We start from the raw sequence: 141,797 nt of genomic DNA on the forward strand, positions 1-141,797 counted from the left end.
CGCCTCGGAACACTTCAACCCCAGGGCATCAATGTGGTCTTCAACAGCTTCCTCATTTCCCCTTCCCCCACCTCACCCTAGTTCCAAACTTCCAGCTCAGCACTGTCCCCATGACTTGTCCGGACTTGTCCGACCTGCCTAGCTCCTTTTCCACCTATCCACTCCACCCTCTCCTCCCTGACCTATCACCTTCATCCCCTCCCTCACTCACCCATTGTACTCAATGCTACTCTCTCCCCACCCCCACCCTCCTCTAGCTTATCTCTCCATGCTTCCAGCTCACTGCCTTTATTCCTGATGAAGGGTTTTGCCCGAAACGTCAATTTCGCTGCTCGTTGGATACTGCCTGAACTGCTGTGCTCTTCCAGCACCACTGACCCAGAATCTGGTTTCCAGCATCTGCAGTCATTGTTTTTACCAAAGAGACCGAAGGGACAACTTTATCACACAGAGGGTGGTGCGTGTATGGAATGAGCTGCCAGAGGAAGTGGTGGAGGTTGGTACAATTGCAACATTTAAAAATGGGTATATGAATAGGAAGGGTTTGGAGGGATATGGGCCGGATGGGACTAGATTGGGTTGGGATATCTAGTCAGCGTGGATGAGTTGGACCAAAGGGTCTGTTTCCGTGCTGGACATCTCTATGACTCTATATTAGTGCTTGAAATTATAAGATGACACTGGAAAGTAGTGTATTGTGAAATGTTGGGATATTTAAAGAATTTGTGCAACTTTGAGTTGTGCAAATGATTTCTTGGCAAGCTAAGGGCTGATCGCTGACTTTGCAACTCTTGGAATGAGTGAATGGTAACTGCAAGAGAATGTCAAATTCAACTCAAACAGCTTTCGATTCCCTGATGCTCAGAAATAGTCAGGTGAGGAAACGGGAAATTCTGGAAATTTGAAGAATTCAAAGGAAGGGAAGCCCCCAGTTTTCAATCATCTGACCACAGCTATTTATATTTAACCAAGGTCAATCCATTACAGGATGGTACAGATGTCCTCAGCCTACATTTGCTGAGGTTTCAAATATTGCTGGGCAACTCAGTTGTAAGAGGGTGTAACAGATTGAAAAGTGCTTTACACAGCACCAGACAGACAGAATGAATGCAGAAGTGGGGAGCAATCAGCAACATGGAAAACTATCATGAATAAAGCAGAAGGGGGAGATTCAGAAAGCTTACACTGTCGAGGAACCGGGTTTCATGAATCACACATATATAATATTTAATCAGAGCATGCAGTGAACATGATTATGTAGAACGACATGTTACTATAGCTAGTTTGCAGCAATCTGGACAGAAGACCAGGTCCGGTTCCATGATGGACCACCAGGTTACCTTCCAAAAGCAAATCCATGTTGCTGGAGAGAGAGCGGGAGAGAGAGAGAGAGAGAGCAAAGGACCTTTACAAAACTGATTTGTTGGACAAGGTGATTGACTCACGGGAATCTTACCCCAGTGAGAGTAAGTGTGTGTGGGACTGTACACCAGTGAGAGTCAGCGTGTTTGGGAGCTGTACCCCAGTGAGGGTCAGTGTGTGTGGGAGCTGTACCCCAGTGAGAGTCAGTGTGTGTGGGAGTGTACCCCAGTGAGAGTCAGTGTGTGTGGGACTGTACCCCAGTGAGAGTCAGTGTGTGTGGGAGCTGTACCCCAGTGAGGGTCAGTGTGTGTGGGACTGTACCCCAGTGAGAGTCAGTGTGTGTGGGAGCTGTACCCCAGTGAGGGTCAGTGTGTGTGGGACTGTACCCCAGTGAGAGTCAGTGTGTGTGGGACTGTACCCCAGTGAGAGTCAGTGTGTGTGGGAGTGTACCCCAGTGAGAGTCGGTGTGTGTGGTACTGTACCCCAGTGAGAGTCAGTGTGTGTGGGAGCTGTACCCCAGTGAGAGTCAGTGTGTGTGGGAGCTGTACCCCAGTGAGAGTCAGTGTGTGTGGGACTGTACCCCAGTGAGAGTCGGTGTGTGTGGTACTGTACCCCAGTGAGAGTCAGTGTGTGTGGGAGCTGTACCCCAGTGAGAGTCAGTGTGTGTGGGAGCTGTACCCCAGTGAGAGTCAGTGTGTGTGGGACTGTACCCCAGTGAGAGTCAGTGTGTGTGGGAGCTGTACCCCAGTGAGAGTCAGTGTGTGTGGGAGCTGTACCCCAGTGAGAGTCAGTGTGTGTGGGAGCTGTACCCCAGTGAGGGTCAGTGTGTGGGGGACTGTACCCCAGTGAGAGTCAGTGTGTGTGGGACTGTACCCCAGTGAGAGTCGGTGTGTGTGGGACTGTACCCCAGTGAGAGTCAGTGTGTGTGGGAGCTGTACCCCAGTGAGCATCTTTCAGAGCCTCCCATTGGCGACTTCCGGTCTGGAATGTATCGGTTTGTTGCCTGGTAACGGTCTTGTTGCAGTTTCTCGCCATGTCTCTGTGCGGAGTGAAGGAACCCACCGTGAAATACCTGAAAACCAGCCCAGAGCCTGAGCCCACCGCCCCGGGCCGGACCAGCCAGTATTACCGGGTGAAACCTGGCGTTCCCGAGAGATTCGAGCATCCGAGCTGTTTCCAGGGATACGGGTACGGGCACGGGATTGGGATTTCACACCGGGAACGGGCACGGAGTGTGAATTAGAGCGTGTCAGCATTTACAGGAGGGTCCCGGGGGGAGGGAGGGGGAGTGTGTCAGCATTTACAGGAGGGTCCCGGGGGGAGGGAGGGGGAGTGTGTCAGCATTTACAGGAGGGTCCCGGGGGGAGGGAGGGGGAGTGTGTCAGCATTTACAGGAGGGTCCCGGGGGGAGGGAGGGGGAGTGTGTCAGCATTTACAGGAGGGTCCCGGGGGCGGGGGCGGGGGAGTGTGTCAGCATTTACAAGGGTGTCCCTGGGGGCAGTGTGTCAGTACTTCCAGGGGGGTCCCTCGGGTGACTACGTCAGTATTTACAGGGGGAGGGGGATCCCCAGGGGGAGTGTGTCAGTATTTACAGGGGGAGGGGGATCCCCAGGGGCAGTGTGTCAGTATTTACAGGGGGAGGGGGATCCCCAGGGGGAGTGTGTCAGTATTTACAGGGGGAGGGGGATCCCCAGGGGCAGTGTGTCGGTATTTACAGGGGGAGGGGGATCCCCAGGGGGAGTGTGTCAGTATTTACAGGGGGACCCGGGGGGGTGGAGTGAGTCACTATATAGAGGGAATCCCTGGGGGTGAATGTATCTGTATTTACAGTGATCGCTGGGAAGAGATGAGTGTGTCAGTTTTTACACAAATCTATAGCTCGTGTGTGACAGTTTATGTGACAATTTATCTTTTATGGGACCAATGTCAAATGGAAAGTGTACGGTTCAGGATAAACATTTAAGGACACCTACATAAAGATGTATTTGCTTTAAAGTGAGTGTAATATTGAAGCATCAAAATTACACTGGGACTTCGAAGGTTTGATTTTAAGTTTGAACGTTTTAATTTTAATTACATAGATCCAACTTGCCCTTGAATTTCAGAGATTATTCAATTTTAAAGAATGTAATTAACAGGGTAAAGGGGAATCAGGAAAATGTAGTAATGTGGGTTTCCAATATCCATCGATTGGGATCAATAGGTCAAAGAAGGGTCCTGAAGTTTGGGTAATGTGTTCATGTGGACAGGAACCAGAGATTAGGGATGAATAGAGCATATACAAGTGACAGGATGTTCTCATTGCACTGCTGCAAGACCTGGCGCTCCAATTGTTTACAATCAATATCAATGACTTTGATGAAAAGGCAGAGTGATGTATCTGAGTTTGAGGATTATACAAAGCTAGGTGCGGAGACCACTGTATCTGCAAAGAGCTATCGGATGGAGTGTAGAGTCAGGAAGTGTGAGGTTATTGTTTGAGAATACAAATAGAAAAGCAGAATATGGTTGAAAGGGATGAAACTTCTTCATGTTGATGTTCAGAGCGAGTTAGCATGGAGGTAGAACATGGCATTGGGAAGGCCAATGACATGTCCCCTTTATTTGCAATACAAGAATGCAGAAAGCAGTTTACAGTATGACAGAGTTTTGGTGGGACCATCCCAACAATGTGCAATTTCCATATTGAAGAAAGGCTCATCCCGCAGTGGGAGGTGTTACAGTCAAGGTTCAGGAAATTAGCCACTGGGATAAGGGGCTCTCCTCCGATCAGTGAACTGGGCCTGTACTCACTGGTGTTCAGCTCAATGTGAGGTGATCTCATTGAAACATTGAAGATGATGAGGGGCTTGACAGGGTTGACACTAAGAGGGGGGGGTTTCCTCTTGGGTGGGACCATAGAACAAGGGGCACAGTCTCAGGATAAGGGGGGATCACCGAGGGCTGGAATATGGAGATATTTCTTCACTCAGAGAGTTGAGAATCTTTGGAACCCTCCAGAAGGTGTTTCCTGAGTGTATTTACAGTTGGGATAGACAGATAACTTGTCTCCCAGGAAATAAAGAGATATGGTGAAATGGAGTATCAGCACAAGGGGCCAAATGGTCTACTCTTAGATTCTTAGGAAAAGACAAAAGGGCACTGATTTCTCACCCAGTGAGTAGATGTGGTGTGGAAGGCACTGCCTGGAAATGTGGTTCAATGGTTCAACTGAGCCATTCAAGAGGGAATTTGGAAAGAAACAATGTGCCGAGAAATGGCACAAAATCAGACTGCTCTTTGGAGGGCCAGTACAGACATAATGGGCAAGTTTCCTTCTGCATTATAAAAATGCTGTGATTCTTTCTGATTTAGATCAGAAGTCACATGACACCAGGTTATAGTCCAATAGGTTTATTTGAAATCACAAGCTTTTGAAGTGCTACTCCTTCATCAGGTAAAGTGACGGGAAACACACAGGCACAGAATTTATTGGCAGAGACATCAAAAGATTGTACAGATGGTGTGAGTGGAGTGTGACAGGCATAAATGCCGGAAGAAACATCAAAGAAGCGCTTCGCAGGAGGCTCCTGAGCACTGATGATGTCTCCTAGCCAGGGGACGAAACGTTTGCAACAAAAACTTCCAGCTCGGCGAACAGAACCACTACAATAAGGTGGAGAGATCATAACAAATTATCAAGGTGATGGTGTCAAAACAGGACAGTAAGAAAGATTTTACAAATAGAGGACAGTGTGGTGGGGTTACATGTAGCACGTCATGAACCCAAGATCATGGTTGAGGCTACCTTCATGGATATGGAACTTGGCTAGTAGTTTCTGCTTGGCAATTCTGTGTTGTTGTGTATCTCGAAGGCTCCCTTGGGGGATGCTTATCCAAACATCAGAGGCTGCATGCCCTTTACCACTGGAGTGTTCTCCGTCTGAGGGGGAACATTTCTGTCTGGCCATTGTTGCACAGTGTCCATTCATCCATTGCTGTAGAGTCTGCCTAGTCTCACCAAATATACCAGGCCTTGGGGTATCCTTGCCTGCAGCATATGAGGCAAAGAATATTGGCCAAGTCACATGAGTATCTGTCATGTATGTGGTGGGTGGTGTTCCCGGGTGTAGTATCAGTGTTGGTGATCTCACATGTCTTGCAGAGGTCCCATGGCAGGGCTGTTTTATATTGTGGTTAATGTTGTTCTCCTGGAGGCTGGGTAGCTTGCAGCAAACAATGATCTGTTTAAGGTTTGGCGATTGTTTGAAGGTGAGAAGTGGAGGTGTAGGGATGATGTTGACAAGATATTGGTCATCATTGATGACGTGTTGAAGGCTGTGAAGAACATGGCATACTGAACGACAAGGGGCACTCTATCAGTCATATCCTGTGTCTGTCTTCTCAGGAGGTCAAAGTTAGAAAGCAAACTACACAAGATTATAGTCCAACAGGTTTATTTAGAGGCTCTAGCTTTCAAAGTACTGCTTCTTCATCAGGTAGATGTTATTTTTAACTTTGTCCACCTCAGTCTAACACTGGCTCCTCCAAATGCTGAGGAGGTAATTGCAGTTTTTCACAGTGGCATATCGGAACTGGCAATTGATGGGTTGAGCATCATATCCCATTCTTATGAGAGCATCCTTCAAAATCTTTCGGTGTCTATTGCATTCCTCCTAGTCTGAGTAGATCCTGTATATACATCAGGCTTGTCCAGAGAGCCTGAGCCTGTGACTCTGATACCTATCATGTTATTTCAGACATTTGATTTGTCTCCAGAACCATTTTATTTTATTTTTGTAATTATCTGCCTCAATTAATCATACTATAGGCCATCCCTTCACTTGTTATTCATGTGTTGACACTTTACTCTTGCCGGAGAAAGTGAGGACTGCAGATGCTGGAGATCAGAGCTGAAGAAGGGCTCATGCCCGAAACGTCAACTCTCCTGCTCCTTGGATGCTGCCTGACCTGCTGCACTTTTCCAGCAACACATTTTCAGCTCTTTACTCTTGCCATCTGACACTTTTGATCACCTGCAGAGACTTGTCATTTCAGCGGCTCGACACTCCACTCACACCATTTGTTCAACCTGTACATCTCTTTGCCTATAAATTCTGTGCCAGTGTGCTTCACTTCACCTGACAAAGGAGCAGCACTCTGAAAGCTCGTGATTTCAAAGACAGAACATTTTGTTTGAATGATCAAATGTCCGGATAACTGATCTGCTGGCCGCACCCACGGGGGGCGAGTGTGAGACCAGGTTGCAGCTCCCTGGTGGTTGGCTGGTGGTGTCACCTGTTCCCGTTGCTCCAGGAACGTGGTGGTCCCAGATCCAGCTTCTCTCACTCTCTTATTTCAGCTTTAATTTAATATGTAGCTATTATGCTATGACACAGGATCTTTGTTTCAAATAGAGTATCACACTTCAAGTGATACAAGATGGAGCAGAAGATTTTTAAGCTTTCAGGTCTCAGGTCTCGTCATTGTTACAATTTACCCAAACATCAGGACCTTGAGATCTTGTTTGGATAATCCGAAATTTGGATGATCGAGGTTCAAATAACCCAGGTTGCTCTGTAAACCTGTTGGACTATAACAGGTACACCCCAGTCCAACACCGACACCTCCACATCTGTCTGGTTTAGTTAGATTAGATTAGATTACTTACAGTGTGGAAACAGGCCCTTCGGCCCAACAAGTCCACACCGACCCGCCGAAGCGCAACCCACCCATACCCCTACATTTACCCCTTACCTAACACTACGGGCAATTTAGCATGGCCAATTCACCTGACCCGCACATCTTTGGATTAGATTAGATTACTTACAGTGTGGAAACAGGCCCTTCGGCCCAACAAGTCCACACCGACCCGCCGAAGCGCAACCCACCCATACATATACCCCTTACCTAACACTACGGGCAATTTAGCATGGCCAATTCACCTGACCCGCACATCTTTGTGACTGTGGGAGGAAACCGGAGCACCCGGAGGAAACCCACGCAGACACGGGGAGAACGTGCAAACTCCACACAGTCAGTCACCTGAGGCAGGAATTGAACCCAGGTCCCTGGCGCTGTGAGGCAGCAGTGCTAACCACTGTGCCACCGTGCCGCCCTAAAACTTTGGGAGGAAACCGGAGCACCCGGAGGAAACCCACGCAGACACGGGGAGAACGTGCAAACTCCACACAGTCAGTCGCCTGAGGTGGGAATTGAACCCGGGTCTCAGGCGCTGTGAGACAGCAGTGCTAACCACTGTGCCACCGTGCCGCCCACAGTTAGGGCATTAAAGGGAATTATATTACCTGATAAGATTTGAAAAGATAAGCTAATTCCTCTGGGTCGGAGGGGTGACTCGAGAACAAGGTTTGTGGGGTGGGCGGGTCTAGTGCAGAACCTGAACATTGGGGCCTGGGGCTGTTCAGGGTTAGCATCGAGTGGTAATTTCTCACAAAAGGGAGCAGATATTTGGAACTCTTCTCCTTCCCCCAAAACTCAAAACAAAAATCAAGTGGTTGAACTGTGTGAGCGTGAATCCTGAGTGTTTGCAGCAAACCACTATCAGGGAAAAAAATCAAACCAGAGATTCATACGTTGTTGTTCGACGACAGTTTTCAAGATCCTGGAGGTTAAAACATCTGTCAACCTTCAACAATAGAATGAAAGAGTAGGAAGAGAGGCTGAATGGCCTCCTCCAGGACACAGGGCCAATGTGACGATTGCAGGTACTGGAGGTTAGAGTCAAGATTAGAGTGGTGCTGGAAAGGCACAGCAGGTCAGGCAGCATCTGAGGAGCAGGAAAATCCTCCAGGACACAGTGTGAGAAACATGGGAGCTCCAATCACATGGTTAGGATTACACATGTGCTGGATGCATGCAGCTGGCAAACAGTGGGAAGGTGATTAGCTCAGTGATAGCCCAAGAGACAGTGGTTATAGAACTACATGTGTTTGATATCCGATCATCACCACAATTACCTTTCATTGACTGACAATTGACAGATCTCAGCCAACAAACCCGCTCTACAGAACGACAAACCAAACTTACGGCAGTCAGCAGCCAACTGTTCATGAAATGCCGGTAAGAAATGTCACTTCCTGAAATCAGCTAGTTTCATAGTCATTTCATAGAAATGTCAAACCCAATGGAGTGGAATAGACTATTTATAGTCTCTGTCCAGTTGAACACATTCAATGTATGTGGGAGCTGTACCCCAGTGAGAGACAGTGTGTGTGGGACTGTACCCCAGTGAGAGTCAGTGTGTGTGGGAGCTGTACCCCAGTGAGAGTCAGTGTGTGTGGGACTGTACCCCAGTGAGAGTCAGTGTGTGTGGGAGCTGTACCCCAGTGAGAGTCAGTGTGTGTGGGACTGTACCCCAGTGAGAGTCAGTGTGTGTGGGAGCTGTACCCCAGTGAGAGTCAGTGTGTGTTGAATCTATTCCTTCCTTGGAGTAAGTCATTTTAAAAGTTTTTAAAGTGAGTCTCCAGCACACATTTGTTTATTTTGTAAGGGTGGGGAGGATTGGGTTTGAGGGTGGATATGGAGGAGTGGATTGAGGGTGGGGATGGGTTGAGGGTGGGGAGGAGAGTGGGTTGAGGGTGGGGAGGAATGGGGATTGAGGTTGGGGAGGAGAGTGGGTTGAGGGTGGGGGATGGCTTGAGAGTGTGGGAGGAGTGGGGGTTGAGGGTGTGGGAGGAGAGTGGGTTGAGGGTGGGGACTGGGTTGAGGGTGGGACTGGGTTGAGGGTGTGGGAGGAGTGGGGTTTGAGGGTGTGGGAGGAGAGTGGGTTGAGGGTGGGGACTTGGTTGAGGGTGTGGGAGGAGTGGGGTTTGAGGGTGTGGGAGGAGAGTGGGTTGACGGTGGCGGTTATATTTGTAGCAGATTGCAGTGGGTGTAATTTGCCCCCAACCTCATTGTTGCTGACCACTTGTCTTTCCAGACCAGTTACTTTACAGTATCTCAGAAACTTTCTGAACATTTAAGTAAATGTGGGATGTACAAGGACCACGGATTTAACGTGGGCACGGAGAAATCGCTGGTCACTGGACCAGAAAACCTGATCACATTCCAGGATCGGCTGAACTTTCATCGCTCCTATTTCTCCGCTGGTCCTTCCTACACAGATTAGGCAAGGCCCCGTGTCCACGCAAACTCCAAACTCAAACATATTGCTGCAGTGTCCAAAACACTGCCAACCCTCTGTGGAACATGTCATTCATTGTATTAAAAAGATTTATTCAAATACAAACTCAAAACTATTTGTCTTTTACTTAAAAAAAAACCTTCGAGTAAAAAATGAGGTCTGCATTTGCTGGAGATCAGAGCTGAAAATGTGTTGCTGGTTAAAAAATACCACATTGTTTCAACCGTTACAACTGGTGTTCAATCAGAGATAGCGATTCAGACACAGTCAGTGCTGAGGGAGTGCCGCACTGTCAGAGGGTCAGTGCTGAGGAAGTGCCGCACTGTCATTGGATCAGTGCTGAGGGAGTACCACACTGTCATATGGTCAGTGCTGAGGGAGTGCCACACTGTCAGAGGGTCAGTGCTGAGGGAGTGCCACACTGTCATAGGGTCAGTGCTGAGGGAGCGCCGCACTGTCAGAGGGTCAGTGCTGAGGGAGTGGGCACTGTTGGAGGGTCAGCGCTGAGGGAGTGCCACACTGTCAGAGGGTCAGTGCTGAGGGAGTGCTGCACTGTCATAGGGTCAGTACCTTTTATTCCTGATGAAGGGCTTTTGCCCGAAACGTTGATTTCACTGCAATTTGGATGCTGCCTGAACTGCTGTGCTCTTCCAGCACCACTAATCCAGAAATAGGGTCAGTACTGACGGAGTGCCACGCTGTCAGAGGGTAAGTGCTGAGGGAGTGCTGCATTGTTGGAGGGTCATTGCTGAGACAGTGTTTCTCAGTTTAAAGAGACCATATATTTTAGATAAAACATTAATCCAAGAACTATTTTTTTTTGTTATATATGTTCCGATATGCGTTTTTCTATATGTGTTCCGATCCCAATTGTTTCCCTCATTGCGAATGTCCATTGACCTGTTACTAGTGTTTCTGGGGACTCACTGCTGGAGTGTTACAGTTACTGGCTATCATTCTCTTCCTGCAGTTTCTCAAAATAATGAGTGAGCATACTACAGAGTGTTCCATGTGTAGGATGACAATATCTGAATACTTTTGAAAGTGCTGGAATGTTGCTGAATGCAAGATATTAAACCAGTCTGTGGTGAGTGTTGGAAAGCAGGGCTGTGCTGGCCAGAGATGAACCTTGTGTAATTCCAGTCTCACAAGCTGAAGCCGTGATCACTCTCTATGGATTGAGCAATGTGCATCCATTGCTAAAGAGCTACAGGAACATTGGCAAGCTTAAGTATAATTACCAGAAATCAAACACAGTAAGATGAAGCATTTCCAGTTTCAGACTCCAGACTGTAGAATGCTGATGCTAAAGCTGGCTCCTGGCTTTTAAGAAATAAATGCTTCTGTTTTCTCTCTCCCTCTTGTACATTTGTGGACCGTGTTCTTGTCCTTTATTAGGTCAGGTTAGATTTTATCGAACCTGTTTGGTCTCTTGTTACTCCTACTCAGAGATCCTTTATAACATTTTCAATGCACATATCCAACCTCCACAAGTTTCCTGTTGGCATTTTGCAGAAAAAGACCAAAGTTTGCCAGAAGTTTTGGCAATTGGGCACCGTCACATCATTGTGCTTCTATACCCCACTTGCTTATGTCTTCAGTAACACAGCGATTGGCATAAAATGTATCTTCAAGCTTCCATGGTCAAAGCGAAACTTTCCTTCACGCAGCCTTTGCAGCTGTTTACTATTTCACAGTTGACATTTTTCTGATTTGGAGACGCTGGTGTTGTCAACCACCTGATGAAGGAGCAGCCCTCCAAAAGCTAGTGTGCTTCTAATTAAACCTGTTGGACTATAACCTGGTGTTATGTGATTTTTGACATTTTTCTGAACTGTTCTAAAGTTTACATTCCCTCAGACCTTATTCTGAATATCCTGAGAAGTCTCGCTGATACATGTTTTACATTTCTTGGCCAGGGTGTACAATTCAATTAAAATTTCAATTGCAAAATTTTAACGAGCCCAGTATTTTAACAAAGGGATTGAACACCTTGCCCCGGGGCCATTCATTAGACAGAGACCTTTTACCCTTTTGTGCCTGTTATTGTTTTATAATTTGTTTGCAGGGTGAAGGCACTGCTGGCTGGACCAGCATTTATTGCCCATCTGTGGTTGTTTAGAGACAGTTAAGAGTCAGCCATGTTGCTGTCACATGTAGGCCAGACCAGATGAACCAGATGGGTTTTTCCAACGATGACAATGGCTTTCACGGTCATCATCAGACCTTTAAATCTAGATTTCTGTTGCATTCCAATTCCACTGTCTGTCATGGGTCCCTCAGATATGTCCTGGGTCTCTGGATTCTCAGTCTAGTAATAATACCCCTAGGCCATCACCCATAGCAACAGCATTGGCAACGCATATATTTATGGAATATGAGAATGGGAAATAAACATTACTGATTGCAAAGGATTTATCAGTGATTACTTGGAGCTGAGCAGTTAAAAGACTAAAGGAGATTACAGTCTATTTACTGAGTAAAATAAGTGAATTTGGAAAGGAGGTAAATGTGGAGTTTTATTGCTTTAATTGTTGAGCAAACAGACCCGAAAAAACCCTAATGGGTCTATGCTGCCATAGCCTATCAACAGCCTCTTGCCTACCATCATGAGACTTGACAGCGTAAATGCTGAGAGGATAGTTCCCCATGAGAGAGTCGAGGTCCAGAGGGCATTGTCTCAGAATAAAGCAGCACCAATTTAAGACAGAGCGCTGTGGGGACAGAATCTGTGGATATTTAAAGCAAGGATAGATGGATTCTTGAATCAGTGAATCAAGTGTTACAGGGAAAAGGCAAGAAAATGAATGAAAGCAATGTCAGATCAGCCACAATTCTACTGAATGGCACAACAGTTTTGAGGGGATGAATGGCCTACTCCTGTTCCTAGAAACTGTAGACAGTTGCGAGATAAGTTCAGTTGAAGGTTGAATTATTGTCTCAGCTTGTCTGAGTCAGAGCTTAGAGCCAAACGCAGCATTGTCTATATTTCTCTCAGTGAAACAACTTAGGGGATTACAAACTGATAAAAATGTCAAATAGCAGGAGTCTGGTTTTTTAGCTGAACTTAAAATTGGGCCTGCATATTCCCATCATTCAGTGACCGAAAATAAAGTGAACTGTTTGACAAGAAACTAAAAGAACCGCGATAAAGTCACCTCATTCTTACTTTCTCATCAGGCTTCACTGTTGGCAGGGGTTTCCTTTGTCGTTTCTGTGTAAGAACGTGTGTATGTTTGAAATCGGGGCAGGCCTATCATTTCATTCACATAGCTTAGTCAAGAAGCAGCTTTCCACTTGTTTAAGGAAGTGGTCTGTTTGTAATAAATGCATTATTTTTGGGTTTATTGAAATGACCAGTAAAAGCATCTTGCTTTCAATAACAATAACAACCAGAAAGAAAACTGACCATTTTTGATGACTAAGACATTTTCAGTACAGCTTGCAGACATGGAGCTTCACTTCCCAAACCCTCCTCCTGCCAGTGGGAACAGCAGGAAAGGGATCGATCCTCTTCTCCCATTCGTTTGGACTACAGCCAATCTGTGTCTCAAAGTTTGGGAGAAGATTTGTAGCTCAGGTGCTCGTTGTTGTGGTTCTGTTCGCCGAGCTGGGAATGTGTGTTGCAAACGTTTCGTCCCCTGTCTAGGTGACATCCTCAGTGATTGGGAGCCTCCTGTGAAGCGCTTCTGTGATCTTTCCTCCGGCATTTATAGACGTTAATTTGTAGCACTAGATATCACCTAGACAGGGGACGAAATGTTTGCAACACACATTCCCAGCTCGGCAAACAGAACCACAACAATCTGTGTCTCAGCTCCAAAGCATTGTCTGACTTTCTCACATATCACAAATCACTTCATCGCTCAGATTCTGTCCTCACATCAACAAGTCAATCAATTCAAGTTTAGAAATTTCAGTAGCCCTCCAGCGTTCACAGCCTTTGTGAGGAAGAGAGTTTCAGATTTTCCTGAAACTAATTGACAAATGTTTCCTGACATCAATAGCCTGGCTTTAGTTTGAAGGTCTGGACTGGAGAACAACAGCAACATTTCTTTGAGTCTGTTCTAGCTAAACCAGCATCAAATTTTAAAACACTTGGAAAAAAATACAGATATATTCATTAAAAAAACATTTGCCCCACACTCTCAAATTCACTTTCTCAAAGTCCAAGGTTAGGGACTTGGATTTGAAAATGCCCTATACAAGTTTGTCTACATTTTGTTTTGAACAGCACGAAAGGACGGCTGTTCACTTGTGGCATCATGCAACAGTGAAAAATGACATTGTAGCTCCCTCTTGTGCACTGTTAAGATTAGATTACTTACAGTGTGGAAACAGGCCCTTCGGCCCAACAAGTCCACACCGACCCGCCGAAGCGCAACCCACCCATACCCCTACATATACCCCTTACCTAACACTACGGGCAATTTAGCATGGCCAATTCACCTGACCCGCACATCTTTGGACTGTGGGAGGAAACTGGAGCACCCGGAGGAAACCCACGCAGACACGGGGAGAACGTGCAAACTCCACACAGTCAGTCGCCTGAGGCGGGAATTGAACCCAGGTCCCTGGCGCTGTGAGGCAGCAGTGCTAACCACTGTGCCACCGTGCCGCCCAAAGGGCTGATGCCTAGGTCTCCCACTGCAGAACTGATATGAGTGCCATGCTGTCAGACAGTCACTGCTGAGAGAGAGCTGCATTGAAGGGTGGTACTGAAGATGCACTGTAGTGTTAGAGTCAGTGCTGTGGAAGTGCAGCACTGTCAGAGAGTCAGTGCTGAAACATTGCAACATTATCAGAGGGTCAGTACGGAGGGAGCTTTACACTATTGCAGGGTCAGTGGTACACTAGGAGAGGTGGAGTCTTTTGGACGAGATGAGGAAGAAGCCCTTCATCCATTCCTGTTCCTTGGATGCTGCTTGACCTGCTGTGCTTTTCCAGCAGCGCTCTGATTTCCAGCATCTGCAGTCCTCACTTTTGCCTAGAAATTTTTTCAGCCAGAGGGTGGTGAATCTGTGGAACCGAGTGCTACAGAGGGCTGTGGAGGCCAAATCAATAAGTGTCTTTTAGACAGAGATAGGCTGCCGATTGGTAAGGGGATCAAAAGTTACTGGGGAAGGCAGGAGAGCAGGACTAAGAAACTTATCAACCAAATTTGAATAGCAGAGCAGACTTGAAAGGGCAAGCGGCCTCACTCTGCTCCTAGCCCCACATCTTCTGACATCCCAGGCCTCCCTCTGATAGTTCTAAATGACCCTAACCTCCTTGTCAATGTTTATGCCTTAACTAATAGCTTAAATCATATGATTTGGCAATTATTATTATGTGCTGCTGGGCTTTATTACTGATGTTCCATTGCCCTTATTAGGTAATTGTGGAACTTTCCCTTCAATCAACGCAGGAAGCAACTGATTTGCCATTTTATTGAGCTATCAATCACACCCTGGGACTGGAGTTACATATAGACTGGGTCAGGCTGGCAGGTGGCTACCCATGAAAGGACTTCAGTGGGATGATAATTCAGTATCATTCTCACAAGCATATACAGAAGGCCACTTGGCCCATCTAGTCTTCTCCCCCATTTCAATAATATCATGGCTGATAAGTATACAGTTTCAAATCCATTCTCCTGTCAACCTCCAATGACCTTTGACCCTTTCATTAGCAAGGAATCCACCTTCCTCAGTCTTGAAAATACTCAAAGATGCCATCAGTCCCATGGGGAATGATCCTCACAGCAGGAAATTCTCACTTGTCTTTAATGGGAGACACCTTGATGTTAAACTGTGTCCCTGTCTCACTCAGGACACCATACTTTCAGTATCCATTTTCAAGTCCCCTCAGGATCTTATCGGTCTTAGTAAGTTCACTTCTTGTTCTTCTAATCTACAATACGGTGGTTTCAGACCCACTCTATCCAACCTTTCCTCATTACCTATCTCCTCCATCACACACATCAATACAGTCCCTCTAGAGGTGGTCTCAACAATGCCCTAAACACCACCAGTAAAATCTTCCTACATATTTCCCCCATTCCTCTCGCAATAAATGACAACACTCCATTTTGTCTTCCTAATCACTTGCTGTTCCTCCATATTAACTTTGTGATTTGTGTACCAGGGAACCAGATACTCAAAATTATGCAACCCATCTCCATTTAAATCGTCATTATCACTTATTCCTGCAAAAGTGGACACATTCACATTTTCCCACATTATACTCCATCTGTGATTTGTTTACATACTCACATTCGATTAGATTCGATTAGATTCCCTACAGTGTGGAAACAGGCCCTTCGGCCCAACAAGTCCACACCGACCCGCCGAAGCGCAACCCACCCATACCCCTTACCTAACACTACGGGCAATTTAGCATGGCCAATTCACCTGACCCGCACATCTTTGGACTGTGGGAGGAAACCGGAGCACCCGGAGGAAACCCACGCAGACACGGGGAGAATGTGCAAACTCCACACAGTCAGTCGCCTGAGGCGGGAATTGAACCCAGGTCCCTGGCGCTGTGAGGCAGCAGTGCTAACCACTGTGCCACCGTGCCGCCCTAACATCTATAGCTGTTTGCAGCCTCATATGACCTTCTCATAACTTCATTTCCTACTTACCTTTGTCTCTTTGGGAAATTAAGCAACTATACCTTCCACCCCTTTGTCCACGTTTACTGATGCCAGATTTATAGTCCCAGGCCTTTTCAAAACTGAACTAAAATTCTCAAGCTGCCCTTATTTGCTAGATTCCAAGGTTCCCACTGTCCAGAAACAGGACAGTCCTGTGGAATTGGCAGCGGACCGTTTAGAACATGATGTGATGCTTTCTTGTGTGATCTTTTAAAAAACACCAAGTCAGAAAGTCAGAGATTTTTTGCTCTCATTTGGAAAGGCAGGTAACTTTGGAAGAAAGAATCTGCTGAAGGCTTTTAAGAGATTAAGAGGTGGATTTTACAACTTAATAGCAATCGTTGCTGCTCATTGTCTAGCAACAGCCTCTGGACTGAAGTGTTGCTTTTTTCAGACTGTGGCAGCTTTGTTACATCTTCGACTGGGTTACATAAATTAAACCCACTCAAAATTCACAATCATCAACATTGCAATACCACTCCAACAACTGACAGAAAACAAAACAGACAAACGTGTCAGATTTAAGTTTACTAACAAATTCAAGCCTTACAGAATGCGACTTAGTATGTACAATTCCTGTTACCGTGTCAAACTAAAACTTCCTGTTGCTTTAAAAAAATGTTCTGCTAATCTGACAAGGTCAGGCCATGTCATTTAATACTGTTCTGGTTTACAATGAGGTTGGTTAGTGCTACACAGTTCATTGTAATGTCCATCTATTTCTAGAACTTACTACTTGCCTAGCATTCTCTCATTTAAATAGTTCACCTCCGAGAGAAACCCTCTTTCACCTTTACCCCTTGTCTATATTAGACAGACCCCTCCCATTCATACAACACATGCTCAGTCAACAAGGGAAATTGATGTCGAACTAGATTGCAAGCTAAAAAATACTTTTCAAAAACAAAGTTGAAAATGTGTGCTGGATGGCTGGATGGGGGTCTCCCAGTGCCAGGAGATGCAGAGAGTGAAACCGGTCGATGGGTTCATTTCACCACTTCCTGCCACCTCACCCATACAACCATATATGGAGACAACAGGCTTCATCAGATGTTGGTGGGTCAGTCTAGTTTGGGCACTGTACACCTGTAAGATGCCATTTCCTTTAAATTTTCCACAATTCCTGTCAAACACAACTAGTATAGATCGGGTCAAGCAGTGTGTGAAGTTATATTGTTGTGGTGTCTGATTATTCCAGTGTATCTGAGGTCCTGAGCTGACCCATCATGAAGGGAGGAGATACAGTTAGGACTGGACAGTGTGCTGTTCATTTCCTGACCAGCCTCTGTCTGCTGCTACTCCCCTCCCCACCCACACTGTCCTCAAACGGGATCAGTGCTCCCTGAGCTGTGTCCGTTCACCTGTGGTTGGGTGGTGGCATTGCTCAGAGCCACTCTGCCATTAGACTCTCCTGCAACTGTTGACGCAGACCCGGCCATCTCCGTCACCATCTCCTCTTCGGGTGTGACCACCCCCTCCTCCTCCTCTTCCTCTTCCTCCTCCTCCTCCCCTCTCCGGTATGCTTCACAAAGTGGGAGGTCAGCACCATCCCACAGGCTGTAGCTTGGCCAGGAAAAAACATGGTATTAAGAAAGAAGGGGAAAGGATGCAAGAACAAGTCAAGAGTACAACAAAACATCAAGGCTGTTAGTGACAAAGAAAGGTGTGCTGGCATTTTATGGTGCCTTTAATAAAATGCTTCACAGCCAATGAGTGCACAGCAAGATCCCACAATGAGCAATGTGATAATGACCAGATCAGCAGTCTGAGTGACAAGTTAATGGCTAACTATCATCCCAGGAACACTGGGGAGATTGCTTGAGTTCCACTTCTCTGTAAAACCTTTGGATTTTTTACACCACCTGACAGGTCAGATGTGGCCTCAGCTTAATTGCTCTAGTCCGTGTGGACCCTCTGACAGCATGGCCTCTCCCTTAGCACTCACCCTCCACTGTCTTGCCCTTTCTCCATAACCCATAATTCCCTAAATGATCAAAAATCTATCTTAGAGTTAAATATCCACAAGTAATCTGTCCCTATAGCTCTCTGTGGTAAGGAGTTCCACAGACACACAACCATCAGAGAAAAAAAATCCCTCCTCATCTCAATCTTAAATTGATGCCTTTTTATTCTGAGACTGTACCCTCTGGTCCAGACTCGCCCATGAAGGGAAACATCCTTTCAGCATTGACCCTGGATAACCCCTTAAGATACCTATTTGTTTCAATGAGAACAACACTCATTCTTCTAAACTCCAGTCAGTAGAGTCTCAATTTGTTCAACCATTGTTTTTAAGATACTCTCTCTCTCTATTAATGAGTTTTGAGAAGATTTGTAGCTCAGGTTGAGGTTCTGGATGTAGATTTGCTCATTGAACCTCCGAATGAAGCACTGGTGGTGTAGCCCGCTTTCTAGTGATATGTAGGAGCTTCTGTGGGTTGGTGATGTCATTTCCTGTGAACATTTCCTATGGTGATGTCATTTTTTGTTCTTTTTCTCGGGGTTGGTAAATGGGAGCCAAATCAATGTGTTTGCTGATAAGAGTTCCAGTTGGGACAACTCCTAGGACAAGCCAAACAGAGACATGCACGAGAATTCCTAGAAGCATGGCATTCCAACTGGAACTCTATCAACAAACACACTGACTTGGCTCCCATTTACCACCTCCGAGAAAAAGAACAAGAAATGACATCACCATAGGAAATGTTGTCACCTCAGGAAATTACATCACCAACCCAAGGAAACTCAAATATATAACTAGAAAGCAGGCTACACCACCAGTGCTTCATTTGGAAGCAGACTGAAGATGTTACCTAGTATGGTGATGAAACATCTGAAAACAAACCTTCCAGCTTAGCGAGAAAACCTACATCCAGATTCTCTCTCATCCAAGTGAATTGTCTCTGCCCCCTCCAATGAAATGACATCTTTTCTTAAATAAAGGACTAAAACTGCTGACAGTACTCCAGATGTGGTCTCCCCAGAGCCTTGTACAGTTGTAGTAAGACTTCCCTACTCTTATACTCCAACCCCCAACACTCCATGATGCTTCCTGATTACTGCTACTCGTGTGTTTGCTTGCTGTGTTTTGTGTACAATTCCCTGCCCCAAATCCCTGTGTTGCAGCTTTCTACAGTTTTTTCCCCATTTAAATAATAATGTGTTCTTTAGTCTCCCAAAATATACAACTTCACATCTGCCCGAATTAATCTCCATTTGCCAACATTTTGCCCAATTACTTGTCAATATATCTCTGCCAACAGTTTGTAATATTCTTGTAATTCACTTGCAGCCTTTTTTAAAAAAAAGCTTGTTTGCAAACTTGGCTACAGTAGATTCCCATCCTTCCCCAAGTCATTAACATATATTGTAAACAGCTGTAGCCCCAGCACTGATCCCTGTGGAATCCACTAATCACTGGTTGCCAACCTGAGGATCCCCTTATTCCCACTCGCTTCTTCCTGCCCATGAGCCAATTCCCTATTCATACCAATATACTACCCGGAACACCATGGACTCAAGAAAAGCCTTATCAAATGCCACCTGGAAATCCAAGTATTTATTATTGGGTTCCCTTTACCTACCCTGTATTGTTACCTCTCAAAACAACTAATAAGTAATGCCTTTATTCAAATACTCACACTTGGGTTTTCAACTCTCTCCATGGTCTCAAACTCATCCCAAATACCCCATTTGGACCCAGAACCCTCCAATAATTCTGAAGTCCTCAGTTCAATCAGCTGGGCTTTCTGATTTATAGACACTCAGTTCTAGAATTCTCTGCTTGAACTGCTCTGTACCTCCTGTCCCGACATGTTACTCCTAAAATTTCTCTTTTTGACTGGGCTTTTTATGAACAGACCTAATATTGCTGTGAAAGACCAGGAGATGTAGAACCATGTGGCTCAGTGTCAAACTTGATTTGTAACAATCCTGCAAAACACTTTTGGCTGTTTTATTACATAAAAGGCACAATATAAATGCAATTTGTTGTTGAATGTGGATTTGCTTTAGAAAATGAGCCATACAACAATACAGGCCAAATGAAAATTCCCAGGACAGGTACAGCATTGCTTCATATGATTCCTAAGTTCCCTATACACTGCAATGAAATACTCTCAGCACAAGGCCAGTACAGGGTTAGATACAGAGTAAAACTCCCTCTATTCTTTTCAACAGAAAGTAAAGCTCCCTCCACACTGTTCCTATCAAACACTCCCAGGATAAGGACAGTATGCGGTTAGATAAAGAGTAATGCTCCCTATTGACTATCCCCAAACACACTCAGGACAGGTACAGCACAGCATTAGATACAGCTCCCTCTACTCTTAACAGTAAGTTAACCTCTCTCTAAATTGTCCCCAACACTCCCATATCAGAGACAATAGCGTTAGATATAGAATAAAGTTCCCTCTACTCTTTTAACCTTTCCTCGACACTGTCCCCAAATACTCCCAAGGTAGGTACAGTGGTGATAACTAAGAAGGATCACACATCTGACTGATAACCACCAGAAATTGGTCAGTATTTGTAACTCTAACCCTGAAATCAACAAGTGTCAATACTCATGACCCTCTTCTTCTTCCTAGTAACGATCCCCCAACCCAGCACAGCCGGAGGACAGGAGCTGGTCTGCTCAGCTTGGTTACACTCCAGGCAGTGTTTTCGCTGACTGAAATCTTCCAAGGATCTGGTCTGTGATTAAAAGGATATTTTAATTTAATTGATAAATGGCTAGTGTTTGAAAGGCAGCAGAAGCAAATAGCAGGTGCAAAGCTGAGGAATGCCAATGAGTTGATGTGAAACAGAAAGACAGAGATTGGTGATTATATGTTTTGACTTTTATTTAGGAAGTATTTAAAATGCTGACTCGTTAAAGTGAGAGACTGGAATGTTTAATCGAATGAAGGATGCGGTTTTTAAATTTATATATAAATCTTAAAGCAAAAATAAACATAAGTACAGATATAAAAACAAATTTCATCTTGAAAATGTTGGGAACAGTGAACAAGGCACAATGACAATTATTAAATGAAACACTCACTATTGCAAGGCTCAATAAGTAAAAACAGATCGCAGTTTTAGTCCACACTCAATCATTGTAGCTCTGGGTGGGAGATTGAGTGACAACACCTTTTTAGATTAAAGCATGCATTTAACAGAAATGGATTCAATTACACATGAAGGAGGTGGTCACATTGATTTGAAATGGCTCATTTGGCTGAAAGGGGTTAGGGGCGTGGGATGGATACAGTTTGGGATTCTCTGACGATGATGCATCAGTGAAAGCCAGTGGCAGTTCTGCATTCTCACCTCTCCATGTCAATGTGCGTGTTTCTGTCATAACTATTTGACTGTGTGGTATCACAGCTAAACCCAACCTGATTGTTGCTAAATTGTGGACATGAGTGTGCACGTGGGAGGATTCACTAAAACTGGGGCAACACGATGGTTCAGTGGTTAGCACTGCTGCTTCACAGCACCAGTGACATGGGTTCGATTCCCACCTCGGGTGACTGTGCAAACTCCACACAGACATTCCCCCCAGGGTATTGCATAGGTTTCCTCTGGGTGCTCCGGTTTCCTCCCACAATCCAAAGATCTGCAGGTTACGTGATTTGGTCATGTTAAATTGCCCATAGTAAGGGGTAAATATAGGGTGGGGGAATGGGTCTGGGTGGGTTGCTCTTCAGAGCATCAGGACTTGTTGGACCAAATGGCCTGTTTCCACACTGTAGGGAATCTAATCTAATCTAAAAGCTGATCAGGAATGGGAGCTCTGGCTGGGCTCCTCTCCTCCTAGCCCATTTCCCTCACTAGCTCAGGCACACGGCGTAGTTTTTAGTTTCTGATGCAGCCACAGTGGAACCCGTGAACTCAACTCAGGTTGGAACCTGGCCTCTCCATAATCTAGTGGTTGCAAACTGATCCTGAACCCAGTGGCCCAGAACAGAGGCTTCAGCAGAGGCACACAGTTACTCTTTGATTCCCAATGAAGCAAAGTTACTCACTGAACATTTGGGACTGTGATAAGACCTTAAACTGTAGAGAATGATATTACAAGCTACACACGGACAATTGCAGAAATGTACAGTGAACATACTAAAGGGGAATATTATGAGATGTATATATAACACAACAGATTATTACAGGATGTGTGGAGAATATCCTGGCATGTACAGTTAATTTAGACTGATATATTTATGAAAGGTAACACTGAAACATGACATGATGTGTGTATAAACAAGGAACGAGTAGGCCATTCAGCCCTTTAAGCCTGCGCTGCCATTAAGCTCATGGTTGATCTGATTTTAACCTCGACTCTGCATTCCTCCTGATTATCGTTCATTCCCTTGATAATCCAGAATCTAATCTGACTTAAAGATTCTGCACTCGTTGCCCTTCAGGGAATTCCAAATATTCTCAATCTCAGAAAAGTTTCCTCCTGTTTTAAATGGGCAACTCCTTGTTTTTAAGCTATAACCCCATTTCTAGATTCTCCCACAATAGGAAACGCCCTTTCCACATCTACCCAGTCAAGTCCCCTCAGGATCTTATAAATTCCAAATAAGTCACTTTTGACTCTTCCAAACTCTAAAGGATAGAGGCCGAGCCTGTCTAATCTTTTCTTGGAAGGCAAGCTGCTCATTCCAGGCAAAAGCCTGGCAAAGATTAGAGAGGTGCTGGAAAGGCACAGCAGGTCAGGCAGCATCTGATGAGCAGGAAAATCAACGTTTCGGGCAGGAGCCCTTCATCAGGAAATACCTGGAAAGCCTAGTAAACCTTAACTCTGAATTGCTTCCAACACATTAACATCCGTTCTTAAGGGCAGTGACCAGTGTTACACACAATACTCCTGATATTGTCTAACCTTTGTCCTCACAACTGAAGCATAAGCTCCCTCCTCTTGTTTTCAGTTCCCCTCGCTGTAAAACACAGCATTTGATTAGCTTTCCAGATTACTTGCTGTGCTTACACACTAACCTGCTGTGATTCTGCACTTGGACACCCACACCCCTCTGCATCCTATGACTCTGCAACCTTTCTTAGATGATATGTTCCGTTTTATTATTTCTACCAAAATGTATAATCTCATACTTTCCCATATTGCACTCTATCTGCCAGATCTTTACCCACTCACTTAACCTACTTATATCCCTTTGTCCTCTTCACAACTCACTTTCCTATCTTTGCATCGTCAGTAAATTTAACTACCAAACCTTCTGTCTCTTTATCCAAATCGTTTATATAAACGAAAGAGAAGAGGCCAGTCAGTCAAGCTTCAACCTTCCTTTCCATTTTATTACCATCCACAACATGAGCTTCTATTTTCTGGAACAGTCTTTGATGTGGCACCTTATCAAATGCTTTCAGTAAACCTCAGCACAACATTGCTATTGGATTCACTTTACCCACTGTATAGGTGACTTGTTAAAAAGAGTTCCATTAATTAAACGTGATTTCCCTTTGACCAAATGATGTTGGCTCTGCCTAATTACCTTGACCTATTGCAGGCAATAGCAACTTCATAAGTTACAGTGCTAATATTATGGGATGTGATAAAGTCATTGAGGTCACCAGCATGGAAACAGGCCCTTCGGTCTAACCCACCCATGCTGCCCAGTTTTCACAATTAACCTAGTCCCATTTATGTTTGGTCCATGTCCCTCCATACCTAGCCGCTTCACGTACCTGTCTAAATGTTCCTTAAATGATGAAATCGTACTCGCTTCCAGCACTACCTCTGACAGCCCGTTCCACACACTTACCACCCTGTGTGAACCAGTGCTCATCTGGTCCGTTTTGTATCTCTCCCCTCTCACCTTAAACCCATGCCATCTAGTTTTAGACTCCCTTAACATAGGGAAAAGCTATTAGAAGAAAGAGCAATACAGTACCAGAACAGGCCCTTTGGTACTCATTTTGACTAAAACTGTCTTCAGTTACACGATCTCTATTCCTCTGTTTTCCTATTCACGCTTCCAGGTGATTCTTGAATGCTGCGATTGTGTCTGCTTCCACCCCCTCCTCTGGCAGCACGATTGTGTCTGCTTCCACCCCCTCCTCTGGCAGCACATTCCAGGCACTCCCCACCCTTTGTGAGAAAAACCTCCCTCACACTTCTCTTTTAAACTTCCTGCCCTGCACCTTGACCGTTACCCCCTAGTAATTCACCCCTCCATCCTGAAGTGTCGTGTGGTGACCAGAATTGTACACAATTTCTAAGCATGGCCTACTTGGAAATTGTGTACAATTCTAAAGTTAGGCCATAAGACCATAAGACATAGGAGCAGAAATTAGGCCATTCGGCCCATTGAGTCTGCTCCACCGTGAATCATGGCTGACAAATTTCTCAACCCCATTTGTCCGCTTTCTCCCTTGATACTCAAGAATCTATCTATCTATCTATCTATCTATCTATCTATCTCAGTCTTTACTATAATCAATGACTTGGTTTCCACAGCCTTCTGTGGCAGTGAATTCCATAGATTCACCACTCTCTGGCTGAAGAAGTTCCTCCTTATCTCCATTCTATATCCTGCTGTATCCTCTGACAATTCTCCTCACTACCTGACCATCAATCTGTGTGACATCTGTAAACTTACTAATTAGACCAGCTACATTTTCCTCCAAATCATTTCTGTTGACTACTAGCAGCAGAGGCCCCAGCACTGATCCTTGTGGAACACCACCAGTCACAACCCTCCAATGTGATAAGAATCCTTCCACCACTACCCTCTGTCTCCTATGTTTAAGCCATCTTACTTCACGATCCCTTTATTAATATGTGGTAGTCAGAAGGAGTTGGATCATTACAAATAATGAGAGATACTTGGCAGTGGGAAGGGAAGGAAGGGATTCTGAATTAGACAATTCTGGGCCATCCTCCATCTTCAAAAGAACTATAGTGCAGAGACTCAATGCATATTGGAGAAAATGTTGATGGTTGTTGAAGTGATTATCATATAAATAATAACACAGTCAGTCACAATACATCATTTAACTTATTATCTTCATGTGAAGGAACTGTGCATCATTAAGGCCAGTGTTATATTACTTCAAACAAATAGAAAAATGTTTCCTCGTCAAATCTGACACAGAAGATTAGACTTGAGAAGTTTAAAGTCTGATAAACAGGGTGCTTGTACATTCATAATGTGCATGAATATCACGTTGTAGAAAAGCTAATATAAAATTTGAGATAAATAGAATCTCTTTACTAAATTGGGTAATGATTCTTTACAATAAAATTCCAGTTTATGGAGTAAAATTTCTCAGATTCTTACTGCAGTAAAAGCTGAGCAGACACTATCGCCCAATTATAAACACCTTATTTGGTTCAACATTAAAGGAGCACCTTTATAGTCCCTGATACACATAAGATGGCAGTAAGGGCAGATTCCAACAGGAGATGCTGCAGCACAGGGGGATGCTTCACAAATTGCACTTAAGGATGTTTTAGTGAAATGTGTAGTGCCTGGGAATGTTTCATGTTTTGCTAATTGGTGAGTACTATTGTGCAGATTGCATTTAAAAAAACAGTTGCTTGGAGACATTTTGGGATGTTAGGGTTTGACTTGTGAGGAATGAATTAAATCAACGGCAATAGACACGTGGTGGGGAGACTCCATCAGTTCCCCAAAATGATTTACAATCAGGAATTGGGAATTTGTTCTGTAAAGAAGGGAAGAGGTACAAATGAATGGAACCACCATCTGCCCAGCCCCATCCTTCCCAACACCTGATGTAATATTTGGGGTCTGGTAGATCAGGATCAATCTCAACTGAAGATGAGCTGGAAAGAGTATTAAACAGCCTCAACTAGAGCCCAAAGTCAACCCATGTCACAATGAAAAGAGAAAGACTCGCATTTCTATTAAGTAAAAAGAAGCAGCTTAACAACAGAGGTACAGCCTCACCTATATACCATGGAACTGAGGAGTATTATAGTGTGGGATTAGAATTGTTACCGTTTGAGGAGGTTAGTGAGAGATTAGGAGTGTGTTACAGTGTAAGTGAATGAGGCTGGCTCACATTGTGGTTATGTCAGTGGTAAAAGGCACTCTGTTGTGCTTGCTCAGGGAACATTCTGGAGGCTGTGCCGAGGACAGTTGTGTGTTATTTGTACCTGGAGGAGTAATATTCTTCTTCCAGCTCATACAGATCGACTGCAATCTCGTCTCTCAGGGTAATCAATTTCTTGTCACATTCTTCCTGCAGATTTCGTAGTTGTTGCTTCCGCTGATTAATGGCTTCATTCACCGAGGGAAAGTCATTCAGGATCAAGAACTGTTTCAGGTCTGACACCAGCTTCATCAAAGACTCACCAGCACGCACCTAACACCAGGGCAGCAGATACACATGAGGCAAAATCATGGACTGTGCCATGAGAGAAGGTGTGATAAAGAATACTACACAAAATAAACAGCATTTAATGTACAGAGTAACATATTACCACAAACATGATGGGAACCTGGAGGGAATGGAGTGCCACAGGGATCAGAGCTGGGCCCACACTGCTTATGCAATGTTTTATAGCAATAACTTGGGTGAGGGTGATCATCAGTGTGGAGTTACCTCCAGGTGCTCCGGTTTCCTCCCACAGTCCAAAGCTGTGCAGGTTAGGGTGGATTGGCCATGCTGAATTGCTCTATAGTGTCCAGGCACGTTCAGGCTAGGTGGATTAGCCAGGGGAAATGCAGGGTTACAGGAATAGATAAGGTGGGGGCTGGGTGGGATGCTCTTTGGAGGGTCGGTGTGAACTCGATGGGCCAAATGGCTTCTTTCTACACTAGGGATTCTATGAATATGACAGCTATGTTTGCTGATGTTACCAAAGTAGGCAGGAAAGAAAATTGTAAAGAGGTCATAGAGTCTGCAAAGGGATATAAATACATTCAGAGAATGGGCAAAATTTTATAAGAATTTGGAAAATGCAAATATCTGCTTTATTTGACAGCATAGAAAGCAGTTACCATTTAAATGGAGAGAGATTGTGGAACTCTGGAACATTAATCAAACACAGTCGTTATGCAGGTACAGAAAGTGATTAGGAAGGCAAATGGAATATTGAGGTTTATTTCAGGACAAGTGAAATATAAATATTGGGATGTTTATTGCAGCTTACAGATACAAATCTGGAGTCCTGTGTATTGTTGTGGTCTCTATTTGAAAGGAAAACTGCATTAGAAGATCAGAGAAGATTCACTCCACTCATTACAGAACTAACACAGTTATCTTTTCATAACTTCTGGTTATTTACACACAGTCACCAAGCAACAATACTCACCAGACATTCACTTACCTGCTTCCCTTTGGTGTCACACCTCTGTTTTCTCTTCAAATATCATCTTGGAGTCCGAGATGCAGAGGCTCCTGTATCTCCTCAATCAATTCCAGCCACACCAAACTGTTGGTAATACCGAGACCCCCACCAGAGTCTGTGCCAATTGGGACCCATACCCCAGTCACAGTGTGTGCATATTGAATGCGCATGTATGCATGTATGAACGAGTGAATGAATCAACAAGCGAATGAATGGGTTATCTGTAATCCAATCAGAGTCTGTGCGTGTGGAATCCCGGCCCCGGCCAGAGTCTGTGCGTGTGGAGTCCCTGCCCCAGCCAGAGTCTGTGCGTGTGGAGTCCCTGCCCCAGCCAGAGTCTGTGCGTGTGGAATCCCTGCCCCGGCCAGAGTCTGTGCGTGTGGAATCCCTACCCCGGCCAGAGTCTGTGCGTGTGGAATCCCTATCCCGGCCAGAGTCTGTGCGTGTGGAATCCCTATCCCGGCCAGAGTCTGTGCGTGTGGAGTCCCTGCCCCAGCCAGAGTCTGTGCGTGTGGAATCCCTGCCCCAGCCAGAGTCTGTGCGTGTGGAATCCCTGCCCCAGCCAGAGTCTGTGCGTGTGGAATCCCTGCCCCAGCCAGAGTCTGTGCGTGTGGAATCCCTGCCCCAGCCAGAGTCTGTGCGTGTGGAATCCCTATCCCAGCCAGAGTCTGTGCTTGTGGAATCCCTATCCCAGCCAGAGTCTGTGCGTGTGGAATCCCTGCCCCAGCCAGAGTCTGTGCGTGTGGAGTCCCTGCCCCAGCCAGAGTCTGTGCGTGTGGAATCCCTATCCCGGCCAGAGTCTGTGCGTGTGGAATCCCTATCCCGGCCAGAGTCTGTGCGTGTGGAGTCCCTGCCCCGGCCAGAGTCTGTGCGTGTGGAGTCCCTGCCCCAGCCAGAGTCTGTGCGTGTGGAGTCCCTGCCCCAGCCAGAGTCTGTGCGTGTGGAGTCCCTGCCCCAGCCAGAGTCTGTGCGTGTGGAGTCCCTGCCCCAGCCAGAGTCTGTGCGTGTGGAGTCCCTGCCCCAGCCAGAGTCTGTGCGTGTGGAGTCCCTGCCCCAGCCAGAGTCTGTGCGTGTGGAGTCCCTGCCCCAGCCAGAGTCTGTGCGTGTGGAATCCCTGCCCCAGCCAGAGTCTGTGCGTGTGGAATCCCGGCCCCAGCCAGAGTCTGTGCGTGTGGAGTCCCTGCCCCAGCCAGAGTCTGTGCGTGTGGAGTCCCTGCCCCAGCCAGAGTCTGTGCGTGTGGAGTCCCTGCCCCAGCCAGAGTCTGTGCGTGTGGAGTCCCTGCCCCAGCCAGAGTCTGTGCGTGTGGAGTCCCTGCCCCAGCCAGAGTCTGTGCGTGTGGAGTCCCTGCCCCAGCCAGAGTCTGTGCGTGTGGAGTCCCTGCCCCAGCCAGAGTCTGTGCGTGTGGAGTCCCTGCCCCAGCCAGAGTCTGTGCGTGTGGAGTCCCTGCCCCAGCCAGAGTCTGTGCGTGTGGAGTCCCTGCCCCAGCCAGAGTCTGTGCGTGTGGAATCCCTGCCCTAGCCAGAGTCTGTGCGTGTGGAGTCCCTGCCCTAGCCAGAGTCTGTGCGTGTGGAGTCCCTGCCCCAGCCAGAGTCTGTGCGTGTGGAATCCCTGCCCCGGCCAGAGTCTGTGCGTGTGGAGTCCCTACCCCAGCCAGAGTCTGTGCGTGTGGAATCCCTACCCTAGCCAGAGTCTGTGCATGTGGAATGCAAACTCCAGGGATAGTCAGTATGTGAGTGAGACCTGTACCCCAGCCAGAGTTTACATGTATGAAACAGAACACACCAAGGTAGTTTGATTAAAAAAAGTCACACAGAGACTGAACAGCATGCATTTGATCCATGCAATACTTACAATGTTTGCTGCTCTCACATGCATCTCATAGTGATCTTGTTCACACTGTGTCGCCCGGGATACCTGCGTCTCATCTTCAACCTGTGATTGAAGGTTCAGCTTACGGTGAACACTTATCACAGTGTCTTAGGAACATTATATTAAGCCTCTGACCATTGCTTTAACACACAGTTCCAAGCTGGCTGCTGGACTCCCAGTTTGATCATTGTGTGGATCATGGTACTAAGGGGAGTAAGTACAGCAATAGCAGGAGGCCATTCATCTCTTAAAAATCTGATACCCTATTCAATCAGATGAGGAGTGATTCGCATCTCAAACAGAGCAAGGGACTAATAAACTGCACAGGAATCCAGGGTTTAACGTGTCAAGGCTTCAATTCCTGATTGTCACAAGAACAGGAGAAATTAAAATGATAAAACATTTGAATATTTGCTGTGGTCCCAATAATTTGAGACCTGTGTGTGTAAGACTTAAAACATTGTTCTATCCAAAGCTCAGGACTCACTCAGAGAAATACTTTTCTCTGGGAAAGGATGGAACGCACAGGTTGAAATGTTTAAGCTAATCAATGTGGAGGTTTGAGATATTAGAGCTAAATGGCTGCAGGGGATCTGGATTGGGAACTAAATATCCAAGGGATATACACCTTATCAAAAAGGCAGGCAGGTTGGCAGATGGGATAGGGTTGCCTTACCAGTAAGAAAGTAAATTAAATCAATAGCAAGAAATGACAATAGGGTCAGATGATGTACAATCTGTGTGGGTAGAATTAAGGAACCGCGAAGGTAAAGGGAGCCCATAATGGGAGTTTGTACAGGCCTCCAAACTGTAGTTAGGATGTGGGACAAAAGATACACCAGGAGATAGAAAAGGTGTACAAGAAAGGCAAGGTTAGAGTGATCATGGGGGATTTCAATATGCTGGTGGACTGGGAAAATCAGGTTGGACGGGATTGGAGGCAGGTTTGGTGGGTGGGGGGGGCAGGGTGCGAGTGGGTAGGTTTGAGGGGTGGGCAGGGTTGAGCAGACTGGGGGGTGGGGGAGGAGTCTTGCATGCAGTGCTGCTGCTGCCTAGTCTCCTGAACAGGGAGGAGACTTCACAGATCAGAGAAAATCAATTAACCAAATAATCAATTATCTGAACGAAATCGTGCCTGCCCATCTCGTTCGGATAGTTGAGGTTCCTCTGTAAAGCGGCGAAGGGCAATGGAAGCCGGGGGATTGGGAGGCAAACACAGACCAACCGAGGACAACTAAAACAGAAAAAAAGGAGGGAGAAGATTAAATATGAGGGCAAGCTAAGAAAAAAGATTGCAAGAGTTCCTTTAGGCATATAAAGGGTACAAGAGAGGCAAACGTTGCCAGTCAGCTGCTGAAAAATGTCACTGTAGGAGTAGTAACGGGGAACAAGAAATGGGGGAGGAACTGAACCAATACTTTGTGTCAGTCTTCATGGGGGAAAACAGGAGTAATATCCCAAACATTCAAGAGAGTTGGAGGGCAGAGGTGAGTACGGTTGCCTTCATCAAGGAGAAGGTGCTTGAGAAACGGAAATGTCTGAAAGTGGATAAATCACCTGGACCAGATGGACTACACTCCAGAGTTCTGAAGGAGATAGCTGAAGAGATAGTGAAGGCTTTAGTAGCGACCTTTCAAGAATCACTGGAGTTAGGGAGGGTTCCAGAAGACTGGAAAATTGCTAATGTAGTCCCCCTGTTTAAGAAGGGAGTGAGGCAAAAGACAGGAAATTATAGACCGATTATCCTGACCATGGTCATTGGTAAGAGTTTGGAGTTCATTGTGAAGAATGAGATTTCTGAATATTTGAAAGTACATGGTAAAATCAGCCAAGTCAGCATGGTTTCATCAAGGGGAGATCATGCCTGACAGGTCTGTAGGAATTCTTTGAGGAGGTAATGAGTAGGTTAGGCCAAGGAGAGCCCACGGATGTTATCTACTTGGACTTCTCGAAGGTCTTTGACAAGGTGCTGCACAGGAAGTGGCTGAGTAACTTAAGAGCCCATGGTGTTAGGGGCAAGGTGCTAGCATGGATAGAGGTCTGGCAGAATGCGGTGAGTGGGATAAAAGGGTCCTTTTCAGGAAGGCAGCCGCTGACAAGTGGTGTTCCTCAAGGGTCAGCATTGGGACCGCAACTTTTCACTTTATACATTATTGATCTAGATGAAGGAAATGAGGCATTCTGGCTCAGGTTGCAGATGATACAAAGATAGGTGGAAGGAGGCAGGAGGCTGCAGAAGGTTTTAGACAGGTTAGGAGAGCGGGTAAAGAAGTGGCAGGTGGAATACAACGTGGGCAAAGTGTAAGGTCATGCACTTTGGCAGGAAGAATAGGGGCACAGACTATTTTCTAATGGGGAGAAAATTCAGAAATCTGAAGTGCATAGGGTCTTGGGAGTCTTAGTTCAGGATTCTCTGAAGGTTAACTTGCAGGTTGGTTAGGAAGGTAAATGCAAGGTTGGCCTCTATTTTGAGACAACTGAAATATAAAAGCAGGGATGTACTTCTGAGGCTTTATAAAGTTCAGATCAGACCACATTTAGAGCATTGTGGCAATTTTGGGCTCCGTATCTCAGGAAGGATGTACTGGCCCTGGAGCGGGGCCACAGGAATAAAAGGCTTAGCCATGAGGAATATTTGAGGACTCTGGGTTTATATTTGATGGGTTTAGAAGGATCGGGGGGATCCAATTTAATCTTACAGAATACTGAAAGGCCTGGATAGAGTGGACATTGGGAATATGTTTCCATTAGCAGGAGCGACTAGGACCCAAGGGCACAAGCTTGGTGTAAAAGGGAAGACCTTTTAGAACAGAAATGAGGAAAAACTTCTTCAGCCAGAGAGTAGGGAATCTATTGAGTTCACTGCCACAGAAGGCTGTGGGGGTCAGGTCATTGAGTATATTTAAGACAGAGATAGATAGGTTCTTGATTGTTAAGGGGATCAAAGATTACAGGGAGATGGTGGAAGAATGTAGTTAAGAAACTTATCAGTCATGATTAAATGGTGGAGTGGACTCAATGGGTCAAATCCTCTAATTTCTCCTCCTATGTCCTATGGTCTATTATCCCGTGGAAAGACAAGGTTAGAAGTGAGCCTGTTTTAAGGGTTTGGAATGACAGAAGTTTACAATGGGGCTAAATGTTCAGAGGTTGGTCTGAAAGGTCAGGGAAACAGGAAGGGTAAGCAAATTTTTAAAATTATCACAAAATTAGTTTTATAGACTGGCTCAGACTATCAGACTGGCACTATGTCAAATGCTCAGAGCCAATGCAGACACAATAGGCTGAGTGACCTCTCCCTGCATCAGAACAATTCTGTGATGCTGTGTTCAACTCTCAGTCACAACTGTTGTTGAAGCAAATCTCTGCATTCACTTCAAAGGAAATTGCAGAAAAAGAAACATTAAAAAAAAACGTGTAGAGGGAGTGGTGGGAAAGTTGGGGATGAGCTAATGGGCTGAATGGCCTGCTTCTGTACTAGATATTCTATACTTAGAATGTCACTGAAATACAAAGACTGTTGATTTAGTACTTAACACTACTCGGCATGAGAAATTTGATCTTCTCAAGGTAAACTGTAGGAAATTAAGAACATTTGCTCAGACCAGTGCTGCAAGCCTGGCTGGCCTGTCTTGATGCTACTTACCCGAGCACTTTTAACAATTTCTGTGAAGTTATCCAGAATAGATTTGATGTCATCTTTCAGTCTCTTGTTGTAGGACTGGAGCAGAAGCTCTTTACTCTGAGGTAGTGTTCGTTGCTGTGACATCCTGCATTGATATATAAACATTCACAAAGCAATGTTATCACAATTTGCTCAAAATCTTCTGTCGTCATTTGAAACATGCCCTCAGTGCAGGCGCACAAATGTAGGCCGCCTGCTCGTACCGGAACTAAACTGCCAAGGTTCAAGGCCTGGATCTCAGGTGCTGACAAGGAGAACGTTAAGAACACATGACTAACAGAAAGCTGCTTAGCTCTTCAAGCTTACTCTTTCATGCATCAAACCCCATATCCTTCCTGGACATCCCATAACCTTCGACTTGCTTTGTAGATCAAAAATCACTAAGACAAAGCTTCAGGTGAAATCGCTGACCACTGATTGATGGGGAAATAATCAATGTTTCCTCTAAAGTGTGTGGCCAAGCAGACACTGCTAGGATCCATACATTGGTAGAGAAATTAGAGGGAATGTAGGAGAGAACTTGAATACTAAATGATCCTCGGAAGAAAGGTTCTCACCTCTATCTTAAATGAGGGGTCATTCATTTTGAATCGTACCCCTTTGTTGTAAATTCCCTGATGAAGGCAAACATACTCTCAGCATCCACTTCGTCAAGTCACTTTACCATGTTATTTCTGAAGGATTGAAGGGGTCACCAAACTTGAAACATTAACCCTGTTTTCTCTCCATGGATGCTGCCAAACCTGCTCAGTTTCTGTAATAACTGCTGTTTTTGTTTACATAACTTCACTATTGTAACGAACCCACTTGTAAATCTTCACCGACACAAAGACACAGTAAAGTTGCCATAATCCCAGAGGACCATACGGTTGCTCTCTCATTAGAAAGAGTGAAACACGGTGAGTTTAACATGAGGGTCACCACACCTCAGTGGGGGAATGAGTTTGAGAAGGACAGTCTTTCATTGTAATCCCAGCCAATGCAGGAATTGAACCTCTGCATCGCAAACCAGCCATTCAGCCAAGCGAGTTGCAGACAGAAAAAAGACTTGGTATCAGGGGTACAAGGAAATCTGGGAAGGTAGCTCAATGATCGCTGTTTACAGGCCAAATAAACTGATGCTTCTTGCCAGGATTCGCTGTTGACCCATAAATCCTGCTCTAAACATTTTCAACTTTCTAGCAGGAGGCACTGAGCAACTCAATCATAATTTGCAAAGCCTCTTAGCTGCTGGTTAAAGGCAACAGCCAATCACATAGCTGTTGGTAGGCAGGAGGCTTTGTCATTGACAAGTGGCCATCTCACCATTGACCAGCAACTTGGTGCTGGCAGAATCTCACTGTGTTCACACCCCCTGATGCCAGCCCATCTGTAGTACTTCCATTTTTGAATGAACACAGCAGTATCATCAGAGTTTACAATGAGGAGGAGGAGTAAATTACTCGAGATGCTGACAAAGAGTTATTTAGACTGGAAATGTTAGCTTGTTTTCTCTCCATGGATGCAGTCGGACCCGCGATGATCTCCAGCATTTGTTATTTCCTGTACAACGAGGAGTGCTGGGATCTGCCACCAAACATTGCAGCAATGTCATCAACAATCAGTGGAGTTTAAAAACAGACTGTTTCTCATTTCATTCCACATCAAAAGTACAAAAAATAAAAATGTTAGTCTCTAAATATCCTGACAGTAGGGACTGATGAAGGGCTCTGGCCCGAAACGTCGAATTTCCTGTTCCTTGGATGCTGCCTGACCTGCTGCGCTTTTCCAGCAACACATTTTCAGCTCTGATCTCCAGCATCTACAGACCTCACTTTTTACTGTGATTTACAGTCAACAGCATATTCTCAGCACTGAGGGAGTGCCGCACTGTCGGAGGGTCAGTGCTGAGGGAGCGCCGCACTGTCGGAGGGTCAGTGCTGAGGGAGTGCCTCACTGTCGGAGGGTCAGTGCTGAGGGAGCGCCGCACTGTCGGAGGGTCAGTGCTGAGGGAGCGCCGCACTGTCGGAGGGTCAGTGCTGAGGGAGCGCCGCACTGTCGGAGGGTCAGTGCTGAGGGAGCGCCGCACTGTCGGAGGGTCAGTGCTGAGGGAGCGCCGCACTGTCGGAGGGTCAGTGCTGAGGGAGCGCCGCACTGTCGGAGGGTCAGTGCTGAGGGAGCGCCGCACTGTCGGAGGGTCAGTGCTGAGGGAGCGCCGCACTGTCGGAGGGTCAGTGCTGAGGGAGTGGGCACTGTCGGAGGGTCAGTGCTGAGGGAGTGGGCACTGTCGGAGGGTCAGTGCTGAGGGAGCGCCGCACTGTCGGAGGGTCAGTGCTGAGGGAGTGGGCACTGTCGGAGGGTCAGTGCTGAGGGAGTGCTGCACTGTCGGAGGGTCAGTGCTGAGGGAGTGCCGCACTGTCGGAGGGTCGGCGCTGAGGGAGTGGGCACTGTCGGAGGGTCAGTGCTGAGGGAGTGGGCACTGTCGGAGGGTCAGTGCTGAGGGAGCGCCGCACTGTCGGAGGGTCAGTGCTGAGGGAGCGCCGCACTGTCGGAGGGTCAGTGCTGAGGGAGTGCCGCACTGTCGGAGACCCCGCAATGTTTGTAAGGAGCGGTTTTGTTTGATTATTATTATTCTCACCTCAGGCGCTAAACAAATGAAGAATCCGAATCAACTCAAGTCCATCACAGGCCGCGGTTCGACCGACACCGGAAGTTCGCCTCCCGATGCCGCTGATTGGTCGTCAGGCCGTTCACGTGGGATAATCTGGATAATTGGTGTGGCCCAGTCGGATATCAATCATACCCATCTAACCAATAGGGCATGTGTTTTCAGCCACGTGACCGTCCTCTGCCATCTTGGTGAGGGCAATGTCACCAGCAGTGAGGTCACATTGAGCTGGGAGGTACATGTGACTGTGACACAAAGGCAGAGGCAATTCATTGTTAAATATCTGTTATTGTGGTTCTCTGTTCAGGACCAACAGAGCTGGTAACCCCAACAACTGATCAATACTTTCCTCATCTACATGTTCAGAGGTGGCACGTTGGCTCAATGGTCAGCACTACTGTGACACATGGGTTCGATTCCACCCTCAGGTGACTGTGTGGAGTTTGCACACTCTCCCTGTGTCTGTGTGGGTTTCCTCCGGGTGGTCCGGTTTCCTCACACAGTGCAAAGCTGTGCAGATCGCGTGAACTGGCCAGCTAAATTGCCCATCGTGTGAGGTGCATTAGTCAGAGAATGGGTCTGGATGGGTTAGTCTTCAGAGGGTTGGTGTGGTCTGGTTGGGCCGAAGGGCCTGTTTCCACACTGTAGAGGAATCTAATAACTGGACTCAAGCCTGTCCCTCCTACCTCAGAGGCAACTGCACTACCGCTGCCCCACAAGAAGCCTTCACAACTACTTGCTGTTGAAAGTCTCCAAATCTCTTATAGTTCGAGTAAATAACTTGCATCAAAAGGCCATCAAATTTAAAACCACCAAAATAAGAAATTACAGAACCACAGTGGGTTGCACTGCCATTGCCGCATAGACAGAGGCCATTTCACTCATCAGGTTCACGTACGGCAAATCAGCCAATACCTTTTTTCCCTGCTGGAATCTGTTCCATATTTATTCACTTGGAAACCCCAATGATTTCCTTTTCAAATCACTGGCAATCTCTGCTCCCAACTCATGGATAGCAGATTCCTGGCCTTCAGGAGCTCAGTACTCCTAGACGAGTGATCAGAAATGGGCTGAGTGGCAACTTAGCTGTGACTTTTTTAAAGGTTATGAATGAGTCAAGATCCATCAGAAGGCATTAAGTGTTACATGGAACAAAAAAAGACTACAAGTATCGATTCAAGTGCCCTTTAGAAACTTGAATGTTCCAAAGTTGGTCAGACCCTACTGGAGTGTTGGTACATTTTGCTGGGCAGGGGATTAGGATGGATTCCACTACTTTGGCCAGTGCAGACATTACATCCTACACTCCCATAAGCCATTCTTCTTGGGAAAAAAAGGGTCTAAAAGTGGTAGTAGAGACATAAAGGAACGTGAGGGTACAGGTCCACAAATCATCAGTCTTTTGATAGTAAGCAACATGACTACTGGTTAAAAAAATATATTTTGTCAAAGCCTTTCATCATGGATGGCAGGTAGATTCTGATTGAGTGGAAGCACATCCATTGAGAGTGCACGAATTAAGGGTGATTGTTAATTGCCAGGCTTGGTTTAAACTTTTAACCAAGCAGGTTGACTTTTGATTGCCCTGAGAAAGTAACCAGAGAATACTGGTCACTTACTTTGTTGACTTGAAACAGGCACAGTGTGTGCATGTTCTTTCCACCTGCTAAGAACAGGGTCTGTGTATTAATATATGCAGCTTCCTACAAGGTGTTCCACACTGTCAACCAGTTCTTTGCATACTTGGAATTGTTCAGCATATGTTGTGTAACTGTATAATCACATCAAAGCGTTGGACACTGCTGCACTTGGAAATCTCACACTTAGTGATTTAGTGATTTGAATTGTATTAAGAAAATATTCATGCAATTGCTTAATTCAAATGTAGACTGGAGAGCATTTAGCCCACACCTTACCAGAAATCAAGTAAATAATAACAAAAATCTGTATCTCATGCACTCATTTATTCTAATCACAGATAGTACAGTAACAGTGTTCAAATGTTGACTCAATCAGCCATGTGGTCAAATTCCTCTATGTTCTCACCCTTCTTTCTCTCTGTAAACACTTCACTCCAAGACATCTGTACACTAATTCTGTTCCTTGTTCTGTTCTCTTGCTGATTTTAATAATTTTTCCATAACTCTTCACTCATCTTTCTATCTGAAAAAAAAACCCATCAATGAAGTCTTTTGTTGCCTGTCCTAATATCTCCTGTGGACCAGCATTGACACTGTTCCTGTGAAGCACAGAGGGATGTTTCCTATATTGAAAGTGCTATATAGATAATGCAGGCTGTTGTTTCTGTTGAAAATGGCGTACCTTGGTCAGCGTCACAAATTCACAGCTGATCTGGAGTCAGATGTTACACGGCATTACCGGGTTTTACAATTGACAGTTTGTATGATATAATTTATTCAAATTATAAGAGGAGTTGCAGATGGCGTTAAATCTAGATAAATGCGAGGTGCTGCACTTGGGAAAGGCAAATCAGGACAGGACTTATACACTTAATGGTAAGGTCCTGGGCAGCGTTACTGAACACAGAGACCTTGGAGTGCAGGGTCATAGCTCCTTGAAAGTGGAATTGCAGGTAGATAGGATAGTGAAGAAAGCGTTTGGTATGCTTTCCTTTATTAGACAGTGCACTGAGGAAAGGAGTTAGGAGGTCATGTTGTGGCTGTACAGGATATTGGTTAAGTCACTTAAGCAGTTCTGGTCTCCCTACTATAGAAAGGATGTTGTGAAACTTGAAAGGGTTCAGAAAAGATTTACAAGGATGTTGCCAGGGTTGGAGGATTTGAGCTACAGGGAGAGGCTGAATAGGCTGGGGCTACTTTCCCTGGAGTGTTGGAGGCTAAACCTTACATAGGTTTATAAAATTATGAGGGGCGTGGATAGGGTAAATATACAAGGTGTTTTCTCCAGGGTAGCAGAGGCCAAAACTAGAGGCCAAAGGTTTAAGATGAGAAGGAAAAAATTTGAAAGCGACCTAGGGGCAACTCTTTCACACGGAGGGTGGTGTGTGTATGGAATGAGCTGCCAGAGGAAGTGGTGGAGGCTGGTACAGTTACAACATTGAAAAGGCATCTGGATGGGTATATGAATAGGAAGGGTTTGGAGGGATATGGGCCAAGTGCTGGCAAATGGGACTAGATTTATTTAGGATATCTGCTTGGCATTGATGAGTTGGATCGAATGGTCTGTTTCCATGCTGTGCGTCTCTATGACTCTATCCAGAATCTGATAGTGAGAATATGGAAACTATCTAAACCTCTGAGATTAAGAAAGAGGTTTTGAAGTTCCTTGCTTTTGAAACTGTTACTGGATTAAAGTATTGACCTCCACCAGGTCAACCCCATAATGGTTCAATTATTTCAAAAACCTGGCTGCCTGCTGAGGAATTTCCAACACTGCTGACTGGACAGACTGATTGCCCAATATCCTGCTGTTAACCGGCTTCTCAAACAGGCATCTGGAATTGTAAAATCCTTCGCAATACATTTGAAAACACATTTCCCTGGCTTGGCTGCAATAACTGAGATTTGCATAGACTGCAACGGCAGAAATCAACTTTAGTTATTGCAATTTATCTGTATGATTTTATCTCTTGGTGGGACTTGCTCCCTCTAAACCAAAGGAATATGGCCTGCTCACAGCAGGATCACAATGACTGTTCTCTGTCACTTAAATCTTTCTGATTGGATTAGGATTTCGGTTGATCTCCAGAGTCCACAGCTTTGTTAGAATGGTCCCCCTCAGGTTCCTCACAGTTGGTTCCATTTGTGGTAATTTCCAGTGAACCATCGAAAACCACACGTTGAACCTTCTCACCCTTTGCAGCCAATATTTCTTCGATATTCCTGATGACACCAATGAAAAGAATATTTTAAGTTAAGAAAACACTATAAACATTTTAAAAATAATTAGATCCACAAGCAAAGCCCAAGAGCAAGTGTCTCCTCTAGGTGAAGTGGGGTGAAAGTGTGTGGATTTATTGGGACAGGCAGACTTCAGAATCTGTTTTAAAGTGATATATTCTGTGCTTGCCTAAATTTAGTACTTTTTATCATGTACATCATTAGCCAGGCGGAGTTGTTTGGTGAAGTCAGGATGTTTCTCTGGGGTTCAGACTGGAGGAGCTGGGAGACAAGACTGACGCTGTGCAGGTGGGTGTAAACACAGCGTGACGTGTTACACATGAAATTTATATAATGAACAGTTGGTATGACTCTGGCTATTGTAGTGACTGCTGAGACCATTCTGTTCAGGCACGGTGGTTCATGCACGCACCGACCAATTGCTGATGCCATTCCAAAGTGCTCAGGGTGAAAAATTGCCAATTTTAATTTACACATAATAGACAAAGCATGATGATATAAAATGGCAGCTTCTGCTGAGTGAGTCAGCTGATGTCATCACTCAGGCACGGTATCGATCAGTGAGGCTGTAATAAATGCGGAGCTGGGAATTTATTCTGGAAATAGTTGACAGGAGGTCTTGGTTGTCACTAATCAGAAGGCCATATCTGAATATCCAAAAACATCCCACTCCCTCCAAACAGTATCTGCCAGAGCCCTGCTCAGTATTCCCTCCCATCTCCTTTTGAAAGTTTCTGTTGTATCAGCTTCTACTGTCCTCTCAGGTACCACATTCCAGGTCACAATTCACTATCTGCAAAAAATTCTCATCTCCTTCTGGTACTTTTGCAAATGATCAGAAAACATGTCCTCTAGTTACCACTGCATGCCCTCTAGTTACCACTGCATTTACCAGAAGGACACAGGTTAGCACAATTGCAGATGTAAGCTTTTGTTCCTTGAGATATCATACTGAGAGTCAGCCCAACCTTGGCAATGGTACATCTTCCCTGTCATCAGCTTCTCGTAGGAGAACGTCAGGACTGCAGATGCTGGAGATCAGAGTCAAGATTAGAGTGGTACTGGAAAAGCACAGCAGGTCAGGCAGCATCCGAGGACCAGGAGAATCGACATTTCGGGCATCAGCCCTGCATCAGGAATGAGGCTGGTGGGCCGGGAGACTGAGAGATAAATGGGAGGGGGCTGGGGTTGGGGGGTATGAGAAAGCGATAGGTAGATGATGGTGAGGGAAAAGGTGACAGGTCAGAGAGGGGGTGGAGCAGGTAGATGGGAAAGTTGAAAGACAAGTCAGGAGGATGGTGTTGAGTTGGGATTTGTGACTGAGATTGTGTGGGGAACGGGGAAATGAGGAAACTGTTGAAATCCACGTTAATCCCGTGTGGTTGCAGGGTCCCAAGGTGGAAGATGAGGCCTTCTTCCTCCAGGCATTGGGGGTAGGGGTTTGGGAATGGAGGAGGCCCAGGACCTACATGTTCTTGACAGAGTGGAGGGGACATTAAAGTGTTCAGCCATGGGGGCGGTGGGATTGGTTGATGCGGATGCCCCAGAGATGTTTTCTGAAATGATACACAAGTAGGCGTCCTGTCTCCCCGATGTAAAGGAGACCACATCGGGTGCAACAGGAACAGTAGCTGACATTGGTGGAGGTACAGGTAAATTTCTGTCAGATGTGGAAGGATCCTTTGGGGCTTTAGACAGAGGTGAGGGAAGTGGTGTGAGCGCAGGGTTTGCACGTCCTACAGTGGCGGGGAAGGTGCCAGGAGTGGGGGTTGGGCTGGTGGGGAGCTTGGAGCTGACAAAGGAGTCACGGAGGGAATGGTCTCTTCGGAATGCTGATAGGGGTGGGGATGGAAATATGTTTCTGGTAGTGGGGTCTGTTTGTAGGTGGCAGAAGTGGCGGAGGATGATGTGATGTATGTGGAGGTTGGTGGGGTGAAAGGTGAGGACTGAGGGTTTCTGTCCTTGTTGCATTGGGAGGGGTGGGGTTTAAGGGCAGTGATGTGGGAAATGGAGGAGATGAGCTGGAGGGCATTGTTGACCACGTGGGAGGGGAAATTGCGATCTTGGAAGAAGGATGCCACCTGGGATTTTCTAAGATGGAACTGGTCATCTTGAGAATAGATCCAGCGGAGGCGGAGGAGTTGGGAATAAGGGATGGCATTTTTATAGGAGGTAGGGTGGGAATCGATGGGCTTGTAGTCGATGTCTGTGGTTAGTCGGTCGCTGGAGCTGGAGAGGTCCAGGAAGGGGAGGGAGGTGTCCGAGATGGTCCAGGTGAATTTGAGGTCGGGGTGAAAGGTGTTGGTGAAGTAGATGAACTGTTCAACCTCCTCGTGGGAGCTCAGGTAGCGCCAACACAGTCACTGATGTAGCGGAGGAACAGGTGGGGGTTGATGCCGATGTAGCTGTGGAAAATGGACTGTTCCACATACCAGACAAAAGGCAGGCATAGCTGGGGTCCATGCGGGTGCCCATGGCTACCCCTTTGGTTTGGAGGAAGTGGGAGGATTGGAAGGAGAAGTTGTTGAGGGTGAGGACCAATTCAGCCAGGTGGATGAGGGTGTCAGTGGAAGGGTACTGGTTGGGATGGAGAGGGAGGAAGAAATGGAGGGCTTGGAGTCCTTCGTCGTGGCAGATTGATGTGGACAGGGACTAGATGTCCGTGATGAAGGTGAGGCGTTGGGAGCTGGGGAAACGAAAATCTTGGAGGAGGTGAAGGGCCTGGGTGGTGTCCTGAATGTAGGTAGGGAGTTCCTGGACTAAGGGGGACAAGATGGTGTCAAGATATGCAGAGATGATTTCAGTGGGACAGGAACTGGCTGAGACAATGGATCCACCAAGGAAGTCAGGTTTGTGAATTTTTTGTAGGATGTATAAACGGGCTGTGTGGAGTTCACAGACAATGAAATTGGAAGCTGTGGAAGGGAGATCCCCAGAAGTGATGAGGTTGTGGATGATCTGGGAGATGATGGTTTGGTGATGGGAGGTGAGGCCGTGGTCAGTAGGAGGAGGTGAGGCCGTGGTCAGTAGGAGGAGGTGAGGACGTGGTCAGTAGGAGGAGGTGAGGCCGTGGTCAGTAGGAGGAGGTAAGGACGTGGTCAGTAGGAGGAGGTAAGGACGTGGTCAGTAGGAGGAGGTGAGGACATGGTCAGTAGGAGGAGGTGAGGACATGGTCAGTAGGAGGAGGTGAGGACATGGTCAGTAGGAGGAGGTAAGGACGTGGTCAGTAGGAGGAGGTGAGGCCGTGGTCAGTAGGAGGAGGTGAGGACATGGTCAGTAGGAGGAGGTGAGGACATGGTCAGTAGGAGGAGGTGAGGACATGGTCAGTAGGAGGAGGTGAGGCCGTGGTCAGTAGGAGGAGGTGAGGCCGTGGTCAGTAGGAGGAGGTGAGGCCGTGGTCAGTAGGAGGAGGTGAGGACGTGGTCAGTAGGAGGAGGTGAGGACGTGGTCAGTAGGAGGAGGTGAGGACGTGGTCAGTAGGAGGAGGTGAGGACGTGGTCAGTAGGAGGAGGTGTCTGCGAGTTGGCACCTGGCTTCAGCGGTGTTGAGTTCGGTGCGCCATTGTAGCTCCTTATAGTCATTTGGGTTGCTGCTACTTCAAACACAAACTGCATTGATATAGCACTTTTACTGTGATAGAAATGTGCCAAAATACTTCACAGGAGCATTATTATACTGAGACAAATGAAGTAATGTTGGGATGGATGCCCATGTTTGGTCAAAGATACATTGTAAGGAAAGTCTTGGAGGATGAAAGAGAAGAAGAGGCAGAGAATTTTAAGGAAGGAATTCCTGAGCTTATAGACCTGTTAGATAAAGGCACAGTCACTAATACAGAGCAATTAAAAATGGTGATACTGAAGAGACCAGAATTAAAGTAGGTTACAGTGGTGCAGTAACTTGGGGATGATAGGTAGGAATCCAAAACAAGGAGTTTTAAAATCGAAGCATTGCTCGAGGTTACAGACTATAGAGCAAGGGATGCAGGAATGGTACACTGGCAATGCTGGGGTCGAGGGGTATCAGGCACTGTTGGTAACTTCACTTACCGGCCTGACAGTCACACAGCAAAACTGGGGTCATTGTTAAATACAAGATAATTAAGTATAATTAAACTAATTAAATTAAGCAAAGGCATGATAAATGAGCTTACTTTTTCCCATCAAGGTCAGAAAACCATCCCAGATTGTCTGCTATGATATGGTGATTGCTACACCCAGGGCACTTCACAATGACCACTCCATTGTGATAGGCCAGTTTGGAGATCCTCTTCATAGATCTTGCTTGGCACACCTGAAAGAAGATAAAATGCTTATTTGTACAGAAAGACAGGGTAGCAATTCGGCTCCTTATGTTGCTTTCTGTCTAGTTCTATCCATCCCTCCTACACATTTTCAATTTTAATTCTTCTTTCTGGTAGCTAGTCCTCCCTGTTTGCACAGAACACAGAGCTCCGGCAAACAACCACAAAGTTTGTCGAGGTCACACAGCTAAGCACACCCCCGTTCAGGATTTGACACAAACTGCTTAGAGGTTGGAGCAAAATGTTCTGCTCCATTTGCCTTGAAATCATACTTGGCTCTTTGTCATTGTCAACAGGTTTTGGGTGGGTGGAAAACGTCTGTTTTCTAAAACACGAGGCATCACAGCAGTGTGGGATATATTGGCTGAATCAGTATGTCATTTACAATTTGTTATTTTCCGAAAGAGAAAATGCTGGAAAATCTCAGCAGGTCTGCAGCATCTGTAAGGAGAGAAAGGGTCAGTTAGACTCGAAACGTCAGCTCTTTTCTCTCCTTACAGATGCTGCCAGATCTGCTGAGATTTTCCAGCATTTTCTCTTTCGGTTTCAGATTCCAGCATCCGCAGTAATTTGATTTTATCTATTGTTATTTTCCATGTTTACCTAAATAACTCAAAGAAACCATATTTGTACCTGCATATACAGCTAGATACTGCAGTGCCTGTTAAACTGAGTCAAGCTGAATGTATTATATCCACTATGTTCTCGACCCAAACCCTGGTTATTAAAATCAAACAATACTCAGAGAAACCCAGAAGCATGTTGTCAGTCACAACCAAGAAATGGTGTCAAAGACTCCCAAAAGGAAAAGGAAAAGCTGCTATAAGGAGGAAGCCATGGTGGCCACTTTGCAAACAGCAAGATCCTGCAAACAGCATGATAGATAACCAGATATTCCGCTTTTAATTGTGTTGCTTCATCAAAAAAAAATTGTCCCCAGGACAATGAGGACAAATCTCCCGCTGTTATGGGATTCTTTACATCGAATCAAGAAGACAGATTGGATATTCTGTCCACAAGATGGCACCTCCAAAGCGCCCAAGCCCTCAGCATTGACCCTTTGACAGTGCGGCGCTCCCTCAGCACTGACCCTCCGATAATGCAGCACTCCCTCAGCACTGACCCTCTGACAGTGCAGCACTCCCTCAGCACTGACCGTCCGACAGTGCCCACTCCCTCAGCGCTGACCCTCCGAGAGGGCGGCACCCTCTCAGCACTGACCCTCTAACGGTGCGGCGCTCCCTCAGCACTGACCCTCCGATAATGCAGCACTCCCTTAGCACTGACCCTCCAACAGTGCAGCACTCCCTCAACACTGACCCTCCAATAGGGCGGCACTCCCTCAGTATTGACCCTTTGACAGTGCGGCGCTCCCTCAGCACTGACCCTCCGACAGTGCAGCATTCCCTCAACACTGACCCTCCAATAGGGCGGCACTCCCTCAGCACTGACCCTCTGACAGTGCAGCACTCCCTCAGCACTGACCGTCCGACAGTGCCCACTCCCTCAGCGCTGACCCTCCGAGAGGGCGGCACTCCCTCAGCGCTGACCCTCCGACAGTGCGGCACTCCCTCAGCACTGACCCTCCGACAGTGCGGCACTCCCTCAGCACTGACCCTCCGACAGTGCGGCATTCCCTCAGCACTGACCCTCCGACAGTGCGGCACTCCCTCAGCACTGACCTCCAACAGTGCGGCGCTACCTCAGCGCTGACCCTCCGACAGTGCGGCACTCCCTCAGCACTGACCCTCCGACAATGCGGAACTCCCTCAGCACTGACTCTCCGACAATGCGGAACTCCCTCAGCACTAACCCTCCGACGGTGAGGCGCTCCCTCAGCACATATCCTCCGACAGTGTGGCAATCCCTCAGCACTGACCCTCCGACAGTGTGGCACCCCCTCAGCACTGACTCACCGACAATGCGACATTCCCTCTGCACTGAGCCTCCGATTGTGCCCATTCCCTCAGCACTGACCCTCCGACAGTGCGGCTCCTACAGCACTGACTTTCCGACAGTGTGGCACTCCCCCAGCACTGACCCTCCGACAGTGCGGCATTCCCTCAGCACTGACCCTCCGACAGTGCGGCACTCCCTCAGCACTGACCCTCCGACAATGCGGAACTCCCTCAGCACTGACCCTCCGACAGTGCCCACTCCCTCAGCACTGACCCTTTTGATATTTGCTTTCATCCTGTGAAGCTCATTCTGTTGGTCTCCAATGGAGCCCAGTACCATGTGTCTATTTCCCATCCCTGACTGAGTCAGCCATATTGGTGTGGGACTGGAGTCACATGTAATCCAGACCAAGGAGATTTCCCTCCCGAAAGGGGCATTAAATGAAGCTGCTGAGTTTTTATGTGAATTGCTGGTGGTGACTTGGTCACTGAGTTGAGTTTTTACAGAAATTAGTCCAGTTTTTTTTACAAATATAACTGAAGTATCCGCAGGAGCAGTGGATCCCTGACCAAGTGAGAGTGTCTCCTCTCCCCCTGGAGGGGTTGGGGGGCTCTGGGGGATGTGAGGGGATTAGTCCCGGGGCCTGAAGCAGCTCCTGGAGCCGGGGCCTCACCTTGCAGGTGTACACCAGCTGGTAGTGGCTGGCGGCGGCGGCCTGGGCAAGACCTGTCCCCGGAGCCCACCGCCGGCCACCGCCGCCCGGAGAAACGAGGAATCCGCGGCTTGGAGACCACCCGCGTCCCGAGGCCGCCCCCAGCAGCCGGGGGACCGCGGCCGCCGCTCTCCCGAAGCGGCTGAACGCCAGGCCCAGGCTCATGGCGCGCAACTAGGCCGCAGCTCGGTCACCATGGAAACCGCCACCCGCACTTCCGGGTGGATGACGTCATGCCTGGAGGTTTTGGCGGGTTTCCCACTGGGTTAGTCTCGATCCAATGGGCCGAACGGACTCTGTGTGTTTTGTTTCAGATTTGTGGTAGTTTAGGGTAAAGCGTCTTGTTGTTGAATGAAGACGGATCGGTTTGATGTACTTGAGATTCAAGATTAAAAATAATTCAGAAACCTGTGATCATTTCTAATGCACAGATCAGAGTAAATGTGGTATTTATCTTGCCCGGTGTGAACTAAAGGCCTGGTGTTGGTGTGGACTGGGTTGGTCGGACTGAACTTCTGAACTTCATATGTTGGTTTTCTAATTCTTTTTCAGTAACGATTTGTACTGAAGAATCTGTAGCTTGGTCCTTATACCTGGGATGGAGCCATAAGTATTGATAAATAAACTTATCACTGTACTCCTTTGTGACAATAAAACTAATTCTAATGGCATTGTCCTAATGTCTAAACCAGACACCAGTAAAGGAGGGGAGGCACCTGCTGGAGGTGTACCACAGTATGCCTCTGACAAGAAGGATGTATGAATCCATGAGGAAAGGTGTCATCACTCTCATCTACAGTTACAAGTTGGTGCACAATTTCACTCCTGAATGCAGACTATAAAACCCTGTTTAAGGTGATCACCAACCAGGTCAGTTCTGTTCTGGGATTGGTGATCCGCCAAGACTAAACCTGAGCTGTACCGGGCAGTACCATCTCTGAGAGCCTCGTGCTTCTCAGGGATATGATCACCTATGTGCTGGACAGGGGGGTGGATACCTGCCTCATCAGCCTGAACCAGGAGAAGGCCTTTGACAGGATATTGTACACCGACACGTGGGACGTACTCTCCAAAATGGGCTTTGCGGACGGAATCCACAATTGATCAAACTGCTTTACACCAACATCGGGTGCGAATCTGAAAGCTTCCCGATCAGATCCGGAGTCAGGCAGGGCTGCCCTCTCTCCCTCCTTGTTTATATGTTGTATAGAGATCTTTTCTGAGTCCATCAGGAAGGATGTGAGACGAGAGGGAGGATTATTCCAGGCAGCAGAGACCTGCAGGTTAAAGCCTCCCTGTATATGGATGATGTTGCTGTTTTCTGCTCAGTCGCTGAGAATGAACAGATTCTTGAGCATCTGTCACCAGTTCAAACTGGCCTCGGGAGCCAAGGTAAATCAAGGCAAAAGCGAGGCCATGTTCTTTGGGAATTAGGCCGACCGATCCATTATCCTCTTCACTGTCAGGATGGATCACCTGAAGGTGCTGGCACTATAGTTTGGAGGGGCCTCTGTCTAGTTCATGTGCAAAATCTTGGGAGGAGCACATCGCTAAGCTGAGGTAGAACACTGCTCCCTCTCCTGTTCCAGGTAAAAAGCTGGTCATCAGGTGTGAGGAACTCTCTGTTGTTGTATGTGGTGCAGAACTGGCCCATTCCCTGCAGTCACCCAATTTGTCCACCACTTTCACTTCATTTGATGGTTGAAGATGAACCGTGTCTGCAGGGTCACTATGTACAAAACTCAGACTAAGTGGGGAGCAATGTACCCAATACCACCTTCATCCTGATGACCACCTTTGTGTGTGCATGGATCCTCGGTACACAAACACGTAGTGTCACTATGTACTAAGGTTCTACCTGTCCCTGGTGTTGCAAAGGCCTGTCCTCGGTGCCACAGAACACCTCAAGGAGTTGGACCGTTCCATATCATCGTGCTTCAGGGAGAAATTTACAAAGAAAAACACCTTTGACCACAATCCATCAGGAAGTGGTCAACATGTGGCATCCCAAGACCCTTCAGGAAACAGAGAGGGTCGCATGGTTCAGGTCATTTGGCTGAATGCCTCATCACCAGAACTTTCCAACAAGCACCAAGACATCGCTTGGCTTGTGGTGAGAAGGGCACTGCCTGTAAGATCCTTCATGCACATCCAGTCTCTGTCTGCCCTCGAAGCAACTGCAGTGGATAGAGGTAGCTGAGAAAGTGATAGGAGGATGAAGGTGATGGAAAATGTGATAGGTCAGAGGGGGCAGTGATGGAGGCTTGGGACTGAGATAATGTGGGAGGGAGGGCAAACGCGGAAGCTGTTGAAATCCACATTAATCCAGTGTGGTTGCAAGGTCCCAAGGCAGAAATACGAGGAGTTTTTCTCCAGGTGTCAGGTGGTAACAGGTTGGCGGTGGCCCTGGCCCACATCCTCATTCCTGATGAAGGGCCTATGCCTGAAACACTGACCCTCCTGCTCCTCAGATGCTGCCTGACCTGCTGTGCATCTCCAGCAACACTCTCATCTAGACTCTGATCTCCAGCATCTCCTTGTTGAAGGGGCAGCACTCTGAAAAGTTGTGATTTAAAATAAACCTGTTGGACTATACCCTGGTGACCTGTGACCTGTGACCATGTCAGTCCCTCACTATCCACCCCCAAAGGGGGAATCTGGGATGGCCTGCCCCTTTAAGTGGAGATCTCGCGGCGCTTGGATGACGTCACGCGGGAGTTGGCGAGGTTAAAGGTGAATCCCAGCAGCACCCGCGCTCTTTTTCCGCCATGGTGAGTTCTCTCTCGGTGTTATCCCGCTTCAGGCCCTGAGCCGTAATCCACTGCCATCCGCCTCCATGTCCACCACCCCGGCTCCTCTCCGCCCCCACCGCCATCCTCTGTTACTCTTCCACCCTGGCGCGCTTCCATTTCTAACCGTGACGGCCCTGGGAGCGAGGATGCGGGAGTTGATGGTCCCCGGATTCATCTGTATCGCGGGGCGGAGGCTGTGACCCTTCACTGGGGCAGGGGGGTTGAGGGAAAGGGAAGGCCCCGATATGAAGCTTCCCATCCCGAAAGAGGGGGAGCATTGAGACAGCAACCTACTGCATTTGTTTGGCGCCTGTGCGTGTGGTGCCCTGGAGCCGAGGTTGTTGTTGTTTAATTTGGGAGTTTGTGTGGATGGCAGGGATTGGGAGGGGTTTACTGTTGGGGCTGAGTGTCCTCGGGTGGGCTGGCACCTGGAAATGGAGAATTAGGGCCGAATGTCCAGCCGGAGTCTCTCTGTAAACACTCCATTCTGTCCTTGCATCCTGTCAGTATCCATTGCGCTACACAAATGCAGTCCTTGTCAGCAGTGACCTGACTCAGAGCAGAAAACCCGACTTGGCTGTGACTGCGGTCGAACTCCAAATTGTTAACAAGGCTCAACCTGATAAATGTAGGAGCAGTGGTTCCCCCGAGCCAGGCGGGAGACCTGGGTCATGGGCTGTAGTCTCGGAATGTGCTGCAGGCTTTGTTAGTTTAGGACTGAGTGAAATTGGGAATTCTGTACCTCACTGGGCAGTCATTAAGTTCAGAAATCACTGGGTTCCTGGATATTAAAGACCTCAAAAGGTAGTGTGCAAACACAGCCAGGATCTCATTTCATAGTGAAGTGAGCTAAAGGGGCCTATTCCTGTTTTTTTTTCTGGTGGGAACTGATAGTCAGATGGTGTCCAGGCTAATTGACAGGGATTTAAATTCCACTTCTCCACTTGCTGGAGTTTAAATTAATGAAATCTAGATTTGAAAGCTAATCTCACTAACTGTAATTGAATTTGTCATGTGTACTGAGGCACATTGCGACCAATACAGACAGGTCAGAGTTAAAGAATAATAGGTAAACAGTGGCAAAAACACAAGTATGGGCAATTGTTAACAGTTTTGAGTCCATTCAGTATTCTAACAACAGTAGAGTACAAACTGTTTTGAATCCAGCTGGTGCATGTGAATTAACTCATGGTTACCTGGTTTGGTGTGTGGCTCCAGAGATGCAGTAAAGAGGTTAATTCATAACTTGGCTCCTATAAGTGAAAGAATCTGCCTGGTCTGGGGTGGGGTGAAGCCTGGGCTCCTGGTGGACCTGTGCTGTGACCTTGCTAACCTGTGATTTCTGCTATTTCAGCCGAAAGGAAAGAAAGCCAAGGGGAAGAAGGTGGCCCCACCCCCTTCTGTCGTTAGGAAACATGAAGTTAAAAAGGTCGTGAACCCTCTGTTTGAGAAGAGACCCAAAAATTTTGGAATTGGTGAGTTCAGGGATTGATTTGTGCATCTTCATCTTCCAGTGAAGGTGTGTGTGGAAGTTGCATCAGCTTGTTCATGGTGAGGTTGCTGCTGGGTTGGGTTTGTCCTGGGAAGTGGCCTTTCCTGTGGTCAGCCTTGAGTTTTGTTTAATAATCGTTGTGGTGGTGCTGTAATTTGGAGATGGGCTTTTTCCATTTTGTTCATAGTCTTAAGATTTTGTAAAGGGACACTGATGTAAGCTAACAGCAGTGAGACTGCAGATGTTTTAGATTACTTAGTGTGGAAACGGGCCCTTTGGCCCAACAAGTCCACACTGACCCTGCGAAGAGCAACCCACCCAGACCCATTCCCCTACATTTACCTCTTCACCTAACACCACGGGCAATTTTAGCATGGCCAATTCACCTAACCTGCACACTTTTGGACTGTGGGAGGAAACCCACGCAGACACGGGGAGAATGTGCAAACTCCACACACAGTTGCTCGAGGCAGGAATTGAACCCTGTCCTCTGGCGCTGAGAGGCAGCAGTGCTAACCACTCTGCCACCATACAGCCCAATGTTAATGGGTCAAACCAAAATTGCTGGACTGCCCTGTAGTTTGTTCAGTTGACAAGCATTGGGCTTGACAGTAAATATTACAGGGAATTCAAACTGTCCCATAATGTATGTGAAACACTCTGGGATCTTAGTAAAGTGTGGCATTTCCTCAAAGTGCATTTATATCTTTTTCCTGTAGGTCAGGATATCCAACCGAAGAGGGACCTGACGCGGTTTGTGAAATGGCCTCGGTATGTGCGACTTCAACGTCAAAGGGCCATTCTGTACAAGCGCCTGAAGGTGCCTCCAGCAATTAACCAGTTCACTCAAGCCCTCGACAGGCAGACTGGTGCGTCTCAGACAGGGAGCTGTGAATGGGATTTGGGGGGCATTGTTGAAGATCATCCTGGTTGGTCTGGATCTAGGGGTTCCCAGTGCAGCGAGCTTGGATTCACTCTGGGATGTGGAGTGATTAGAGCCCTGTTTATCCTGCCTGGCATGGAGCTGCATGAGGCATTTATGGGTTAGGGAGGGAAGGAGCTTGGGATTCTGGAGATTGCATATGATGTGAACAGAATATTTGCTATCTGACAATAACTGATGACATTGTCCACCAAGATCGCTGATGCACTCCAGATTCCTGACACTGGGACACATACGTTTGAGTTGCAGTCCAAAGTAACACTGCTGTTGTCTTTCCAGCTACCCAGCTCTTCAAGCTGGCCCATAAATACCGGCCGGAGACAAAGCTGGAGAAGAAGCAGCGGCTGTTGGCCAGAGCCCAGCACAAGGCAGCTGGGAAGGCAGACGCTCCAACAAAGAGGCCAGCAGTTCTCCGAGCAGGTGAGTGCATTTCAGATTGTCAGCTTGAGGATAAGTGGTCTGCCTAAGAGCAGTTTTGTTGGTGTTTGTGAACTGACTACCCTGTGCTCTGCCTCTGGATTCAAGGGGACAGGAACCTGCTGCTTCAGGCTGGCTTTTCTCCAGAGGCTGCCCAGCTGGTTATGTTCTGGTTACATCACTGACTCTGTCCCTCTTCTGCTGGCAGGTGTGAACACTGTCACCTCTCTGGTGGAGAGTAAGAAAGCTCAGCTGGTGATTGTCGCACACGATGTCGATCCCATTGAGGTAAGAATGCAAAGGTACCCAGCACGAGTGAACCATTCCAAACCCTGAGCCGAACCTGCAACACTCCAGAGGACTCATTGACTAAGAGCTGAGGCCACCTCTTCAGCAAGGGCTTTTGTGCTCTTTCTAAATATTTCAGGGGAAAGCCACTTACCCCACGGGCAGATGTCCTTGTCACTGACTGTCCACCTTGTCCTGTCCTCCAGCACAGGAAGATCCTACTTCTCACCTTTTATGAACTGATGCAAAGAATGGACCTTGTGGACCAAGCTTAGAGTCTGCTTTGACCTTGATCCAAGGTCTTGTTTGTTCCCTTGTTCTCCTACCTGACTACTTTTCTCCCCTGGCCTGGATGATGTTGCAATGATGTTCTTGAATTTCTTCACCTGAAGCTCAACATGTAGAGCAAAAAAACGAGCTTTTTAACCCTGAGCAACATTCAGTGCCACTGCTAGGACATGGTTCAAGATCATATTGTGGATTGGAACTTAAACCCCTGCAGTCCTTCCCCCCCCCCCCACCCTGCCCCAGTTACCAGGGTATGTTTACATGTGGCTCCTGGTTAATGTGACATTCCCCTGTTCCAATTTGCACTTCATGGTTACACACAGAAGGACAGCTCCTGTGAAGCAGCAAATCACCTGCCGTACTCCCTGTCCTTTCCCTGCAAATCTTTTGTTTTTCATGTGATTTTCCAATTTTTCCTGATTGAATGCATGTTTCTCATTCCATTACTGCTTTTGTTCCTTAAATCCATTCCCTCCTGATTCTTGGTCCTGTGACTGTAACCATTTCCATCTCCCTGTCTATGCCCCTTGTGTTTTAGAGAATCGTAGTCGAGCAGCATGGAGACAGGCTCTTGGTCCAACGTGTTCATGCTGACCCCAAGTTTCATAAACCTATCTAGTCCCATTTGCCTACTTTAGACCCCTATCCCTCCAACCATTTCCTATTCATGTACTTGCTCAGAAGTCTTTTTTAAATGTTGTAACTACTTGCATTCACCACTTCCTCTAACAGTCATTCTACACACAAACCACTCAGGTTTTTTTTAAAAAACGTTGCCCCTAGTTTTTTTTTAATCTTTGTTTTCACCTTAAAAATATGCTCCCTAGGTGAGAACTCTCCACCTCCATCCGATCCTCCCCAATTTCTACCTCCAGTTACTCACTCATTCTTGGAACCATTCTTGAAGCTTTTCTGCATCTTCTCCAATGTCTTAACATCTCCTAAAGTGATCTGCCCAGAACTGGATGCATTCTCCAACTGAAACTGAACCAATATTATATATAGTCTGAATGTAACCTCGTGCTCTGTATTAATAAAACCTGTGATGCAGAGGATTTATAAACCACTGACATCTGTCATGAGTAATGCACGTATATATTCAGATCCTCCTTACAAGTGTACTCCTTTATACCTCTATTCTTCCTACCAAACAAATCACTAAATACTTTGTAAATTTCATTAGCCATTTGGTAACTCACTCTCCTCCATACTGTCAGTATTGTCATCTACATAGTTGACAGTGCTTCTAAGTTTTATTCCATCTCCAAATTTTGGAACTCTGTACAGCAGGGTCACAGTCATTAACATGATAACTGAGGCGCTAACAGGCCTAGAATTCCACTGGCGACTGTACTGCAGTCTAAGAAAAAGCTGTTTGCCATTTACTATTTGTCCCTCACCCGTTGTTCCTGAAGATAGTCGCCAGCCTGTCTTGTATTGTTGATCAAATGCCTTTTGAATACTTGTCCTCAACTGCTCAGACCAAGGTTCCAGTCTAAAACCATCACCTCCCTATCTTACTACCTTCCTTTAAGAATGTTTCATTCCTCTCCTTGGTAATCGATCCTAAAAGTTTTTGGTTTGAAGCACTTTTATATGGTAGGCTGATGCTGCTATAAAAGTGCGCACTTTTCACTGACTTCCTGTTTGTCACACCCCTGTCCCTCAGCTGGTTGTGTTCCTGCCTGCTCTCTGCCGGAAGATGGGGGTTCCTTACTGCATTGTCAAAGGCAAAGCCAGACTTGGGCGTCTTGTGCATCGAAAAACTGCCACCTGTCTTGCCCTGGCTCAGATCAACCCGTGAGTATCCTGTTTGCAGTCTGTGGGGAGGGGAAGATCAGCCAAATAAAGCTGCCCTTTGTCCAGGCCGATGTGGTGGCAAGGGGAAGTTGGTGCATGTGGGTTGCACCAGTTTTATTCCAGCTGGTGATAATTCAGCATCTGGGTGGTAATACTGGGGTTATGGCTGCTCAATCCTTGTTACAGGCTGCAGCTCTGGGAATTTCCATTGAATTGAACTAAATCTGCAATGATGTCAAATGAATTTCTTCACCTGAATGATCATGTGGCATTTTGAGCTTTTTAACCCTGAGCAGTTGGTTCACCTGATGACCAGTTCCTGACCTGTCTTGTCAGTGCAGTGAGTAATCGGTTTGGTTTTGTTTGCAGTGAGGATAAGGGAGCAATGGCCAAACTGATCGAGGCTGTGCGGACAAACTACAACGAGCGGTTTGATGAGGTATGATCCTGTTCACTTGAGGCTGTAGTCCCATTTGTCAAAGCAAGACAACACTGATTGGGTTGGGTGAAACACCACTGTAGTTCATAACAGATTGGGAGGGAGGTGTTCCGAATGTGCAGGGAACGTGGATACTGATTTGGATTCCCTCCGTGTCCTTGCTGAAACACGTTACCACTCCAGTGTGAGGAGTAGGTGTCTGTCTCCCTGAACCCAGAGGATGGGGTCATTAAGGGATCTTTTTTCTGCAGGTGAGGTGGGAGGGAGTTGTCAGCTCTCTGTGAAGGAACTGCTGATTATAGAGGCACTGCAGGGTTGTTGATCAGACATTTTCCTTTTTTTTTCAGATCCGGCGTCACTGGGGGGGTGGTATTCTGGGCCCCAAATCTGTGGCTCGGATTGCCAAGCTGGAGAAGGCCAAGGCTAAAGAACTGGCAACCAAACTGGGCTAACTCGAGGCCTACTCAGCTCGTTGTGTATATAAGGAACAGTAAAACTGATTATTTAAAAAAAATTGCCTCATTAATCTTTTTACACAGTAGTAGGAATGTAAATGTCCTGGAGTGGCAGGTGACTGACTCCACCCAGTGGAGTGTTATCTCAGATACCCATTGATTCCAGTTTTGCTAAGGCTCCTTGATGCCAAGGGCTGTCACTCTCCCCTCACTCCTGGAATTCAGCTCTTGTCCAAGTCTGTGATGAAGTCAGCTGTGTTGCCCTGGGGGAAACCAAACTGTGTGTCACTGTGTAGGTTATTGCTACAGTAGACTAGCAAAGGTGAGCGAGAGTAGACTAGCAAAGGAACTGGCCAGGTTCAATTTCTTTTTATAGAGGACATACCTGGGCAGTTTTCCATATTGTCGAGTGTCTGAACTATTGTCACAGCTAGGTTAGGGCTGTGACAAGTTCTAGAGCACGAGTCTTTAGTACTGTTGTTGGTGTTTTCAGGGCCCCACAGCCCTTACTGTATCCAGACCTCCCATCCATTTTGATATCACATGGAGTGAGTTTCATTGGTTGAAGACGATCTGTGATGGTGGGATCATTGCAAAAGATAAAGCTGAAGCATTCACAGCACTAATGTGCTGGGGTCTTCCATCATTTGAGGATGGGAAATTGTGGAGCTCTCTTCCAGTGAGTGGCTCAGCAAGAACATAAATTCTGGTGTAGACTAGTTTGTGTTGTGTGTTCTGTAATAAACTGACTTGGAGACTTTTTTGAAATTGTGCATTTATAACATAAACAGAGTGATAAGATTTCCAACGAGGATCAGACAGCTGCTTTCCGTACAAACTTCTGGAACCACATATAGGAGGTTGCAGCACATAGCCCGTACCTAACAAAATAAAAATACAAACTGTAAAACTCATACCTAATCTGAGGGGTTTTAACCTTCAAGGGGGAATGGATGGGGGCTGGTGGGGAATCCAGAAAAAATTGAAACTGAAAAGATTTTAGATTTTGCAAAATGTTTAACACTTCTATTAAAGAGCCGGGCACAACTTGGCAGATGATAATGAAGGAAAAATGCACTGTCAATGTCTATTCTTCCCAGAGTTCAACTGAGTCCTTGAGAGAAAGTAATCAAGGCCAGTGGAATTTATTTTGGCTTTCACTTTGACAGGAGTTGGGAAAAACAGGAAAGCTTTGTTACAACTATACAGCATGTTAAGGATGGACTGGAGGTGGTTTTAAAGAGATCCACTCGGCTGACTCCTGGAATGAAATGATTGATTTACATGTTTAACTTTTATTCGTGCAGAGTCATGACAGAGGGGTGAAAGATTTAAGATTCTGAAGAAGCTTAACGATGTTTCTAGTAGTGAGTCTTGAACTGGAGACAGACAGGTTTTCTGTAGATGAGACATCAAGGAATTTCTTGAAGGTAACGAATGTCTAATATTCTGTACCCCGGAGACTAGATTGCTTTGAGTATTTTAAGAGGTAGGTAGATTTTTGGAAATATTGGAGAGTTTAGGTATCGTGGAGCAGGTAGTCACTATCTTACAATGATGGAGATTAGAGTGGTGCTGGAAACACACAGCAGGTCAGCCAGCTTCCGAGGAGCAGGAAAATCAACCATTTCTGATGAAGGGCTTTTGCCCGAAACGTAGGTTTTTTTTTCCCCCTGCTATTTCATATCAGATAGTTGCCCAGTGATCGTACCAGGTTAGGATGTACTGCAGGTGCTCATTCCTCAGAGTTACTCTGGTCTGCCCACCAACCGGACCTCCAGGAACTGTACTATCTGTAAGAAATGGCAATAGAATCAGTTCAAATGTCCTGATACCTGGCAAGGTCAAAACTACACCATGGACTATGGATGGGTAAAAGCATTCGAATCCCATGAACTGTCCATTTCCCATATTACAATTCAAGTTCACTGAGATGTACAAAGAGGAAGTATAGCTTTATGCAATGAGGGAGGTCTAAAAGGTAAATCACAGTGACAGGTAAAGGCCATAGTTTGAAAAATATAAAATTTGGTTAATATCTGGCAGATAGAATTAAAAGCAGGGAAGTTAAACTTGTAAAAGCCTATGGCTAGATCACACTTGAGTAATGTGCATAGATATCAGGGTAAAACTGCAAATATTCAGAAACATGAGGTAATTGTGGACAGGTGAAGGGTGACCTGTATAAGATTAAACATGTAGAAGATTTGATGTTACAATTTTGGGAGACACTACAACTGACAACTACAGGTACAAGAGAGAATAAACACAGTAAAAGGTTTAGGAAAAACTTAATTCTGGGAGTATGCAGAGAATGGTGGCTCACTGCTGTCTGTGCCAGGGACCCAGACTGGATTCCAGCTCTGGTGACTGTGTGGAGTTTGAACATTCTCCCCCTGTCAGCGTGGGTTTCCTGTGCAGGTGAGGTGAATTGGCTATGCTAAATTTGTGTTCAATGATATGTAGGTTAGGCGCATTAGTCTGGGGTAAATAGGAGAATGGTCTGGGTAGGATACTCTTCAGAGGGTTGGTGTGGACTTGCTGGGCTGAAGGGCCTGTTTCCACACTAGGGATTCTGCAGATGGGAGATGTATAATTACAGTGAGTGGCTAGCATGAACAGCTTAGCTGTGTTTAAAGGGAAGAAAAGAAATCCATGTGCAGGAGTAATTAGTGTGAGGATGTGGGACCTAAAGGGTAACACAGCTGGTTACACCTAACGGGCACCATCCAGCAGGGACCAAGACCAGTTGGTGTGTGAGAGGCTGTACACAGACAATCAGGTCAATGACACACATCAAGCAGACAGGGGGTTAACATGGGTTTCAGTAACGTAGAGCAGTGAATGTACTGGCTGAGCTGTGCAGAGGGTAAGGGGCCTTGAGAAATACCTCTATGCTGGCTTTGAGCTAGCACAAAAGTACACCTAGCCACCCACAAATAACAATTCAGAAACACAGAACATAGAAAAATACAGTGCAGTACAGGTCCTCGATGTTGAGCCGATCCAAGCCCACCTCACCTACACTAGCCCACTATCCTCCATATTCCTATCCAATGCCTGTTTAAATGCCCAATGAAGAGGGAGAGTCCACCACTGTTACTGGCAGGGCATTCCATGAACTCATGACTTGCTGAGTAAAGAATCTACCCCTAACATCGGTCCTATACCTACCTCCACTTAATTTAAAGCTATGCCCCCTCGTAATAGCTGACTCCATACATGGAAAAAGGTTCTCATGGTCAACCCTATTAAACCCCTAATCATCTTGTACACCTCTATCAAGTCACCCCTAAACCACCTTTTCTCCAATGAAAACAGCCCCAAGTGCCTCAGCCTTTCCTCATACGATCTTCCTACCATACCAGGCAACATCCTGGTAAACCTCCTCTGCACCTGTTCCAGTGCTTCCACATCCTTCCTATAGTATGGTGACCAAAACTGCACACAATACTCCAGAACTTACCAGATCACCTGATTGAGATGTTGGCAGAAGTTCAAATGTTGTGATGACATTTCATTATTGCCTTTCAGATCTTTTATATGCACTGTAAAAAAAGATTATCGCCTCTCACACCAATCCTCTGATAGCGCGGTACTCCCTCAGCACTGACCCTCTGAGAGTGCATGCTCCAACAGCGCGGTGCTCCCTCAGCGCTGATGCTCTTGACAGTACGGTGTTCTGACAGTGCCCACTCCCTCAGCACTGACCCTCTAACAGCACTCAATTCCACGACTGTTGGATTCAGAGGTGAATGGATCGAACACCTTTTTGATCAGGACTTACTGAAGTCTGCATCAATGAAGATGGGTTCTGTGCCCATAGCCTGTGCCATTGCCTCCAAATCACGATAATACCAGCAATTCCTCTCAACGTCATTCTGAGGGGTGAATGGTCTGCGACTTTCTGTCAGTCGAATGACACCAATGATCTCCACCTCGTCTGTGATCTGGAAGACAATGTGTGACAGATTTCTCAGTGACATGTTTACAGTTCCCTGTGTCAATGCTCAGTGCAGAGACAGCCTCATTTCTCAATTCCCATTCACCCATCAGCCCCTCTACCAGGCTCCACACCCAATGACTCATAATTAACTACCTCTTACAGGAGGTGCTGCCACGCACACAAGATCATAGAATCCTGACAGCAAAAAAAGGCTATTTAGCCCTATCAGGTCTGCAATGACCTTCTGGAGAGATTCCATTTACCTCCCCCCCGCCCCCCCCCCCCCCCGCCACTGCTCCCACTCCAAACCTATCCCTGCATGTCCCAGTGGCTAACCAACTAATCTGCACATCCCTTGCAACTAGGGGCAATTTCTCTGGGCCAATCCACCTTAACCTGCACATCTTTGGACTATGGGAACAAACGAGAGCACCCAGAGGAAACCCACACAGACACGTGGAGAATGTGCAAACTCCACACAGACAGTCCCCTGAGGTGGGAATTGAATCTGGATCCCTACTGCTGTGAGGCAGCAGTGCTAAGCCCTGAGCCACCGTGCCGTGCCTCGGAGATCCATGCAGCAGCATGGGAAATTAAAGCCCATACCCTGACTCGCACCACACTCCCCAGTCTCCTCCGCACCTACACCTCACCCAAACACCTATCCCTACCCCCTCAGCAGTCACCCCCCTCCCCACCATCAGCATCCTCTCTAGCCTCACCCTTCTGAAAATCTGACCAAGGGTTTTTGATTTGGAGTCCAGCGCCAATGTGTTTGGATCAGGGAGATCGTTCGACACAAAGGTTCAGGCTACAGTGAACTACCAGAGAAGAAACCGCCTCAAGGTTCAGCAATCCTACTGTCCACACTCCCCAGAGCACTGTCTGCTCCTTCACATCTTCCTTTCCTCAGCTCCGCTCACCTGTCCTTTGGCCCGTGTTTCTGGTTTGAGTCTCATTCTGGGAACGAAGCCCCTGTTCACAAGAATCTTCACCCTGAAATAAATCAATGGGGGAAGTTCATCCAGGGATCACAGAGGGCAATGTTGTAAACACACTGATAGTGGGTGCGGTGAGGGAGCCAATGGGTTATCACTGAGCACCAGGTTTACTCTCGGTTTTGTCCCAAAGCACCATCAGCTCATGGTGCAGGTCACCTTCAATGTCTGGACTACCAGCTGTCATGAAACTGGATTATAGTCCCAAATTACTTGTGTCTGTGTTGAAAATTTAGCCACATGGGCATTTAAAAAGAGATACAAGCCAAAAGGTACATAGGAACAGGAGACCATTCAGCCCCTTCAGCTTGCTTCACCATTTGATATGATCATGGATGATGTCATCTCAGCCTCAACTCCAATTTCCTGCTCACGCCCCATAACCATGTTGCCTGTTACTAATTAAAATCTGTTCATTTCCTCCTAATGTGTTTGGGGTCATGACAAAGTAGGAACCAGGGCTGGCCATTCAATGTCTCAGGCCTATCTTACCATTCAGAGAGACCAAGGCTGATTTGTGGCCTAACTCCATATTCCTCCCTCCGGCTCATACCCATTAATACTTCTGCTGAACAAAATATATCTATCCCGGATTTAAAATTAACAACTGATTCAGCATCTACTGCCATTTGTGGAAGAGAGTTCCAAACCTCTATCAAGCTCTGTGTCAAAATGCTTTCGAAGGGGAGGTCAGTGTTGAATCATTGTCTGCTTGAACAGTTATCCAGGGTATGTGGCTAGGAAAGGTTCACAGGGATATGGACCAGGCACAGGCAAATGGACTACTTCAGCTTAGGAAACCTGGTCAGCCTGGCCCAGTTGGACCGAAGGGCCTGTTTGCATGCTGGATGATTTTATGACTGTCCTGAACTATCTGGCCCTAATACACAGACTCTGCTCCTAGTTCTAGAATCCTCAACTACTGGGAACAGTTCCTCTTCATCTACCCCGATGTCTGTAAATACCTTGAAGACTTTGCTCAGATCACCCCCTAAAACCTGCTTAATTTGAGAGAAAACAGGCCTGATTTGTTTAATCTCTCCTCATAACTCAACTCCAAAGTTCAGGTATCATTCTTATAACCCTACGTTGTACTCCCTCCAAGGCCAATCTATCCTTCCTGAGGTGTGGTGCCCTGATCTGCGGAGCTGCCTGAGATGTAACTTCAATGCCCGTGCGGATTACACTGAACTCAAAAGAAACCCAGAATGTTGCACCTAACCAGTGTCAAGGGAACTTCAGACAGGAACACTTCAAAGGGAGAGATGCCATTCAACACTTGAACTATGACTACCTGCACAGTGTCCCAGTCTGCTACCAAATTGACAGAAAGGCAACCTTTGGATTCAGTTTGAGAGAACTGATACTGTCCTCGTTTGTAGTTCAGGTTCCACTGGGCTAAAGTGTGCTGTAAAGAGAGTGTGGTGCTGGAAAAGCACAGCCAGTCAGGCAGCATCCGAGGAACATAAGCTCTTCATCAGGAATCGGTGGGGGTGAGGGTGGGGGGGCTGAGAAATAAATGGGAGGGGTGTGGGGCCGGAAGAAAGGTAGCTGGGAATATGATAGGTAAATGAAGGTGATAGGTCAGAGTGGAAGGTGGGACGGATAGATGGGAAGGAAGATGGACAGGTCAAGAGGGCTGTGCCGAGTTGGAGGGTTGGATCTGGGATGAGGTGGGGAGGGGAGATCAGGAAACTGGTGAAATTGACATTGATCCTGTGTGGTTGGAGGGTCCCAAGGTGTAAGATGAGACGTTCTTCTTATAGGCATCGGGTGTCTAGGATTTGGTGGTGGCGGGGAGTTAAAATGTTTGGCCATAGTGGGGTTGTACGGTGTTCCAGAGATGTTCCCGGAAACATTCCGTGAGTTAGTGTCCTGTCTCCCCAGTGTACAATAGACCACATTGAGAGCAACTGACTCAGTAGATAAGGTGTTTGGATCTGCAGGAAAATTTGAAGGTTCCTTTAGGGCCTTGGATGGGGGTGAGAGGGGAGAGGGGAAGGGGAGGAGTTGGCCCAGACAGAGCTGAGAACTTCCAGTAGTCATCCCCGTGTGGGCAAGTAAAAATTCTCAGATTGCTGAAAACAAGTCTCAGAGGGCAGTGGACAGAATCTCCAAATAACTGCTGCATTTGCAATGTAAGCCAGGATGGAATCATCCAAAGGCTCACAATTAATTCCTGCCAGACAAATGGATTGGAATATTTCTGTTTACTTGGGGAACATTTTTGGATTCACCTCTAATTTATGCTTTAACAGCAAATAAACTTTGGCTTTCTTTAATGCAAGTTGTTAAACTAATCATACCATAGGCCAACTGCTGCAGCTAAAAAAAGGCATGTGGCATTATAGTGCAAGAGGAATAACCTGTCCCTGGGAGTGTTCAATGGGGGGGACAGTGTAGAGGGAGCTTTACTCTGTATCTAGCCCTGTGCTGTCCCTGTCCCTGGGAGTGTTCAATGGGGGGGGGGGGAGAAACAGTGTAGAGGGAGCTTTACTCTGTACCTTTCCCTATGCTGTCACTATCCTGGGAGTGTTTGATGGGGACAGTGTAGAGGGAGCTTTGGTAGGTATTGGGAACCATACTGGGTGGGGTGGGGGGAGGCGGTGCTGTAATGTTACGGGGTCAGTATCTGCAATCACTCAGTTTCCACACAAATGTTATGTCATGGAATGGTATGACAGACTGGTTCCGTTTGGAGGCGGCCATGGTCAAACGCAGGCGGCTGACTGAATCCGTACCCCAGCTCGGTGCAGTGGAATGGAGTGATCACGTTGGCTCCAGTCTCAGTGCTGGACATCAGGCGCCCAGCCTCTTGGGCCTCTTTGTCTGGATCCACCCTCGATCGGGGCATGATGTAGAGTTCCTTGGAGTGGTCGAACCTCCCTCGGACCTTCACCCTCCGGTACTCAAGCTGCTTCAGTTCCAGCTGGCTGGGACAGAGAGGGGCAAGGCTCAGAGTTTGTGTGACCGTGACATAGCAGATAACAACCCACTCCGCACCCCCACCCAACAGGTCAAGAGCAGGGGGCCAGGGCTGCAACTGTTCAGAGAAACTGTCAGCTCTCTTGCAGCTCCGGACTGGAAACAGTGAGAAGGGCCATGGCTCATTGAGAGAGTGTGCACGCGCGCGAGAGAGAGTGCGCAAGAGTGTGCGAATGTGTGGGTGTGAGAGAGTGTGAGTGTGAGTGAGTGTGTGAGAGAGAGTGTGAGTTTGCGTGTGAGTGAGAGAGGGTAAGGGCTGTTGTTGCCTTGAGGCACAGCACCGTGGGCCTGCGCACAGGGAGATCTCAGAGAATCAGTGAAGAGTCTGACTGACGTGGCTGATCCTGGGAGAATGTTGGGGGGTAAGAGGCTCAGTGAGAGTTACCCCGGGGGGAGGGGGGGGTAGGAGGCTCAGTGTGACTTACTCCAGGGGCAGGGGCAGGGGGTCCGAGCGGGTGCGTTCCTGGAGATCCTTGATAAGCTGCAGCTTCCATTTCCGCCTCTGTACCTGAGCAGAAAGTGAGAGTCTCAGAGTGGCCACAGCAGAGCCCCCAACCCCATCACAAACCTGCCCCCACCTGGAGACACCACCATCCCCTCCCCCATCACATATACCCCAATCCCCCACCTGCTCCCCCTCCCACACTGACCCACTCCCCCTGTTCATATTCCCTCCCGCTCATACCCCTCTCCCCATCACCCTGAATGTACCCCTCTTCCCCCCTCTGCACATTACACCCCTCCCCTTTCACCTGTACCCCCCTCGCCCCTCCCCCGGTAGTTACCTGCCAGGTGCCGAGGCTGAAGGTGCTGACTGGGATCAGGAGCAGGGCCCACTTCAGGAGCCAATCATCACTCCCTGGGGCAACTGTTGCCGTGGAGATGTTCACCCCACTTCGCCACCTGGTAATCCCTTCAGCAGAGACACAGCATTAACCCCCACAGGAACCAGAAGCCAAGACCCCTCCCCATCTGTCACCTCCCCCACCCCCTACCCATCTCTGTCACCCCCTCCAGCCCCTACACCCTCTCCCCATCTCTGTCACCCCTTCCAGCCCCTACAACCCCTCCCCATCTCTGTCACCCCTTCCAGCCCTTACAACCCTTCCCCATCTCTGTCACCGCTTCCAGCCCCTACACCCCCTCCCCATCTCTGTCACCCCTTCCAGCCCTTACAACCCTTCCCCATCTGTCACCCCCTCCAGCCCCTACACCCCCTCCCCATCTCTGTCACCCCTTCCAGCCCCTACAACCCCTCCCCATCTCTGTCACCCCTTCCAGCCCCTACAACCCCTCCCCATCTCTGTCACCTCCCCCAGCCTCCTACACCTCCTTCCGATCTGTCACCTCGTCAGACCCCTACACCTTTCCCCAGATCTGTACACCTCCAATCCCAGCCTCTCAAGCACTCCCCCAATTCCCTTGCATGTTGGGACACGATTAGTTTGGGATATCTGGCTGGCATGGATGAGTTGGACCAAAGGGGCTTTTTCCATGCTATACATTTCAACGTCAAATTCTGTTTGTTCAATCTTCCTGTGAATTCTGTTGGCACTTTCTGCACAAGGTTATCCTTGGAATAGGAATGCCAGGATTTCCGAGCTGTGGCCGCAGCTGCCTACCTGCGAGTTTTGCTCTGACATGGGGCGAGACCAGCTCCGTCCCAGTGATAACTTCTGCTGAACAAACATTCAGGAGCTGAGAGTGAAACAGAAAGCAAAGATTATAAAAGGCTTACCCCTGATACTTCCCACAGGCCTCACTGATCCAACAGCCAACTTTCAATGTGAACTCACAGTTTAATAGAATCAGCTCAGGAGACCATTCAGCCCATTCTAATAAAGCCAGACCTTTAGAGAGAATTACCTCATTACAAAACACATGTGAACAGAATGAAATATTCATCTCTGCACGATTCTAGAAATTAGAGACAGATTGGCTTTTGGATCAATGGCTGGAGGTACTGGAAGCTGCAAAGGCTATTGACAACATTCTGACAATAGTACTGATGACGCGTGCTCCCGAACTTGCCGCTCCTTGAGCCAAGCTGTTCTAGCACAGTCACAACATTGGTGCCTCCCTGACAATGTGGTAAATTGCCCAGATATGTCCTGTACACACAAAGCTGGACAAATCCAACCCGGCCAACTACAGCCCCATCAGTCTACACTTGGTAATTAATAAAATCAACGGAAGGGATCAACAGCAGTGCTATCAAGCAACATTTACAAGGGCAGAAACTGCTAGAGAAACTCAGCAGGTCTGGCAGCATCTCAGAGTCATAGAGATGTACAGCATGGAAACAGACCCTTCGGTCCAACTTGTCCATGCCGACCAGATATCCCAACCCAAACTAGTCCCACCTGCCAGCACCCAGCCCATATCCCTCCAAACCCTTCCTATTCATATACATATCCAAATGCCTCTTAAATGTTGCAATTGTACCAGCCTCCACCACATCCTCTGGCAGCTCATTCCATACACGTACCACTCTCTGCGTGAAAACATTGCCCCTTAGGTCTCTTTTATATCTTTCCCCTCTCACCCTAAACCTATGCCCTCTAGTTCTGGACTCCCCGATCCCAGGGAAAAGACTTTGTCTATTTACCCTATCCATGCCCCTCAATTTTGTAAACCTCTATAAAGTCACCCCTCAGCCTCCGAAACTCCAAGGAAAACAGCCCCAGCCTGTTCAGCCTCTCCCTGTAGCTCAAACCCTCCAACCCTGGCAACATCCTTGTAAATCTTTTCTGAGCCCTTTCAAGTTTCACAATATCTTTCCGATAGGAAGGAGACCAGAACTGCACATAATATTCCAACAGTGGCCTAACCAATGTCCTGTACAGCCGCAACATGACCTCCCAACTCCTGTACTCAATACTCTGACCAATTAAACTCCATCTACCACTCCTCAGCCCATTGGCCCATCTGGTCCAGATCCTGTTGTAATCTGAGGTAACCCTCTTCGCTGTCCACTACACCTCCAATTTTGGTGTTATTTGCAAACTTACTAACTGTACCTCTTATGCTCGCATCCAAATCATTTATGTAAATGACAAAAAGTAGAGGACCCAGCATCGTTCTTTGTGGCACACCACTGGTCACAGGCCTCCAGTCTGAGAAACAACCCTCCAACACCACCCTCTGTCTTCTACCTTTGAGCCAGTTCTGTATCCAAATGGCTAGTTCTCCCTGTATTCCATGAGATCTAACCTTGCTTATCAGTCTTTTACCATGAGGAACCTTGATGAGCCTTACTGAAGTCCATATAGATCACATCTACCGCTCTGTCCTCATCAATCCTCTTTGTTACTTCCTCAAAAAACTCAATCAAGTTTGTGAGACATGATTTCCCATGCACAAAGCCATGCTGACGATCCCTAATCAGTCCTTGCCTTTCCAAATACATGTCCATCCTGACCCTCAGGATTCCCTCCAACAACTTGCCCACCATCGATGTCAGGCTCACCGGTCTACAGTTCCCTGGCTTGTCCTTACCAGCCTTCTTTAACAGTGGCACCACATTTGCCAACCTCCAATCTTCTGGCACCTCACCTGTGACTATCGATGATACAAATATCTCAGCAAGAGGCCCAGCAATCACTTTCTAGCTTCCCACAGAAGGGTACACCTGATCAGGTCCTGGGGATTTCTCCAGACAGCCAGCACTTCCACATTTTGCAAGGTGTCACCATCTACATCTTCCATACCCTTTTCCACAGTAAATACTGATGCAAAATATTCATTTAATATCTCCCCCATTTTCTGTGGCTCCACACAAAGGCCACCTAGCTGATCTCTGAGGGGCCCTATTCTCTCCCTAGTTACCCTTTTGTCCTTAACATATTTGTAAAAACCCTTTGGATTCTCCTTAATTCTATTTGCCAAAGCTATCTCATGTCCCTGTTTTGCCCTCCTGATTTCCCTCAAAAGTATACTCCTACTGCCTTTATACTCTTCTAAGGATTTACTCGATCTATCCTGTCTATACCTGACATATGCTTCCTTCTATTTCTTAACCAAACCCTCAATTTCTTTATTCATCCAACATTCCTTATACAGACCAGCCTTCCCTTTCAGGTGAAGGTGACAGGAGTATACTTGCTCTGGATTCTCGTTATCTGTGGTAGGAAACAGAATCAACACTGTCCAGTGATCATTCTATAGAATGGTGATGAAGAGTCTGTCGAGTAATCGGACACAGAAGCTGGGAATACTGCAGTGAAAAACTCACCTCCTTACTCCCCAAAGCCTGTCCACCATCCACAAGACCCTTCCCCACTTGCCTGGATGAACAGAAAAGAACCTCTACGCCATCCAGGTCAAAGCTGCCTGTTTACAGAATACAGCAAAGAGGAGGCCCTATGGTCCATTGAGCACAACACACATCCACCGTCAACCCCATATCACCGACACTCAGTAACAGCAGAAATTCAGTGCTGCCGTGTCAGAACTGGGGGTGTCCCTTCCCCTTTGTGGGATGGGAGGGAACTGTGCCCTGTGAATGTACCGAGTTCTGAGAACTCTCAGCTTCTCCCCATCAGTCTCAAAGGCAATACAGTCCCTTAACAGCAAATGTTCATCAGAGAGTCCGTGCAAAGGTGACATCACCCTCCCAACCCCCCCAAAGAAAATTCCACAGCTGAGCAGGGGGAAAGGGAGAGACAGTTCAGGGGTGATTCCAAGGGTAGGGCATGTTCTTGGAGGGTGGGTTTGATATTTGGGTTGGGGAGATGAAGACAGACTGGGAGGTCATGGATGATCCTGTGGGTGGAGAGACTTGGTGCAGTAGGTGTTGTGGGGAGGTGGTGGTTTTGGGGAGGGGGACAGGAGGAAGAGAAATGGATGAGGAGACAGGATGGTGATCGGGGGTTGGGGAGTGAGGGGGTGAAGGGTGAGGGATAAGATCTTTGGGTGTGGGGCAGAGGGTGTGGGCGATAAGAGTGGCGATGTGGTGGGCGAAAGGGGGTGGGGGAACAGACAGGTAGGGGAACGGGGGGGTGAGGAAGTCGGGAGAGTGGCGGGGGCGTGTGGCGAGGGGGGGGGTTGTGTGGCGAGAGAGGTGTGTGGCGGGGGGGCGCGTGAGAGACGGGGACGGGGAGGGTGTGTGAGAGGGGGGGGGATGGGGGAGGGTGTGTGGGGGGGATGGTGTGTGTGAGGGGGCTGGGGAGGGTGTGGGTGTGAGGGATGGGGAGGGTGTGTGTGAGGGGGGGATGGGGAGGGTGTGTGAGAGAGGGGACGGGGAGGGTGTGAGAGAGGGGGGATGGGGAGGGTGTGTGTGAGAGGGGGGATGGGGAGGGTGTGTGTGAGAGGGGGGATGGGGAGGGTGTGTGTGAGGGGGGATGGGGAGGGTGTGTGTGAGGGGGGATGGGGAGGGTGTGTGAGAGGGGGGATGGGGAGGGTGTGTGTGAGGGGGATGGGGGAGGGTGTGTGTGAGGGGGGATGGGGAGGGTGTGTGAGAGGGGGGATGGGGAGGGTGTGTGTGAGGGGGATGGGGAGGGTGTGTGTGAGGGGGATGGGGGAGGGTGTGTGTGAGGGGGGGATGGGGAGGGTGTGTGTGAGGGGGGGATGGGGAGGGTGTGTGTGAGGGGGGGATGGGGGAGGGTGTGTGTGAGGGGGGATGGGGAGGGTGTGTGTGAGGGGGGGATGGGGAGGGTGTGTGTGAGGGGGGGATGGGGAGGGTGTGTGTGAGGGGGATGGGGAGGGTGTGTGTGAGGGGGGGATGGGGAGGGTGTGTGTGAGGGGGATGGGGAGGGTGTGTGTGAGGGGGATGGGGAGGGTGTGTGTGAGGGGGATGGGGAGGGTGTGTGTGAGGGGGATGGGGAGGGTGTGTGTGAGGGGGATGGGGAGGGTGTGTGTGAGGGGGGGATGGGGAGGGTGTGTGTGAGGGGGGGATGGGGAGGGTGTGTGTGAGGGGGGGTGGGGGAGGGTGTGTGTGAGGGGGGGTGGGGGAGGGTGTGTGTGAGGGGGGGATGGGGAGGGTGTGTGTGAGGGGGGGATGGGGAGGGTGTGTGTGAGGGGGGGATGGGGAGGGTGTGTGTGAGGGGGATGGGGAGGGTGTGTGTGAGGGGGGGATGGGGAGGGTGTGTGTGAGGGGGATGGGGAGGGTGTGTGTGAGGGGGGGATGGGGAGGGTGTGTGTGAGGGGGGATGGGGGAGGGTGTGTGTGAGGGGGGGGATGGGGGAGGGTGTGAGGGGGGGATGGGGAGGGTGTGAGGGGGGGATGGGGAGGGTGTGTGTGAGGGGGATGGGGAGGGTGTGTGTGAGGGGGGATGGGGGAGGGTGTGTGTGTGAGGGGGATGGGGAGGGTGTGTGTGAGGGGGATGGGGAGGGTGTGTGTGAGGGGGGATGGGGAGGGTGTGTGTGAGGGGGGGATGGGGAGGGTGTGTGTGAGGGGGGGATGGGGAGGGTGTGTGTGAGGGGGGATGGGGGAGGGTGTGTGTGAGGGGGGATGGGGGAGGGTGTGTGTGAGGGGGATGGGGAGGGTGTGTGTGAGGGGGGGATGGGGAGGGTGTGTGTGAGGGGGGATGGGGGAGGGTGTGTGTGAGGGGGGGGATGGGGGAGGGTGTGAGGGGGGGATGGGGAGGGTGTGAGGGGGGGATGGGGAGGGTGTGTGTGAGGGGGATGGGGAGGGTGTGTGTGAGGGGGATGGGGAGGGTGTGTGTGAGGGGGATGGGGAGGGTGTGTGTGAGGGGGGGATGGGGGAGGGTGTGAGGGGGGGATGGGGGAGGGAGTGAGGGGGGGATGGGGGAGGGTGTGAGGGGGGGATGGGGGAGGGTGTGAGGGGGGGATGGGGGAGGGTGTGTGTGTGTGAGGGGGGGATGGGGGAGGGTGTGGGGAGGGGGGTAGAAATAAGGGGACTCTCACCCGGGGCGCGCGCCGGAGAACCCGCAGCATCTTCACCCGGAAGCGGAACCTCAGCTTCACTTCCGGCTCAGTCAAATGAACGGCGCCATGTTACAGGGGCGGGGCCTTTTGGCGGATGGGGCGGAGACTCGGGGCCACGTGGTCTCCCTTAACTCCACCTTCCCAGTAACGTTTCCACAGGAGTCCATTCGGCCCGTCAGGTCTCTGCTAGAGCCGTGAAGCTGCAAGTGTCTGTGAGTCCAGACCCAATGGGCTCTCTCTGGGCAGTCAGAGCCGTCAATGTAAACACATCAGTGAGTTCATGGCTGACCTCTGCCTGACCTCCACCTGCCCTGGCCCATTAGACAATAAAAGGTATTCTGGTATTGTTGTTCTGAGGTTGCTCTCTGACCTGGTAAGTGTGTTTGTATCTGATGATGTTACCTAGTATGGTGAGACAATATTCACAAACATACCAGCTCAGCATACAGGGAAACAACTTCATCCACAACTTCAGCTACAAATCTTCTCAAGAACTTCCTCTGTCCCCTAAAAGTTTGCTTCATAAAAATTTATTTCTCTCAGATTTTAAATTAACAACTGATCCAGCATCCACTGTAATTTGTGGTAGAGAATTCCAAAACTCTTAACACCCTTTGTATGTAGAAGTACTTCCTAATATCTCTCCTGACAGTCTGGCCCTAATTCTCAAACTCTGGCCCTAGTTTTAGAATCCCTAACCAGTAAAACACATTATCTTGGTAGGCAGTTAATGCAGGAGTCTTCTATGGTAATCCCTATTTCAAACAAGTATGCTGTTTTGGAAAATGTAGGCGGTCATTGATTCTCAGGGGAATGTAGCACAAACAGCCAAGTTTCTGGCATTGAGACTGGCTCTAATGCAATGAGGGGTACGTCAGGTCCCAAGTGATCAATTGTGTTAGGGGACTCTCTAGTCCAAGGTACAGAAAGATGATTCTGTGGTCAGCAGCAAAAAATTAGAATGGTGTGTTGCTTCCTTGGTGCCAGGATTAAGGATGTCTCAGAGAGGGTGCAGAATGTTCTCAAGGGGGAGAGAGGGGCCAGCAGGAGGTCATTGTCCACATTGGAACCAATAACATCGGAAGGAAAAAGGTTGAGATTCTGAAGGGAGATTATAGAGTTAGGCAGGAATTTAAAAAGGTCCTTGAGAGTAGTAATGTCTAGATTACTCCCGGTGCTATGAGCTAGTGAGAGTAGGAATAGAGCAGATGAATACATGGCTGAGGAGTTGGTGTTTGGGAGAAGGACGCACATTTTTGGATCATTGGAATCTCTTCTGCGGTAGAAGTGACCTGTACAAGAAATACAGCTTGCTCCTAAATTGGAAGGCAGCTAATACAGCAGTAGGGAGATTTGCTAGAGCTGCTCAGGTGGGGGGACGGGACCCAGGGAGATAGTGAGGAAAGAGATACAGTTGAGAACAGAAGTGAGTCAAACAGACAGGGATAGAGAACAAGGTAGGACTAATATATTAAACTGCATTATTTCAATGCAAGGGGCCTAACAGGGAAGGCAGATGAACTCAGGGCATGGTTAGGAACATGGGACTGGGGTATCATAGCAATTATAGAAACATGGACAGGACCGGCAGCTTAATGTTCAATGATTAAAATGCTATAGGAAGAATAGAAAGGGAGGCAAGAGAGGAGAGGGAGTGGAGCTTTTGGTAAGGGATAGCATTACAGCTGTACTGAGGGAGGATATTCCCAGAAATACATCCAGGGAAGTTACTTGGGTGGAATTGAGAAATAAGAACGGGATGATCATCTTATTGGAAATTTATTATAGATCCTCTATTAGTCAGATGGAAATTGAAAAACAAATTTGTACGGAGATCTCAGTTATCTGTAAGAATAATAGGGTGGTTATGGTAGAAGATTTTAACTTTCCAAACAAAAACTGGGACCCTTAGTGCTAAGGGTTTTGATAGAGAGGAATTTGTTAAATGTATACAAAACAATTTTCAGTAGGTACAAAACTTGACCTCCTCTTGGGAAATAAAGACAGGGCAGGTGACGGAGGTGTCAGTGGGGGAGCACTTTGGGGCAAGCGACCATAATTCTATTAGTTTTAAAATAGTGATGGAAAAGGATAGACCAAATCTAAAAGTTGAAGTTCTAAATTGGAGAAAGGCTAATTTTGACGGTAATAGGCAAGAACTTTCAAAAAACTGATTGGGGGCAAACGTTCGCAGATAAAGGGATGGCTGGAAAATGGGAAGCCTTCAGAAATGAGATAATGAGAATCCAGAGAAAGTATATTCCTGTTAGGGTGAAAGGAAAAGCTGGTAGGTATAGGGAATGCTGGATGACTAAAGAAATTGAGGCTTTGGTTAAGAAAACACTCCTTAAACTCCCACATCTGAGAAGAAGCACATGTCACTCTACTAAAGGCCATCTTTGCTCCTTCACAATCTACAGACGCAGAAAATAACACCATCTTATTCCTCTTACATTTTAAGTTTAATCAAGAGACATATCTCAAAAATATATAATCAAGAAAGAACCCACACTACTCACTACTGCAGACTTTCTGTAGGCCACTTAAAACAATTAACTTCTCTGTTTCTGTGCTGTGAACTTTGCCCAAACAGTTTCTCCAAGATCAGTTGTGAATTTCACTGTTTAATTTTCCCAGACACACTCCGATGTCCAGTGAGACATGAATTTAAACAGCAAAAGCAGTTACTGTGAACCCTCTGGTACCACCTCTAACTCCAGAGAAGATTGAAAATTTATGACCAGTGCCTCTGCAATTTCCTGTCTTACTTCCCTCAGTATCCTTGGATGTATCTCAATTGGTCCTGGTGCCTGAACAACTTTAAGTGTGGAAAGCCTGTCCAATACCATCACCTTTTCAATTTTAAACCTTTCAAGTGTCTAAACAATCTTGTCATTCACTATGGGGTGGCTCAGTGGTTAGCACTGCTGCCTCACAGCGCCGGGGACCCGGGCTTGATTCAGGCCTTGGGGTGGCTCAGTGGTTAGCACTGTTGCCTCGCAGCGCCAGGGACCCGGGCTTGATTCAGGCCTTGGGGTGGCTCAGTGGTTAGCACTGCTGTCTCACGGCGCCGGGGACCCAGGCTTGATTCAGGCCTTGGGTGACTATCTGGGTGGAGTTCGCACATTCTCCCTGTGTCTGCATGGGTTTCCTCCCACAATCTAAAGATTGTGCAGGTTAGATGAATTGGCCAAGCTAAATTGCCCATAGTGTTCAGGGATGTGTAGGTTGGGTGCATTAGTCAGAGGTAAATCTAGAGTAATAGGCTAATGGATCTGGGTTGGTATGGATTTGTTGGGCCAAATGGCCTATTTCCACACTGTAGGGATTCTATGACTGGGGAAATCTCTTTTCCAGAGGAAACTGCTACTAAATATTCAGCCGGGCCTATTGCTTCCATGTGTAAATCCTCTTTATAGTCTCTGATCATCCCCTTTCTTTTATTGACTATGGTTTTATTTTTTGTGCCGATACAGAACTTCTGGATTCACCTTTTTGTTTGTTATCAGTCTCTTCTCACACAGTTTGTTTGCTTCTCTTTTTTATTCAGTTCCTCCCTGAACCTTCCACCCAACAGAGACAGCAACTTGTCGGGCAAAACATAACTGATATTGAACTGGCCATGTTGGCAGTCAGTTGGGGTGTCACAAATTAGTTTCAACCTTTCTACTGCATTATTCAAAAACAATGTGCCCAAACTTTTCAAGCAACATATTTATTTGGCAATACTCTCAGAAAGAATCAAAAGATGGAAGAGCATAGAACATGAAACAAAATGAACAATGTCAGAAGCACCAGACTCAGGTGCTTGCCATGATAAAGCAGTTTCCTCGCTCCCTCTTTATCCTGGAATGTGAAACGCACACATTTAACACAATTTCTTGAACATGTTTAATTTAATGAACTTTCCTGCCAGTGATCCATCCCATGATAGATACACACTCAGGTATTCCTTTTATTAAGACAGACTCATGTTAGGGAAGTGTTCCTGGCATTTACCTGCGAGTTTTTTTTCTTGGTTTGTCTGAATGGAGGGGAATGTTAGCAAAATCGGAATGTAGCCTTATTCCATCTCTTTACAGTTGGGGTTCAGTGTTTTCGGGGGGCAAATTGTTTGCTTCACATTTTGCAGTCTATAACATTGGTGTTTCAGCGTTTGGTGCTTGAGGTTCAGAGTTTGGGTTCATGGTATTTTGGATTCACTGTTTTCCTTTGCTTTCTAGTACGTGTACAATGCAGTACAGAACATTCAGAAAACCCCATTCTACTTCAGCTGACCTTTTCAAAACAAATAAACGCAGATGATTTGTTTTTTTGTAGATTCATGTTAGTTTGATGCCTTCAGTTAATGCCCAGTCTTCAGGAATGCAGGTGAATTATTTAAATAAAGTCACTGGAAAGATTCCCAGGCACCGAGTCTTCAGACTGGAGCAGTTGGGCTGGGGAAAGCTTTGTCTGGAATCATGTTGCTCAAGAAAAAAGGCAAGTGAAGAATGTTATTCATCAGTTCCAAAGGAACCCCGTTGTAGATCAGTCCTTCTCACATCACAGTGATGCTGCACTTTGTGGATCATTACTGTTCACTTATGTATTGAGAAGGATGTTTATCCTGATTACATCTCTGTTGCAGGTTAACAGCATGTTCACTGAGCTGGAATGACAGCTGCTCCCAAAGTTGTTGGATTGTAAGTTGAGCTGCTACAGATCTTGTTAACGTTGCCTATTCAGGGCTTAAAAGACTTGATTTAACTCACCAGAATACACAGTTTGACAAAAACATCAGTATGAAGAAACCTGTGCCAATAAACAGAGTAACCACGATCAAAACTAATATCCCCTGATCAAGTATACAAAGTACAGTCATGATGGTGCACAAGGAACTGTACCCCAGTGAGGGTCAGTGTGTGTGGGACTGTTCCCCAGTGAGAGTCAGTGTGTGTGGGAGCTGTACCCCAGTGAGAGTCAGTGTGTGGGAGTGTACCCCAGTGAGAGTCAGTGTGTGTGGGAGCCATACCCCAGTGAGAGTCAGTGTGTGTGGGAGCTGTACCCCAATGAGAGTCAGTGTGTGTGGGAGCCGTACCCCAGTGAGAGTCAGTGAGTGTGGGACTGTACCCCAGTGAGAGTTTGTGACTGTGGGAGCTGTACCCCAGTGAGAGTCAGTGAGTGTGGGACTGTACCCCAGTGAGAGTTTGTGACTGTGGGAGCTGTACCCCAGTGAGTGTCAGTGTGTGTGGGAGTGTACCCCAGTGAGGGTCAGGGTGTGTGGGAGCTCTATCCCAGTGAGAGTCAGTGTGTGTGGGACTGTACCCCAGTGAGAGTCAGTGTGTGTGGGAGCTGTACCCCAGTGAGGGTCAGTGTGTGTGGGAGTGTACCCCAGTGAGAGTCAGTGTGTGTGGGACTGTACCCCAGTGAGAGTCAGTGTGTGTGGGAGCTGTACCCCAGTGAGAGTCAGTGTGTGTGGGACTGTACCCCAGTGAGAGTCAGTGTGTGTGGGAGCTGTACCCCAGTGAGGGTCAGTGTGTGTGGGACTGTACCCCAGTGAGAGTCAGTGTGTGTGGGACTGTACCCCAGTGAGAGTCAGTGTGTGTGGGAGCTGTACCCCAGTGAGGGTCAGTGTGTGTGGGACTGTACACCAGTGAGAGTCAGTGTGTGTGGGACTGTACCCCAGGGAGAGTCAGTGTGTGTGGGAGTGTACCCCAATGAGGGTCAGGGTGTGTGGGAACTGTACCCCAGTGAGAGTCAGTGTGTGTGGGACTGTACCCCAGGGAGAGTTAGTGACTGTGGGAGCTATACCGCAGCGAATACAATTCTCCAGAGTTACCCTGGGCACTACAGAGACAACATCAGTAGTAATCTGTGCAGTATTGCTCTTCTTATTTAAAGAGGATGTAAAAGCACGAGAAGCAGTTCAGAGATGGTGTACTGAACTAGTCCTGAAGTGAATGGGTTGTTTTATGATGAAAGGTAGTACATGTTTAGAAGAGTCTGTGGCAGTTTAATTGTAAAATGTATAATGCAATGGGGTCTTCACCAGGTGGATGTGGAAAGGCTGTTTCTTGAGGAAGAATTATGGAACTGAGGGTTCACTGTTTAAAGATAATGGCTCACCTCTTTAAAACAGTGAAGTGGACAAGTCTTCTCTCACAGTGTCATGAGGCTTTGGAACTCTCTTCCTCAAAAGGTGATGGAAGCAGTAGCCTTTGAATAATTTGAAGACAGAGGTAAATCGATTCCTCTGAACCAAATGGGTGAAAAGTGATGAGGGTCAGTGAGAATATGGACTAACCATATCAGCAACGATATGGAGTGATGGAGCTGGTTCGAAGGGTGGGATAGTTTATGTCTGGGCCTAATTCGTCTGTTTGTCTGAAAAGCAGTGTTTGGGCTGATTCCTCTAATAGCCTTCTTTCTCAAATTAGTGCGATCAATTTGATTTAAGTGTTCTGGCCTTTTGAATTATACTCGTATTGCCATAGTAGCTGCCTTGTGCCGGGACACAGGGTTTGCTGCACAGTGGGAACATTGCCTGCCTGTTCTTTCACGTTGTTAGAAAAGATTACGTGTACTATTTGTAGGAGAATTGGGAAAGTCTTTATATTTTTACAAAAGGTAATGTCAATATTTATGTGTAACTGTTGATTTGAATATTCCAATATTTCAACTATTGCCCTTAAATAGGAATGAGGTTTGTTATCAATACTCCCTGCTCGGCTTGGGTCTGGCTAATGTAGCAGTGACTTGGCTGGACACAGATTTTCTCACTTTGAATCTGTCATCGTTCTTGAGCTGCACGACCACGTTCAGGCCCTGTACAAACCCACTGCTAGCCCTACCATCTTGCTTCATGCATAGCCTCAGATCACATCTAGGATTAACAGGCTGTGGTCTTTCCCTGTGCCACTCTGTGATTACCTGGATGTTTCTCACATTCTTCTGGAAATATCTTGCAGCCTGTTTGCACAAGAGCTGTTTAGGGCTCAGAATAATGTACGGCTCGATGTTCAATCCGGGATCAATGTACGAAGACAGATGTGTCCTGTAGCAAAAGCACAGCAAAATACAGATTATTGACAAAATAACATGGCTGTTAAAAAGGTCATATTAATAATCTTAGACTTCATGAGGCACAGAACACAAAGGACTGGAAGGTAAATCTCTCCACCTGCCTTCAACACACTACTTAAACCAGTTCTTTAAGCCGGCCTCTGGTTATAACCTGATTATCTCCATTCATAATGGTAAGGTACTGGGGAGTGTTCCTGAACAAATAGACCTTGGAGTGCAGGTTCATAGCTCCTTGCAAGTGGAGTCGCAGGTAGATAGGATAGTGAAGAAGGTATGCTTTCCTTTGTTAGTCAGAGCATTAAGGTCATGTTGCGGCTGTATTGGACATTCGTTAGGCCACTGTTGGAATACTGTGTGCAATTCTGCTCTCCCTCCTATTGGAAGGATGTTGTGAAACTTCAAAGAGTTCAGAAAAGATTTACAAGGATGTTGCTAGGGTTGGAGGGTTTGAGCTAGAGGGGGAGGTTGAACAGGCTGGGGCTGTTTTCTCTGGAACATCAGAGGCTGAGGGGTGACCTTATAGAGATTTATAAAATCATGAGGGGCATAGATAGGATAAATAGACAAGATCTTTTTCATGGGGTGGGGAGTCCAGAACTAGAGGGCATAGGTTTAGGGTGAGAGGGAAAAGATATAAAATGGACCTAAGGGGCAACTTTTTCACACACAGGGTGGTATGTGTATGGAATGAGCTGCCAGAGGATGTGGTGGAGGCTGGTACAATTACAGCATTTAAAAAACATCTGGATGGGTATTTGAAAAGGAAGAGTTTGGAGGGATATGGACCAAATGCTGGCAAATGGGACTAGATTAATTTAGGATATCTGGTCAGTGTGGACAGGCTGGACCAAGAGTCATTTCCATGCTGTCTGATTCTATGACTCTACATGGGCCCATGTCAAATTTTGTTTGATAATCGCTCCTGAGAAGCACATCTGGATGTTATCTCATACTGAAGATGCTATACAACAGCAATTTTGCTTCACCATGATGTTGGTTAGGGCCTCGCTAGACTACTGTGGGTTATGGTAGCGAAGGGAGGTCTGGTCAATGTGTCAAAGACTGCAGAGAGTTCAAGAAGAAAGTGGAAAGCATCATTTAATGTCATCATTGTCATCTGGTGGATGTTTGCTAAGAGCCATTTCAGTGCTGTGAAGGGATGGAAGAGTATGATAGCTGAGGATTAGTACGTATTGCCTCTTTAGCACAGATAGGAAAATAAACTGACTAACAGAAAACAGAGACTATGAGAAAGTGAGGACTGCAGATGCTGAGATCAGAGTTGAGAGTGTGGTGCTGTAAAAGGCACAGCAGGTCAGGCAGCATCCAAGGAGCAGGAGAATTGACGATGTCGAGAAATGCATCTCCTCAGATGCTCAAAGGCAGTGTTGTCACCCAGGAACTTCCAGGTCAAGGATGGCAGAGTTCCCTCCCTAAAAATATTAGTGAACTAAAGTCTGGTTGAAGATTTGTAGCTCGGGTGTCCGTTGTTGTGGTTCTGTTCGCCGAGCTGGAAGTTTTTGCTGCAAACGTTTCGTTCCCTGGCTAGGGAACATCATCTTAAGAACAAACCACTATAAATACCGGAAGAAACATCAAAGCAGCGCTTCACAGGAGGCTCCAATAGCACTGATGATGTTCCCTAGCCAGGGAACGAAACGTTTGCAGCAAAAACTTCCAGCTCGGCAAACAGAACCACAACAATATTAGTGAACAACATTCAATGCTAATTGTTAAGATCATGGTGGGGGGAACTTAATGTTCTGGATTTATGAACTGAATTTAAATTCTACAAGGTGCCATAATGGCACTTGAACATGTTTCCCCAGGTATTTAGGCAACTTCTCTGGTCTAGTGCTTTATCAGTTATTCCCAAAACAGGAATACTCCTTTTGCATTATGGATTGCCAGGAAACCATCTCCTGTTATCCCCCACCCAGCATCAGGCGATTAGGAAAGGTTTACAGGCTGATAATCACTCCATGGCAACATTATGAACACACCTTCTGTGGCCAACAGTTTGATAAGAGGAACAGGAACCTAAAGTATCTAGCCCCAAAGGGAGAGAATAACCTCTACACCATAAACACCTTCCTTCAACAGTGAACACACTTTCCAATTTAATTCACTAGCTGTCAGGAGCTTCAGATAGTCCTGCAGCTAGGTGCTACAGCAATGCAAGCCTTTCTGATTGGACAGATTCAAACATGGGACTGTAGGAAAGATGTGTATGGATTTGAGAAGTGAGGATATTCAAAGACGTTGCAGAGAAAAGCGAAGTGGGAGTTGTACTGAAAACAACAAATGCTGGAGATCACAGCAGATCAGACAGCATTACTGGAGAGAGAGCAAGCTAACGTTTCGAGTCCAGGCAACTCTTCATCGGAGCTGCACTGCAGAGATGGAGAACTAGGTCTGTAAATAACTAGCACAGAAGATCAAAGATGGAGAAACTACACAAGGAGAAGGAATGATGAATAATACCAGCTAACTTGGGGGTCAGGAAAGCAGGTTGAGTGAATGTTAAAAAAAACCTTATAACTGAGGGCCAGATATAGAGAGAAAATCAATCATAAAAACTTACAACACAGAAGCAGGCCATTCCACCCCGATACCTACGCTGTTTTTTTGAAGGAGCTGTCATATTTAGTCCCAAGGCACTATTTTTTGTCCATCTCTCTCATTCCTAAGTACCTGGGTAGGTCCCTGTTACAGTATTAATGGAATCAGCTCTCAACACCTTCTCAACACCTTTTTAGGTCAAGTATTCAGGATCCCTATAAGTCTCCAAGTGGGAAAAAACCCATCTCCCATTGCAATCTTTTGAACTTCACATCTCTAGTTATGAATCCTCTTGACAGAAAGAACATGTGACATATTAAGAGCCTTATAATTAAGGTATGAAAGAGTTACTAATGTACATTCAGTGCTGCATTCGGACAGTAGCATTTTAAGGATTCTTTAAATTCAGTGCTGTTCCTGAACTCCAGGCAGAGATTGGAACAAAGGCGTTTTTGTGCTTGTATGCCCCATGATCATTCACACAGTATCAAATAAAAAAAATTCACAACAAATATGCTGCATGATATTTGAAGAGGAAGTGCATTGTGCAGCTCAGAATGATTTAGTGCCACGTTTGGCCATTTCACAGAGCCAAGAGTCAAACACATTGTTATCTGTCAGGATCTGGCATGGTGGCTCAGTGATTAGCACTGCTGCCTCACAGCGCCAGGGACCTGGGTTTAGTTCCAGCCTCAAGTGACTGTGTGGAGTTTGCACATTCTCCCTTTGTCTGCATGGGTTTCCTCCCACAATCCAAAGATGTTCAGGGATGTAGGTTAGGTGCAGTAGTCAGAGGGAATGTAAAGTAATAGGGTAGGGGAATGGGTCTGGGTGGGATACTCTTTGGAGGGTTGGTGTGAATTTGTTGAGCCAAATGGGATTCTACAATCCTTCAGAGTGCAGAGTCACATGTAGGTCAGATTGGGGCAAGGATTTTCTTCCCCAAAGGACATTCTGCACCAGAGGGGTTTTATTGATTTGGAAATTTCATAGTCACTACGTTTGCTTTTTACTCCGGACTTACTAATAGAATTTAAATTCCCCAGTTGACAGGGGAATCATCCCTGATTACTATATACACTGTTACAAAACCATTAGACTACAGATTCCTGTACTGTCATGTGAGGCATGTGAGGTAATTCAGCAAACGTGAAAATGAAATTGAATCAATAATGGCTGCTAAGGCGAAGGAAGAAGAACTTGCATTTAGTTTAGCACCTTCCAGGCTCTTAGATGTCCCAAGATGTTTGACACCCAATCAGGCTGTTTGAAGCACAGCGCTGGGTGGGTACGGAGGGGGCAGCGTTTTTCGATGTGGGGTTGTGCTATCTGCTTTCATGATGTGGAGGTGCCGGTCTGGGACTGGGGTGGACAAGGTCAGAAGTTACACAACACCAGATTATAGTCCAACAGGTTTATCTGAAATTGGCTAGCTGAAAGAAGACAGAGAGTGGTGGTTGATGGGAAATATTCATCCTGGAGCTTAGTTACCAGTGGTGTGCCGCAAGGGTCTGTTTTGGGGCCACTGCTGTTGGTCGTTTTTATAAATGATCTGGATTGTGGGCATAGAAGGATGGGTTAGTAAATGTACGGATAACACTAAGGTAGGCAGAGTTGTGGATAGTGCCGAAGGATGTTGTGGGTTACACAGGGACATAGACAAGCTGCAGAGCTGGGCAGAGAAGTGGCAAATAGAGTTTAATGTGGAAAAGTGCGAGAGAGTTCACTTCAGAAGAAGTAACGAGAATGCAGAATACTGGGCTATCAATAAAACTCTAGGCAGTGTAGGTGAACAGAGAGATCTCCGTGTCCTGGTGCATAAATCCCTGAAAGTTGCCACCCAGGTTGACAGGATTGTTAAGAAGGCATATGGTGTGTTGCCGTTTATTGGTAGGGGGATTGAGTTTCACAGCCACAAGGTCATGCTTCAGCTGTACAAGACACTGATACGGCCGCACCTGGAGTATTACGTGCAGTTCTAATCATCGCGTTATTGGAAGGATGTGGAAGCTTTGGAAAGGGTTCAGAGGAGATTTATTAGGATATTGCCAGGTTTGAAAGGATAGTCTTATGAGGAAAGGCCAAAGGAAATGACGCTGTTTTCGTTGGAGAGAAGAAGGTTGAGAGGTGACTTAATCGAGACTTATAAGATAATCAGAAGGTTAGATAAGGTGGACAGTGAGAGCCTTTTTCCTCAGATGATGAAGGCTAACACGAGGGGACATAGCTTTAAGTTGAGGGGTGATAGATTTAGGATAGATGTCAGGGGTAGTTTCTTTACTCAGAGAGTAGCAGGGGCTTGGAACGGCCTGCCTGCAACAGTAGCAGACTCGCTGATGTTCAGGGCATTGGACATACATATGGATAATAATGGAATGGTGTAGGTTAGATGGGCATCAGATCAGTTTCACAGATCAGCACAACATCGAGGGCCGAAGGGCCTGTACTGCGCTGTAACGTTCTATGTTCTATGAAATTACAAGCTTTTGGAATGCTGCTCCTTCATCAGATGAAGTAATTTCACCTGACGAAATAGCAGGGCTCTGAAAGCCTGTGATTTCAAATAAAGCTATTGGACTATAACCTGGTGTCTTGGGCCTTCTGATGCTCCGTTTCCAGCATTCCAAACCAAACTAGGACATGCACCTGTCAGTGCAATCCAAAGTTTCAGCAAAGCTAGCTCAATAAGTCGAAAATGTGATCATTAAAGTTCTTCTGATACAGTTATAAACCACTGGCGAAGGAAAGTAGATCATGGCAAAACACAATCGGGGGTCAGGAGACTGCTTGGATAGTTTGGAGTTCTAGAATAATTGAATCAACATTCCCTTCAGCTCCTTCCCTGCTCAGGGCTCTCCTGAAGGTCTACAGAGCCCATCCATTCAATCCTGAAACCATTCAGGCTATCTCGTTGTTTCACCTTGTACTCTGCTGTTGAACTAGAAGGGAGAAGGGTGAATAAGTCTGCAGATGACACCAAGGTTGGTGATATAGTAGATAGTGAAGAAGGTACCGAAGATTACAAAAGGATCCTAATCTATTGTGCCAATGGGCTAAGAAGTGGCAGAGGGAGTTTAATTTGGATAAATGTGAGGTGCTGTGTTTTGGTAAAACAAACAAGGACAGAACTTATGCAGTAGGGCCCTGGGGAGTGTTGCAGAACACAGGCCTAGAGGTTAGGGTATATAACTCTTTGAAATTTGCATCACAGGTAGACAAGATGGTTAAGGTGTTTGGCATGCTTGCCTTTATTGCTCAGACTGTTGAGTCCAGTTGGGACATCATGTTGAGGTTGTACAGGATATGTGAGGTCTCTTATGGAGTACCATATATACGTTTGGTTGCCCTGTAGTAGGAAGGATATTATTAAGCTGGAGAGGGTTCAGAAAACAGCTACCAGGATGTTACCATGGATGGAAGGTTTGAGATACAGAAATAGACTGGATAGGCTGGGACTCTGTTCAACAGAGTGTAGGAGGTTAAGGGATCACCTCATTCAGGTTTATAAACTCATAGGAGCATAGATAAGATGAATGACAACTATCTTTTCCCTACTGGTGGAGGGGATTGTGGAGTTCAAAACCTGTTGGCATATTTTTAAGGTGAGAGGGCAAAGATTTAAAAAGCTAATGGGAGGAGACATTTTTATATAGAGTGGTTAGTGTGTGGAATGAAATGCCAGAGGAAGTGGTAAGGATACAGATACAGTTACAACATTTCAAAATTTGTGAGAAGATTTGTAGCTCGGGTGCTTGTTGTTATGGTTCTGTTCGCTGAGCTGGGAATTTGTTTTGCAGACGTTTCGTCCCCTGTGTAGGTGACATCCTCAGTGATCGGGGGCCTCCTGTGAAGCGCTTCTGTGATGTTTTCTTCAGCACTATAAATGCCGGAGGAAAGATCACAGAAGTGCGTCACAGGAGGGTCCCAAGCACTGAGGATGTCACCTACACAGGGGACGAAACGTCTGCAACACAAATTCCCAGCTCGGCGAACAGAACCACAACAGTTACAACATTTAAAATATATTTAGATAAGTTTATGATTAGGAAAGTTTGAAAAGGATATGTCTAAATGCAGGTAGGTGGGACTGGTTTAATTGGGGATTATGGTCAATGTGGATTGATTGGACTGATGGGTCTGTTTCTGGCCTGTATGACTCTACGAGGAGGGGTCTCTTCCAGACAAGAAACAGGATTGTTTGGGGGCTGCCACATCCTTAGTTTATTTTTGGGATGGGGGGGGGGGGGGGGATTGTTTAGATTTTGAGGCTTTGAGGTGAAGCTCAGTGATGGTGTGCCCAATTCTACCGGTTCTACAGCTTAGATCGAGGAGGTAGGTGGAAAGGCACTCACCTCCTGCATTACCCAACTGGTTGCCTTGATGAAGCTGTCAGGTTTTACAATGCAGGGGAACCCTGGCTAACTTCGGTGCAAGTTAAAGGGAAGAAAGTTGTCCTCATTATCATGGTTAAAAATCCAGCAGCTGCTCTGGAAGTAGGAGGTTTACTTTCCTGAATACCTGCCTCAGGTAACGTTACATGTGGGAGAAGTCAGGGATTCTGTGCTGGGAGAAGATCTTTCAAACACGAAATGCCAACTCAAACTTTCGTTTCAATTACATTTTCACTGAAGTTACTGTTGTAGAGTTATGGTCCGGGTTACGTTAATTACTGTCATCGTGTTAAAGTCAGGTTAGTTACTGTTGTAGTGTAGGGTGAAATGAAGGTTTTTTTTTCAAACTGATCAGTAAATATATCATGAGATGTGGATGGATTGAATAGAGCTGACGTACAGGTGATGGACTGGATAGAGCTGGGGTACAGGAGATGGATTGGACAGAGCTGAGGTGTAGGGGATGGATTTGATCATGCTGTTTACAGGAGATGGATTGGATAGAGCTGGGGTACAGGAGATGGACTGGATAGAGCTGACCTACAGGAGATGGATTGGATAGAGCTGAACTAGAGGAGATGGTTTGGGTAGAGCTGAGGGACATGAGATGGATTGGTTAGGGCTGAGGTACAGGAGATGGATTGGATAGAGCTGAGGTACAGGAGATGGATTGAATAGAGCTGAGGTACAGGAGATGGATTGGTTAGGGCTGAGGTACAGGAGATGGATTGAATAGAGCTGAGGTACAGGAGATGGATTGAATAGAGCTGAGGTACAGGAGATGGATTGGATAGAGCTGAGGTACAGGAGATGGATTGGTTAGGGCTGAGGTACAGGAGATGGATTGAATAGAGCTGAGGTACAGGAGATGGATTGAATAGAGCTGAGGTACAGGAGATGGATTGGATAGAGCTGAGCTAGAGGAGATGGTTTGGATAGAGCTGAGGGACATGAGATGGATTGGATAGGGCTGAGGTACAGGAGATGGTTTGGATAGGTCTGAGGTACAGGAGATGGCGTGGATAGATCGGGTTACAGGAGATGGATTGGATAGGGCTGAGGTACAGGAAATGGATTGGATAGGGCTGAGGTACAGGAGATGGACTGGATAGAGCTGAGGTACAGGAGGTGGATTGGACAGGGCTGAGGTGTAGGGGATTGATTTGATAGTGCTGTTGTACAGGAGATGGATTGGATAGATCTGGGTTACAGGAGATGGATTGGATAGATCTGTGGTACAGGAGATGGATTGGATAGAGCTGAGGTACAGGAGATGGATTGGGTAGGGCTGTGGTACAGGAGGTGTATTGGACAGGGCTGAGGTGGAGGGGATGGATTGGATAGAGCTGAGGTACAGGAGTTGGATTGGATAGAGCTGAGGTACAATAGGTGGATTGGATAGGGCTGAGGTGTAGGGAATGGATTGTATAGAGCTGAGGTACACGAGATGGTTTGGATAGAGCTGAGGTACAGGAGATAGATTGGATAGAGCTGAGATAGAGGAGATGGATTGGGTAGAGCTGTGGTGCAGGAGGTGTATTGGATAGAGCTGAGGTACAGGAGATGGATTGGATAGAGTTGAGGTACAGGAGGTGCATTGGACAGGGCTGAGGTGGAGGGGATTGATTGGATAGAGCTGAGGTACAGGAGTTGGATTGGATAGAGCTGAGGTACAGGAGATGGATTGGTTAGGGCTGAGGTGCAGGAAATGGATTGGATAGAGCTGAGGTACAGGAGTTGGATTGATTTGATAGTGCTGTTGTACAGGAGATGGATTGGATAGGGCTGAGGTACAGGAAATGGATTGGTTAAGGCTGAGGTACAGGAGATGGATTGGATAGAGCTGAGGTACAGGAGATGGATTGGATAGAGCTGAGGTACAGGAGATGGATTGATTTGATAGTGCTGTTGTACAGGAGATGGATTGGATAGGGCTGAGGTACAGGAAATGGATTGGATAGGGCTGAGCTACAGGATTTGGATTGGATAGAACTGAGCTAGAGGAGATGGATTGGATAGGTCTGAGGTACAGGATTTGGATTGGATAGAGCTGAGCTAGAGGAGATGGATTGGATAGGGCTGAGGTACAGGTGATGGATTGGATAGAGCTGAGGTACAATAGGTGGATTGGATAGGCCTGAGGTGTAGGGAATGGATTGTATAGAGCGAAGGTACACGAGATGGTTTGGATAGAGCTGAGGTACAGGAGATGGATTGGGCAGGGGTGAGGTACAGGAGATGGATTGGATAGGGCTGAGGTACAGGAGTGGATTGGGCAGGGGTGAGGTACAGGAGATGGATTGGGCAGGGATGAGGTACAGGAGATGGATTGGGCAGGGTTGAGGTACAGGAGATGGATTGGGCAGGGATGAGGTACAGGAGATGGATTGGGCAGGGTTGAGGCACAGATCAGCTCAAACATAGCAGCACTGTGGTTGTTCCTGAGCAAAATCATGGTCGTTTGCCAGCAACATCCCGTGGTAATTATGGGTGGGCAACAAATGCCAGCTTTATAGAGGGCGCTTTGGGATTAATGGTTTATTTTCAGATTTTGGAGGCGTAACTTATGAACTGCAATGATGATTCATTTGAGGTCCTCAATTATTTACTGTACATATTAATACATTAACATTTGGCATTAGTACTGAAGGCTTGCACTCCAGAATTTGCTCCAACCCTAACCAAGTGCAGTTACAACGCTGGCATCTACCTGACAATGGGGAATACTACTCAGGTATGACCTCTACAGAAAAAGCAGGACAAGTCCAACCTGGCCAATTAATGCCCCATCAGTCTCACTCTTGATCATCAGTAAACTGATGGAAGGTGTCATCAACAGGGCTATCAAGTAGCACCTGCTCAGTGATGTACAGTTTGCGTTTTCCCAGGGCCACTCACCTCCTGACCTCATTCCAGTCTTGGTTCAAACACGGACAAGAGCTGATTTCCAGAGGGGAGAGGAGAGCGACAGCTCGTGATACCATATCTGTTATCCAATCATGTATGCTATCATGGAACTCAAGCAACACCAGAATTGTTGGGAATCAGGGGACAAACTCTCTGCTGGTCACAAAGCGAGATGGCTTTGATAGTTAGGGGTCAGTAATCTCACCACCAGGACATCACTGCAGGAGTTCCTTAGGGTAGTATCCTAAGCCCAACCATCTTTAGTTGCTTCAGCAATGATCTTTTCCATCCATCGCAAGGTCACAGAAGGGGATGATGTTCGCTGAAGACTACACAGTGTTCAGCACCATTCACAACTCCTCAGATATGGAAGCAGTCCATGTTTAAATGCAGCAAGTTCTGGACAATATCCAGGGTTGGAATTAAAGCTTGCACCACACAAGGGGTGATTGTTAGATACTCTCACCTGAGGCTGGAATTGAACTCGGGTCCCTGGCACTGTGAGGCAGCAGTGCTCACTGCTGAGCCAGTTAGCACTGCAGCTTCACACAGCCAGGGACCTGGGTTCGATTCCAGCCTCAGACAACTGGGTGGAATCTCTCCCCATCTCTGCATGGGTTTCCTCTGGACGCTCTAGTTTCTTCCCAAATCCAAAGATGTGCAGGTTAGGGTGAATTAGCCATGATACGTTATCCATAGTGTTCAGGGATGTGTAAGTTAGGTGCACTAGCCAGGAGTAAATATAGGGGAATGGTCCTGGGTGAATTACTCTTTGGAGGGTCAGTCTGGACTTGTTGATGAATGTGCAGCACAAATAGATATTAGCTGTTATGGTTTTGTAGGATTCTGAGGAGGGGTCACTGAACTCTGATGTCTCTCCACAGATGCTGCCAGATCTGCTGACCTTTTCCAGCAATTTGATTTTGTTTCTGATTTCCAGCACCCACAATTCCTTTGGTTTTTATTTTGTAATCTTGGGTGACTTTCATTTACATCTAGATTGGATAAACTAAACTAGCAACAGTATTACAGAGGAGGAGTTCTTGGAGGGTTTGTCATGGTTGTTTAGACCAATATATTCAGGAACCAACCAGAGAAGGGTTCATTCTAGACAGGGAACTGTGCAAACAGAAATGATTAATTAATAAACGTGTTGTTCAGGTTCCCTTTGTAAAGGGTGATCATAATATAGCAGAATTCTTCATTAAGATGGAGATTAATGTCGCTGAATCTAAAACTAGGATCATGAATCCAAATAATGGGAACTACAGGCTTATGAGGCACAAATTGGCAACGATAGATGAGGAAAATTTACCAAAGGGGCTGATGGTAGTTAGGCAATGGTTCATATTTAAAGAATGCATGCATGGATTACAATTATTCATCCGGTCGGTTACAACAATAAAAGCTCAACCATTACTTACAAAAGATGGTATGAGATGGTATTAGATCCAAGGAGGAGGCATATGAAAATGTCAGAAAAAGCAAGCTCAAGGATTGGACAAATGTTAGAAATCAGCAAAAAAGGCCAAAATGTAAAACAGAGGAGTGTAAAATTGCAGGGAACCATAGAAACTGGTGGTAAGAGCTACTGTAAATATGCAAAGTGAAAAAAGATTTGTAAAGACAGATGTAGGTCTGTTATGGGCAGAAGGTGGGAAAGTATAATGAGGAACAAAGGAATGACAGAAGGCCTGAACACAGACTGCGGTTCTTTCTTCACAAAGGATGGCATAAAGGACCTTCCAGAATCGTTAGGGAACCAAAGGTCTAGTGAGAGGGCAGAACTGAAAGAAATGAGTATTAATAAGTAAATGGTACTGGTGACATTAATGGGGTAGAGGCTGATAAATCTCCAGGACCTGATCTACATCTCTGGGTACTGAAGGACATCGTTCTGAAAATACTGGATGCTGGTCATCTTCCAAACTTATGCAGACTCTGGAGCAGCTCCTACAAATTGGAGGGTGGAAATTGTGACCCTATTATTTAAATAAAAGAGGGAGGGGGAAAAAAAGGAATTGCAGACCAGTTAGGGTGATGTCAGCAGGGGAAATCCTGGAGTCTGTTATAAAGGATGTGATAGGATAACATTTGGAAAGCATTAATAGGATTGGACAAAGCCAGCTTGGGTAAATCATATTTAACACATCGACTGGAATTTTTTGAGAATGTAACTAATACAATATATAAGGGAGAACCAGGGATGCGTTTGAATTTTTAGAATGCTTTTGATGAAGTATATGGGCAAAGTTAATGCACATGGGATAGGGATAATATGTTAGCATGGATTGAGAATTAGTTGACAAGAGAGTGGGAATTAATGGGTCTTGGATGTAGGTTTGCTCGCTGAGCTGGAAGGCTCATTTCCAGACGTATCATCACCCTACTAGGTACCATCTTCAGTGGGCCTCCAGGCGAAGCACTACTGATGATTTCTGCTTTCTATTTATATGTTTGGGTTTTTTTGGGGTTGGTGATGTCATTTCCTGTGGTTATGTCATTTCCTGTTCTTTTTCTCAGGGAGTGGTCGATGGGGTCTAACTCAATGTGTTTGTTGAGAGAGTTCCGGTTGGAATGCTATGCTTCTAGGAATTCCCATGTGTGTGTCTGTTTGGCTTGTCTTAGGATGGATGTGTTGTCCCAGTCGAAGTCGTGTCCTTCCTTATCTGTATGGAAGGATACTAGTGAGAGAGGGTCATGTCGTTTTGTGGCTAGTTGAAGTTCATGTATCCTGGTAGCTAGTTTTCTGTTTGTCCAATATAATGTTTGTTAAAGCTCTTGCACGGTATTTTATAAATAACATTAGTTTTGCTTGTTGTCTAAATAGGATCTTTCAAGTTCATTAGCTGCTGTTTTAGTGTGTTGGTGGTCAAGGTTTGGGAGAAGATTTGTAGCTCAGTTGCTTGTTGTTGTGGTTCTGTTCGCCGAGCTGGGAGTTTGTGTTGCAAACGTTTCATCCCCTTTCTAGGTGACATCCTCAGTGCTTGGGAGCCTCCTGTGAAGCGCTTCTGTGATGTTTCCTCTGGCATTTATAGTGGTTTGTCTCTGCCGCTTCCGGTTGTCAGTTGCTGTCCGCTGCAGTGGCCGGTATATTGGATTCAGGTCGATGTGTTTGTTGATAGAATCTGTGGATGACTGCCATCCCTCTAGGAATTCCCTGGCTCTTCTCTGTTTGACAATAGTAGTGTTGTCCCAGTCGAATTCATGTTGCTTGTCATCTGTGTGTGTGGCTACTAAGGATAGCTGGTCGTGTCGTTTCATGGCTAGTTGGTGTTCATGGATGCGGATCATTAGCTGTCTTCCTGTTTGTCCTATGTAGTGTTTTGTGCAGTCCTTGCATGGGATTTTGTACACTACGTTGGTTTTGCTCATGCTGTATCGGGTCCTTTGTCCTGGTGAGTTGTTGTCTGAGAGTGGCTGTTGGTTTGTGTGCTGTTATGAGTCCTAGTGGTCGCAGTAGTCTGGCTGTCAGTTCGGAAATGCTCTTGATGTATTGGAGTGTGGCTAGTCCTTTGGGTTGCGGCATGTCCTCGTTCCGTTGTCTTTCCCTTAGGCATCTGTTGATGAAATTGCGCGGGTATCCGTTTTTGTGGGCTTGTTGGCTACCATGATACCAAGGGTCTGAGTAGTGAATCTCTCTCACTAGTATCCTCACATACAGATAAGGAAGGACACGACTTCGACTGGGACAACACATCCATCCTAGGACAAGCCAAACAGAGACACGCACGAGAATTCCCAAGAAGCACGGTATTCCAATTTGAACTCTATCAATAAACACATTGACTTGGACCCCATTTACCGTCCCTGAGAAAAAGAACAGGAAATGACATCATGAACTCCAAAAAATCCAAACATATAAATAGGAAGCAGAAATCATCAGCAGTGCTGCCTGATCCTACATCCAGAACCTCAACCTAAGCTACAAATCTTCTCAAAACTCATTAATAGGTCTTTTCCAAGTGGCAGGCAATGACTAATGGGGTAGCACAAAGATCAGTGCTTGGGCCCCAACTATTCACAAATGACCCACATGAGGGAACGTGATGCAACATTTCTAAATTGGCTGATGTCAAAACTTGGCAGAATTGTGAGTTGTTAGGAGGAGGCAAAGAGACTTCAATGTAACTTGAGTTGAGTTACTGGGCAAAAACTCAGCAGTTACAGTACAATGTAGCTAAATGTGAAGTTACACACTTCAGTGTGAAAAGAAAGAAAGGAACGTTAATATTTAAATGGTGATATATTGAGAAGGATGGATGTTCAAAGGGATCTGGGTGTTCTTGTACACTAGTCAATGAAAGTAGTCAGGTAAGTGCAGCAAGCAACTTGGAAGGCTATCTTTTTGCAGTTATATAGGGCCTTGGTGAGACCACAGGTGAGTATTGCAGGTGGTATCTCCACCTAAGAAACAACATACTTGCCACAGAGGGAATACAGCGGAAGGTCACCAGGCTGATATTGGGGATTGCAGGACTGTCCTAGAAGGAGGGATTGGTTCAACTGGGCTTGAATTGACTAGAGTTTAGAAGGATGAGGAGGATTTGATTGAAACATACAGAATTCCAACAAGGCTGGACGGATTAGATGCAGGGAGAAGGTTATCCCTGGTTGGGGAGTAGAGAACCACGGAAGACCAAGATATGGGGTAGACCATTCAGGAGTGAGATAAGGAAACATTTCTTTACTTGAAAGCTAGTGAACCTGGGGAATTCTCTACCACAGAAGCTCTGGAGGCCAAGTCACTGAATATATTCAAGAAAGAGATGGATGATTCTAAAACAATATTTTAGAGGCATTAAGGGATATGAGGGAAGAAAGGGGGATATTGCATTGAGATCGAGGATCAGCCAGGATCCTACTGAATGGCACTGGCAGCCCAAACAGCCAACTGGCCTCCTCCTGCTCCTAGATTCTATGTTTCTAAAAGCAGGTCAGAGGCTAGGAATACTGTGATTAGTAATTCACCTGACTTCCCAAAGCCTTTCCCAATCTAAAAGGCACAAGTCAGGAGTGTAATGGAATACTCCCCACTTGCCTGGAAGGGTGCAGCTCCAACAACACTGAAGAATCTCGACATCATCCAGGACAAAGCATCCCACTTAATCAGCACTGTTCCCAAAAATATCCACTCCCGCCACCATTGACACTCAGTCACAGCAGTGTGTACTATCCACTCCCGCCACCATTGACACTCAGTCGCAGCAGCGTGTACTATCCACTCCCGCCACCACTGACACTCAGTCACAGCAGTGTGTACTATCCACTCCCGCCACCACTGACACTCAGTCGCAGCAGCGTGTACTATCCACTCCCGCCACCACTGACACTCAGTCACAGCAGTGTGTACTATCCACTCCCGCCACCATTGACACTCAGTCGCAGCAGCGTGTACTATCCACTCCCGCCACCACTGACACTCAGTCGCAGCAGCGTGTACTATCCACTCCCGCCACCACTGACACTCAGTCGCAGCAGCGTGTACTATCCACTCCCGCCACCACTGACACTCAGTCGCAGCAGCGTGTACTATCCACTCCCGCCACCACTGACACTCAGTCGCAGCAGCGTGTACTATCCACTCCCGCCACCACTGACACTCAGTCACAGCAGCGTGTACTATCCACTCCCGCCACCACTGACACTCAGTCGCAGCAGCGTGTACTATCCACTCCCACCACCACTGACACTCAGTCGCAGCAATGTGTGCTATCCACTCCCGCCACCATTGACACTCAGTCGCAGCAATGTGTACTATCCACTCCCGTCACCATTGACACTCAGTCACAGCAGCGTGTACTATCCACTCCCGCCACCACTGACACTCAGTCGCAGCAGCGTGTACTATCCACTCCCGCCACCATTGACACTCAGTCGCAGCAGCGTGTACTATCCACTCCCGCCACCACTGACACTCAGTCACAGCAGCGTGTACTATCCACTCCCGCCACCACTGACACTCAGTCGCAGCAGCGTGTACTATCCACTCCCGCCACCACTGACACTCAGTCGCAGCAGCGTGTACTATCCACTCCCGCCACCACTGACACTCAGTCGCAGCAGCGTGTACTATCCACTCCCGCCACCATTGACACTCAGTCACAGCAGCGTGTACTATCCACTCCCGCCACCATTGACACTCAGTCGCAGCAGCGTGTACTATCCACTCCCGCCACCACTGACACTCAGTCGCAGCAGCGTGTACTATCCACTCCCGCCACCACTGACACTCAGTCGCAGCAGCGTGTACTATCCACTCCCGCCACCACTGACACTCAGTCACAGCAGCGTGTACTATCCACTCCCGTCACCATTGACACTCAGTCGCAGCAGCGTGTACTATCTACAAGATGTGCTAAAAAAATTCACCAAGGCTCCTTAAGACATCACCTTCCAAAGCCACAACCACTTCCATCTAGAAAGACAAGGACAGCAGATACATGGGAACACCACCCCAAGTTCCCCTCAAAGTCACTCACATCCTGACTTGGAAATATATTGCCATTCTTTCAGTGTCTTTGGGTCAAAACCCAGGAATTCCCTTTCTATGGGCATTGCAGATGTATATACACCATATGGACCTCAGTGGTTCAAGAAGGCAGTTCACCATCATAATCTCAAGTAAGAAGCAATAAATGCTGGCCCAGCCAGCATCAACCAGGTGCCATGAGTGAATTTTAATAAACGTGGTGAAAGAGTAGTATTTACAAACTATGACTATGATGAACACATTAGAAATAGCAAACAGAAAGTCTTCATACACACTTGCAGGGTCAGTAAGGATGGGAAGAAAGAGGGACAGTGGGAGGGAGAGTGGTCAGTGACAAACAGAGGTCTGTCCCCATGAGGTTCATCTACAAAAACCACCACCATCACAAACCCAGGTCTGTGTTATTTATTAGGTAAATGTCATGTAGACTGTATAATTTAAATAATTTTCACAAATTTGTTAAAAAGTATGTGCATCAATACCCCTCAGGCAAAAACTAAGGAGTACTTTCAACATCAGAAGCAAATTTCACAAGACAGCATTTGGCGACATGTACACTAAAAACAAAAATGGATGTAAAACAGAGACAGGAGCAACATTCTGATGATAAAGAATATCCAATATCAGTGCTGTCATCGGAACTAAATCAGAATGACAACGTCAGGGAAATAAATTCCACTTTAAATAATTCATCAGCATTGCTGGACAGGCCTTTGAACACATCTTCACCCCAAAATCAGGAATTGTACTAAAACTATTGGAATGCCTATCCAGTCCAAAGGTCATCAAACTCTGGATCAGTGAGGTTGCTGTGAGGAGCCTGGAGACCTGCCAGATTTCTATCTGTCACCTCTCTGCTGTTGTACACCTCCCTGACACATCACTTGTGCTGCTGTACAAGAATGGAAAGCCACTGCACTGTTTTGAAAGATGCAGCTACCACTCTGATCAGGCTGCTCCTAGGGAATCGGTTGCTATTTCTAGGTAAGTCGCTGGATGTATTTCTAGATATGTCACAGAGAAATGTAAATCAAAGACATGCTCTCTCCAGACTCAGTCGGTCAGAATTCTACTGATGAGTTATACTGTCATTTTGGGTTGATAGAGACAGCACAGAATAAATCTTCCTCAAGTTATTTGCATCATGCCAGTTCACACATTTTATAAAATCACTGTGAACAACACTTATACGCATTCTAATGAGAGAAGGTGTTTTCTTCAGGAATGTTATTTGTTAGTTTTCCTGATTGAATCTCTGTGACAATGCGGTGTACAGAATCAGAGAGGGTTGGAACCCATACATTTAAACCTAATTATGGGTTGCTCAGTGGGATTTTGCAGCATAATGATGTTTGACTTCACATATACATATAAAGAGCTAAAAAATTAAGAGAACTCATTAAATTCAATGCAAGCCTATACTCTTGGAGTATGAACCATCTGTACAGATTTCACATTTCAATATCAAAGTCAGAGAAAATACAGATTTTGCTTCCAGTGCGTGTTTGTCTGCATATATATCTATGCCCTGAACCAACATTGGCTTTCTATAAAATCAAAATTTGCTTAACTGCTCTTCCCTCCATTCCTGCAGTATTTTTCTACACATGTTGATTGCCCCACAATACCTCACCCTGAGTGTTATAGGCCAGAGGGTATCATAGCTAAGCCAATTTTCAGCTGAATGGTATTCAGATACCTCCCCTTCCGATCCTAGCAGTGCCTACCCTTGCCTGAGATTTGCTAAGTCAATGAAAGGTAGGGGAAGAAAGATTATTTATTTTGGTGTCAAAAGCGTTTCCCACTCCATTTGAAAACCTCTGCAGTAAAGTTTAGCTGTTAAATCTTTACAGAATGAGTGTGTGGTAATGAGAGTTCCTGCAGTTAGCCAAAGGCCAAACATCAGCCTCAGGTCAATGTAAACTTGTGGGGCCTATTTTTCTTTTCAATGAAGTTACTCCCAAATCAGAGATTGCTCACCAATGCTGACATTGCCAAGTAGCTTAGGGTAAAGGAGACCCCAATCCCTCAGGTCTCTTTTGGAAATAAAATTAATCACAAAACAACATATTCAAAATAACACAGGTAACTGGAATAAAAACAATCAGAGTTGTCAGGCTCCACCTTCACTAACTGAATTAGAACCCATGATCCAGTGAATATTGTCAATGAGAATGTAGGTTCCGAATCTACAGCAATCGGTGTGAAACAGAGATTCTCACCTTGGTCAGACCGACGCAGGTGGCCATACTGAGGGGCAAGTAGGTTCCAGCCACTGACTGCCCATAGTCTGACAGAAGGATCAGCAATCTCAGTTCTGAGGGTCTACAAAAGATGGCTAGTGCACAGGAAATGACAAGCTATTACACTTGTGTACAGTAGGGCATGAAGTGCTTAGAGAATTAAGGCACATTGTTGGGAGTAGGGCAGATGGGGCTTTACTCTGTACCTGCCTATGCTGTAACTGACCTAGGAGCATTCAGCCCTTACACATAGTCTCACTGCAGAAAACAGAAATACCTGATTTCTCAACATCTATATTCCTAATCTCCACAGGCACCTGTGTACACAGAATCACTGACACACAAAAACACATAAAATTAATGCCCCCTTGCAGGATCGGTCATGTTGCTCACCCCCTTCCCCTTCACAGGGTCCTGAGTCACATGCTGCCAGTTTCAAATTGAAGCACAGCTAAACACAGCCTTGTTAGTCTCCAGGGATGAAAGAAAGCTTGAACACAGAAGGTGTCAGCAAGCACGTTCAAAAAAACTCAAGGGTGTAATTTCTATTCAAGATATATGGCCCTATTGTCATCTCAACTGTCATCTCTGACTGTCATTCACCTGTGAGCCCACAGGAGGCAATGGAGGAGAGCATCCACTCTGTCCCTATCCCAGAGCAGGAGCACTGACTGGGGCTGGTCCCTTCCCTCTGATAACCTCCATGATGCTGAGGCTGGCTGGTACATCCCTGGCTCTAAGCAATTAGCTCATCACAGGTCTTTATGAAATGCTGAACTCATGCTAGGCTGCTTCAGTATCACTGAATGGAACAACAGTGTGTCCTGCAGTGGTCTTCATGACTGGAATGTGTCCATAGAGATAGGGAGATGCAAATGCAGAGATTGAACTGGAAGCTAGACAAAGTGCCTACCCCAACCATATTTCACTGGGTGGATAAGGGGACGGTCTTACAGCTCTGAAAAGAAATTTGTTTATCTAAAGAGCTGTATTCTTTATCAAATTAATTACTTTTAACAGAGTATAAAAGATACACCTTCAACAACATTGATTTAATCCAGAAGCTTACATACCATAACCTTCCTGTCCCACAAAGAAATCTAGACTGAACATTGTGACCGTATCATAAAAATTCAGAGATGTGCTACTGTATAACATACTTACACCTCAGCCCCCTGCCTCTGCAGTCCTGACCTGTCAGTGTCCACTCTACTGTCATCATCTGAATGATCGCTAGCTCTGTCGTAAAAAGCTTCAGGACTGTTCCCCTGTGCTGCCTCCTCTGCTCTTGAACCCTTGTCGTTTTGCTCCTCAATCTTAGATCCTGACGAAGTCTGGCTCAGTGGCTGGCACTGAATGCTGAGGAGAGTAACCCCAGTTCCTCCACTCTTGCACTTGCTGCTTGCCTCCCCTTTAGAAGCTTCCTCAGCAATCAGTGTTTCTGTTGCACTTGCTGCTTCTATACTGTCGACTCTCTGTTCTACACTGCTGCCTTCCTTGTGGGCTGAGGCTACGGTAGGTTCACCAATTGGCAAACAGCTGCACGCTCCTGACATTTCGCAGAGATACAAAGTCTCACAGTTAGAGTGTGTGCATGTCGCATCACTGTAGTCCCTCTCCTCACTCTTCATTCCACTCTGATAATTATGGTCACTTTGCTCTTGCCCTACAATACTAGGTAGCTGGCTCACTTCACTGCACTGAGCACCAACTGATGGCAGCAGAGATGCTAAAGGTTGACCTTGATTTTTATCTTTCTCACTCTTCATTTTCGCACGACCTGCCCAGCCTACATGGGAGAGAGTGTTAACCACAGCTTGTGAGCTTTGGTTTGTACCACGACCAAGACCTGACCGATTGTCCCTGGAATACTGTCCCCTTCTGCAGGTTCCATTCTCCTGGCTCACTGATTCAGTGTCACTGAGACAGTCAGTCTGGAAGGTATTCCACAATTTATTTACAGTTTGCTTGGGCGATCTGATTTGGCCAGCTTGCGGTTTAGATTGTCCTGTTAGCAACAATTTGGAGTTGACATATGGCACACTCTGTTCAGAAGCCAAGGACTGCGTTGTTTTCCTCTGAATGTTCTCTAGGCTAGTAGTCATCTTTTTGTCCTCAAGGACATCACTGCGACATACTCCTTTCCCCGGGCAGACTATGTTGTCAACTTGCAAACTTCCTGGAACAATTCCAGCCTTAGTCTCAGTTTTGGAAGTTGCTGGTGGTTCTCCTAAGGTGTATTTGTCTTCATTCTGGCACTGTGCACGACAGGTACCATAAATGTTCTGTAGCAGATCCTGCTGGTTAATATTAGTCTTGCTTTCAGTCCCAGCCCTTTCCACTTCTCTCTGAAAATACCCAGCTGTGGGCTCATCTTCCAAGCGACATGGCCCCTTCATATGAACCCTGTGAGATCCCTCAGCTTGTTGAGGGAGGGTAGACAGAGTCCTGTCCAAGTCTGTCATTTCCGACCGTTTGTTCTCCTCCTCTTGTCTTTTAAATCCATGCACCGTGTTTGGATCATCTGTAGGCTCGTTCAACCTGCTATTTGCTCGGGCCTTTTCAGCAAGGAACTTCAGAATTTCTTGCTCAATCCCATCATCACTATCTGCAGAACTGCTGTTCTCAATTGTTATATTTTTCCAAGTTTGCCCATCAGCTGTGCTGAACGCAGTACCACACGACAAACCAACCTTGAGATTTCTGATACTGGTCATTTTGCTGTTGCCTTCACAATCTGAATGCTCTTCGGTCTTCTTATTCCCTTTACTCTTCGAGTCTAAATAACGTCTGCAAGCGCTCTTGTTACTTTTTGATAAGCAGCTTTTTAAGGGGCCGTGGCTAACAGTGTAGCCTTCTCCCGTGGTCCAGAGCGTTTTGTCACCGATTCCTGTGCTTTGCTCAGAGTAAGTAAGAACCTCTGCTCCTGTAAACCGCACTCGTTTCTTGCACCGGTTCTTCATATCTCTTGATCTTTTCCCCAGTTTCTTCCTGGTTTGCAAGAGATCCTTTGTAGCTCTATCCAAGTCTTCGTCACTATCCAGTGAGCTACTCTTCTCATCTGTCTGCCAAGAGTCATGGACAGCCTTAACAGTGGACTGTTTCTCTCCAACCCGATCCTTGGGAGACAATTTCTCTTGATTTTGACTGAGAGTCATGCTGTACCATATGTTACTCATGTCAGGTATGGTTTGCCCTGATGAACTACCTTTAAGATTAATCTTGGAGGTGACAGTTGAATTGTTAGTTAACACAAGAGCTTCCACACTGGACTCATGTGGTTGACTTTCTCTCAGTTTCTCCTTTTCAAGTTTATGACCAGAACCGACATTATTCTTCAGTCTTTTCTTTTGTAACAATGATGTCTGAGATGAAGACGAAGACAAAGAAATAAACAAAGATGGAGAGGTGTTCAGATTGTCTTCAATCTTTGGTTCTTGGGAGAAGTTTCTGTCCAGATCACTCTCAGTCCTGACTTTGCTGGATTTCTGACTGCTTTGGCTTGCTTTCAGAGCCAAGTAATTTTGAATTTCTTTTTCAATGCTGTCACTGCTGTCTGCAGAACTGCTTTCACTATCTGAAGAAAGCGTGACCTGCTTGGAGGCAACATTGGTGTATTCACAGCTTGTCTTGCCTTTGCCCGCATGCTCCCCCTTTTCTGAAGGAGCACCACCTAATATACTGTCTGCAGGTGACTGCACTTTGGTCATAAGAGACCTTTCCCATTTTGGGGAAGATTCTGACAGAGTCTCAGACTGAAATGTTTCTTTCCAACCAAGCCTGGAATCTGTGGTATTTCTCTCGGTTTGTATTAAACAGTCATCACTGTCACTCGTGTCAGTATCAGAAAGGTTGGCAGGACAGGGTCGCCCAGGCTTCGGGATACAATTTCTCTTGCTCATAGCTGTCTGCAGTCTTTCTTTCTCTCTGCTTCTCATAGGAGAAGTCATATCAGCATATTTTTGAGGGGACTTGTGAGGTAATAAGCCAAGGACAAAGGCTACATCCTTAGTTTTCCCTTTCTTTTGTTCCAATTGGTAAAGTTGAATGGCTTCTTCAATCCCATCATCGCTGCTAGAATCAGACAATTCTACTTGTGCATTAACAGGATTCACCTTTGACTCAGTGAATTCAGCACTGAGACCCCACTGGGTATTGCTGCTCTTGTGGAGTTCCTTAAAGCGATGCCGTGATCTTGCCTTTTTCCTGCTAGCCACATTTTTATAACTCTTAGGGTTTCCTTCACTGCCTTTCTCACTGCTGCAGACAGCTTCAGATTTCCTAAACTGGCTTGATTTAGTGTTGCCAACCTGAGAGTTTGTGTTGATCACTGGCTGTGGAACAGGATTGCGCTGGGTCCCTGCACTGGATTTGATGCACCTCTTTCTCTTCTTCTGTCCTACCTTCACCAGATTTTCTTTCTGCTCTGTCCTCCCCACAGAAACAGCCTCGCTCTTGGGGCTGCTGTTGTTGCCAGTCTCCCTATTCCTCTTCTCCTGCAAGAACCTTTCAATCTCTGCCTGTATACTCAGTTCAAAGGAGTCGTTGCTGCTGATACTGCAGGGGGAAGAGCATCTGGATTCTGCAGGCTCTCGGCTGACAATATTCGCAATTTTGGGTGGGTTCACTCCTTCGTTTCCCTGTGAAATACCATTGCTGATCTTTGCAGCAGAATTCTCAATGGCTGTGTGTGTCCCTGGGAGAACATTTGTGCCACTGGCTTTCGAAGTGAAGGATGGATTTTCTGTTTTCTTTTTCAAGTATTCCTGAATTGCTTCTTCTATATCTCGGTCGACAGACTCATCACTGTCGGAATCCAGGGTGCAGCGACCCAAGTTGGATTCCTCTGTGTCAAGTGTGCAGGATGGATAAGCAGGCTTCAGCTCTTCCACAGCAGCCCCTTTTAAAATTCTGATGGAGCTTCTGTCTAACATGCCCTCACTTCGCCGTTTTGGGGCTGTGTTTGTTTGTGCCTGGCTGCTGGGTTCACTGTTCATGGCACAAGCTGAGTCAGTAGCTTGCAAGTTTTCGATGATCATTTTCACATCCACGCTGACAGCACTCTGCAGAGAGAACTCCTCTCCAGAGTCAGAGAAGCTCACAGGGAGGCTGAAGTTTCGGGACGCCCCAAACGGATGCCAATCTGTCTGTACCACAGAGACAGGTGGCAAACCCGTGAAGAACATCATAGCAGAGAGGTGACATCCCAGACACGTGGTCCCTGTAGTTCCTCCACTCACATCCTGTAAATGAAACAGCACAGGGAAAAAAGAAAATCAAAAGGGCTGTGGCATTAACTGGTGACATTTTAAAAATTGCTGTGTGCTTCAGAAATATTCTTGCTCTCGGTTTCTCCCTCAACATTTCTCAAGAAGAGTTGCATTTCCATAACACCTTTCATGGCCTCAGGAAATCCATGAGTATATTACAGTCAATAAAGGTCCTTTCAACTGTTCTAACCTAAAAATGTGGCAAAGTCCCGCAAACTGCAACAAAATAACTAGTTTGATCATGTTTTAGTCATGTTGTTTGAAGGAGAGACATCAGTCAAAACACCTGGGAGAATTTCCCCGCTTTCTACATCCTCCTGAAAAGGTAGAAGGTACCTTGGTTTAATGTCTCACCTAAGAGATGACATTTCCAGGAATCTGGCAGAAACAACATCCATCATAGCTCATCTCCACAGTGAGGCTTGAAGCCAAAAGCTTTAGAACACAGACCTTGTGGTTATGTGTCACACATTAATAGACTGTGGGTGTCTGTGTGTTATTGGACCAAACCTGATATCATCCTCACGCTACACACACAGATGTGGAGTTACCGGTGTCGGACTGAGGTGGACAAGGTCAGAAGTCACACAACACCAGGTTATAGTCCAACAGGTTTATTTGAAATTGCAAGCTTTCAGAGCGCTGCTCCTTCATCAGATGAAGTGTGAGTTCTGAGGGTCACTTGGCTCAATACGTTAACTCTGATTTCTCTCCACAGATGCTGCCAGACTTGCTGAGCTTTTCCAGCAATTTCTGTTTTTGTCAGTAAAATGAGACTGCTCTCAGCTCACTTATCCACATAAACGTCCAATGATGGTGAGTCTATAAATATGCAGGCACGTTCCTACTACTGAGTAAAGAAACTATCCCTGATATCTGTCCGAAATCTATCGCCCCTCAATTTATAGCTATATCCCCTCGTGTTAGCCTTCACCATCTGCAGAAAAAGGCTCTCACTGTCCATCTTATCTAACCCTCTGAATATCTTATACGTTTCGATTAAGTCACCTCTCAACCTTCTTCTCTCCAATGAAAACAGCCTCAGTTCCCTCAGCCTTTCCTCGTAAGACCTTCCCTCCATACCAGGCAACATCCTAGTAAATCTCCTCTGCACCCTTTCCAAAGCTTCCACATCCTATAATGCGGTGACCAGAACTGTACACAATACTCCAAGTGCGGCCTTACCAATGTCTTGTACAGCTGAAGTATGATCTCGTGGCTCCGAAACGCAATCCCCCAAGCAATAACCACGAACACACCATATGCCTGCTTAACAACCCTATCAACCTGGGTAGCAACTTTCAGGGATTTATGCACCTGGACACCGAGATCTCTCTGTTCATCTACACTGCCAAGAATCTTACCATTAGCCCAGTACTCTGTATTCCTGTTACTTCTTCCGAAGTGAACTACCTCACATTTATTAAACTCCATTTGCCACTTCTCTGCTCAGCTATGCATCTTATCTATGTCCCTGTGTAACCCACAACATCCTTTGGCACCATCCACAACTCTGCCAACTTAGTGTCAACCGTACATTTACTAACCCATCCTTCTATTAGATTAGATTCCCTACAGTGTGGAAACAGGCCCTTCGGCCCAACAAGTCCACACCGACCCTCCGAAGAGCAACCCACCCAGACCCATTACCCCACATTTACCCCTGACTAATGCACCTAACACTATGGGCAATTTAGCATGGCCAATTCACCTGATCTGCACATTTTTGGAATGTGGGAGGAAACCGGTGCACCCAGAGGAAACTCACGCAGACACGGGGAAAATGTGCAAACCCCACACAGACAGTTGCCCAAGTTTGGAATTGAACCTGGATCCCTGGGGCTGTGAGGCAGTAGTGCTAACCACTGAGCCACCATGCCCACCTCCAGATCATTTTTTTATAAATGACAAACAGCAGTGGCCCCAAAACAGACCCTTGCGGTACACCACTGGTAACTGAGCTACAGTATGAATATTTCCCATCAACCACCACCCTCTGTCTTCTTTCAGCTAGGCAATTTCTGATCCAAACCGCGAAATCACCTTCAACCCTGAAACTCCGTATTTTGTGTAATAGCTTATTGCATGGGTCTTATCAAATGCTGTACTGAAGTCCATATTTATAGGAACCTCGATTCTCCAAATTTCGGATTATCTGAAGAATATCTCAGGGTCCCGATAGAAACATTATATCAAAGAGATGTTTCAACACTGATCATGTATTTTGTTTACAAATGATTTAAAATGAACTCAGCTTACTGAAATGCTGCCGAGAACAGTCCTGGGCATCAATGGGAGCCCAGGCATTGTCTCCAAATGACTGACCGCCCACCCTCTCTCCCTCCCCACACTTTCCCTGGAGTTCTACACAGGGCTGAACCACCTTTCCCTCCCCCACCCCATCCTCCTCCCCCTCACTCACCCTCCCAGCACCCACACCCCACCACACTCATCCCCCTCCCCAACCTCACTCACCCCACTCCCCCAAGCACCCTCAAAGCCCTGCCTCCCCCCACCACCCTCACTCCCCTCCCCTCCTCCCAACTCACTCACCTTCTGCCCCACACCTCACTCACCCCCTCCCCTACCTCAATCAACCCCTCCCCTCCCCCAACTCACTCATTCCCTCCCCGCCCCCCACCCCTACCACACTCATCCCCTCCCCACCCCTACCACACTCACCCACCCCATCCTCCTCCCCCTCAGTCATCACCTCCCCCACTTCACTCACCCCATTCCCTCCCTCCAACGCCCTCACCCCTGCCCCAACCACACTCACACCCTCCCCTCCCCCAACCACACTCAACTCCCTCCCCTCCCCACCACACTCACACCCCTCCCCTCACATCCCCACCCCCACCACACTCAACACCCGCCCCTCCCCCACCACACTCAGCCCCTCCCCTCCCCATCATACACTCACCTCCTCCCTTCCCCCCACCACACTCACACCCCCTCCCCCATCACACTCACACCCCCTCCCCCATCACACTCACACCCCCTCCCCTCCCCCCACCACACTCACAACCCTTCCACCTCACTGACCCCTACCCCCACCACTCTCAACCCCCCCCCCCACCACACTCAACACCCTCCCCTCCACCCACACTCAACACACTCCCCCCACCACACTCATCCCCTACCCCTCACCACACTCACCCCTCCCCTCTCCCACCATACTCAATCCCCTTCCCTCCCCTCCTCCACTCCCAACCCCCTCCCCATACCACACTCACCCCTCCTCTCCCCTCCCCACACCGCACTCACCCCCTGCCCTCCCCCACCACACTCAACCCCCTCCCCCCTACCACACTCACCCCCTCCCCTCCCCACAACACACTCATCCCCTCCCCCCGCCACACTCAGCCCCTCCCCTCCCCACAACACACTCATCCCCTCCCCTCGCCACACTCAGCCCCTCCCCATACCACACTCACCATCTCCCTTCGCCACCACACTCAAACCCCTCCCCACCACACTCATCCCTTCCCCTCCCTCACCACATTCAACCCCCTCCCCACCTCACTCACCACCCCCCACCATACTCACGCCACTCCCCTCCCCCAACCACACTCATTCCCTCCCCTCCTCCACCACACTCAACCCCTTCCCTCCCTCCCATCACACTTACCTGTCCCCCCTCCCCTCAACTCACTCCCCACCCTCCCCTCCCCCACCAGACTCATGCCACTCCCTGCCCCCACCACACTCACCCCCTCCCCCACCACACTCACCCTCTCCCTTCACCACCACACTCACCCTCTCCCTTCACCACCACACTCAACCCCCACCCCTCTCCCACCACACTCACCCACCCTCCCCTCCACCCATCACACTCACCCCCCCCTCCACCCATCACACTCACCCTCCCCTCCACCCATCACACTCACCCTCCCCTCCACCCATCACACTCACCCCCTCCACCCTTCACACTCACCCTCCCCTCCACCTACCACCCTCACCCTCCCCTCCACCTACCACCCTCACCTCCACCCTCACCTCCCCACCACATTTACCCCCTCACCTCCCTCCCATACCACACTCACCACTCTCCTTTCCCCACCTCACTCACCACGTTCCCTCCCCCCACCTCACTCACCCCTCCCCCCACCTCACTCACCCCCCAACCATGCTCACACCCCCTCCCCCACCACACTCACCCCTCTCCTCCACCCACCACACTCACCCCTCTCCTCCACCCACCACACTCACCCCCTCTCCTCCACCCACCACACTCACCCCCTCTCCTCCACCCACCACACTCACCCCTCCTCCTCCACCCACCACACTCACCTCCTCCTCCTCCACCCACCACACTCACCTCCTCCTCCTCCACCCACCACACTCACCCCCTCCTCCTCCACCCACCACACTCACCCCCTCCTCCTCCACCCACCACACCACCCCCTCCTCCTCCACCCACCACACCCACCCCCCTCCTCCTCCACCCACCACACCCACCCCCTCCTCCTCCACCCACCTACACCCACCCCCTCCTCCTCCACCCACCACACCCACCCCCTCCTCCTCCACCCACTACACCCACCCCCTCCTCCTCCACCCACTACACCCACCCCCTCCTCCTCCACCCACTACACCCACCCCCTCCTCCTCCACCCACTACACTCAACCCCTTCCCCACCATACTCACGCCACTCCCCTCCCCCAACCACACACTCCCTCCACTCCCCCACCACACTCAACCCCTTCCCTCCCTCCCATCACACTTACCTGTCCCCCCTCCCCTCAATTCACTCCCCACCCTCCCCTCCCCCACCAGACTCATGCCACTCCCTGCCCCCACCACACTCACCCCCTCCCCCACCACACTCACCCCCTCCCCCACCACACTCACCCTCTCCCTTCACCACCACACTCAACCCCCACCCCTCTCCCACCACACTCACCCACCCTCCCCTCCACCCATCACACTCACCCCCCCTCCACCCATCACACTCACCCCCACCCTCACCCCCTCCCCCCACCCTTACCCTCACCCCCTCCCCCCACCCTTACCCTCACCCCCTCTCCCCACCCTTACCCTCACCCCCTCCCGCCTGCCCCGACCGCCCCCTCCCTCCCCTCACCCCCTCTCCCCACCCTTACCCTCACCCCCTCCCGCCTGCCCCGACCGCCCCCTCCCTCCCCTCGAAGAGCAGGCCCGAAGCCTGAGGCCTCGAGTGGATGGGCGTCGGACGGCGGCCGGAATCGGGCGCGAAGCAGCGCGCGGCCCCGGGCGGGGGCGGGTGTGGGGGAGCCCGGCCTGGGGCGGGGGCCGGGTCCGGGGCCGGGGACAGGTGTCGGTCTCCCCGGGAGAGGCCTTGCTCACGGCCCGAGTGAGAGAGAGTCAGACGGTACCTGCTGCTCGCTGCTGCCGGCCCCGCTCACTCCCAGCGGCTTGTGGGGCACTCGAGGGCGGGGAGGCGGGGAGAGAGAGAGAGGTCAGTGCACACACACCGCCCGGGGGTGGGGGGACAGGGACACACACACCGCCCGGGGGTGGGGGGACAGGGACACACACACTCACTGTCCGGCCACACACACCGCTCCGAATGTTCACAGCTTCTTCTTCAGGGGAAGGATCAGCACAGAGAGATCCAGACTGTACTCCCGCTCTGTCACAGGGTCAGTGCTGAGGGAGTGCCGCACTGTCGGAGGGTCAGTGCTGAGGGAGTGCCGCACTGTCGGAGGGTCAGTGCTGAGGGAGTGCCGCACTGTCGGAGGGTCAGTGCTGAGGGAGTGTTGCTCCGTCGGAGGGTCAGTGCTGAGGGAGTGGGCACTGTCACAGGGTCAGTGCTGAGGGAGTGCCGCACTGTCGGAGGGTCAGTGCTGAGGGAGTGCCGCACTGTCGCAGGGTCAGTGCTGAGGGAGTGTCGCACTGTCGGAGGGTCAGTGCTGAGGGAGTGGGCACTGTCGGAGGGTCAGTGCTGAGGGAGTGCCGCACTGTCGGAGGGTCAGTGCTGAGGGAGTGCCGCACTGTCGGAGGGTCAGTGCTGAGGGAGCGCCGCACTGTCGGAGGCTCAGTGCTGAGGGAGTGCCGCACTGTCGGAGGGTCAGTGCTGAGGGAGTGCCGCACTGTCGGAGGATCAGTGCTGAGGGCGTGGGCACTTTCACAGGGTCAGTGCTGAGGGAGTGGGCACTGTCATAGGGTCAGTGCTGAGGGAGTGCCGCACTGTCACAGAGTCAGTGCTGAGGGAGTGACGCACTGTCACAGAGTCAGTGCTGAGGGAGTGCCGCACTGTCGCAGGGTCAGTGCTGAGGGAGTGCCGCACTGTCGGAGGGTCAGTGCTGAGGGAGTGGGCACTGTCACAGGGTCAGTGCTGAGGGAGTGCCGCACTGTCGGAGGGTCAGTGCTGAGGGAGTGGGCACTGTCGGAGGGTCAGTGCTGAGGGAGTGGGCACTTTCACAGGGTCAGTGCTGAGGGAGTGCCGCACTGTCGGAGGGTCAGTGCTGAGGGAGTGCCGCACTGTCACAGAGTCAGTGCTGAGGGAGTGCCGCACTGTCGGAGGGTCAGTGCTGAGGGAGTGCCGCACTGTCGGAGGGTCAGTGCTGAGGGAGTGCCGCACTGTCGCAGGGTCAGTGCTGAGGGAGTGCCGCACTGTCGGAGGGTCAGTGCTGAGGGAGTGCCGCACTGTCGGAGGGTCAGTGCTGAGGGAGTGCCGCACTGTCGGAGGGTCAGTGCTGAGGGAGTGCCGCACTGTCACAGGGTCAGTGCTGAGGGAGTGCCTCACTGTCGGAGGGTCAGTGCTGAGGGAGTGTCGCACTGTCGGAGGGTCAGTGCTGAGGGAGTGCCGCATTGTCGGAGGGTCAGTGCTGAGGGAGTGCCGCACTGTCGGAGGGTCAGTGCTGAGGGAGTGGGCACTGTCATAGGGTCAGTGCTGAGGGAGTGCCGCACTGTCGGAGGGTCAGTGCTGAAGGAGTGCCGCACTGTCGCAGGGTCAGTGCTGAGGGAGTGCCGCACTGTCGGAGGGTCAGTGCTGAGGGAGTGCCGCACTGTCGGAGGGTCAGTGCTGAGGGAGTGGGCACTGTCACAGGGTCAGTGCTGAGGGAGTGCCGCACTGTCGGAGGGTCAGTGCTGAGGGAGTGCCGCACTGTCGGAGGGTCAGTGCTGAGGGAGTGGGCACTGTCACAGGGTCAGTGCTGAGGGAGTGCCGCACTGTCGGAGGTTCAGTGCTGAGGGAGTGCCGCACTGTCGGAGGGTCAGTGCTGAGGGAGTGGGCACTGTCACAGGGTCAGTGCTGAGGGAGTGCCGCACTGTCGGAGGGTCAGTGCTGAGGGAGTGGGCACTGTCACAGGGTCAGTGCTGAGGGAGTGCCGCACTGTCGGAGGGTCAGTGCTGAGGGAGTGGGCACTGTCACAGGGTCAGTGCTGAGGGAGTGCCGCACTGTCGGAGGGTCAGTGCTGAGGGAGTGCCGCACTGTCGCAGGGTCACTGCTGAGGGAGTGCCGCACTGTCGGAGGGTCAGTGCTGAGGGAGTGCCGCACTGTCGGAGGGTCAGTGCTGAGGGAGTGCCGCACTGTCGGAGGGTCAGTGCTGAGGGCGCGCCGCACTGTCGGAGGGTCAGTGCTGAGGGAGCGCCGCACTGTCGGAGGGTCAGTGCTGAGGGAGTGCCGCACTGTCGGAGGGTCAGTGCTGAGGGAGTGCCGCACTGTCGGAGGGTCAGTGCTGAGGGAGCGCCGCACTGTCGGAGGGTCAGTGCTGAGGGAGCGCCGCACTGTCGGAGGCTCAGTGCTGAGGGAGCGCCGCACTGTCGGAGGGTCAGTGCTGAGGGAGTGCCGCACTGTCGGAGGATCAGTGCTGAGGGCGTGGGCACTTTCACAGGGTCAGTGCTGAGGGAGTGGGCACTGTCATAGGGTCAGTGCTGAGGGAGTGCCGCACTGTCACAGAGTCAGTGCTGAGGGAGTGCCGCACTGTCACAGAGTCAGTGCTGAGGGAGTGCCGCACTGTCGCAGGGTCAGTGCTGAGGGAGTGCCGCACTGTCGGAGGGTCAGTGCTGAGGGAGTGGGCACTGTCACAGGGTCAGTGCTGAGGGAGTGCCGCACTGTCGGAGGGTCAGTGCTGAGGGAGTGGGCACTGTCGGAGGGTCAGTGCTGAGGGAGTGGGCACTTTCACAGGGTCAGTGCTGAGGGAGTGCCGCACTGTCGGAGGGTCAGTGCTGAGGGAGTGCCGCACTGTCACAGAGTCAGTGCTGAGGGAGTGCCGCACTGTCGGAGGGTCAGTGCTGAGGGAGTGCCGCACTGTCGGAGGGTCAGTGCTGAGGGAGTGCCGCACTGTCGCAGGGTCAGTGCTGAGGGAGTGCCGCACTGTTGGAGGGTCAGTGCTGAGGGAGTGCCGCACTGTCGGAGGGTCAGTGCTGAGGGAGTGCCGCACTGTCACAGGGTCAGTGCTGAGGGAGTGCCGCACTGTCACAGGGTCAGTGCTGAGGGAGTGCCGCACTGTCGGAGGGTCAGTGCTGAGGGAGTGCCGCACTGTCGGAGGGTCAGTGCTGAGGGAGTGCCTCACTGTCGGAGGGTCAGTGCTGAGGGAGTGTCGCACTGTCGGAGGGTCAGTGCTGAGGGAGTGTCGCACTGTCGGAGGGTCAGTGCTGAGGGAGTGGGCACTTTCACAGGGTCAGTGCTGAGGGAGTGCCGCACTGTCGGAGGGTCAGTGCTGAGGGAGTGGGCACTGTCATAGGGTCAGTGCTGAGGGAGTGCCGCACTGTCGGAGGGTCAGTGCTGAAGGAGTGCCGCACTGTCGCAGGGTCAGTGCTGAGGGAGTGCCGCACTGTTGGAGGGTCAGTGCTGAGGGAGTGCCGCACTGTTGGAGGGTCAGTGCTGAGGGAGTGCCGCACTGTCGGAGGGTCAGTGCTGAGGGAGTGCCGCATTGTCGGAGGGTCAGTGCTGAGGGAGTGCCGCACTGTCGGAGGGTCAGTGCTGAGGGAATGCCGCACTGTCACAGTTCAGTGCTGAGGGAAAGCCGCACTGTCGGAGGGTCAGTGCTGAGGGAGTGCTGCACTGTCGGAGGGTCAGTGCTGAGGGAGTGGGCACTTTCACAGGGTCAGTGCTGAGGGAGTGGGCACTTTCACAGGGTCAGTGCTGAGGGAGTGCCGCACTGTCACAGGGTCAGTGCTGAGGGAGTGCCGCACTGTCACAGGGTCAGTGCTGAGGGAGTGCCGCACTGTCGGAGGGTCAGTGCTGAGGGAGTGCCGCACTGTCACAGTTCAGTGCTGAGGGAGTGCCGCACTGTCAGAGGGTCAGTGCTGAGGGAGTGCCGCACTGTTGGAGGGTCAGTGCTGAGGGAGTGGGCACTGTCACAGGGTCAGTGCTGAGGGAGTGCCGCACTGTCGGAGGGTCAGTGCTAAAGGAGTGCCGCACTGTCGGAGGGTCAGTGCTGAGGGAATGCCGCACTGTCACAGTTCAGTGCTGAGGGAGTGCCGCACTGTCGGAGGGTCAGCGCTGAGGGAGTGCCGCACTGTCGGAGGGTCAGTGCTGAGGGAGTGGGCACTGTCACAGGGTCAGTGCTGAGGGAGTGCCGCACTGTCGGAGGGTCAGTGCTGAGGGAGTGCTGCACTGTCGGAGGGTCAGCGCTGATGGAGTGCCGCACTGTCACAGGTTCAGTGCTGAGGGAGTGCCGCACTGTCGGAGGGTCAGTGCTGAGGGAGTGCCGCAATGTCGCAGGGTCAGTGCTGAGGGAGTGCCGCACTGTCGGAGGGTCAGTGCTGAAGGAGTGCCGCACTGTCGCAGGGTCAGTGCTGAGGGAGTGCCGCACTGTCGGAGGGTCAGTGCTGAGGGAGTGTCGCACTGTCGGAGGGTCAGTGCTGAGGGAGTGGGCACTTTCACAGGGTCAGTGCCGAGGGAGTGCCGCACTGTCGGAGGGTCAGTGCTGAGGGAGTGGGCACTGTCATAGGGTCAGTGCTGAGGGAGTGCCGCACTGTCGGAGGGTCAGTGCTGAAGGAGTGCCGCACTGTCGCAGGGTCAGTGCTGAGGGAGTGCCGCACTGTTGGAGGGTCAGTGCTGAGGGAGTGCCGCACTGTTGGAGGGTCAGTGCTGAGGGAGTGCCGCACTGTCGGAGGGTCAGTGCTGAGGGAGTGCCGCACTGTCGGAGGGTCAGTGCTGAGGGAATGCCGCACTGTCACAGTTCAGTGCTGAGGGAAAGCCGCACTGTCGGAGGGTCAGTGCTGAGGGAGTGCCGCACTGTCGGAGGGTCAGTGCTAAAGGAGTGCCGCACTGTCGGAGGGTCAGTGCTGAGGGAATGCCGCACTGTCACAGTTCAGTGCTGAGGGAGTGCCGCACTGTCGGAGGGTCAGCGCTGAGGGAGTGCCGCACTGTCGGAGGGTCAGTGCTGAGGGAGTGGGCACTGTCACAGGGTCAGTGCTGAGGGAGTGCCGCACTGTCGGAGGGTCAGTGCTGAGGGAGTGCTGCACTGTCGGAGGGTCAGCGCTGATGGAGTGCCGCACTGTCACAGGTTCAGTGCTGAGGGAGTGCCGCACTGTCGGAGGGTCAGTGCTGAGGGAGTGCCGCAATGTCGCAGGGTCAGTGCTGAGGGAGTGCCGCACTGTCGGAGGGTCAGTGCTGAGGGAGTGCCGCACTGTCCGAGGGTCAGTGCTGAGGGAGTGGGCACCTTCACAGGGTCAGTGCTGAGGGAGTGCCGCACTGTCGGAGGGTCAGTGCTGAGGGAGTGGGCACTGTCATAGGGTCAGTGCTGAGGGAGTGCCGCACTGTCACAGGGTCAGTGCTGAGGGAGTGCCGCACTGTCGGAGGGTCAGTGAAGAGGGAGTGCCGCACTGTCGCAGGGTCAGTGCTGAGGGAGTGCCGCACTGTCGGAGGGTCAGTGCTGAGGGAGTGCCGCACTGTCGGAGGGTCAGTGCTGAGGGAGTGCCGCACTGTCGCAGGGTCAGTGCTGAGGGAGTGCCGCACTGTCGCAGGGTCAGTGCTGAGGGAGTGCCGCACTGTCAGAGGGTCAGTGCTGAGGGAGTGCCGCACTGTCGGAGGGTCAGTGCTGAGGGAGTGCCGCACTGTCACAGGTTCAGTGCTGAGGGAGTGCCGCACTGTCGGAGGGTCAGCATTGTGGGAGTGCTGCACGGTCAGAGGGTCAGCGCTGAGGGAGTGGGCATTGTCGGGGGGTCAGCGCTGAGGGAGTGCTGCACTGTCGGAGGGTCAGCACTGAGGGAGTGCCAAACTGTTGAGGTTTAGTGCTGAGGGAATGCCACATTGTTGGAGGGTCACTGCTGAGGGAGTGCCACATTGTCGGAAGGTCACTGCTAGAGCATGCCACACTGTCAAGAGTCAGTGCTGAGGGAGTGCTGCACAGTCAGATGGTTGGTGCCTAGCAAGTGAGCACTTTCAGATGGTCAGTGCTGAGGGAATGTGTTTTCTTTCTCGAGATGGGTTGCTGGTGGGATCGTAGGTAAGAGTAAAAATGAGGTCTGCAGATGCTGGAGATCACAGCTGCAAATGTGTTACTGGTCAAAGCACAGCAGGTCAGGCAGCATCTCAGGAATAGAGAATTCGACGTTTCGAGCATAAGTCCTTCATCAGGAATAAGAGAGAGAGCCAAGCAGGCTAAGATAAAAGGTGGGGAGGAGGGACTAGGGGGAGGGGCGATGGAGGTGGGATAGGCGGAAGGAGGTCAAGGTGAGGGTGATAGGCCGGAGTGGGGTGGGGGCGGAGAGGTCAGGAAGAGGATTGCAGGTGAGGAGGGCGGTGCTGAGTTGAGGGAACCGACTGAGACAAGGTGGGGGGAGGGGAAATGAGGAAACTGGAGAAATCTGAATTCATACCTTGTGGTTGGAGGGTTCCCAGGCGGAAGATGAGGCGCTCCTCCTCCAGCCGTCGTGTTGTTGTGTTCTGCCGGTGGAGGAGTCCAAGGACCTGCATGTCCTCGGTGGAGTGGGAGGGAGAGTTAAAGTGTTGAGCCACGGGGTGATTGGGTTGGTTGGTTCGGGCGGCCCGGTGGTGTTCTCTGAAGCGTTCCGCAAGTAAGCGGCCTGTCTCACCAATATAGAGGAGGCCACGTCGGGTGCAGCGGATGCAATAGATGATGTGTGTGGAGGTACAGGTGAACTTGTGGCGGATCGTAGGTAAGGACAAGTGGCCCTGTATTGCCGTTGTGGGAGGGGAGAAAGGGGGTGAGGACTGAAGTGTGTGAGATGGATTGGACCCAGTGAAATGGATGTTTCAGCACTCTCCATCAGCACCCCCCACAATGCCGGCATTGCAGCAACAGCCTCAGTACTCAACACCAACAACTGCCAAACTCCGAGCACCATCCTACAACTCAGCCACTTTATCCTCGACCACAACATGGGGACCAAATTTGCACCTCAGTATGCCAAATTTTTTATGTATAGGTTCGAACAAGACTTCTCTACGCAGGACCTCCAACGAACACTGTACACCAGGGTACATTGATGACATTTTCTTCCTCTTCCCATGATGAGGAGTCACTGAAACACCTACACAGTGATATCAACGAGTTTCAACCCACCATCAAACTCACCATGGACTACTCTCAACTATCTGTCTCATTCTTGGATACATGCATATCCATCAAGGATGGGCACCTCAGCACCTCACTCTACCGTAAACCCATGGAAAACCTCACCATGCTACACTCTCCAGCTTCCACCTGCAACATATTAAAACAGCCATCCCCTGTGGACAAGCCCTACACAAACACAAGAGCTATTCAGATGAGAAGGAATGTGACAGGCACCTGGAAGTATGCGAGGATGCCTCATAAGAACGGGTACGATTCTTAACTCATTGACCGCCAGTTCCAACGTGCCACAGCGAGGAACAGTAATGACCTCCGCAGGAGACAGACATGATCAGCAACCGACAGGGTACCCTTCGTTGTCTAGTGCTTCCTGGGAGCCGAACAACTACGCCATGTTCTTCGCAGCCTGCAACACATTATCGATGAGGATGAGCACCTCGCCAAGACCTTCCCCGCACCTCCACCTCTCACCTTTAAACAACCATCAAACCTCAAACAGATCATTGTTCATAGCAAACTGCCTGGTTTTCAGGACTTTGTCACAGTAGATGCTGCAAGACATGTCAGAGTGTTGACACAGATACCATCATTATGCTCGGGGACACTGCCCACCATGTATGTGTCAGGTACTCATGCGACTCGGCCAATGTTGTCTATCTCATACGCTGCAGGCAAGGATGCCCTGAGGCATGGTACATTGGTGAGACCGAGCAGAGGCTATGGCAACGGATGAATGGACACCGCACAATAATCAACAGACAAATGTATTCCCTCCCAGTCAGAAAACACTTCAGCCGTCTGGGACATTCGACCTTGGGCCTTTGGGTGACCATCCTCCAAGGCCGACTTTGGGACAGGCAACAACACAAAGTGGACGAGTAGAGGCTGACAGCCAAGTTCGGTACCCATGGGGATGGCCTCAACCAGGACCTTGGGTTCATCTCACACTACAGGTGACCCCACTGCACTAAATACATACAGACACACACACCTACACACACAGACTGACGCACACTCACAGACAGATACAGACACACACTCCTATGGACTCATACAGATCCTCTCATACACAAGCTGTCTCTGATGCGCTCACACATACAGAATTTGTATTTGCAGAATTACATTTTATTTTGCTCAAAAACTGCATAAATCCATGTAAGATTTTTTAGATTAGAATCAGTCTGAACATTGTGGCACAGACAGTCTCACACAGGGCACCTCACACCTTCAATGATTATCTGGGCCAACATGACACCAAAGCTCACTTGAGAATGTAACTTTCAAAACATTCTGTGATTTATGTATGAAAGTACTGAAACCAACATGTTCATTCTAAAAAGTGAGAGACTTAACAAACAATCCAAGCCTTTATCAATTTCAGTTACATCACACTGTAAACTTTTGCTATAAATTTTGTGTCTTATGATCTTATACTCCACAACCACCTCTGAAAGCTAGTGCTTCCAATAAACCTGTTGGACTATAACCTGGTGTTGTGTGATTTTTAAGTATCTGATCAAGATCCTTCTGTAATTTTTGATAACCTTCCTCGCTTTCAACGATACCTCCTAACTTTGTATCGTCTGCACACTTACCAGTCATGCCTTATCCATTCATATCCACATCAAAGGTCCCAGCACTGGCCCCTCTGTGGCATACCAGTAGTCACAGGCCTCCAGTCAGGGAAACAACCTTCAACCATCTCTCTGCGTCCGATCATTGAGTCAATTTTTAATCCAATTAGTTAGCTGTCCCTGGATCCCACGTGACCTAACCTTCATGACTAGCTTGCCATGTGGGACTTTGTCAAAGGCCTTCCTAAAGTCCATGTGGACAACATTCACTGCCTTACCTTCATCTATCCTTTTGGTCACCTCGTTGAAAATATTTGTCAGACATGACTTCCCATGCACAAATCCATGCTGACTATCCCGAATCAGATCTTGTCTATCCAATTGTTGGTTGATCCTGTCCCTCAGAATCCTCTCCAACAACTTGCCTACCAAAGATGTCAGGCTCACTGGTGTGCAGTTCCCAGGCTTGTCTTTGTTACCTTTCTTAAGCAATGGAACAACAGTAACTACCCTCCAGTTTTCTGGGACTACACCAGTGGCTAAAGATGAAGTGACAATCTCTGCAAGAGCCTCTGCAATTTCTTCCCTAGCCTCCCACAACATCCAAGGATGGAGTTGATGAGGCCCAGAGGATTTATCCACCTCAATATGCTTTAAAGCTGCAAATACCTGCTCTCTGGTAATATGTATGCAGTCTAAAACATCCCCACTGACTTGCCTATTTCCTTAGCCTTTATGATTCTCTCCTCAGTAAACATGGTGAAGAAATATTCATTAAAAATCTCCCCCATCTCCTGTGGTTCCACACATGCTGATCTTTAAGGGAACCTATCCTCTCTCTCGCCACCCCATTACTCTTAATATAGCTGTAGAATCTGTTGGGAGAGGGGGATAGGTTGGAATGGGTGAGAGAGAGCAGAGAAATTGAGGCGACCAATGTCACATCAATAATTTTGACATACAGGTCAATTGCATGTGAAAGGCCAGAAGGAAGGGTCCGGGTGGAGGGAGAATGTTGGAGCTGGGTGAGGGGGTGTGTGGGACAGCAATAGGACACCTGTTCAAAGAAATGGACACTGAGGCAAAGGTAACGGAAGAAAAGTTTGTCTTGTCCTGCCTAAAATTCGTTAAGGTGGGGATGTAGAGGGATAAAACTGAGGGCTTTGCTGAGTACAGAACATTCAGCATTGGAAAGCAGAAAGTCAGTACCCAAGTGGGTTTGGGAGAGGGGATGGAGTAAAAGGGAAGGGGAGGAAGGTTCCACAGGGTCATGGGAATCTCTAGGCTATTGCATCTTGCCTGAAAGGAAGAGAGAAAGTTTCTTGTTAGTATGTTGAATGAACCAGAGGATGAAGTGGAACTGGGGAACAGTGCAACTCTGAGCCAGTGTGAAGCAGTGCTGTTGGAGAGAGGGGTCGAGGGTGGGAATATGGTGACATTTGGCACTGCATGTGAATCTCAGGATGTGGTGAAACATTGACCATCATAGAGATATTGGTGATCCTGGGTGGATTCAAAACACGAAGGATGAAACACAAGCTGGATAACGTCACTGAGGAATGTGATGTGGCTGTAGAAGAGAGTTTTAGTTAATACCTTGTCAAACACCGGGAGTGACAGCGAAATTAATGACAGTGAACAAGAAAAATAATTGGAATGGAAATCCTGTCAGAGAGAGGAGCAGAATTCCTTCAAGGTAGGCATGCTTGAATCAGATGTGGCAGTGAGTTAAATAGTAAAACTGCGGGTGCTGGAAATCAAAAGCGAAATCAGAAATTGCTGAAAAAAGTTGGTGTGGCAGCATCTATGGAGGGAAAGCAGAGTTAACGTTTCAGGTTCAGTGCCCATCTTTCAGAACTGATGGTAATTCGTAAAAAGTTGTTTATTTTTGTGCAGAATGTAGGGGGTTAAGTTGATGTTACCAGGACAGATGCGACAGAGACACATGAACTAGGAAAAGATAACGGAGTGTTTCCAGGAAGCAGACTGTGAGGTGAGCCTCTAACAAATCACAGTGACTCTCCCTGGTCAATCCCCACCTGGTTTACCCAGGTGACTGTGCGTGGGGCAGGGCCGGGGAGGGGCGAGGCGGGATGGAGCGGGGTGGGGTGGGGGATGGAGCGGGGTGGGGGGGGGAAGAGGCTTGGCGCGAAGGGGTGGGCGCGGGGCGATGCAATTCGGGATGGAGCGGGGTGGGGTGGGGGAAGGGCTGGGCGCGGGGCGGGGCGGGGGTAGGGGTGAGGTGAGGTGACGCGGGGCGGGGGCGGGAAGGAGCGCGAGCACGTGGCGGTTAGTCAGTGACGCGGGGCGGGGCGGTTAGTCAGTGACGCGGGGCGGGGCGGGAAAGAGCGCGAGCACGTGGCGGTTTGTCAGTGACGCAGGGCGGGGCGGGAAGGAGCGCGAGCACGTGGCGGTTAGTCAGTGACGCGGGGCGATGTGGGGGTAGGGGTGAGGTGACGCGGGGCAGGGCGGGGCGGGAAGGAGCGCGAGCACGTGGCGGTTAGTCAGTGACGCGGGGCGATGTGGGGGTAGGGGTGAGGTGACGCGGGGCAGGGCGGGGCGGGAAGGAGCGCGAGCACGTGGCGGTTAGTCAGTGAACGCGGGGCGGGGCGGGAAGGAGCGCGAGCACGTGGCGGTTAGTCAGTGACGCGGGAAGGAGCGCGAGCACGTGGCGGTTAGTCAGTGACGCGGGAAGGAGCGCGAGCACGTGGCGGTTAGTCAGTGAACGCGGGGCGGGGCGGGAAGGAGCGCGAGCACGTGGCGGTTAGTCAGTGACGCGGGGCGGGGGTTTATTCGAAGACAGTGAAGGTAAAAATTAAACTTTCAAAGTTTTAGCTTTAACAGTAATTACTCGATTCTTTAGAAAGTTCCCAGATAATCCTCGCTTTCGCGGTTCACCCGCTCGAGCGCTGCCAGTGTTTGTTTCTTATGGAGTTACCTTCTGGAACTTTCTCAAGGAGTTGACCATTCAGGGACATGGACTTCATTTGGTTTTGTCACCTTGAACTGTTGTTAATGGCTTGTTAACACTGAACCCCCTGGTGTGTGTTGTGGGGGCTGGATGTCTGCTTTCTGGCTCACAATATGGTCTTTTATTTTACTGAGGCCCCCTGTATCTCCTAAAAAAACCCGAAAGAAATGTAGGTGCTGTAAATCAGGAACAAAAACAGAAATTGCTGGAAAAGCTCAACAGGTCTGGCAGCATCTACAGAGGGAAACCAAAGTTAATATTTGGGGTCCCAGTGACCATTTCCATAGAGCAGTTCTGAGGAAAAGTCACTGAACAAGAAACTTTAACTTTGATTTTTCTGCACAGACGCTGCCAGACCTGCTGAGTTTTTCCAAAAACCTGTGTTTTTTTGTGTCCATGTATCTCATGTTGTGTTGTTTGTCTGAAAATGTTGAATTGCCCGTTCACACTTGCTCATGTGTTCTGGTGCCTCTCTAGTTTTAAATTGTCTAGGCTTGAAGGTTGCAAGGACCTGGCATGGTAGAATTGTCTCTGTGTCTTGGCTGAGGTATTGCCAGCATTATTTGCTTTTTTGTCCAATTTCTGTACCTTGTTTATCTCAGTTGCTGAGCTTGTATTTCTAGTTTTCCTTTTTAAATGATTTTTATTTTACTTGAGCAGCTTCAGGCTGCAACAAAGTAATGATTAATCCCGCCCTTCAGAATTTTTGAAAGGCTGCCACTCTTTTTAATGTACCGTACCTGACACACACTTCCTTCTGTTATTTTTACAAACTCTCTCTATCTGTGGATATCCAGGGTTTCCTGGACCCGCTGCCCTTGCCCTTGCCCTTTATTCTTCGAGGAACATGCTGGGCCTTAACTTTCACAATAGGGAATGGTCATTGGAATTTGCTCCATCTCAAGCTGTATGATGTGGGAGCTGGCTGATCACATTATGAATGGCAGTGACCACATCTGCAGCAAGTGTTGGTTGCTGGAAGATCAGAATTGATTATCTGAAATCTGAGCTTCAAATGCTGTGGCACATCTGGGAGGGGGACAGTTACCTGGATGCTTTGTTTCAGGAGGCAATCACACCCGGTAGATTAAGTAATTCAAACTCAGTAGTGAAGAGGAGCAACAGAGTGTGACTGTAAGTGAAGCAGGTAGGGGGATTCTGAGTTTAGGAGTGGAGGAGCCTCAGCTCTTGACCTTGTTCAACAGGTATGAGGATTTTTGCTCTCTGTATGGATGAGGAAAAGGGCTGTGGACAGGATGAGCCAGCTGACCATGGCACAGAAGGCCGTTCAAGAGGGAAAAGCAAAAAGTAGTTGTTTTAGGGAATTCTATAATTAGGGGGACAGATAGTATCCTTTGAGAGCCAGATTGGGAGTCCTGCATGGTGTGTTGCCTGTCCGGTGCTAGGGTGCATGATATCTCTGACTGTCTTGAAAGGATATTGGGGCAGGAGGGAGAGGATCTAGTTGTTGTGGTCCCATGTTGGCACAAACAACATAGGCAAGGCTAGGAAGGAGGACCTGTTTGGGGAGTATCAAGCACGAGGAAGGAAATTGAAAAACAGGTCCACAAGGGTCATAATCTCTAGATTACTGCCCGAGCCATGTGCTATCTGGCATAGGGATTAGAAAATTAGGAAAGTAAACACGTGGCTAAGAGATTAGTGTGGGAAAGAGGGATTCTATTTCATGGGACATTGGCATCAGTTTTGGAACCGCGGTGAGCTGTACCGATGGGACAGTCTCCACCTGAACCAATCTGGAACCAGTGTTCTGGCGACATGGTTGCAGGGGGTTCAGGACTGGCAGTTAAACATCCAAGGATATTCAACTTATCGAAAAGACAGGGTGGTGGGCAGAGGGGGTGGGGGTTGCTTTGTTAGTTTAGAATGACATTAAATCTATGGCACTGAATGCCATAGGGTCAGATGATATGGAGTCTGTGTGGGTAGAGCTGAGAAACCTCAAAGGCAAAAAAAAACATAATAGGAGTTATGTACAGACCTCCCAGCAGTGGTCAGGACCAGGGGCGGAAGATGTACCAGGAAATTGATAGGGCATGTCGGAAAGGCAAGGTCACGGTGATCATGGGGGACATCAATATGCCAATGGACTGGGTGAATAATGTTGCGGGGGGATCCGAAGAAAGGGAATTCATGGAATGCTTACAGGATGGCTTTTTGGAAAAGCTTGTGATTGAGCCCACAATGGAGCAGGCTATTCTGGATTTAGTGCTACGTAATGAGCCAGACTTTATAAAAGATCATAAAGTAAGGGAACACTTCAGAGGCAGCGATAATAAAATGGTGGACTTCAGAGTGCAGTTTGAAAGAGAGAAGGCAAAATCGGATGTAATGGTGTTACAGTTTAATAAAGGTAATTACAAGGGTATGAAAGAGGAACTGATGAAAATCGACTGGAAGCAGAGCCTAGCGGGGAAGACAGTAGAGCAACAGTGGCAGGAGTTTCTGGGTGTAATTGAGGACACAGTACAGAGATTCATCCCAAAGAAAAGAAGGATGGTCGGGGGGGTGGGGGGTGGAATTAGACAGCCATGCCTGACAAAGGAAATCAGGAGATGTATCAAAGGAAAAGAGAGAGCCTATAAAGTGGCCAAGAGCACTGGGAATTCAGAAGGTTGAGAAGACTACAAAAACAAACAGAGGATGGCAAAGAGAGAAATAAGGAAGGACAGAATCAAATATGAAGGTAAGCTAGCCAGTAATATTAGAAATGAAAGTGAAAGTTTCTTTCAATACATAAGAAACAAACAAGAGGCAAAAGTAGAAATTGGACCACTCCAGATTGATGTAGGAAGGCTAGTCATGGGAAATAAGGAACTAGCTGAAGAACTTAATAAATGCTTTGTGTCAGTCTTCACAGTGGAAGACATGGAGATCCCAACAATTAAGGAGAGTTGAGGAGAAGAGTTGAGTTATGGTACCCATTACAAAAGAGAAAGTGCTTGAAAAGCTAAAAGATCTGAAAATTGAGAAATATCCTGGTCCAGATGGGCTACACCCTAGAGTTCTGAGGGCGGTGGCTGAAGAAATAGCGGAGGCATTGGTTGTAATCTTTCAAAAAATTACAGGAGGCAGGGAAAATCATTGTTGTAATGCCCTTGGTCAAGAAAGGATCAAGACAAAAGATGGAAAATTATAGGCCGATTAGCCTAACCTCGGTTGTAGGTAAAATTCTAGAATCTAGCGTTAAGGATGTGATTTCTAAATTCTTGGAAGTGCAGGGTCAGATTAGAACAAGTCAGCATGGATTTAGTAAGGGGAGGTCGTGCCTGACAAACCTGTTAGAATTCTTTGACGAGGGAACAAGTAGGTTAGATCAGGGAAACCCAGTGGATGTTATCTACCTCGACTTCCAAAAGGCCTTTGAGGTGCCTCACGGGAGACTGCTGAATAAGGTGAAGGCCCCTGGTGTTCGAGGTGAGCTACTGGCATGGATTGAGGATTGGCTGTCTGACAGAAGGCAGAGAGTTGGGATAAAAGGTTCTTTTTCGGCATGGCAGCTAGTGACAAATGGTGTCCTATAGGGTTCAGTGTTGGGGCCGCAGCTGTTCACTTTATATATTAATGATTTGGATGAAGGGACAGGGGGCAATCTGGCAAAGTTCGCTGATGATACGGAGTTAGGCGGACAGGCAGGTAGTTCTGAGAAGGTGGGAAGCTGTAGAAAGATTTAGACAATTTAGGAGAGTGGTCCAAGAAATGGCTGATGAAATTTAATGTGAACAAATGCGAGGTCTTGCACTTTGGAAAAAAGAATACAGGCATGGACTATTTTCTAAACGATGAGAAAATTCATTAAGCCAAAGTACAAAGGGATCTGGGAGTGCGTGTCCAGGATTCTCTAAAGGTTGACTTGCAGGTTGAGTCCATGGTTAAGAAAGCAAATGTAATGTTGTTATTTATCTCAAGAGGGTTGGAATATAAAAGCACCGTTGTGCTACTGACACTTTATAAAGCTCTAGTTAGACCCCATTTAGAATACTGTGTGCAGGTTTAGGCCCCACACCTCAGGAAGGACATATTGGCACTGGAGCATATCCAGCGGAGATTCACACGGATGCTCCCTGGCATGGTCGACCTAACAACATAGGATGAATGGCTGTGGATCCTGGGATTGTATTCATTGGAGTTTAGAAGGTTGAGGGGAGATCTAGTAGAAACTTAAAAGATAATGCGTGGCTTAGAAAGGGTGGACACTGGGAATTTGTTTCCGTCAGGCGGGGATATTAGGACCTGTGGGCACAACTTTAGAATTAGAGGGGATCAATTTAGAATGGAAATGAGGGGACATTTCTTCAGCAAGAGAGAGGTGAGCCTGTGGAAGTCATTACCACGGAGTGCAGTGAAGGCCAGGACGTTAAATGTCTTCAAGGCAGAGATTGATAAATTCTTAATCTTGCAAGGAGTTGGGGGACACAGGGAGAGTGTGGGTAAGTGACGTTGAAAGGTCCATCAGCCATGATTGAATGATGGAGTGGACTAGATGGGCCGAATGGCCTTACTTGCACTCCTGTGTCTTATGGCCTAAGATAGGGGCTGCAGAGCTTCAGCTGACCTTGAGCATATGGAGAACAGAATGCAGTACATCAGCCAAGAGTGCATCGAGACTGAACAAAGGCACTTATGAGGGTTTCAGTAGCCAATGAGTTGGGACACGGCGGCACAGTGGCTCATTGGTTAGCTCTGCAGCCTCACAGCACCAGGGAATGGGTTTGATTCCAGCCTTGGGCGACTGTCTGTGTGGAGTTTGCACATTCTCCTTGTCTGCGTGGGTTTCCTCAAGGTGCTCTGGTATCTTCCCATGATCCAAAGATGTGCTGGTTAAATGAATTGGCCATTCTGAATTGCCTGTAGTGTTCAGGGATAAATATAGGATAATAGGGTAGGGGAATGGGTCTGGGTGGGTTACTCTTCAGAGGGTCGGTGCGGACTTGTTGGGCCGAAGGGCCTGTTACCACACTGTAGGGAATTCTGTGATCAAGTTGGGCAACGTTACAAAGATGCAAAGAGAAGGCGTCAGTTTTATGTCAGAACAGAACCAAATTCAGAAGATTGTGTTGCCAAGAGGCTACAGCATTTCAGAAATAGGGAGATGTTCAGCCAATTTGATTTACTCCACAAGATATCCTGGAATGTTTGGAGGCACTAGATACTGCAAAGACTATGGGGCGTGACAACATTCCAGCAATAGTAGTGAAGACTTATGCTCCAGAACTTGCCACTTCCCTAGCCAAACTGTTCCAAGAGAGTTACAACACTGGCGTCTACCCATTCGTGTGTGAAATTGCCCAGGTATGTCTTTAATGAGAGTGACAGCACTTGACACTAAAATGACATTTGATCAAGTGTAACGTCAAGGAACTTTAGCAAAACTGGAATCAGTGTGTTTCCAGGGAAAACTCTCCACTGGTTGGAGTTATACCTGGCACAAAGGAAGATGATTGTGTTTGTTGGAGGTCAGTTATCTGTGCTCAAGAGCAACTGGCATGAAGAATCATGAGCCCAACCATCAGTGACCTCTCTATCATAAGGTCAGAAGTGGGGATGTTTGTCAATGATTGCACAGTGTTCAGCACCACTCACAACTCCTCAGATATTGAAGTAACCCATGTCTAAATGCAGTAAGATCTAATCTGGGCTGATAAGTGGCAAGTAACATTCACACCACACAAATGCCAGGCAATGGTGATCTCCAATAATGGTGTGGAGGTGCTGGTGTTGGACTTGGGTAGACAAAGTCAAAAGGAGCAAAGCTCTGAAAGCTTGTGATTTCAATTAAACCTGTTGGATTTTCACCTGGTGTTGTGTGACTTCTGACTTTGTCCATCTCCAATAAGAGAGATTCTAAATATTGTTCTTCACATACAGTAGAGTTACCATCACTGTAATGTAACACCTCACTTTAAACATTTAATGAAATTCTTTGAGGAAATAAGCAGGATGGATGAGGATATCCGGTAGACATAGTGTGTTTGGCTTTCCAAAAGGCATTTGAGAAGGTGCCAACTCAAAAGTAAATGCACAAGATAGGAATTCATGGTGTAAGGGGTAATGCATTAGAATAGATGGAGGATTGGTTAGCTAACAGGAAACGGAACAGGCACAAATGGATCATTTTCAAGTTGGTAAGATGTGATGTATGCAGTACCCCAGGGATTGTGCTGGATACAAGATTGGCTAATATGGTGACCAGCAGGGGAGATTGAGCAGTTGCGATAGTAGTTCTGTGGGAATAGGATCGAGGGGTCAGGAGGCCATAGAGTCAGAGGTGTACAGCACAGAAACAGACCTTTAAGTCCAACTTGTTCATGCCGATCACTTATCCTAACCTAATCTAGTCCCATTTGCCAGCACTTGATCCATATCCCTCTAAAGCCTTCCTATTCATATGCCCGTCCAGACGCCTTTTAAATGTTGTAATTATATCAGCCTCCTCCACTTCTTCTGGCAGCTCATTTCATACAGGCACTATCCTTTGTGTGAAAAGGTTACCCTTTAGGTTCCTTTTAAACTTTCCCCTCTCATCCTAAACCTATGCCCTCTAGTCTAGACTCCTCCATCCCAAGGAAAAGACTTTATCTATTTACCCCATCCATACTCCTTATAATTTTATAAGTCTCTATAAGGTCACCCCTCAGCCTCTGACAATCCAGAAAAACAACCTATTCAACTTCTCCCTGTAGCTCAAGCCCTCCAACCCTGGCAACGTCCTTGTAAATCTTTTCTGAACCCTTTCAAGTTTCACAACATCCTTCCGATAGGAGGGAGACCAGAATTGCACACAACATTCCAAAAGTGGCCTAAGCAATGACTTCCCAACTCCTATACTCGATGCTCTGTCCAATAAAGGAAAGCATACCAAACGCTGACTTCACTATCCTATCTACCTGCAACTCCGCTTTCAAGGAACCTATGCTCCACGGTCTCTTTGTTTAGCAACACTCCCAAGGACCTTACCATTAAGTGTATAAGCCTTGCTTTGATTTGCCTTTCCAAAATGGATTTAATGGAGAAGATTCAGCAAGAGAGAAATTAGGAGAGAATTTTGAGACAGATGAAAATTCAGGGAGAGTTGAAGTGAAGGTTTAGAAAGGAATAAACTATGGTGTCCCAGAGGGAACAATCCCTGCGAAATCCAGGCAGGAAGAGTGAGGGGAAGATGAGTTTGATGGCGGTGTTCTACTGGCGTTTTCTAACATGCTAGAGAATGATCCTTTGAATGTGGAGGTTAGTGGGATGAAAAGTGAGGGCAAATGAGATATTAAAGGGTTAATTTGTTCTGCTGATCTGCTAGAAATTGGATCTCCCGAGGCTAGGGTGAGATGTGTCTGTCATACAGATAGAATATAAGGAAATTACATTCCCATCCCTTGCCATTCAGAGTTATTTGAATGGCCATTTCCTAGTTACTCAGAGTAAAAGAATTGCATTACCATCCACTATTCAGAAACCAATGAGAACATTGCAGTTGGAATTTTGACTACTCGCAGTTTAAAAAATGATTCACGACAGATTTGGCCATTAAGGGATGATTTACGTTACATTGTTTCTGGAGATGATCAGGTCACTGCATTGTGTCTTGAGTGGCATGTGACTGTGGGGAGATGGCTGGGAGTTGTCTTGAGGGCATTACTGACTGTGATGTAAACATTTTGTATAAAGGAAGGACTGTTTCCTTTGTTCAGGGAAATCCCTTGACAAGGCTTTACAAGCATTGCAAAGTGTGTTAAAGAGTTCCTCAGAAAGCTTGTACTACACTTGTCTAATAAAATTTTGGTTGTTTATGGAAACTGGTGTGTTGCAGTTGAATCAAGTATGTAAGAATCTCAAGAAAGAAAGAGCACAACACAAGCTGTTCCCCTCATGCCCCATGTCTGCATTTTGCAATGATCATTCTCTCCGGGGCATCCTAATCCATTCCACAAACACCAACACCACTTCCCCTCTCCACGGTACTTTCCCATATAACTGCAGAGGGTGCAACACCTGCCCTTCTCCTCCTCCCTGCTGAACATCCAAGGGCCTGAGCAGTCTAGGTGGCATGGTGGCTCAGTGGTTAGCAATGCTGCCTTACAGCGGCAAGGATCAGGTTCGATTCCAGCCTTGAGCGACTGTGTGGAGTTTATGCATTTTTCCTCTGTCTATGTGGGTTTCCTCCGGGTGCTCCGGTTTTCTCTCTCAGTCCAGAGATGAGCAGGTTAGGTGAATTGGCCATACTGAACTGCTCATAGTGTTCAGGGATGTGTAGGTCAGTTGCATTTGTCAGGGGTGAGAGTGTGGTGCTGGAAAAGCACAGCTGATCAGGCAGCATCTGAGGATCAGGAGACATTTCGGGCATAAGCCCTTCATCAAGAATGAGGTTTGTGAGCCATGGGGGTGAGAGATAAATGGGAGTGGTGGGGCTAGGTAGCTGAGGATGCGATAGGTAGATGAAGGTGGGGGAGAAGGTGATAGGTTGGAGAGGAGAGTGAAGCAGATGGATGAGAAAGACCATGGACAGGTCATGAGGGCGGTGCCTAGTTTAAGACTTGGAGGGAGGGGAACTGAGGAAGCTGGTGAAATCCACATTAGTCCAATGTGGTTGCAGGGTCCCAAGGCAGAAGATGAGGCGTTCTTCCTCTAGGCATCAGGTGGTTAGGGTTTGTCGATGGAGGAGGCTCAAGACTTGCATGTCTTTGGCTGAGTGGGAGGGGGAATTGAAATGTTCAGCCATGGGGTGGTGGGGTTAGTTGGTTCAGGTGTCCCAGAGGTGTTTTCTGAAATGATCTGCAAGATGGTTTCCAGTCCCTCCAATGTAGAGAAGACCACATTGGGTGCAATAGAAACAGTAGATAATATTGGTGGAGGTGCAGGAAAAATTCTGTTGGATATGGAAGGACCCTTTGGGGTCTTGGACAGAGGTGAGTGGGTTGGTGTGGCTGCAGGTTTTGCACTTTCTGCGGTGGCAGGGGAAGGTGCAGGGAGGGGGGTGTGGGATGGTGGGGGATGTCATGGATCTGACAAGGCAGTCGCGGAGGGAATGGTCTCTCTGGAACACTGATGGGGCGGGGAGGGAAATATACCCCTAGTGGTGGGGTCTGTTTGTAGGTGGCGGAAGTGGTAGAGGATGATGCGATGTATGTGGAGGTTGGTGGGGTGGAAGGTGAGGGCGAGAGGGTTTCTGTCCTTGTTGCATTGGGAGGGGTGGGTTTCAAGTGCAGAGGTGCAGGAAGTGGAGGAGATACGCTGGAGGGCATCGTTGACCACAGAGGAGAAATTGTGATCTCCTTTGAAGAAGGAGGTCACCTGGGATTTTCTAAGGTAGAATTGGTCATCCTGGGAACAGATGTGGCGGAAGCAGAAGAATTGGGAATAAGGGATGGTGATTTTACAGGAGGCCAAATGGGAGGAGGTGTAGTCCAGGTAGGTGTGGGATTGGGTGGCTTTGAAGTAGATGTCAGTGGTTTGTTGGTCACCAGAGATGGTGTAGAGAGGTCCAAGAAGGGGAGAGGGGTTTCTGAGATGGTCCAGATGAATTTGAAGTTGGGGTGAAATGTGTTAGTGAAGTTGATGACCTATTCAACCCACTTGTGGGAGCACCACCAATACAATCATTGATGTAGCGGAGGAAAATGTGGGGATGGTGCCGGTGTAGCTGCAGAAGACGAGCTATTCCACATACCCGACAAAGAGACAGGCAGAGATGGGACCCGTGCTTGTGCCCGTGGTTACCCCTTTGGTTTGGTGGAAGTGGGAGGATTAGAAGTAGAAGTTGTTAATGGCGAAGACCAGTTCAGCCAGGCGGATGAGGGTAAAAGTGAAGGGTACCTGTTGGGATGGCATGAGAGAAAGAAACAGAAGGCTTGGAGGACTTCATCGTTGCAGAAAGGCATGTTACGAGGACTGGATGTCCGTGGTGAAGTGTTAGGACACGGGCTAAACACTCTTGCTTAATTTGAAACAGCAACTCAAAATATTTATCCCATGCAGTAGTCTGTGAAAATTCGAGAGGCCAAGCACTATTTAAAGTAAAAATTAACAACTTTATTTTTAAAATATAACAGAGAATAATTAACTAACAACTATTTACAATTCCTTCCTCTAACCTATCTTTTACCTTCCCTCTTCTACAATACTAGTCTGATAAAACTCCCAGATAAGATTTACAAAACAAAACTTGTTATCTCAAAACCAGGCAGCTTTCAGTTTTCTTTGTATTTCTGTCTTCTTTTCTTCTTGGGGATTCTGCTTCACAGATTACTGATCAATTTTAAAGGTAACTTTTAAAGAGCTATATTTCAGACTGTCTTTACATGCTGGTAGCTTGGCAGTTCTACTCTCAACTGTTCAATTTTCCTAGGTCTTATACTGTCCAAGCATTAGATTGTGTCATTTAAGATTGTCAATATACTAAATTCAAACTGGATTGGAGTCTGGTATTTTTCAGGTATAATTTAAACTGATTGGCCTAATTCGAATCTGTTTTGTCGTTCCTGGGTAACCAGCTACCCCATTTACCCCAGTAGCTGGAGCACCTGTTACATTGTATCACCCCACAGCTCACCAATAAGATAAACAACACACTGAGGAACCTACAAAAAAACAGACAGATAACCAGGTTTTACCTACAAAGAATGAAACCTGAAAGCAACAATACCTCCAGATTCTATGGACTACTAAAGTGCACAAACCAGCCATCCCACTCAGACCCATAGTATCACTACCAGGGACACCATCACACAAACTGGCTAAAGAACTACAGGAGAAACTGAAACATTTAATCAGCGGATCTATACAATCAACACAGGAATTCTTGGACATCATCAGAAATATACACATAGATGAGGAAGAAACCATGGTCTCATTCGATATAACGGCACTGTTCACCTCTATTGACAAAACCTGAGCCAGAGAAACAATAGCCAACCTGCTGGACATACAGAACAGACAACAGGACGTTGAACCTATCAACAAAGACAGCATACTCAAACTACTGGACCTGTGCCTCACAACACACTTCACATTCAACAACCAAATATATGAACAAATCAACGGCACACCCATGGGCTCACCCATCTCTGGACTCATAGCAGAAGCGGTAATGCAAGGATTAGAACAGTCTTACTGCAAATTCAACCCAAATTCTGGGTCAGATATGTCGACGATACCTTTGTAATCATTAAAAACACAGAAATAGAGAACACACACTGGATCATCAACGCCACATTCACAGGAATCCGATTCACTAGAGAGGAAGAAAAGGACAACTAGCTCCCATTCCTCGACGTGATGGTACAGAGAACACCGAACGGAGAATTCACAACGAAGGTATACGGGAAAGCCACACACACAGACCAAGTCCTAAACTACGAAAGCACCCACCCCAACACACACAAACGAAGTTGCATCAAGACACTATTCAAAAGGGCCACAACACACTGCAGTACACCAGAACTGCAAAAAGAGGAAGAGGAACACTTATACAATGTATTCGCCAAAAACGGATACCCGCGCAACTTCATCAACAGATGCCTAAGGGAAAGACAACGGAATGAGGACATGCCGCAAACCAAAGGACTAGCCACACTCCCATACATCAGGAGCATTTCCGAACTGACAGCCAGACTACTGTGACCACTAGGACTCATAACAGCACACAAACCAACAGCCACTCTCAGACAACAACTCACCAGAATGAAGGACCCGATACCCAGCATGAGCAAAACCAATGTAGTGTACAAAATCCCATGCAAGGACTGCACAAAACACTACATAGAACAAACAGGAAGACAGCTAACGATCCGCATCCATGAACACCAACTAGCCACGAAACGACACGACCAGCTATCCTTAGTAGCCACACACACAGATGACAAACAACATGAATTCAGCTGGGACAACACTACTATTATAGGACAAGCTAAACAGAAAGCAGCCAGGTAATTCCTAGAGGCATGGCACTCATCCACAGATTCAATCAATAAGCACATCGACCTGGACCCAATATACCGAACACTGCAGCGGGCAGCTGGAACTGACAACCGGAAGCGGCAGATTCAAACCACTACAAATGCCGGAGGAAAGATCACAGAAGCGCTTCACAGGAGGCTCCCAAACACTGAGGATGTCACCTAGACAGGGGACGAAACATCTGCAACACAAATTCCCAGCTCGGCGAACAGAACCACAACAACATTGTGTCTTCTTGAGAACACTTGGTGCAGTCCTTGCTAGCTTTTAAGTCTCTTAAAGGTACAGTCACCCCCATCTTCATAACAGAAGATAAAACATAGGGGGCCAGGGAAACAAAAGTCTTGTAGGAGGTAAAGGGTGTGGGTCGTGTCCTGAACGTGGTGGGGAGTTCCTGGACTAAGGGGGACAAGACAGTGTCAACGTATGCAGAAATGAGTTCACTCCCTCCCGTATATCTGTCAGCCCCCTGGCCCACAAGCCACATTCCTGATGAAGGGCTTATACCTGAAATGTCAATTCGCCTGCTCCTTGGACACTGCTGACTGGCTGTGCTTTTCCAACACCATACTCTTGACTCTGATCTCCAGCATCTGCAGTCCTCACTTTCTCTGCATTAGTCAGGGGAAATGTCAAGTAATAGGTTAGGAGAATGGGTCTGGGTGGAATATTCTTCAGAGGACTAGTGTGGACTTGTAGGGATGAATGGCCTGTTTTTACACTGTAGAGATTGTAGGATTCTGTGATTTCTAGGTGAAGCAGCATTTCACCTGTACCACCTCCAACTTTGTGTATTGTCCTTTTTTTTGTAAATATATTTATTTGCAAATTTTTTTAACTTTACAAACATATGAAACTATTGAAAAATACAATCAATAACAAATATAATTAAAAAACAAAAAAAAACAAATTATAATACAACTACTGACTACCAACTACTAACCTACCCTATAATACAAAACAAACCCTAACACTATGCAAAGCAACTCCAAAAAAGAAAGAAAAGCAAAAAAAACCCACAAAATACAGCAAAGCTCCCAAACAAAGGAACGGGAGCATTGTATATATACCCATATTAACTCAGGAGTCCCCCTCCAAGGCCAAGGGCTTGAGAAATCTAACCAACCTGGTTAGACAAACGCCCTAGTTAGGGTAACTGACAAATCTATATCCAAACAACTCAAGTAGGGCTGCCATGTCTTATAAAAATGGCCTGTTGTGTGGTGCACCATGTTTGTAAAAAGGTCCAAGGGAATGTGCTCCATAATTAATTTCTGCCATCCCAGCAAGCCCGATTCATCAGAATTTTCTTCCATGCACAATATGCAAGAATATTAAGTAGTTTCTTTCCATGCCCGTCTAAAGATGGTAAATTCGGTAGACCTAAGAGGAGAGATATCGGGTCTGCTTTGACTTCAGTCCTCAATCTCCTCCCTATCTCTCTCGCCACAGCACTCCAGTAAACATGGAGCCTGTGGCCTGTCCAGAAGCAATGGGTAAGAGTACCTATGCTTATTTTACATTTGGGGCATACTGAAAATGCCCCTTTTTTAAACTTCACCAGATGGTCTGGTGCCAGATGAGCCCTGTGCAGAACTTTTAACTGCGTAGCTCATGTCCTATTACAGATTGAGATCTTTTGAGTATTCTCCCATGTTTCGGAAGAGATCTCCACTCCTAGCTCTTGCTCCCAGACCTCTCATAACCGATTAATATCCTGCCAGGCCCTGCCACCCAGCAGGTGATAGAGGGCACTAACCGAAAGGGTGCTGATGGAACGTAGTAACAACCTCTCTGTATCAGGCTTATAGGGCTTAGTGAGAAGCGCAATCTTCTTCTTGATGAAATCCCTAACCTGAAAAAAACAGAAAAAAAATCTGCTGGGTAACCCGTATTTGCGGCTCAGTTGCTCGAAAGACATCATAACCTCCCCCTCAAACAAGTCTCCCAAACTAGAAACTCCTCTTGCTTCCAATAGTTTGAACCCTGAGTCCATCATCCCTGGTCAGAACCCTGGCATGCCAACTATAGGTGTAAGTGGCAAAATCTTGGATAAACAACCCTCACTCTGACGCATCACCCTCCATGCCTTGATTGTACTAATGACAATGGGTTCCAGCAGTGGTCCATAACTGTCCTCATCTTATCAATGACCAACAGGTTAATGCAAATCCTAAAATTCCCAGACTTCACCCAATTGGTGATGACCGCGGCCAAAAGGTGGTGATATAAAACCTCCACCCGCCTATCAAAGACTCCACCCAACCCAAACTGTCCTAAGACGTAAAAAAGATACAGCTATTCCATCCAGTCAGAAGCTTTCTCTGCATCTAAGGAAATCACCAACCCCTGAATCGATTGTTGCTGATAAACTTGGACCATATTCAGCAACTTTCTAATATTATTAGAGGACCTTCGGCCCTTTATAAAGCCTCTCTGGTCCTCTTCAATAATATGGGGCAACATCCTTTCCAATCTCAGCGCCAGAATCTTAGACAGAATCTTTAAATCTGAATTTAATAGAGAAATGGGCCTGTATGAGGCACAATCCTCAGGAACCTTCCACTTCTTAAGAATTAAGGAAATATTAGCCTCTCTCAAAGATGGTGGTAGGCATCCATACATATAGGAGTGATTGTAAATCGCCAACATTGGCTCTGACAGAATCCCTATAAAGTCCTTATAAAACTCACCCGGGAGACCATCAGGGCCAGGCGTTTTCCCTCTCTGAAGTTGCCTAGCTGCTTCCTGTATTTCCTGAACTGTCAAGGGGGTATTAAGGAGAGAGGCCTGTTCCAAGGTTACCCCTGGGAGGTCCAGATTCTTAAAAATGGTTTCCATTTTAGCCCTCCTGTCTTCACAACCTTCAGACCGATACAATTCAGAATAAAAGCTCTGAAAAGCCTCATTAATCTTTTTAGCATCGTATGTAAGGACCCCGGCGCTGTCTCTGATTGCAGTAATGGATTGGGGAGCATGCTTTTTCCTAGTCAGGTATGCTAAATACTTCCCTTGCCTATCCCCACATTAGAACAGCCTTTGTCTAGCAAAAGCAAGTTCTTTCTTTGCGTTCTGTGTCAGTATTGAATTCAAGGCAGCCCGGAGGGCCGTGATCTGCTGTAGCTTAGTCACCGAAGACCATGTAAAATGTGCTGCCTCTGCGGCTTTCAACCACGTCTCAAGTAAATGCTGCTGTTCCTCCTTCTGTCATTTCCGGCTAGCCGAATAGGAAATAGTTAATCCCCTAGCAAAGGCCTTAGCAGTCTCCCATAGCATAGACAGACTACTAGCCGTGCCTGAGTTGATAGTCAAGAATTCCTGAAACTCCTTCAAAATATATTCCACAAATTTGGAATCCTTTAGGAGAAAAGGGTCCAAACATCAGTGCCGCAAACCTAGCCCTTCACTCTTAGCCTTAACCTCCAAATATACTGCCGCGTGATCAGAGATAGCTATATTCCCAATTTTACAACCCATAATCAAATGCAGAAAGGCAGAGGGAGCCAGAAAGAGGTCAATCCTCGTTTGACACTTACGTGAATTTGAAAAAAAGGTGAAGTCCCGGCCGGTAGGGTGAAGACATCTCCAAATATCCATCAGCCCCAACTCCTTGCATAAGTGAACCACCTGTTTGGCCTGCGAAGAAATATTTAGATTAGATTAGATTACTTACAGTGTGGAAACAGGCCCTTCGGCCCAACAAGTCCACACCGACCCACCGAAGCGCAACCCACCCATACCCTACATTTACCCCTTACCTAACACTACGGGCAATTTAGCATGGCCAATTCACCTGACCCGCACATCTTTGGACTGTGGGAGGAAACCGGAGCACCCGGAGGAAACCCACACAGACACGGGGAGAACGTGCAAACTACACACAGTCAGTCGCCTGAGTCGGGAAATGAACCCGGGTCTCAGGCGCTGTGAGGCAGCAGTGCTAACCACTGTGCCACTATGCCGCCCATTTAGAGGCCCACAAGACATGCTATCCACTGTTGGATCCAAAGGACAATTAAAATCCCCCCTATAATAATGTGCCGTGTTCCACAAGCACTCAACTTAGAGAAAGCATGAATCAAAAATTTGAGGGGATGCGCCAGAGGACAGTAGATGTTTAAAATGCCATATTCCTCCCCATGTATCAGGGCTTTAACTATCACAGCTCATCTTTCACTGCTCTAATAATGTGAACGGAAGATTTTTCTGGATAAACACCGCCACTTCCCCACTTTTAGTAGTAAAGGATGAAAAGAATACCCGGTCATAACCCCCCTGTTATAATTTCAGATGTTCTCCATCATCAAGATGGTTTCCTGCAATAAAGCGATATCAACCCTTTCTCTCTTAAGGCTGGAAAGCACTTTTTTCCTTTTAACAGATGCATGATTTCCCTTAATGTTCCAGGTGCACCATTTAATATGACACTTAGCCATATCTCCTTTCAGAGATCCTTGAACCCCTCGGAGAGAGAGCCCTGCTTACAAAGCGGCGAGCATAAGTAAATAAAAACTCATAGAATCGAAAAATTATATATACAAAAACTACTCTATCATAACTATAAACAACTGTTACTACCAAAAAGCTACAAAGAAAACCAACTATAAAACCTTGAATGGAAGACTCTTCCCCCTGCCCATAGGGGGCACTCACCCTACCCATCCCCTCCTTCACAGCTCCTTCAAACCCGGACTGTGTCCCAGCCTTAGGCCGGAAAAAAAACAAGGAGATGATCCTTAAATCAACAGAAAAAAGACAGTCAGGATGAGCACTCCACCCATCCCTGGCTTCATGTCACCCCTACTTGTGACTAAAAGAGAAACAGAAAAAACAAACAAAGGGGGAGAGACAACAAAGAACAGTCACAAAATTTCCCATCAGAAAATCCAGTTACTAAAAAATTTAGGAACAACTTATTCCAAGGTCTTTTCCCTCCTTTCCAAAAAGGAAATTATTAGGGAGAAAGAATTAAAACAAAGGGAAAACATGGGGAAATATAGAAAAGAGAACAAACATTAACCGTATTCTTCAGGCCAATCCATCTATTTTAAAGTGTCCACAAAGTTTTTAGCTTTATCCGTTGAGTCAAATGTATAAACTGAGTCCTCGTGGCTGAAATGGAGCACTGCGGGGTACCTCATGGAGTACTGGATGCCCAGGTTCCTCAGCCTCTTTTTAATTTCATCGAAGGATTTCCTCTTTCGAATTATAGCTGCAGAGAAATCCTGGAAAAACATGATTTTTGACCCCATGTGCAGCAGTGCCTGTGGATATCTTCCCAGGGATCTGGAAGCTTCTATGACCTTTTGCTTGTCCTTGTATGGGTGGAAGTGCACTAGGACCGAGCGGGGGTGCTGCACTGGGCCTGACCTGTGCACTGTAACCTGATAAGCCCTTTCAATCTGCAGCCTGCTGGACTCCATGTGAAGCCCCAAAAACTTCAGCAGCCAGTTTTCAAAGAAGCTGACTGGCTGCTCACCTTCCTCACCTTCAGGGAGCCCAACAATTCAGATATTTATTCTCAACCTCGATTTTCGAGGTCGTCAATATGGTTTCGCAAGGCCCGCACCTCTCGCTCCAGCACCTGGATCCGACTGGATGAGGACTCCATCGCAGCTTCCGAGGCCTCAGTTCGACCCTCCACCTCCTCCAGCCTCTCCCCCAGGCCCTGGATCTCCTGCTCATGCTTATGCAGCATGGATGTGATTAGGTTGGACCCGGTCACAAATCTCTCCATGGTTCTCCTCAATTGCAGCCCCAACTTTCAAGGTAAGTCTCTCCATCGCCGCAGCCAATTCCTGTGAGTCTGTCAGATCCCCGGGGGATTCAGGGGAGTGTCCTCCCTGCTGCTGTTTGCTCACTCCTTTTCTCTTTGGCATCCTTCCCACTCCCAAATATTAACAAATATGTGTTCTGTTAGGTTTTAAACTAATAATTCCACCACATAAGTTGGCCAGGGATGGCAAAAAACACCAGTGTGCCTTGACTGTTAGGCAGAGCAGTCCACAGCAGTTCTACAGAATCACCGCCATCTTGCCGAATCCGTATATTGTCTTTGCTGCACCCAATATGGCTGACTCTACATTGGAGAAACCAAATGCAGACCGGGTGACTGCTTTGCAAAACATCTCCAGTCTGTGCGCAAGCAGGACCCTGACCTTCCCGTAGCCTGTCGATTTAACACACATGTCTGTCCTCGGCATGTTGAAGTGTTCCAGTGAATAACAGCACAAACTGGCAGAATAACGTCACATCTTCAGACAAGGCACTTTACAGCATTCTGGATTTAATATTAAGTTCAACACCTTTAAATAGTGAATCATTCCCATTCCTTCCCTTTCTTTTAGCTTGTTATCATGCCCTGTCTCCACTCCATCTATCCCAGTGTCTATCCTTTCAAGTCTGGCAGGAGACAAATGATTGTTCTGCCATTCTCACATTCTGATCACTTAAAATGAACTGTCACCATCTTTTCTCCATCAGCATCCTACACCCACAATTTTTCCCCAGCCCAATAAAAAGTATTCCTCCACACTTCAGCTCTGATGAAGAGTCATCTGGACTCGATGGATGCTGTCAGACCCGCAGTGATCGCCTGCATTTGTACCAATTCCAACATCTGCAGTAATTTGTTCCTACTGGCAAGAGGGAGAGAGAGATTGGTATAAAATCTGTCAGCACTGGTAGAGGCCACTCAGCCCATTGCCACTGTACCAGTCTCTGCAAGAGCTTTCTAATCAGTTCCAGTTTTCCAGCTTTCTCTCCAAAGACCTGCAAACTTCTCTTTCTCAAGTACTTCTCTGATTCCCCTTTTAGAAAGTTCCTGTTGAATCTGCTCCCAATGCCCTCTGAGGCAGAACTTTTCAGACTACAACAACCTGCTGCATCAAGACTACTGTATTCTCTTCCTCTCCCCATCTGGCTCTTTGACCCATTCCCTACAATCTGTGTCCCTCTGTTTACTGACTCTCTTCCCACTGGAAACAACTTTCTCCTCATTGACTCAATCCAAACCCTATCCTGATTTTGAACACCTCGATTAAATAACCTGAAGGGTGGTGAGGGTTTCATGGTCATGTCACGAGGTAAGTCTTCGAGAAACTCAGGGTCTGTTTTTGGAGATAGAACATAGAACAATGCAGTATAGAACAGGCCCGTCGGCCCTCAATGTTGCACCAACCTGTGAGCTAATCTAAACCCATCCCCCCTACACTAACCCATCATCATCCACATGCTTATCCAAGAATTGTTTAAATCTCTCTAATGTGGCTGAGTTAACTACATTGGCAGGTAGGGCATTCCACACCCTTACCACACTCTGCGTAAAGGACCTGCCTCTGACATCTGTCTTAAACCTATCACCCCTCAATTTGTAGCTATACCCCCTTGTACAAGCTGACGTCATCATTGTAGGAGAAAGACTTTCACTCCCCGGCATACCAGAAAGGAACAGTAACAAGAGGGAGAAAGTGGCCAGTAACCTCCCTTTGATTAGATAGCCTTTACCACATTCCTCTCAAAGTGCTTCAGGAATTTCTCAGAATTTGCAAATGAATTTCCTGCTGTGGCGTTCCTGTAATAGGTTCCTTTTCTTGAGATTCTTACACACTCGATGCAGCTGCAATACGCCAACTTTTTTTGCCGAGAGGTGCGAAGGAGGAGCGAAGGACTTCTGGGAAGTCATATAATTGTGTGGTTGTGTTACCTGAAACACTACTCGGGTAGTGTCTCCCACCCATCCTTCTCCTCTAACCAAAAAAAAGGTTCTGTGCGCCAGATTGGTCAGATAACTAGTTTATTTTTTATTCCTTATTTTTCAACAGTCTCTTTGGGAATTTAGAATAGTGGGAATGGGGGTTAGGGCAGTTGAATATTCCTCCTGCAGGATGTGGAAGGTAAGGGTCACCACTAGTCTTCCTGCTGACTACATCTGCAGGAAGTGCACCCAACTCCAGCTCCTCGAAAACAGAGGGGATATTGAGAGGAGTTACAGGGAGGTAGTCACTCCTCAGGTACAAGGAAAAGGCAGATGGGTTACAGTCAGGAGACGGAAAGGGAACCGGCAGGCAGTGCAGGGATCCTATGTGGCCATTCCATTCAACAATAAGTATACTGTTTTGGGTACTGTTGGGGGGAGGGGGAAACTTACCAGGGAAAAGCAGTGGGGCACAGGGCTCTGGCACAGAGTCTGTCCCTGCTGCTCAGAAGGGAAGGGGGATGAGGAGCAGAGCAGTAGTCATTGGAGACTCCATAGTTAGGGGGACAGATAGGAGGTTCTGTGGGGATGAGAGAGACTCCACGGTTGGTGTGTTGCCTCTCGGGTGCCAGGGTTCGTGATGTCTCTGATCGTGTTTTTGATATCCTTAAGGGGGAGGGGGAGCAGCCTCAAGTCATGGTCCACATAAACACCAATGACATAGGTAGGAAGAAAGATGGGGATTTAAGACAGAAATTCAGGGAGCTAGGATGGAAGCTTAGAGCTAGGATGAATAGCGTTGTTGTCTCTGGTTTGTTGCCAGTGCCATGTGCTAGTGAGGCAAGGAATAGGGAGAGAGAGGAGTTGAACACAGTGGCTACAGGGATGGTGCAGGAGGGAGGGTTTTGGATTCTTGGATAATTGGGGCTTTTTCTGGGGTAGGTGGGACCTCTACAAGCAGGATGGTCTTCATCTGAACTAGAGGGGTACCAGAGGTGGGTTTAAACTAATCCAGCAGGGGGATGGGAACCAAAATTGTAGTTCGTGTATAGAAAAGGTTGAGAGTAGGGAGGTCCGAAATCAAATTTCAGGGACGCAAGATGGCACCGGCAAGCAAGAAGTTGGTTTGATGTGTGTTTACTTCAATTCCAGGAGCATCCGGAATAAGGTGGGTGAACTTGCAGCATGGGTTGGTACCTGGGACTTCAATGTTGTGGCCATTTTGGAGACATGGATGGAGCAGGAATGGTTGTTGCAGGCTCCAGGATTTAGATGTTTCAGTAAGAACAGAGAAGATGGTAAAAGAGGGGGAGGTGTGGCATTGTTGGTCAAGGACAGTATTACAGTTGCAGAAAGGATGTTTGGGGACTTGTCAACTGAGGTAGTATGGGCTGAGGTTAGAAACAGGAAAGGAGAAGTCACCCTGCTGGGAGTTTTCTCTAGGCCTCCGAATAGTTCCAGAGATGTAGAGGAAAGGATAGCAAAGATGATTCTCGATGTGAGTGAGAGAGACAGGGTAGTTGTCAGGGGGGACTTCAACTTTCCAAATATTGACTGGGAACATTATAGTACGAGTACTATAGATTAGATTAGATTACTTACAGTGTGGAAACAGGCCCTTTGGCCCAACAAGTCCACACCGATCCGCCGAAGCGCAAATCACCCAGACCTATTCCCCTACATTTACCCTTTCACCTAACACTATGGGCAATTTAGCCTCGCCAATTCAGCTAACCTGCACATTTTTGGATTATGGGAGGAAACCAGAGCAAACTCATGCAGACACAGGGAGAATGTGCAAACTCCACACAGAGAGTCGCCTGAGGTGGGAATTGAACTCGGGTCTCTGGCGCTGTGAGGAAGCAGTGCTAACCACTGTGCCACCGTGCCGCCCACATGACAGGTGAAATTTTGAGACTGGCTAAGAGGAGAAGGATGCATACAGAAGGTCTAAGCGATTGAAGTCAGATGAAGCTTTGTAAGAATATCGGGAATGTAGGACCAATCTGAAATGAAGAATTAAGAGGTTACGAGATATCCTGAGCAAGCAGGGTTAAGGAAAACCCCAAAACCTTTTATTCATATATAAGGAGCAAGATGGTAACTAGGGAAAGGGTTGGCCCACTCAAGGACAAACGAGGAAAGATATGTATGGTGTCAGAGAAAATGGGTGAGATTCTTAATGAGTACTTTGCATTGGTATTCACTGAGAAGAGAGACATGACAGATGCTGAGGTTAGGGGTAGATGTTTGATTACTCTAGGTCAAGTCAGCATAAGGAGGGAAGAAGTGTTGGGTATTCTAAAAGGCAATGAGGTGGACAAATCCCCAGGTCCAGATGGGATCTATCCCAGGTTATTGAAGGAAGTGAGAGAGGAAATAGCTGGGGCCTTAACAGGTATCTTTGCAGCATCCTTGAAAATGGAGGAGGTCCCAGAGGACTGGAGAATTGCTAATGTTGTCCCCTTGTTTAAGAAAGGTAGCAGGGATAATCCAGGTAATTATAGACTGGTGAGCCTGATATCAGTGTTAGGGAAGCTACTGGAGAAGACACTAAGGGACAGGATATATATACACATTTGGAAGAAAATAGACATCAGTGATGGGCAGCATGGTTTTATGCAGGGAAGGTCATGTCTTACAAACCTAATAGAATTATTTGAAAAGATGACAAAGTTGATTGATGAGGGAAGGGTTCCTGAAGAAGGGCTCATGCCCAAAATGTCGATTCTCCTGCTCTTTGGATACTGTCTGACCTGCTGCACTTTTCCAGCAACACATTTTCAGCTCTGATCTCCAGCATCTGCAGTCCTCACTTTCTCCTCCATGTAGTTATCATACACATGGACTTCAGTAATACATTTGATAAGGTTCCCCAGGGTAGGCTGATGAAGAAGGTGAAATCGCATGGGGTGAAGAGGGTTCCAGCTAGATGGCTAGAGAACTGGCTGGGCAACAGGAGACAGAGCAGTAGTAGTTTTTGTCCAATGTGTGCAGGAGGGCTTCCTGACACAATATGTTGACAGGCCAACAAAGGGCGAAGCTACATTAGATTTGGTACTGTGCGGCACAGTGACACAGTGGTTAGTACTGCTGCCTCACAGCACCAGAGACCTGGGTTCAATTCCTGCCTCAGGCGACTGAGTGTGTGGAGTTTGCACGTTCTCCCCGTGTCTGCGTGGGTTTCCTCCGGGTGCTCCAGTTTCCTCCCACAGTCGAAAGATGTGCAGGTCAGGTGAATTGGCCATGCTAAATTGCCCATAGTGTTAGGTGAAAGGATAAATGTACGGGTGGGTTGAGCTTTGGCGGGTCGGTGTGGACTTTTTGGGCCGAAGGGCCTGTTTCCCAACTGTAAGTAATCTAATCTAATCTCATGAGCCTGGCCAGGTGCTAGACTTGGAAGTAGGTGAGCAGTTTGGTAATAGCGATCACAATTCTGTTATGTTTACTTTAGTTATAGAAAGCGTTAGGTATATACCACTGGGCAAGAGTTACAGCTGGGGAAAAGGCAATTATGATGCAATTAGGCAAAATTTAGGAAGCATAGGAGGGAGAAGGAAACTGCAGGGGATGGCCTCATTAGAAATGTGGAGCTTATTCAAAGAAAAACTCCTGTGTCCCCTGGATAAGTATGTCTCTGTTAGGCAGGGAGGAAGCTGTAGAGCGCGGGAGCCGTGGTTTACGAAGGGAGTGGAATCTCTGGTCAAGAGGAAGAAGAAGGCTTATGTTAGGATGAGATGTGTAGGCTCAGTTAGGGCGCTTGAGGTTTACAAGATAGCCAGGAAAGACCTAAAGAGAGAGCTCAGAAAAGCCAGGAGGAGACATGAGAAGTTGTTGGCGGGTAGGATCAGGGTGAGCCCTAAGGCTTTCTATAGATATTTAAGGGATAAAAGAATGACGAGAGTAAGATTAGGGCCAATCAAGGATAGTATAGGGAGGTTCTGAGTGGAGTCAGAGGAAATAGGAGAAGCACTAAATGAATATTTTTCGACAGTCTTCAC

At 47.8% G+C, this 141,797-nt stretch overlaps 6 protein-coding genes and 3 non-coding genes across 17 annotated transcripts; 5 read left to right on the plus strand and 4 right to left on the minus strand.

Annotated features, from left to right (window-relative positions):
• The first annotated feature begins 2,395 nt into the window (after nt 1-2,395).
• On the plus strand, nt 2,396-9,498 carry pierce1 (piercer of microtubule wall 1). The gene is made up of 3 exons (XM_060841235.1): nt 2,396-2,550; nt 8,346-8,424; nt 9,284-9,498. Exons 1-3 carry the CDS (start codon nt 2,396-2,398, stop codon nt 9,470-9,472), a joined length of 423 nt encoding a protein of 140 aa, XP_060697218.1. The 3' UTR covers nt 9,473-9,498.
• A 7,174-nt stretch (nt 9,499-16,672) lies between these two features.
• Nucleotides 16,673-35,708, minus strand: med22 (mediator complex subunit 22). Of its 3 annotated transcripts, none has more exons than XM_060841651.1 (5): nt 35,623-35,708; nt 32,967-33,090; nt 29,303-29,383; nt 26,254-26,462; nt 16,673-17,681 (listed from the first exon to the last, which is right to left on the minus strand). In XM_060841651.1, the coding sequence occupies exons 2-5, from the start codon at nt 33,087-33,089 to the stop codon at nt 17,447-17,449; spliced, it is 648 nt and encodes a 215-aa protein (XP_060697634.1). In that variant the 5' UTR covers nt 33,090; nt 35,623-35,708; the 3' UTR covers nt 16,673-17,446. The 3 variants fall into 3 exon arrangements, with proteins under 3 accessions (XP_060697634.1, XP_060697633.1, XP_060697635.1); XM_060841650.1 differs by having other exon boundaries at nt 16,673-17,687; XM_060841652.1 differs by lacking the exon at nt 16,673-17,681 and having other exon boundaries at nt 21,015-26,462.
• A 1,889-nt stretch (nt 35,709-37,597) lies between these two features.
• dnlz (DNL-type zinc finger) lies at nt 37,598-46,645 on the minus strand. The gene is made up of 3 exons (XM_060841169.1): nt 46,409-46,645; nt 43,687-43,826; nt 37,598-39,515 (listed from the first exon to the last, which is right to left on the minus strand). Exons 1-3 carry the CDS (start codon nt 46,610-46,612, stop codon nt 39,359-39,361), a joined length of 501 nt encoding a protein of 166 aa, XP_060697152.1. The 5' UTR covers nt 46,613-46,645; the 3' UTR covers nt 37,598-39,358.
• Nucleotides 46,646-50,587: 3,942 nt separating this feature from the next.
• Nucleotides 50,588-55,420, plus strand: rpl7a (ribosomal protein L7a; the record flags this gene model as incomplete). The annotated part of the gene is made up of 7 exons (XM_060841236.1): nt 50,588-50,714; nt 51,451-51,600; nt 51,954-52,094; nt 52,300-52,379; nt 54,337-54,467; nt 54,837-54,906; nt 55,254-55,420. Coding segments are annotated over 7 exons (804 nt in total), but the record flags the coding sequence as incomplete, so codon positions are not given.
• LOC132826038 (small nucleolar RNA SNORD24) lies at nt 51,809-51,881 on the plus strand. The gene has a single exon (XR_009645851.1). It is a non-coding gene; the product is annotated as a small nucleolar RNA SNORD24 (small nucleolar RNA).
• Nucleotides 52,738-52,816, plus strand: LOC132826036 (small nucleolar RNA SNORD36). Its single transcript, XR_009645849.1, has one exon. It is a non-coding gene; the product is annotated as a small nucleolar RNA SNORD36 (small nucleolar RNA).
• On the plus strand, nt 54,692-54,764 carry LOC132826037 (small nucleolar RNA SNORD36). The gene has a single exon (XR_009645850.1). It is a non-coding gene; the product is annotated as a small nucleolar RNA SNORD36 (small nucleolar RNA).
• A 678-nt stretch (nt 55,421-56,098) lies between the features above and the next one.
• Nucleotides 56,099-70,207, minus strand: LOC132825966 (surfeit locus protein 1). Of its 3 annotated transcripts, XM_060841647.1 has the most exons (9): nt 70,157-70,207; nt 64,913-64,988; nt 64,076-64,203; nt 63,716-63,798; nt 63,047-63,238; nt 60,231-60,303; nt 59,149-59,311; nt 57,073-57,154; nt 56,100-56,242 (listed from the first exon to the last, which is right to left on the minus strand). In XM_060841647.1, exons 1-9 carry the CDS (start codon nt 70,184-70,186, stop codon nt 56,176-56,178), a joined length of 894 nt encoding a protein of 297 aa, XP_060697630.1. In that variant the 5' UTR covers nt 70,187-70,207; the 3' UTR covers nt 56,100-56,175. The 3 variants fall into 3 exon arrangements, with proteins under 3 accessions (XP_060697631.1, XP_060697630.1, XP_060697632.1); XM_060841648.1 differs by lacking the exon at nt 64,076-64,203 and having other exon boundaries at nt 56,099-56,242; nt 63,047-63,234; XM_060841649.1 differs by lacking the exons at nt 64,913-64,988; nt 70,157-70,207 and having other exon boundaries at nt 63,047-63,234; nt 64,076-64,161.
• A 23,799-nt stretch (nt 70,208-94,006) lies between these two features.
• On the minus strand, nt 94,007-106,904 carry ppp1r26 (protein phosphatase 1, regulatory subunit 26). Of its 5 annotated transcripts, none has more exons than XM_060841657.1 (2): nt 106,653-106,904; nt 94,007-101,081 (listed from the first exon to the last, which is right to left on the minus strand). In XM_060841657.1, exon 2 carries the CDS (start codon nt 101,025-101,027, stop codon nt 96,999-97,001), a length of 4,029 nt encoding a protein of 1,342 aa, XP_060697640.1. In that variant the 5' UTR covers nt 101,028-101,081; nt 106,653-106,904; the 3' UTR covers nt 94,007-96,998. The 5 variants fall into 5 exon arrangements, with proteins under 5 accessions (XP_060697640.1, XP_060697637.1, XP_060697639.1 ...); XM_060841654.1 differs by having other exon boundaries at nt 106,636-106,904; XM_060841656.1 differs by having other exon boundaries at nt 106,630-106,904.
• Between the last annotated feature and the right edge of the window lie 34,893 nt (nt 106,905-141,797).

This window comes from Hemiscyllium ocellatum, chromosome 21, assembly GCF_020745735.1.
Source record: "Hemiscyllium ocellatum isolate sHemOce1 chromosome 21, sHemOce1.pat.X.cur, whole genome shotgun sequence".
NCBI classification, from domain to species: Eukaryota; Metazoa; Chordata; class Chondrichthyes; order Orectolobiformes; family Hemiscylliidae; genus Hemiscyllium; species Hemiscyllium ocellatum.

Coding starts and splice junctions, on each gene's coding strand:
- ppp1r26 (XM_060841653.1), bottom strand. CDS start 103,397: ATGCCCAGGACTGTTCTCGGCAGCATTTCA. Junction 101,082..103,367: donor CTGTTCTCGGCAGCATTTCA/GTAAGCTGAGTT, acceptor TTTCATTTACAG/GATGTGAGTGGAGGAACTAC.
- med22 (XM_060841650.1), bottom strand. CDS start 33,089: ATGTCACAGCAACGAACACTACCTCAGAGTAAAGAGCTTCTGCTCCAG. Junction 26,463..29,302: donor ATGTGAGAGCAGCAAACATT/GTAAGTATTGCA, acceptor CCCTGGTGTTAG/GTGCGTGCTGGTGAGTCTTT. Junction 17,688..26,253: donor GAAGAATATTACTCCTCCAG/GTACAAATAACA, acceptor TTCCTGGCCAAG/CTACAGCCTGTGGGATGGTG.
- pierce1 (XM_060841235.1), top strand. CDS start 2,396: ATGTCTCTGTGCGGAGTGAAGGAACCCACCGTGAAATACCTGAAAACC. Junction 2,551..8,345: donor AGCTGTTTCCAGGGATACGG/GTACGGGCACGG, acceptor GACAATTGACAG/ATCTCAGCCAACAAACCCGC. Junction 8,425..9,283: donor CAACTGTTCATGAAATGCCG/GTAAGAAATGTC, acceptor TTGTCTTTCCAG/ACCAGTTACTTTACAGTATC.
- dnlz (XM_060841169.1), bottom strand. CDS start 46,612: ATGAGCCTGGGCCTGGCGTTCAGCCGCTTCGGGAGAGCGGCGGCCGCG. Junction 43,827..46,408: donor AGCTGGTGTACACCTGCAAG/GTGAGGCCCCGG, acceptor ATCTTCTTTCAG/GTGTGCCAAGCAAGATCTAT. Junction 39,516..43,686: donor TCTGACCTTGATGGGAAAAA/GTAAGCTCATTT, acceptor TGGTGTCATCAG/GAATATCGAAGAAATATTGG.
- LOC132825966 (XM_060841647.1), bottom strand. CDS start 70,186: ATGCTGCGGGTTCTCCGGCGCGCGCCCCGG. Junction 64,204..64,912: donor TGTCAGAGCAAAACTCGCAG/GTAGGCAGCTGC, acceptor TCTCTGCTGAAG/GGATTACCAGGTGGCGAAGT. Junction 60,304..63,046: donor TTCCACTGCACCGAGCTGGG/GTACGGATTCAG, acceptor GATTTATTTCAG/GGTGAAGATTCTTGTGAACA.